General features: G+C 46.9%; 2 protein-coding genes and 1 pseudogene across 6 annotated transcripts; 1 reads left to right on the top strand and 2 right to left on the bottom strand.

Moving 5' to 3' along the window:
- Positions 1–25045: 25045 nt before the first annotated feature.
- Positions 25046–27414, bottom strand: LOC146209337 (uncharacterized; annotated as a pseudogene).
- Positions 27415–30792: 3378 nt separating this feature from the next.
- Lkb1 (Lkb1/serine/threonine kinase 11) lies at positions 30793–90451 on the top strand. 5 transcript variants are annotated; one of them, XM_084599691.1, is made up of 10 exons: positions 30793–31099; positions 35331–35476; positions 36592–36785; positions 38822–38995; positions 39837–39969; positions 40506–40642; positions 42862–43253; positions 69400–69489; positions 69572–69649; positions 73932–74316. In XM_084599691.1, the coding sequence occupies exons 2-10, from the start codon at positions 35333–35335 to the stop codon at positions 74030–74032; spliced, it is 1443 nt and encodes a 480-aa protein (XP_084455817.1). In that variant the 5' UTR covers positions 30793–31099; positions 35331–35332; the 3' UTR covers positions 74033–74316. The 5 variants fall into 5 exon arrangements, with proteins under 5 accessions (XP_084455817.1, XP_084455818.1, XP_084455819.1 ...); XM_084599692.1 differs by lacking the exons at positions 69400–69489; positions 69572–69649; positions 73932–74316 and adding exons at positions 87384–87483; positions 90314–90451; XM_084599693.1 differs by lacking the exons at positions 69400–69489; positions 69572–69649; positions 73932–74316 and adding an exon at positions 43676–44011.
- milt (trafficking kinesin-binding protein milt) lies at positions 90219–142245 on the bottom strand. The gene is made up of 14 exons (XM_084599696.1): positions 142154–142245; positions 139385–139486; positions 137841–137945; positions 134194–134485; positions 130883–130961; positions 130007–130085; positions 128996–129126; positions 126617–126945; positions 122849–122923; positions 110974–111113; positions 110646–110783; positions 104263–104341; positions 98130–98256; positions 90219–95891 (listed from the first exon to the last, which is right to left on the bottom strand). The coding sequence occupies exons 4-14, from the start codon at positions 134457–134459 to the stop codon at positions 95658–95660; spliced, it is 1677 nt and encodes a 558-aa protein (XP_084455822.1). The 5' UTR covers positions 134460–134485; positions 137841–137945; positions 139385–139486; positions 142154–142245; the 3' UTR covers positions 90219–95657.
- Positions 142246–144179: the final 1934 nt, after the last annotated feature.

The raw sequence follows: 144179 nt of genomic DNA, 5'->3' as shown, positions 1-144179 counted from the left end.
GAATGAAAACATCACAAGCCAGTTGCTTGTGTGTAAAGCGAATATCTGACCGTTAGCTGTGATATATCAGCAAATGATTTTCACGGACAAGTTCTGGGACACATTTCACTCCCATTCATGAAGCCGGAGTTGAATCCGGCATTGCACTGGCTGAATTGGTACTGTGAAGTGAACGACGTTCGAAAGGTCACTTAAAGGAGGTAGAGTTAAAATGTACGCCTATTTAGACTCGGTTTGTAAGCCGTAGGAACTGAACCGCCATGTGATCACGGTAATACGATCCGCCCTTGCAGGCTTATGCGTTCTAATTTGGGCTTGCCTCTGCAAAGTGCGCATGCAGAGCGCAAACCCTGTCAGTGCCGCACGCTCCACCTTTCCTTCGCAATATATTTCATCTTGAATCCGTCAGAATTGAAGTCGGGCGCCGGCCCAAGGAGCGCATGTACTCATCCATGTCAGCTGTGGGTGTCGAGCCAACTACCTCCCGCAGGCGCGGCAAGTTGCTTCTAAAGTAACACCCAAGCTCCCTGAAACCTCATCGCTTCCAACTCCCTCTCCCTCTTCCCTCCTTAAATTTCTCTCTCCTTTGTCCTCTCTTTTAAATTGGAGAGGATGATTTCTCTTTATTCGGTTTGCCACCTGGCTCGGTTGGAAGCTATTTAGCGCGACGCGCAGTTAAGGCATGGGCAAATAATAGCAGAAACCTAACGGAGAGATATCACCGTTTGACGCCGTAACGCCAACGCCACTTCTGTACGTCGACGTCTTCCTGGCAGCCACGTGCGATGCGAAGATCTGCAAATCCTGGCGAACTCGCTACCAGGGGGCAAAATATACGGGTGTTGTCCTAGTACATGCACCACTGACTGAGGCCTTATAGTGATTGAGACTCAGTGCTGTACAAACGCGTTTTGGGTTCAGAGATGCATAATAGAGTACCGTTCAGTTCTTTGAACATTTATATTCAAGACTTGCCCCTCTCGCTATCAGTGAGACAAAGTTCAACGCCACCTTCTTCAGGAAACGCTGCGTCGGCTTGAATAGCTAAAGTGCATGGGCATGGCAATGGCAGGTACTATTTTTTTTTTCTAATAAACGTACTTGATTCTTCAGGGTATCAATGGCGGTATGTGATGAAAGTATAATAAATGATTAAATTAATGAAAAAGTGTGGGTGATTTTATGAAGTACATGGAGTAAGCGATGATGCGGTCCCTGCGTCCAGGAAGATGTGCTGTATAGGATAGCTCGCTGGAAGGCTCGCTACCGTCAGATGCCGGATTCTTGAAGGTTTCAATGCTGGCCTGTCCGACAGCAAAATGGTGAATGTCGACTTTAATGTCTTCGCGTTTGCAAAGCGTACACCCAGGTCGATGGAAGAGATTTCGACACCGAGGTCCCTTCCGAGTGACGGCAACAGTGAGAACCCCGACCAGGATCCTCTGAAGTCTATCCATGGTCCATCCTCCTATGCGCTGGTGAAGCCGCCGGATAGGACTGCCGCATACAAAAGGATAAGAGCACGCGTGCGGCTCCCAAGGAGTTCCTTTCTTGATAAAAGGAGGTATAGCGTTATCCAAATAAAGGAGCCGATACATTTGTGCGTGTTTTTGTGTGATACGGTGTGTGATACCACGTCACTCGTCAGCTACTGATTTAAGTTATGACCTTATTGTACCAGCAATTAAAGAGTTGTGATAACAACAGCTGTATACTGACTACAGTTATTCATCGGTGGTATGCATCCAAGAATTCTTGCGAACGGCTGCAACATTTTCGATATACTCAACAAGACGATGATCTAGGTCGCAACTTATCCTAAAAGGCGAATGTCTTGCTTGCAGTCTGAAAATCACTACTATTGCATTCAAAATAAAATGTGTATAGCTTTCGCATCTTAAAATTGATGTAATTTCTTTGTTATGTGTCCTATCCGAGGAGCTTTAGCTCAAAATCCGCCCTATGCTGCATTTACAGGTGCCCTTCGCTTTAATTATATGTAATTAAAAATCCTTTATTCAAATATGCAGAATTATCTCAGCAATTTCACCGGTAACTTCCCCTGCAGTGGTTGCAACTCTCCCATGCCGTCATATATTCCGCTACAACAATGTCACTGAAAATCTTAGCCTGGCATGATGGTGACTAACGAAAGATTTTCTGTTATGCTTATGGCGGTCTCTGATAAATATTTGCGCTCTTCGCAAGCATTTTTCATCGTGCCTCAGAGGACATATGGCATATACCAACAGCGAAGGATTGGCCGGTGTTTGATGCAGGCACAAGCACTGATTTATCCACCGTGAATTCGGCTCTGCTATGCAAACATAATGAATCAGCAATCAATATCAGTGAAAAAATGTTCTTTAATGAAATTTGAGATAGTATAGGAATGTTAATCAAGAAAGAAAGTATTTCGTTAAAAGAACTTGAAAGTAAAAGCAAAGCGGTGAAATTGAAACGGAAAAGGCTCTTCCGGCTGAAATATTGCGCCTAAGAAGTAATTAACTCACACCGCTGGTTAGGATACATGGGAATTTCCATTTTTGCTCTTAAATGGATTTCATCTTCTTTACTGCGTGCCATTGTATTCTTGTTGCGCCCCCGCCTCGCGCCACTAGGCTCACGTTCGCTGCGACAGCACTGCGAGCTTGGATCTGGGCCTTCATCGCCACCTTTGGTCGTTCTCCTTCACACAACGAGGCCAGAGCCAGGAAGCATGGACCGGTACCCCTCCTCGACGCTGCCCATGACCGCCCAATCTTCGGTGGCACAGCTTGAGGCGCGTCGGGGGATGGGGTTCGATAACATGGAATCGGACCTCGAAACGGTAATTCCCCGAGCACCTTTCCAGAGCTGGTTTGGCTATTATCGGGCAAGACATTGGCATAGTTACTAAGGGGTCGGTGCGTGTAGGCCGAGAAGGCGGTGTTTTGTAGCGAGGGCTCCTTCTCGTTGCTTCGCGGGGATCGGCTGCAGTGGACAACACTGCGGCTGTAGCGCTGCTGTCACTGTCAAGAAAGCGGTTTTCGACGGATAATTTAGTACGATAGAAAACCAGCGCTCTTTTTTTTCTTGATTACCGCGAATATTCGGACAAATCAGTCATCTTATTATTCTTCCCAGTCTTTGCCAAAAGTCACCAGGCTGCATGTTTTGCTTCTCGCTTGTGTTCTAAAGGATTCCCAGAGGATCACAACTTGTTGAGAAGTGAGGACAGGAGCTCGCCTTTACTTAGAACAGATTTACAGCTTCAGAAGTGGTACGAATTCTCTGCTACCCGACTGAGAAGCAGAACACGCAGCCTGCTTACTTTTGGCAAAACGGGAAGTGCGACCGAAACAATGCCGCTAAAGAAATAGGTTCTCAGTGAGCTCGTCTAACTCACCATGGATCGCCATGTGCCTTTCATGAGTTTTTAACATCCGCTCCACTTCATTGCCGACACCGGGAAACAAGAGGAAATTCAGGCACCACAGGCTATGGCCCGTTTCGACCGAGGCCCTGTCGAAGCCAGGGCCAGGAGCAAGCCACAGCAGTGATACGTGTAAGGCGACAGCGTGGCGCGAATCTTTAAACGGATACCTAAACATCTATGGCGGTGTTACCGAAGCGGACACGCTGAACTGGAAGCTCAATAGGGAACTCAAACTGGAGTTAGCTCCGCGACGCCAGCGCTCAGTTTCTGAGAGAGCGGAGAGAAACAATAAAACTACGCGCAGCCGCGGCCGCACAACTGTGTGGAGTCTGCGCAGCCAACATGCGCGTGAGCGCGTTTTAGACGCAGCCGCGCTTACACACGGAGTAGGAGAAGGAGAATGATGAGTAGAGGGAACAGTCGCATACATGCCCCCTCCTACGCTTTCCTTTCCTTGGTAAACAACTTGCTACCCTCTTTGACCATTGGTTATACTCTCTTCACAGTAAATGTCCTGTACATGCCCGTTTCTCCTCCTTGATTTCGACTGGAATGACATTTTTGAAGTTATTTCTCTGACCCACTCTGCATGCTTTAACATTAAACTTACAATTTTCATTCCATAGCTCCCTGCGTTGTCCTCAACTTAAGTAGAACCATTTTCATCACTTTCCACGTTTCAGCCTCACAAGCGAGTACAGGTAAAATACAACTGTTATATACTTTACTCTTGAGCGATACGGGTAAGCTGCTAGCCATAATCTGCGATTACTTGCAAATGCTCTCCATCCCAATCTTATTCCGGTTCCCTGGCTCACAAAAAGGCTGGTTCGAGACGTGTTTTTTATCGGTGCTTTCGAAAGCGAGAAATTGCGATTAACTGACAGACTGTCGTCACTGCGCGCCGCTTCAGGTCCAGAAAAACAATCGCCGTGAACATTGCTTTCAAATAGCGTTCTTTGGCAGGCTCTGAGACAAAAAAAAAACAACAACAATGAACGCGGATTCGCTACTCGAAGGCGAGAGGCAAGCGACAGGTTTTTGAAGAACCCGAGTCGGCACCTCTTGTGTTAAGGTGTGGTAGAGTAAATAATAATGCAGAAGCCCCGATGTCTCTGTCCATGCTTTTGAGAGAATGAAGGGGCTAGTCTTCTCGTGGAGAATCATTGATACGCGTGTACACAGCGACGAGTGGTCCGGCCGCCGATTGGGGAGCTTCCCTTCCCTTTGTGACTACTCACTTGAAAGGGGCCCATTCAACACTTTGGGACAAATATTTCAGGCAACCCCACAGCAAGGTCAAAGGAAGTAAACGTTGCCACCCATGAAGGCCCATTCGCTTCAGCACGGTGACGACTACGGAGGAGATGGAGACACCAGTACTCACCTATGGGGCTGAAACGTGGAGGCTAACCAAGAGAGTTCTACTTAAGTTGAGGACAACCCAGAGGGCTATGGAACGAAAAATGGTAGGGGTAACATTAAGAGATAGGAAGCGTGAAGAGTGGGTCAGAGAAATAACTCAGGTTACTGACATTCTAGTGGAAATTATGAAGAAGAAATGGGCATGGGCAGGACATGTAGTGCGAAGAGAGGATAACCGATGGTCGCTTAGGGTAACAAACTGGATTCCAAGGGAAGGAAAGCGTAGCAGGGGGCGGCAGAAAGTTAGGTGGGCGGATGAGATTAAGAAGTTCGCAGGGGTCAAGTGGATGCAGCTAGCACAGAACCGGGTTAAGTGGAGAAATATGGGAGAGGCCTTCGCCCTGGAGTGGGTATAGTCAGGCTGATGATGATGTGCAAAAAAAGCGCGCTGTAATTTTATCGTTGTACTTTTTACCTTTTATGGAACGTGACGGTGGCCAGAACGCGGCAGGAGGAGAGCAACAACCGTGCGAGCGCACGCAAACACGCGCTGGAATGCTGCGCGGAGCAAACATGCGTCTCAATGCAGCGCGTAGCAGACGACGCGGCCGCGCTGTGCGGAGGTTTTGCCGAGGTCTCCAAGGAGGGCGCTGACGCCTAGGGACCCTACTGACGCACATAGCGGTGCAGCGCCCCCTGGACCAAGTTTTCTCCCTTGTATAAGCTATCGAACGACCATAAGTCCGTCTTGAGCGGCAGAAGCCCATATGTGGCCTTGTTTGCAAAGCCTGAAAGCAATGAACCGGCCACGCTGGTTACCCAGTTGTTGAACTGTAAGCTTCAATGCTTCCTTAGTTTTGCACGTGTACATGGTAACTCGAATCACCTTTGCGGGTTACAGTGTTCGAAACCGGTTTTCGCCTCAAAACGACGCAGCGGGTTTTCCGGAGCCTCTTCCAAGCTCACACCCCTGTGAAAGCCGGACGCCAGGGTACGCTTGTACCCATTTTCCTGTTGGTGTCCGACGTCGGGTTTCAGACCAGTCACCTAGCTCCCGCAGCTGATACGGGCACTCAAACCACTAGGTTACGCCTGCTCATCATTGACAGCTACGATTCGTTCCCGGCTAGGAGGCGTGGAGGAAAGATGAGCAGACATTGGGGGAGAACTCGGAAACCCTCGCGTGGGGAGAACGCGGGAAAATGCTGTGCATTCTAAATGCCTATCACACACCAAGACCATGTTAACGTTATTTTTGCAAAAGTTGCATGTGCTCGGAATCTGGGTGTCCGCCAGATCCCGTGGCAGAGGACTTCAGAGCGGCCCTAGTTCAGCCCACGGGCCGAGCCTGGTACGGGCTTTCGAACCGACCGGAACCCGCGCACATCTCTATCTATGGAGTCGAGCACACCGTCAACTACAAGAAGGAACACGTGATCTTGTATCTGCCCGTCAAAGGACAAGGTAAAAGGTCGAGTGGCGGTGCACCATACGTGGTACCATTGTTAAGCCACTATATATACCTCTGGCTCGTTTAAAGTAAAGTGGCCGGACATGTGCGCGTTGACCTTGGCGTAGTGAAGCTTTCGCTTCAGAAAGCTCAGCTTCGTGTCCAGGTTTTTACGTCGTGATCAACATGTCATCAGCAGCAATCGTAACTATTGAGTAAAAGAATGCACCATGTGCCATCTTTTTTTGGTAGCGACATTTCCGGCAACATTTTTCGTAACCTTTACCAAACTGTACGTCTGCTCCACGAATGGCATACCCTGCAGTACATATTGTTACGTGGCAGGAGGCGTTCACACCACGTAAACACTGATAGACTCGCACAGAACTGGACACAAGCACAAGGCGTATCGGACGTCAAAACGCAGACCGCTGCCACGGATTCGGGCCCGCTCATACTCCCTCAGCAACATTTCTCTCGGTACACGAGGTAGTCCACAGGGAGCGGTCCTCTCTCCGACACTCTTTAATATAGCCATTTTGGGGTTACCCAAATTACTTGATTCGATACCGAACCTGCTTTACAGCTTTTATGCCGATGGCATTATACGTTCTGGACATGCCGAGGTAGTGACGCGGAGATAGAGCACCGTTTACAAGCAGCGCTAAATATAATTTTCACCTAAATGTAAATGAGAGGGGGCTGTCATGCTCCTTCACGGAATCTGAACTTTTTTATATACAAACCTCACCGAACGTCTGGCACACCACCCAATATTCAGCTCAATTTGGGCACAGTATCAGTTCCCACAGTACCAAACATTCGTATACTAGGCATGTTCCTCACGACCCACGGATCTCACACTGATACAATTCAAACAATCCAAAAGCACACAATCAAGCTGATCAAACGAGTGGCACACAGGAAAAATGATTTACTGAATCAAGCATGCTTTGAACTCTGTGAAGCAACAAACGACACAACAAGCCAGACTCACGCGAACCCCTGCGGAACGAGCTCTTCTGCAGTGCTTCACATATCGCTCGTCGGTGGAATATCCGGCCCTGACCCAATCCCTACTCCCACACGAGCTGGACTCCAGATATCCCCCTCCCAAAACACATGCATCCAGAACGCGATGAAAATCGCAGGAAGGTCCGGGCCTTGGCACTGCATGCACAGACTGTATGGAGAGGATCCCAATGTTGTATACACTGATGCCTCGCTGTATACATCAGGCGCACAGGCAGCTATAGTGGCTGTTCGCAGCGACGGCTGCCCTGTCACAGCAGAAACAATTTACACCTCATCTATAACCACGGCTGAGGAGGCGGCTATCGCTCTAGCCATCTCTTCCTCGGGTGCCACCAGATTATATCTGACTCTCAAACAGCCATTCTAAATTTTAGCTCTGGACGCATATCTCGGCAAGCCAGCACCACACTCAACTGGACCCCAACGAGTAACGTAAAGTTCATCAGAGCGCCAGCCCATGCGAGACTAACCGTAAACGAAGAGGCACACACCCTCGCCCAAGACCTTACCCTCCGGGCGGGTGAGCACCACGTCGCCTACGTCGATGGGGAGTGTCTGCTAAACTTCAGAAACATTCTTGAATACTATCGCTCCAAGAGACGATATACGCACCTCCTCACCCATCGCTATTCAAGATGCAGTCAACTTTCTGGCGGCGGCTGCAAACTCGTACACTGCCATAACTATAGTCTTGCACGGACGCTTCCCCGACCTTTTCTCCACCACCTGCCTACTATGCGGCAAGCCGGCAGATTTCCTTCATGTACTATTCACCTGTTCCACATACCCACATCCTCACTCCCCAAAGGTGGCACTCGCTTACTGGGAACAACGCGTGTCGAGCTCATCGCTACAGGATCAGTGACTCACAATCACCAGTGCAACTAAGAGGCTGATCCTTCAGGGGCTGGCACATCATTTGCAAGGGATGACCCGTTGCGCGGGCCCCTCCCATAGGCCATGAGGGGAGGGGGGAGGGGGGCTCTTCCCCCTACCTGCATTTTTTGTGACCACCCACACACTTTCGTCTTCCTCATCTTCGATGAGTCGGCTCGTAGCAATATTATTTCTGATTCCTGTTGCCGCAGCTTTGATTGAGTAAAGTGCATTGATGAAGAAGCCATATATGCCCGTGTGGGAGTTGGTGCGAGCGCAAAGCCCTCAACCTGTTTCTTTTTTTCTACATGCGCGTGCTTGGCTATATCACTGCGGAAACGCGTCCATGGCTGAATATTCTATATTCCAAACGCGCAAAGCAATCTGCCTATTTCTGTTCTTCGTGCAGCGTCTCCACATCATGCAGCAGAGAATGCAAATGCGGCAGGTCCGGCCGGAGGGGAAGGCTGCGGTCTACCACTGCCACAGGTGCACTTCAAAGTTCCGGGAGCCCAGCAAGCTAGTGGCTCACTACATCTACAAGCACCTTTTCTACGGTGTTCCACGGGACTGCAAGTTGCCCTGTCCCATCTGCCACCTTCTCTGCCGGTCCCGAAGGACCATGGCCGCCCATCTGGGGACGCACCTGGGGGAATGGTATTGCAAGAGGTGCGGCGCGGAGTTTGCCAGCGCGGGCTCCGCAGCAGAACAAAGGGGCATCCACCGCGACCCCCAGGAACACGGCTGCTTGGAGCTTGGCCGCTTGGGTCACGCCCTTGCTCCTGAGATTTCCGGTGATGGCAGCAAGGAAGGGCCAGAACCCGGGCCACTCCCGGAACAGTGAAACTGGTGGCTTCAGCCGTACACGTGGGTTTGAATAAAACAGTGTGTGTCTGAAACTATATGCTTCTCTCCACATACTTGTACAACATTCGGTATAAGCAGTACGCACGTGACCCCTTCCGAAACTGCTGAATCGCTTCTCAGATGAAATGTTTGAAAGAAACCTTGGTTTTTGCATCCATGGTATCACACGCAGCGGACGCAGAAACTGTAGACTGCCAGGAGCGATGGGGTATCTCCGGCATAGAGTTTCTTACTCTTACCTAGAAAGAAAGCTGTGCTGCCGTCTATGGGAGTTTACATCGAGTTTTCAGACGGCCAGTTCAGCCACCATGGACGCTCAAAGCATCATGGGCCGGAGAGCTACCGAGTGCAGAACTTTTGGCCCAAACTAATGCAAACATAAACGTTGTTCTACCGTAAATAATGTCCTAAGATTGAATATTGTGACTATAAATGACTATAAATTACAAAGAGAGAAACAGAATGCCAGTGTGAGATTTATCCAATATAAGCGATGGCTCTTTCTCCTATTGGCTTAGTTTTGAGCAGCACAAATACCAAAATTTCGCACTTAATAGGCACACTTTGAAATAAAAAAATGTTATGAAAATATTTATCGTTGTGCAATCACTTAAGAAAGTTTTTAGTGGCATTTCGGGAAACAGAAACCATTTATTGGCGACGTCTGCTTTTGCGCCTTCGCTACTATGGCTTTCGCAGTCTATGTACGCACCTTCCGATGATGATGATGATGATGACGAAAAAGAAACATCGCAGTAACGCCACTCCACGTACCCGAGAAAAACCGACTGTCCCGCAACAAGTAGCACACCGGCCCATGATTCTTAGCGCGCCCATGGTGGCTGAAGTGCAGCGCCCTCAGCTTTCCCTCTAGGCAGTGTAAGGAACTCTGTGATCTCCGGCCAGCAAAAAACAAAGCGTGCAAATATTGGCTATGGGAGTGTCCTTACTTCGCTGGCAATTCGAAATAAAATCTCGCGTGTGGCAAAACACAGTAACAGGCGGCCACGACATCAGAGGTTCTGCATTGACATTACGCAGCTTACAGGCTGTTAGACGTGGGACCCGGGTGCCGCTGGACGGAGCTTCGGCCGCAACGACGCCCGCTCCAACCACTGAGCGGGTGGAGCGGGCGCTGAGCGAAAGAGTTGGGAGTAGAAGGGCGAAGACTTCGGTTTATTTACATTGTTAGTAGTAGGAAAGAACTCCGGAAAAGAGCTGATGATGCCCGCACACACACATAGTTTTAAAGGGTCCGTGTTTTCCAGGTTCCCTAGTTGAAGGGCGGGCTCGTCGTCGAGGGAGCGTCCTTATCGCTTTAATCACTCACGTTAACGCGCTTTCTCTCTTGCAGACCCGCACCCTCGAAAGTTTGGACTTGAGGGTGAGAAGGAAGCCGTTGTGGCGGAGTAGAGGGCAGCCCACGAGGAGCTCGCTGACTGCCGGTGTCTCATAGTCTGGGACACCTGCGTCGATCAGCGTCTGACGGCGTCCCATTGTCGGGGGGCACCCCTGCGTCGAACGCGCCACCACGCCGTCAGCAAGATTGATTGATTTATAGGAAGGAAAAGACGCGGTAACTGTCTCACTTGTTTTCTGTGGACACCTCAACCGCGCCGTAAGGGAAGGAAGGAAGGTGGGAGTGAAAGTGGAAAGAGAGAAAGACGAATTGGAAAAGCGTAGTGTAGATGGCAAGAGAGGAGCTAGGCGTCTGTCGGCGCCTTTTGGTCTGGGGTGCACCCACGTCAGCGTCGAAAGGGCCGCCACGCGCTATCGGCCAGATGGAGGGGATGACCGCGTGGCCGCCTTGTGGGCATTGACCCATGCGGAAGACGCCGGGATCCAATAGAACCTTTTGGTTTCCCGATGGCCCGACTTTAACCGCTGTCACCGTCCGGCCGAACACCCCGCGTTCCTTTCCAGATTTATTTTGTGATGGCCCTTCACAGTCGAGTCTCACTGTCGCCGTTCTTGACCGCTCCACCTCTTTCGATCGGGAATTCTTGTCTCGATGGTTGAAAGCGTTAGCTCTCGCGCCCGTCTCGTTGTCGCCATCCTTAAGAGCTCCTCCGCGGCCGGGGAATATCTCGATCGGCTAGTGGTCGCAATCACTTGCCGAAGAGAGATGGGTTTACGATCGCTCTGGTGGCCTGTCTTGAAGGAGATCGTCGCCCTAGGCAACAACACCCAAAGCCAACCAACACCAACAAAGGAAAGCCGTTCTTGACCCCTCCTCTTTCGATCGGGAATCCTTGTCTCGATGGTTGAAAGCGGTAGCTCTCCCGCCCATCTCGTTGTCGCCATCCTTAAGAAGGCGCATTTTTGTTTCCCTCCGGTGCCTATAGACCATCAAAACGTGGATGTGCCGTGGGCACTGCGCTTTACCAACGTGGATGAGAACGCTCGCTGCAATCATGGCGAACTTGGGCGCGTAGTGTACTATCGCGTATTTTAATTTCGTAGGCTTTTATTTATGCTGAAAAAACTCTAAGCTTACACCACCTCGTCAGAAGCGTCTGGGCCTAACCATTGTCATGGCGGTCAAAATTTTATATTCAGATTTAAATACAGAATCATGGGAGCCAAGTTATTTAGGCAAAACGCAAAAAAAAAAACTGTCTAGTTTTCCATTTATTTTGAATGAACCATTTATTTTAAGTTCAGAAGAACGCTTGTTCTTTCTCCCTTTTTTAATCTATTTTACTTGCGACAACCGGTCTACGCTGAGCTCAAACGCCAGGTTGCATTGTCATGAACATCTGAGCCGAATACTTCTTCTGAGCCAGATATAACACCCATCACACGCAACCGGTATCGCTCTACATAGCATGGCGACCCCTCTACGTTGATTTTTTCAAACTTCTGTCTCCTCCTTGTCACGCTTATGCGCACACAGGTCACGAGGCTACTGCCGTCGCGGCCACTCAGCCGCGTCAGGCCGGTGCGTCAGGAGCTTCCGCGCGCGTCCGCAGCACAGCCATGAGACGGGGAGGGTGGGGCCGGCGGTAAAGCGTCGACGAACATGCGAAAAAATGCGGCAGGAAAAAATAAAGTGAGAAGACACTGCGCATTTCGGCTGCAATCAAATGGATCCTCATTCACTAAGCGCGCTACAAAATTTCTAGCCCTGCCGCGCGCGGTGGCTCAGTGGACTACTGAGCCATGGAACACGGCCGTGTTCGATCCACGGCAGCGTTTTATAGGAAGCGAAACGCAAGGCGCCCATGTACTACGCGATGCGAGTGCACGTAAATTAAAGAACCTAATATAGTAGAGATTATCCGGAACCCTCCGCTGGGACGTGCCTCATAGTCTGAGTCGCTGGCGTTGTACACCCGAGAAATCACAACAAAGCTAAAAAACATTGGCAGCGGTTAACCACGTTTTAGCGAGAGCTCGTTTTCACTTGTTTTACGTGATTTAGTGCTTGTTGGATTGCACTCGTCGTAACCTCTTCGATGATATATGATTTGACGTTATGCCCAAAGTTCAATTTTAATCGCAATTATGTAATGAATAGTAATATAATTAAGGCTTGCGATTAGTGTAATCGTGTTTGATATGGCTTATCATGTGACATATCACTCGACCTTGCAGCGTGAAGTTTACTTCTAATCACAATAACTAATTAACTGTAATTAATTACCATGCATATTTTAAAGCTCAGCGATATTTGACATAAGCTATATTCAGCACTTGTGTTGCAAATCATGCTCAACATAAACTGCGCAACGAAGTAACACTTGTGCTGATACGGCTTGACTCGAAGGGTTGCCACTATTACATTCGGGGCTCGCGTGCTGGCTCAGCCAACCGCTGACGCCAGCTGTTACATGCTGCTCACGGCCCCTCAGTAGCGTTGGCCTGGCGGCTCCGTGACTCGGCGGACGACATCAAGAGGATCCCCTGATAAGGCTGGGGCAGGTAGGTCACCGCCGCTTGCGGCGGGGACTAGCCTGTCACCGAATTTTTATCTGTTGTAGGCCGTCATTGCACCCGCCACCGCTTCGGTGGTGGACGACGGCTGTTGCGGCGCGCGTCTTTCTTTCGCTCTTCCCTTTCTTTCTTCTCTATATTTCTCTTCTGTATGCACGAGGCAGCGGAGGTGGCTCAGCTACAGAGCCAGTAGCAGGCCCGTGCATTTTCTTTTCCTGCAGCGGAGTCTGCCGCTGATTTATTATTTATTTATATTTATAGGAAATGAAAGGCACGGTAACTGTCTCACTTGTTTTCTGTGGACACCGCAACCGCGCCGTAAGGGAAGGAAGGAAGGTGGGAGTGAAAGTGGAAAGAGAGAAAGAGGAGCCGTAGTGGAGGGATGCGGAGTAATTTCGACCACCTGGGGATCTTACCGTGCGCTGACATCGCACAGCACACGGACGCTTCTTCGTTTCGCCTCCATCGAAACGCAGCAGCCGAGGTCGGGTTCGAACCCGGGTACTCCGGCACAGTAGTCGGGAGTCTGCCGCTGCTTTTCCCCTTCCCTCTGAACTGGCAAGCCTATAAAAAGGAGTCTGCCGCTGCTTTTTATAGGCTTGCCAGTTCAGAGAGAAAGGGAGAGCCCTGCAAGTTCGAACAAGACGAGATGACTCATTCCTCGGTGGCGCGACCGCATCTCCTCCACCTCCTGCAGACGGGCGAAGGCGACGGGCTTGGCCAGCGTTTGCACACACACGCAGGAACACACATTTGGCGCGTGGCACAGACATGCCGAGACGCGCCCCCGGGAGGAAGCGTTGGGCGGCCGACCGGACGGCGCCGAAATGGCCGAAACGCTCGCTGCTTTGCCTGTTGCTACGCGGTGGCCGCGTCAGCTGTCACATCTGTCGGTGACGAAACGTAACACCACTAGAGACATGGAGGAAGGAAACAACTTAGGAGAGGCCCTTGCCATTCCCAATGCATTGGAGAAAGTGTGGCGGAAATGACGTCAAAATTTAGGGTTAGCCAAGTCGGGCCATTAGCAACGGCGACGCTGTTGCTATGAAAACTCGGGCAACTAGCAACAGCGTTAACAGCGTTGCTAAGGGCCCTAGGTACGTGAGCGTCGCGGAGAAAGAGAATACGGAGGGTAAAGGAGGAGGAGAGATGTTGCAGCGTCCGGTCGCGGCGCGGCCACGCCGGCTTCAAAAAAAAATGATGTCAGGGCATCTCCTAAGTTTCCTTCCTCCATGACTAGAGAATATTCGTGAAGCGCTGTGCTTTCACATAACTAACTTGGCGCGCATCTTAATCGAATTTTGCATTTACATCGGTCCTGAGTTTGTTCGGGGCTCTCGCGTGCTGCGGCATATCAGTTTCTGAGGCTTCTGCAACAAGTTTACTGTTCTCTCCGCTCGGGGGAGGGGGCCTTTTGATCGGGGTTCTAGCGTCCGTTTCCATCGCTACCACCCATACCGGCGGCACCGGTGGCGGGGCTCGCGTCTGCTTAGTTATTGGGTGTTCTAGCGCCCTAGTATTCTTAACTAATTGGCGGAGCTCCGCCATCTCTTTTTCTAGTTTGGCAATTTTATCATCGCATGCCTGTATCTGTTTCCGTAGTTCCTTTCCTTCTCTTGAGTATTGTTAGTATGGGAGGCCGTATCCGGCCAGCTCACCTTATTATCGGGCTTGTCTCCGCTTCTTCTACGGCTCGAGCTTCTTTCTTTGCTGTTGCACCTGCCCACTTCCTCACACTCACAGAAAGGGTGGATACCATGGAGGTTAAAGTAGACGCCCTCTCGGCTAGGGTGGACACACTCACTAATAGGATGGATGCTTTAACCAACGAATTCAGGGTGTTCCAAAATCAGGTAACCATGTCGTTCCAACAAATGATGGAAAAACTAAGCGCAATGGAAGCACTTCTTCCTCCGTTGCCTGGTCAGCAGCCAATGCACACAATTGCTACGCATCATCATGGCCCCCAGACAGCAAATTGAAGTGTGGCAGTGGAACTGCAGAGGCTTTCGCTGTAAGCGAAGGAACTTGCAGCTCCACATACAAAACCTACAGCGTCCACCAGACGTTATTGCTCTACAAGAAGCTAGTGGTGCCGTAAAATTTCCGGGCTACAAAGCGTTCCGACTACCGGGATACAACGCCGGTACCGTCACGGGTGCGTTCACTGCAACGCTGGTGCAGCGCAATGTCACTGCAATACAGCACAACATTGACAGCTCCAAGGAAAACTACACTTTGCTCGAGATAGTGCCAAAACGTAGAGATGACAAAAATCTTTTTATTCTAAACCTATACAGCCCGCCGAGAGATTGAGAAAAGGGGATTCCGGAGATACTGGTCAGAAGCCTAAGGTTGGCACCCAAAGCGCAGCTTCTAGTTGTCGGAGACTTCAATGCCCCGCATCCGGAATGGGGATACGTTAAAGCCAGCCAAAAAGGCAACATAGTATGGCAATTGCGATACAGAACATGGGTTTTTCCGTGTTAAACAACCCACAGGAATGCACGAGGCTAGGCAATAGCATCAGCGTCGACACGTCACCGGACCTCACCCTTACTAGGAATATAATGGGAGCTGAATGGCTAAACACAGGTCACACACTAGGTAGTGACCACTATATTTTAGCCACCACCTTCGAAACGGCTAAGCACAAAACAATAACCAGGAAGACACATATTACGGATTGGGATAAATTCAGGGACCTAAGAGAGCAAACAGCCGAAACAGAAATCGTGAATCTCGATGATTGGATCGAGTCATTTAAAAAGGATATTAAGCAAACCACATCGGAGGTGCCGATAGAACAGGAGGGCCAAATCTCCGACTCGCAGCTACTCCATATGTAGGAAGCCCACCTCAGCCTGCAAAAGAGACTGGGGAAGCACAAACACCTAAGACCGCTAAGGAAATGTATAGCGAAACTAGAAAGACAGATAGAAACCTACACACTAGAGCTTCAAGAAAAGCAGTGGGGTCAGATAAGTGACCGCATGAATGGACAACTAGGATGTAAAAAAAAACGTGGCAAATGCTCAGACATCTACTAGATCCGACACAGACAAAATCGACGCAGAAATATCAGCTCGCTAGACTGATCCACAAATACGAGGGCACCACGGAAGCGTTCTTGCTAGAACTACAGGATCGATATCCCAGCAAGGCCTCTGGGGCTCAACTGCCAGACTACCGAGGACTCCGAAATCCAGAGCTAGATTCAGAAATAACGGAGGCAGAGGTTCGCTTCGCCATGGGACAGCTCCGCACCACGTCCGCAGCAGGCCCGGACGGGGTCACAAACTAAGCATTAAGGAATTTAGACGCAAAATCAGTAGAGGCAATCACGGGGTTCATGAATAAGTACTGGAACGATGGTGAAATCCCTCAAGCCTGCAATGATTACTTTTATTCACAAACCAGGCAAGAAACTAGATATAGCCAATTTGCGTCCAATATCGCTCACTTCCTGCGTAGGCAGGCTCATGGAGCATGTGATCCTAAACAGACTGCAGGAGTACGCAGAGGACAAATAGATCTTGCCAACTATGCTAGGCTTCAGAGCTAATTTATCTACACAGGATGTCATGATTCAGCTCCAAGCAGACGTCATAGACGCTGCTAAATGCAGGGGCACCAAAGCAGTGCTCGGGCTAGACTTCACCAAGGCCTTCGATAATGTGGCACATGAAGCCATTCTCGAGAACCTCTCAGACATTAACCCAGGAGAAAAAAACCTTCCGATACATTCGCTCATTTCTCAGCCATAGGTCCGCGATAATTAAAATTGGCGAAATAGAGTAATTACCTTTTCGGCTAGGGGGTAAAGGGACACCGCAAGGATCAGTATTGTCACTATTTCTCTTCAACCTCTCCCTCATAAAACTTCCACCCAGACTGGAAGCCATTCCTGGGCTGAGACATACATTCTACGCAGATGACATCACGCTCTGGACCACCACGCGCGGTAGACACTATCGCAGAGCTCGCAGGTAATTCAGGCCTATCATGCTCACACCCAAAATCAGAGCTACTGGTCATCAGACCCAAACCCAGGGGTCCCGGTTCCAGGAGCCAAGCGCCCCCAACCCCGCATAACGTTTGCGTGGGGGGACTTCCAATCAAGGAGGTGCAGTCAATAAGGATCTTAGGGCTGTATCTACAAGCTAACAAGAAAAACAAAGAAACCCTGCAAGAGCTGAAAACATCAGTTAATATGTCAATTAGGCTAATCAGAAGAATTGTCAACCGTAGGAGAGGAGTCAAAGAAAAAGACCTGTGTAGGATAGTGCAGGCATTTGTCCTGAACAGGATGGTGTATGCGCTACCATACCTGAAACTAGATGCTGCAGAGAAAGGCAAAGCCGAGACAATAATTAGGCAAGCATACAAAGCAGCCCTGGGGCTGCTGAACTACACATCGACAGAAAGACTCATGGGACTGGGAATACATAATACACTATAGAGGAGCTCAAGGAGGCTCACCTCACAATGCAAAAAGAACGGCTTAAGCGCACTAAGGCAGGCAGAGCCATACTGGAGCGCCTAGGTATAGGCGTGGAACTTCCACCCGAGGACACGAAAACACAGCTACCCAAAGTCCTTTGCAAGCGACTGACGATCAAACCACTACCAAAGAATATGCACCCTTCTTACCACGAAGGAAGGAGGAAAGCTAGGGCAATAGCTCTACACCAAAAATACTCAACGAGCGAAGGAGCTGGCTATGTTGACGCGCCAGAATACGCAACAAGAGGAGCGTTCGCACTGGCGGTGGTGGACGTGCACGGGCGGCTGCAGGCATCAGGGTCGGTAGTGACAAAATCTTCGGAAACCGCGCAAGAGGCAGCTGTGGCACTAGCCATAGCTAGCACCGACGCGGATACAATCTTATCCGATTCTAAATTTGCTGTCCGTAGCTTTGCGGGGGGCAGAATCTCAACTGCAGCGCAGAAAATACTGAAACTGACCAGGCAACCATACAGAGAAATTGAGGGGATATGGGTGCCGGCTCACTCGGGGAATCCGGGAAATGAGGCGGCCCACAACAGAGGTTTCGTCAACCGAGTCAGTGGGTCCTTCGTATCCATGTGTTACTCCAAGGAGGGGCTGGCATCTTTTCACGATATCACAAGTCATTACAGATTGGAACGGCACAAATTTCCACCCCCTGACAAAACGTTGAATAAGGCACAGGAGACCGCTTGGAGGAGACTCCAGACGAGATCCTTTCTTAGCCCTTACCTATTAGCAAAAATGTACCCGGATGACTTTAACCCCGCGTGCAGGTTCTGTGGCGAAACAGCCACGTATGATCACATACTATGGCAATGTAAAGAAGAACCTCCACCAGAAGATCTAGTACAAATTCCTTCTCTGGAGCGATGGAAGGCCGTTCTGGTCAGCTCGAATCCGGGCATTCAAGCCTTGGCCACTGAGTGGGCCACTAAGGTCACCGCCAGCCATGGACTGGAGGCCATCTAGAGCGGACCGTCTGCATCTGCAATCTGACGAAATAAATGTTTTTCAATCCAAATTGTCGAATTTTGCGGCCGTTTCCTGCATCTGGCCTTGATTTGCAGTGGTGGCAGTCGTGGTGCTTAGCATGGTGATCTGGTTCGAGCTGCGTCCAAGTACTAGTGTAACGCGTCAATTTGCATCAGCGCTGCATGGTTTAACTATACACGGCACCGTGACGTCATCCTCACAGCGTATCTATCTGAACAAGCGTCGCTAGCCCATCACGTGACTGAGCTTCACATATGCTTCTCAATGGTTGAAACGCCAGAGCGCCAGCCTTCTTCCCACTGAAGTGAGGAAGGGGTCAAAACTGACGAACAGGCTGCGTCAATGGAAAAACCAGGACGACGGCGGTTCCTGCTGCAAAAACACAAGTAGCAAAAGACACAGCAGCTCCGCTGTTCAAACGCCTAATCATAGTTATTTTTAACCAGTCCCTGGCAGCTCATGCTGCCATGCTGCCATGGACTAATTACTTAATGACTAATAAATTAGTGATTAATTAATTGCCCACTTAATGACTAGATAATGAAATTATTAACTAATTCATAATTAGTGCCAGTTGAGTAGCAGAATGCGGCACACAGGCTTTCGTCTTCCGCTACTTTAGTCGCTAAAATCCCTCGTAAGTTTTTTTTCACTACTGTCACACCGTTCAGATACAGTCGACCTCGCTATTAAGGTTTGCTATGGCCCTTCTAGGGATCGCTTTCAGATTCAAGCCAGTGGCGAACTCTCACTTGATGCCGGCATCAGCAGAAGTGGACTACTGCTTTATACGAATGAGAGGGGAGCCGCTGCCTGTCCATACGCGCGTAGGGCGACAAAGAGAGCCCAAGCTCGCATTGTAAAATATCTGTGAGTGTGGTTATGGGGGAAATAATACACATACTTATATGGACACCTGAATCGCGCTGGGAGCACGCACGCTGTCATGACAGTCAACATTCTTAACGCGGTGCAAAAATGACGACTGAAAGCGAGACAGAGCTACAATCTCTTTTTGTTCCTTTTTCTTGTCTTTATATATTCCTGCGAAAGATACTCAAAAATGCAATGAATAAAAGTCCATCTGCACTAAATGGCTCTAACGGTGTTTTCAGGTCGCACATTATGGCATATGGTCGCTGCGAGTGCGCTTTTCTACAATGTTTTTGGACCACGCGCTCATGAAGATCGATAAAAAAAATCATCAAACAAGTTTCGCCGCTTGTTGAATAAATGTGCCGCTTTTTCTCTTCATGCAATCATCCTATATATATATATATATATATATATATATATATATATATATATATATATATATATATATATATATATATATATTGCCACGTGCCTAGCGCCGCGCGACAGCCGTGTTTGGTGCCGACGATGACGAAGCGGTGGTTGGCACGAGCGGCGCGCTGGTGCTGGACTCTGTGATCGGAACTACAAGCCGACCTTATTCTCGGGTCCTCGGTGAAGGTACACGTAGCCGTATATATATATATGTATGTATGACGGAAAGAAGCCAACAGTCGGCGAGGCCAAGGAAAGCGTTGGGGACGGTACTTTTATGTCTTTATTATAATGTTTTCTTAGATAATCATAGAAATTAGTAATGTAATCTGTTTAGGGGAAAGATAAAAGTAGAAGAAAAAAACAACGTGCCGATGGTGGGAACCGAACCCACGACCTCCGAATAATGCGTCCGGTGCTCTTCCAACTGAACTACATCAGCCGCTGTCCCCTCTGCCACTTGCTTGGGTATTTATGTTGTCTGTATACGAACCTTGAGAGTGTTCACCAGCGCCATATCTATATATATATATATATATATATATATATATATATATATATATATATATATATATATATATATATATATATATATATATATATATACGTACAATACCGTGACGAGTGCGCAGGGGTAATGTAGAAGGTCGAACACGCGGATGCAATGGTTCTATACAAGCACACTTCTTCGTGCTGGTTGTCGACGGGTGACGTCATCGCACGAAAGGGGAGAGCGCCATCCGCCATTTTTTTGGTACCGGGGGCGACGCTGCCCGGTCGTCGCATACCAAAGTTGACGTGTGGTGGACTCACACGAAGGACAAAATCGCGAAGCGCTATCGCGATCTGTCATTACGTGACTATTGTGAGATATAATATTCTAGCACACTGTAGACGTGACGCTTACGTCAACGATTTCCACTGCTTTGCTTCCGTCCGCGAGCAGCGTTTTCGCTTTTCGGATTCTTTACAAACTACACTTTCCTTGTTTTTATTTTTGGTAGCGGAAAGCTCCAAACTCCAGTGCCCAAGCATGTAGAGCGTGACATGTATTGTACTGAAACGCTGGAGGAAAGCGGGCTTTGGTGGACTGACTTGCATGGTCGCAAAGCTGGCACGAACGAGAGTCCCGATCATCTTAGCCCGACGCTACGCGCAGCGGTATGCATGGTACCCACAGTCACAGAGGAAAGATAGAAAGAGCTAATTAGTAACGTGCAACAGCTTGTCGGTATTCGTCGCTTTCCTCTAGCGCTTTAGCGCGCTTGCAGTTAAGCGTTAAGCTGCATGAGCTTCGGCTTTTAACACGTACCGGGAGCCAAGAGGCATCAGTCCGAAAGGTTCTCCTCCAAGTATTGAAAGTAGCATGTTTATAATGCTGTCATTGAGTAAGCGCGATCACATGCACACACACAATCGTGTTTATATTACATAGAGCGAGACAGTCAGCACGGCAATGCTTTAGAAAACGACGCAGCAGAAGCAACAGTGCGAGACCCGCCACAGCAAGCGTCTACCCCAAAAAGTTGACAGCTGGGCTTTCCTCGGAGTTTTTGCACCAGGACATATTGCTGCATCCGTAGACGGTGCAATTGACCATTATTGCGGCAGATTACAGAGTTCACAGCACCCTGGATCTTCCGAACTACCCAAACGAAACAACCTCAACATACGACGACGATCCAAGGCCATGGCGGACTGGAAGCGGAAACCGGCTTCATTTTTCCCATCGTCCCCCGCGCGGCAGCCGATAGTGAATACAACGAATACGACGTCGTGCCGACACACAAGCGTGGCAACGGTATATCATTCACTGGCTTATATTCCACGGGTTCTCTACAAAAGCCTCCTCAAATCACAATTAAAAAAAAAAGCCAAATGGATAGGGGATGCAGTGCTCAGCAGTGGCGTCGCTAGGGTCACTCGCACCCGGTGCGGAGGTGCGGCGCTGCACCCCCCCCTCCCCCTCTGTCCCCGCGATTTAAGCACCGAATCGAAACTTCCTTTCTACCTCCTCTGTGCTCATATGGTTTGCGTTGAAGTTCGCTTTGCCCCTAATCACTCAGTGCGAGTGGCATTTTTTTCTTCTTTTTAACACATGCGCAGTGATCGTGCCCCACAACTGATAATTTAGTAAAACATCACATCAATAGCACATATATCCGTAAAAGGTAGAAACATTAGTTGCGAGAAAATTCACTGAGCAAGAGGCTTAAGACAGCCCAGTACCAGACCATAAAAACAAAGTGGCCTCAGAACTACGCAATGTGTAAACATTAGGTGTGTGAATCCCTGTAGCCGTATGTGCAAAAATATAACAAGGATGTGAAATGGTAAACGCTACAATGAGTACAACGGAGTAGCAATGCAACATCGCTTACATATTTAGAGACTATCAAAAAGAATCCGCGAAGAAAACGTCATAACCCGTATAGAAGCGCCTTCCTGTGCCCTCCTTGGGTTAGTGCTTATTACACTGGTTACACGAATTCAGCGAAAGAACAAGTTTCCAACGTGCAATAAACAACTGCACGTATGCCGATAACAATGGCTCAGAGGAAACGAATGATGAACACAAACAATGCGAGACTATGCACGTTATCACGCGCGCAGGAATATGCATAGAAATGACAAGTGAGCACTACAGAGGCAAATCCATAACTCAAGACATTGGAACACACAGCAAATAAATAAAGTCATGAAACAGACAAGTCGTTAATCAGGACCTTTAATGGACATGCCGGAAAACACACTTGAAAAAGTCACAAGGAGCAAATAACATGTCTACCGCATATACAAAATTTAAACCGCTTACACGTATTCCTCGAACGCATTCGTTAAACAAGCAAGAACCGACCGATATACAAAATATTTCAACACTTAAGGCCAGTTCTCTTCATGTAAATTATAACAAATTATCGCGGTTATTTTTGTTGTAGCCGCGGCGAGCGAAGCAGAGGCAGAGCGACTAAGCAACATGTTTATTCGGCATGCTGGGCCGTACAGATTAAGAGACCCGCACGAGCGATCTGCGCGCTGACTTCTCACAAGTCTCACGCTCCCCCTCTCGGCGTTGCCATCCACACACGTCACAGTATCACGTGACACTACATACCAATCGCGCACAATGCGATCACATGATACTTCATTCCCTTTCCCCCTAACTGTTTTACACCAGCTCTATGGGGTATAACGATCAGGAGGCTTCCAAGAACGAGCACTGCGCCGAAGAGGTGGCGTGTCCGGAGGTGGCGCATGCTTCCGGAGCGGTGGTGCAGGCAGCGTGGACCTTGCAGGCGAACTGGCGTTCTGTCCCCGCAACGTAGATGTTTGGGCAGGCTGTGGTGCTGAGGAATCCTGTGGCTCAGACGTATCTAAGGAAGGGGTCTTAGTAGACGACTCTTCTGGTACAGAATCAGGCATTGAACTAGGCACAGAAGGATACACAGTTGGCCCGGATTCAACACTTTGAAACGAACATGGACGTAGGTTGTCAGCATGCACAAACCTCTGTTCCTGCCCTATTCTAACATTGTAGGTGGATGCACTGCACCGCTGTTCTATAACGCCTCGCAACCACTTCGATTCCCCAGGACGTAGTCCTTGGACGAGCACATGGTCGCCTTCCTCAAATGATCTCCATGACCGCCCTCTCTCGTTAGCCTTCTCTTTCGTCTGGTAGACCGGAGACTAACCGCAAAATTAGAACTTTTTTACCAAATATACTCTGATCTTACGGGAATAAACAAGAGCTTGTACATTCTACCTCCACATTTCATCTCTGAACGCCACGACCATAAGCTAAAAGTTCTTGTAACGCGATGTCGAACTGATGTGTTCCGTAATTCCTTTTTTCCTCACACTTCTTCACTTTGGAATAGTCTTCCTAAGAGCATAGAACAATGCAAAACAGGTAAACATTTTCAGTCTTTCCTGGCGTCCAATTTGTCGTAGTAGCTTTCCACCCTTTTAAACCTGTTTCTCGCACTCACATTTTCAGTGTTGTTCTTTTTATTGTTAAACAAATGTGCTTTACTGTATACTTTCAGTATTGTAACATGCTCATTTTAGGTATTTTTTTCCGTTATTGCCCCCCCCCCTGCTATAATGCCCTTGGGCGCTGCAGGTACTTGTATAAATAAATAAAATAGAACCTGTCGTCCATACGTTTTTCCAAGTTCGGTTGGAGAAAGGTCAGGCGTGTGCGCGGCTTCCATGACAGAAACAATTCCGCGGGTGTCAGCCCCGTGGTTGCGGTTGGTGTGTTTCGGTACGTGAACAGAAATTGGTCAACCCGATGTTGCAAGGTTTTCTTGATCCCTGTTCTTCTCTCGTCGAGAACCTGTCGCAAAAGGTCCCGCTTAATGGTCTGTACGTACCGCTCTGCGCTTCCATTTGATGCGGGGTGGTACGGTGGCGTCCTGGTATGCCGCACCCCATTCCTGCGGAGAAAGTCTGCGAAATTCTTGGCACAGAACTGTGGACCATTGTCCGTAACTACTTCTTCTGGCAGGCCGTAGGACGCAAAGACACTCTGCAGCTTTTCAATGGTCTTCTCGGTAGAGGTGGATGGCATGACGAACACTTCTGTCCACTTGGAATGCACATCCACTAGGACTAGGAGCCACTGGTTATCGGTAAAAGCAAAGTCCAGATGGATTCTTTGCCATCTGCGAGTTGGCCAACCCCAAGTTATCAGTGGAATACGTGGCGGAGCATTTTGTGTTAACTGACACGTGTCACAGCTTTTCACAATCTGCTCAATGTCCTCCGTGAGCTGAGGCCACCACACAAAGCTACGGGCGAGCATTTTCATGCGCGTCATCCCGGGGTGTCCTTCGTGCAAAAGATGCAACACCTGTTTGCGCAACCCACGAGGTATAATCACTCGATTTTCCCATTTAACACACTGCTGATCTACAGATAGCTCATGTCGACGAATTAAATAAGGCATTAACTCATCATCTTTAACATGCGGCGGCCAACCACTCATAGTATAACACAGCACTTTCGACAATACTCTGTCAGTTCGAGTGCACTTCTGAATTTCAACAGCAGACAATGGCACTTCATCAACAACTGAAAAGAAATGTGCATAATCCGAGACATCATTGCGATTTGCAAGTGGTAACCTTGAAAGACCGTCAGCATTTCCAATCTCTCGACCTTTGCGGTAAACCCAACGATAATCGTACGCTGCAAGCAGTAAAGCCCAGCGCTGCATGCGGGCTGCTGTCATCACTGGTACGGGCTTAGCATGAGCGAGCAAGCCTACCAATGGCTGATGGTCGGAGTAAATCTCAAAGCGATGCCCGAACAGATATTTGTGGAACTTTTTCAGCCCAAAAACAACAGCCAAGGCTTCTTTTTCGATGTGAGCATACCCCTGCTCTGCTTTACTTAACTTTCTGGAAGCATAGGCAATTGGCCTTTCGTCGCTTCCAATCTTATGAAAAAGAATGGCTCGTACGCCGTAAGCCGAAGCGTCGCACACTAGTCCTATCGGCTTTTTCTGGTCGTAGTATGTCAGCACATTGCTTTGTGTCAACCAGCTCTTACTTTCTTGAAACGCTTGCTCAGCTTCCCGTGACCACTGAAATCCCTTTTCTTTTTTTTAGAGCATTATACAGAGGCTTAAGCTTAGCTGACATGTTCGGTACAAACTTCCCGTAGAAGTTAATCAAGCCCAGGTAAGCTCGCAACTGTGCCGCATCTTTTGGGCTTGGTGCCTCTTTTATCGCTTTCACCTTTTCATCTGATGGCCGAACGCCCTTGTCGTCCAGAATGTGGCCTAGGTAAGAGACAGATGTCTGAAAGAATTTACACTTTTCCTTTTGCAATCGCATGCCTCTTTCTAGAAAACGTGCCAACACCCTTTCCACTCGATGAAAACATTCGTCAAATGTTGAACCTGCGATAAGCACATCATCCAAGTAGCAGCTTACCCGCTCAAGCCCTTTTAACACATTATCCATGACAGACTGGAAAATAGCAGGTGCACTTGTGATGCCATAGGGCAAGCGCGTGTACTTGAAAAGCCCCAGGTGTGTATTGACAACCACCATTGATTGTGCCTCCGGATGCAGTTCCAGCTGTTGGTACGCTGTCGACAAATCAAGCACTGTGAAATACTTGCATCCTGACAACTTTGCAAACAAATCTTCCATCACGGGAAGTGGATAATGGTCAGTTCGCAGGCACGGATTCAATGTAACCTTGAAGTCCCCACACACTCTGACTTTGTTGTTCGCCTTAGGCACAACAACTAGGGGCGTCGCCCAGTCGCTTTTCTGTACAGGGACTAACACTCCCCTGTTCACAAGAGACTGCAGTTCAAGTGACACGGTTTCCCTCAAAGAAAATGGCACCTGTCGCGCTTTGCAAAATACGGGGTTGCTCCCCTCCTTCAAAACCAGCCTGACTGGACTACCTTTGATCAGCCCCAGAGTGGGCTCGAACACCTTTGCGTACTTCTCAAGTAGCGCCGCAACTTTGTCTAAACACACGCCATGCACACTTGACCAGTCTAGCTTAAGAGCCTCCAGCCAGTCACGCCCTAGCAACGCAATGTCGCTATTGTTGTCGGTTTTAACGACAATGAGCGGAAGTTGTTTGCACTGACCATTATGTTCGACTGGAACCGTCAACTTCCCTGTGACTGTTAGCGGCGACCCACCGTATGTCCTCAGCTTTAAGTGGCAAGGCTCTTTAGGTAGACTGGGCCACAATTTCTTGTATAGCGTTTCTGGCACAATGGAAACAGACGCACCCGTGTCTATTTGCATGTTAACATCCTTCTTGGCTACCTTGAGACAGATTTCATAATGCCCTGGGCGTTCTGCACAAGAATAGACATTGTACAACAACACTTGGTCACAATCCGCGTCCTCCACAGCTACCGAATTAGCCGCGTCTCTAGACTTGAACTTGCACATTTTCGCCAAGTGTCCGTAACGCTTGCATGCACGACAACGATACTTGCGAAATTTGCAGTTCGATGCTTCGTGCGCTGAGCCACACCGAAAACAGACCGGCGATTCAGACACTCGGTCCCTTGCTAGTCCTGCACCGGTTGAACGCTGCTGCTGGCGTTTCCCACCGCCTGGCTTATGACGTACGGCGTCGACTGTACCTTGCGTCCCGGTCGGTTGAAATTCCCGACTTTCCTTCCGCGCTAGCTCGATGCTTTTCGCAACGTCGCAGGCGTCCGAAAACGTCAACTTGCTTCTCTTCAGCAACTCTGCTTGCGTTGCGCTGTCGCAGAGGCCCACTACAAAACGGTCTGAAGAGCCTCATCGAGGAATTCCCCGAATTCGCATGAAGCTGCCAAACGCCTCAACTCCACTGAATATGCTGCTATGGACTCTCCCTGATGCTGGTACCGCCGATTAAACTTGAATCGTTCTGCGATGACCATGGGCTTTGGGGTGAAATGACTTCCCAGCACTTCTACGAGTTCCGCATAAGTCTTGTCCTCTGGCGTTTTAGGCTCTAGCAAAGTCTTCAGCGTCTTGTAAGCCCTCTTGCCTATTGCCGTAATAAACATCGAGACCTTGAGGTCGTCGCTCACCTGGAAGGCCTTCAGGAAGTGCTCGAACCTTTCCACGTAGGACCCAAAATCCTCGTCTCCGTCCTCGACCAACTGGTCGAAACTTGCAAGCGTTGCCATCCCTGTGCCTCGCCCAAACGCTCTCAACGAACGCCGGTGCTTCCACGCACGCCGCGATGAGTTTCACGCAGTACAGCAGGATCACGAACGCCGCGATGCGTTTTACGTAGTCCAGCGGGATCACGAACGCCGCGATGCGTTTTACGTGGTCCAGCGGGATCCCATCCTCGTCGCCAATTATGTTGTAGCCGCGGCGAGCGAAGTAGAGGCAGAGCGACTAAGCAACATGTTTATTCGGCATGCTGGGCCGTACAGATTAAGAGACCGGCCGCACGAGCGATCTGCGCGCTGACTTCTCACAAGTCTCACGCTCCTCCTCTCGGCATATGTACCAAAGCAGACATTCACGCAAAGAGTACAAGGCGAAAATACAATCAATAACTGACCTATATAAGTAAAATTTTGGTGATACGAATCCGGTTTATACGAATTTTGGGACGATACGAATTCGCGAAATTCTCCGGCCGGAATGCATTGTGTACAATGTGCAAAATTTCGGATGTTCTGGTGACTCTCCCGCGCCGCTACGAACTCGAACGCGCGAATTGCGACCGCAACCTTGAGCACTACGCGATCGCCAGCCGCGCTGTATGCACGCATCACGAGCAGTTTGCGGTGATGCGTGGTCCGCACGTCGTAGACTTCGCGACTGCTACAGTGGCGCGCTGTACGCTTCGCGAGCAGTCTGCGGCGCCGCTCGGCCGGCACGTCGCCATCTTTTGTTGTGCTAAGCCAATAAGTAACTCTGGTCGTGCTGTACGCACCGCGAGAAGTCCGCGGAGGCACGTGGCGCGCAGGATGCGGTCGTCGCAATTGCCTGTCGCACTGTGTGCGCCGCGAGTGTCGGGCTTTGACCGCGTGACCGTAATAACCCTTCTCGGACGTCAACAGCTCTGCGCAACTGTCTTTGCCATGATTCTGCAAACTTATTCTCTTTCATTTTGATGATACCAATGGTCGGGTGATAGGAATTCTTTCGCAACCCTGTGAGATCCATACAATCGAGGTTTTACTGTTACAAAATGTTTGAGCACTTAAAAACCACTTTTATTCATTGAAGTTGTAACAAAAAAATAATCACAGTTATATTAAAACATGGAGGAAGGAAACAACTTAGGAGAGGCCCTTGCCATCCCCAACGCATTGGAGAAAGTGTGGCGAAAGTGACGTCAAAATTTAGGGTTAACCAAGTCGGGCCATTAGCAACGGCGACGCTGTTGCTATGAAAACTCGTGCCACTAGCAACAGCGTTGCTAAGGGCCCTAGGTACGTTAGCGTCGCGGAGAAAAGGTAAAGGAAGAGGAGAGACGTTGAAGCGTCCGGTCGCGGCGCGGCCGCGCCGGCTTAAAAAAAAAAAATGGCGTAAGGGCCTCTCCTAAGTTCTTTCCTTCCTCCATGTATTAAAAGCAAATATTCACGGAGTGTAAAAAAAAAAAAAAACTAAACTCAAATCAAAATTTTGCTTTCCTGGCTTCCAGGACTGCGAAGCTGCTGATTACTTGATCAAAATCGGTCCTTTTACCAGCTCACTTTAAATCGATAATAATGCCAGATCTGATAGCCTAAATCAACCCATTGCAGATATGAAAGAGAGCATTTTGGCGGGCTAGTTAGTGCATAACAGAGGTGAAGAAAAACAGCGCGAAAACGAAGACGATACCACACAACACAGGCGAGACCACACAAATAGTTTTCTATTAGTTTCAGCTTGGAAAAACTTCTCTCACACGATGCCACAGACACACATACCGTGAGAAATAGCTACAGGCCTGATGACAGGTTGGCAAGGGAGTCTACGAAATCCCACTCCGTAGTGAATGTCAAGAAGTGCAATGCTGCCCAACGGTTGGCGACTTCGAGGGCGATTCCTGCTGCTTTGAGGTATCTCCTCATCAAGAATTTGATAAGGAGAGCAGTGTCAGACAGTCCGTCATAGAATTCGGTAAGTTTCGGAATAGAAACTTTGAGGAGCTCTTCCTGAGTTGAATAAAGAAGGTTTGCTTCAACAGGTCCAAACAGAGTTGCCACATCTCGAATCGATTTTGGATCTTGTGCAGAGCTCTGCATAAAATCTGTCAACACACTCCAGCATCGCCCTCTTATTTTCTTCCTGCAACAACAGTCCCGAATCCTCTTCCTTAATCTGACACGCCTGTCAACTGCAATTCCAAGTTCATTGCATTTTATGAGCGCCTGCTCAACAGCATTGTCCACTAGGCTACCACGTTCCTTTTCGAGAGAAAGCTTTAGGGCCTTCAACTTTGCTACTACTTTGACAAGGGATAGTCCTTTTGCCTGAAAATACAGTTGCGCAGCACTGACTTCGTAAAATGCTGAACACCACAGGTGCAAATAACACAGGTGCCCTCCTTCTTATTTTTATTTATTTATTTATTTATTTTGTTCTAGTCATCGCGCAGTGATCAGTCTTGCCATCCCCTGAGCAACAGGCATTCCGTGCCTTTCGGCGTTTTGAAAGTGTGAGGCGGATGTGTGACATGGGCCGAGGAGAGATAAAGGGGCAGGAGTTAAATGAGCAAGACAAAATATAAAAGACTCCTGGAGAGATGCTGCCAGCGGTACTAGCTTGGGAAGAAGAGTGAGGTGCACATAATCAAGAAGAGGCGATACGGCGGCGCAGCTGCCGACGGGTGTCGTCGATAGGTATCGGGTTAATTCTGGTCTTTCCAGGGTACACACACGTACAGAGGCCCGGTACAACGTTAAAATGGTGTGGAGTCTCTAGCATAAACTAAGGAATCTGTTTTGAAGCGCTCCTCACAACAGAATAATTCGTTCTACGAGGAGATCACACTTGTCATTCAGTGTCTCCACCAATGCGCGCCTTTTCCTGTCTTTATACAAAATCTATTTCGCCCCCCACCCCTTCCCCCATCTAACTGCTGCACCCCCCTCCCCCTCACCCTGAGCGTTGCACCCGGTGCGGACCGCACCCCTTGCACCCCCCTCGCGACGCCAATGGTGCTCAGAAATTTTCGACGGGTGATCTACGTCTCCAACCTTTGCGTTCTGGTATACAGATAAGGGGGCTTGGTGTTTGTTTTGAAACCCACGCATACTCACGCTAAGGCAAGATTTGTTAATAAAATCTAACTTGTTCCGTTTTGTAATGAGCTGTTCTGACGACACTTTCTATACACCGCAAAACGTGCTTATTTGAATTTGCCGCTTTGAGAAATGTGGCTCAACGAACATCCATTTACCGCTTTGTTAAGTCTGGAACTTCATTTGTATTAAACTGAGTTTATCAATGAAAATAATTACTCCGAAATTATTCTGAGGTTAGTTAACTTAATTGTGGCTACCGCTGTCGAAATAAACATGACTTTTCGATCACAGCTGACTCAAGCTGACAGCGAAATAGCAACACTCCTTCCCTTGCTCCTTCATCGAAGATTGCCGTCCGTCGTGCGGCCGTCGGCACGCACGGTTGTGGGATAGGCACTTCACTCTGATTTCTTAACGCGTGCTTATTGCCGTCGAGGCTTTTTCGACGTTAATGCCTGCAGGAACTTCACACTACCCTTATACCATCCAACAGCATGATCTGATGATCGGGCGCTTATGTATGCGCTTGGTTTCTGACCTAAGGCGCTCCCGCCGCGGAAAACTGATGTCGCCCGCTGTGGTTTCGCTCTAACGACTCGGCCTGCAACAACATCAGGTAGGAAGTTTCGGACGTCATTACGTTCGCCTTGCGCGTTGGATGAGGTGGGGTGGGCCTTAATGCGTGCAGCCAGGTTGAGTCAAGGGCAGAGCACATTTGAATAGGTACTGTCCGTTTCGTGGATGAAACTGCATGTGTGCACGAGCAAGGCACGCGTGCAATGCGTGCAATGTTTCTGGTGGCGCGCTCTCGCGATATTTCGAACATTATAGTCGAGTCTCCGGCGGGTGGCCCGTTTTCTTCGGCAGTTGTCACCTTCCTAATGCATTTCCGAGGTTCCTTCTTCTGTTGTCGACGGAACTGTGAGCTATCGGTCTACCGTGAGAAGCGAGAGTCGCCCTTGCCTGTGTTCTATTCTACCCTTGAGTGATATGCTGAGGAAGTGTTTTAGTTACTTGCGAGTGACGAGTCTAAGTACGGAGGACTAGGGAAAAAAAAAGCAAAGTTTCGGTTGGCTAGGGCACCGAGAGGTGGAGACCATGCTTCCAAGCTCTGTACCGTATTATCTAGAAGACACTGCCTCGAGCTGCGCGCAGATGTGTACGTGATATTGTCACCCGCCGTTGCTTTCGCGACAACTCTAGCGTCGGTAAAGAGTCACCGCAGGGCACTCACAGACGGGCGCTTCTTGTACCGTAGGTGCATTTTGCTACTAATAATAGCTTGCTCGAAAGCATACTCAAAGTTCCAGCGGCACGCCCCTTGTTCTTGTTATATAACTGCTGCGGATGCAATTAATCTCTTATGACATGTCTGTGCCGTCTCTGAATTGGCTTGTTAACTGCTGCTGGCTGGAAAAACATACCTCTTCTGTTGTAGGTGTTGGAAAAGAAAAATACCTGTGTGTATGAGTGCAGTTACATAACTTGTACTTAGTTTTGTGCGTATTAGCATGCCACGAGAAGAGACTGTCTTGCATGCCTTCAGAGATCTACTTCATGTGTTTTTGAGGGGTCAAGCCTTTGCTAGTGGCGTTGCCAATTTTTAGTGCATTGTTTCCTTGCAGTCGCAGGTGTACACAGTGGGGTTCGTTTTTGCTCCTCCTTGATATGCTTGCTTAATAAGGTGCAGTCTGAACAGAGCTAGCTGCTTGCTGGAACACTGTAAATGATGTGTGGTCATAACTTAGATGCAGATCCAGTACTGTAAGAGCCAGTGACATTTCCAGATGTGGTAATTCGTCCCCATCATTTTGGCCAGCAAGGAATGTTTCCAGGTTTTGTTGACTACTTTTACTTTATTCAGTCATCTACCACCTTTTGCTAACTTAACACAAATGCTCGAGGACCTTGCTTGGACCAACTGTACCGGCCTGGAGTGGAGTATCGACTGCAATGTCCTACACCATACTTCCCAATTTGTTTGCAGTTGCTCTAACTTGGTCTCGGACCCAGCAGCCAAAGTTCCATGAGGCTAATGTCTGTTCAAGCTGCCCACTTGAACATTTGTGCGAAGTTTATTGGTGGTGTCTCACCAACATGAAACAGTCACACACTTTATGCCTGCACGAGCATTTAGTGGTTTTCTGATAACACTTGTTCTGTAACATGTAATCATCAATTTTTGAAAAAAAAAAGGTTTTTATGCCACGCTTGAGAATATTGCCTTGTGTTGCGATTTTCAGCATTAGTCAAACTAGGGATTAGTGAACTCACATTTTGGCGCAGCTCGCAGACCTGTTTTATGTTTTTATCTGCTGATAACTGTGCGTTTTCAGGGAAACATCTAAATGCATGCGTAAACTCCAGGTTACTTGTTCTTAGAACACATCTTCAGCCATGTATTTTGTTCTTTTGTTCAGCGACTCATGCTACTTGCATTAAGAGTGAAGATGTTTGGTATATGGTTTGCTTATAGGGTTTAGCAGCCCAAAGCCACATGAGGTATCGGGGATGCCGTTTTGGAGCACTGGAGATTAATTTTTAACCACCTGGCATTCTTAAGTGCACTGACATCTCACGGTACATGAGTGCCTTGTGTTTTTTTCGCCTTTGCCAAAACGTGTCTGCCACAACCAGGATTGCACCCGCATTCTCTGGCTTGCCAGTTGTTCACTGTACTCACTGAGCTGCATAAGCCAGCTGAAAATGAAAAGGCATGAAGCATCAGTACATGTCTACACTTTTATACCTTTTGAAAACATCTTAACTTTTGTCTGCTTTTATTGGTTGCAGCCATTGTCTCTCGTGTTGGTGTATCATACTGTTACTTGAGGGGATTGGTGCCTGCAAACAAACTTGGTTCACTGTAGCAGGTAGTCTGCTAGGCTTCAGCGATGTAGTGCAGGGGTCGTCAAATGTTTGTACTTTGTCGTGCGTGCTGGGTCACTTGATGGCCATTGTTGGGATTCAATAATGCGCTTTGGACCTCCCGGGGCACTTTGTCAACGTGTCGGTATACCATTTGCTCCAGAGCAAGGTAAATTTTTTTTTTTTTATGTAATGCATGATTTGTGTGCCAGTACTACTTCCAGAATTGTTTTCTTTTTTTATGGCATTTCACCATGGTATGCTTTCGTGGCAGTGCTTTCAAATGTATGGTGCCCAAAGCCTTATTATCTGGCTCTCTAGACCTAAAGGTTGTGGTTTCTAATGTGCGAAAAACATCTTGCCTTCCTCCTTTATTTTTTTTTTTACTCTGATGACCTAGGATCGCAAACAGTTCTTCCGTTGTGTCATTCCTGCTTATGTCAGTAGCTAGTTTTTCCTAAGAAGGACCTGCAAACAGAGCTCTCCCTAGTGTGAATGATGTCACGTTCACCTGCCTTTGGTTCTAGATTGGTTTTGCATGTGACCAAGACTCCCTTGCAACCTTTCTTCTCCCGATCTGAGATGCCTTGCTATGCTGCATGCTTTTCCCATCAGACCAGAAACATGCAATGATGCCATTGGCTCGAAGAGGTCCACCCGTTTATGGCAGGAAAAGGAAGATGAAACAAAAGAAAATTCTTAAGCACCTCTCTTTGCTGGTCCTTCTGACCCGTTATTGCTTCCTTGCTTGAATTTACACGTGTACACTTTCGCATAATTTGACAACTAGTGACATTTTTTTGTGGAGCATTGAATCCCCATTCCTTTCTTTTCTTTTCGGGTATTGTTTTCTGGGAAACAAAGTTAACCAATGTGGCCCGCTCTGCGAAATGACTTTAGAACCCTGTTCCACGGGGTCATCTGTTTCACATTCATGCTGATGTACAGCGTGACTGGTTTACTACTATACGTGTGAGTAATTTAGGTTCTGCTTGGATTTATTTGGTGTTTGTGGGTTTAACTGTCCAATGAAGAACGCCACAGTAGTGGGCTCTGGAAATTTAATCCACCTGGACTTCTGACATATAAACATCGGCTCCTTGCTTTCTGCCTCCATCGAAAAGCGGCTGCCACGATGGGGATTCAACCCACGCCTTAGGTTCAGCAGTCGAGCGCTACAACCGCTGAGCCACCGCAGCAGGTGTTTTTCAGTTTTACACGCTGCAACTTTCACTTTGGGCTATATATCATGGCCAGCTGGCTTATGACAAACCATGAAGTAGCCCCACCAAGCAGCCATTCAGCCCCTCCTCCAACCACCTGCGATTTGGTTTTTGGGTGATTTACTTCTACTTACTTCACAACCTGTGCCTCATTGATGATATGATGCCATTGTATGATTCTATGAAATGGCTGAATTGACAGCCTTGAGCTCTGGTGTCAGCATCTTACGAGCTGTGTGAGAAATGAAATATATTGTAACTCTTGGCACAAACTGTAGTTGCGCCTTGCTTATGCCTTTTCTGTGTAATTTTGTTCTTTCACATTTATCCACTAGCAGCACTGGCATGTTATTGCAAAACTGGACTGCACTTGGGGTTGCAAACAACTGTGAAGTTCCTGACTTGACCAAGCCATTGTTCCTTTCATTATCTTCAAATCGCACGCTCAACGTTCAATTCAGTGCCTTTACTGGGTCGTTAATTGGTAGGTGAAGTTTGGGGCTTGGAAGAACCATAGCACAGAGGTTGAGCATTGCAATCCTCTTAATTAGCACAGTATTGAAGTCATATAAAAGTGCAGGAGAATTGAGCTGTTCAGTAGATTCTGACTGGAAATGCTACTACAAATACCATTACAATCATATATAATTAGGAGAAACTGCACTGATTGGAATGTTTAATGCATGCATTGAAGGGTGGTGTAGGAGAGCAGTGATGGTGTTTTCTAATTAGACCAGTGCTCTCGTGATTTCGTAGGCATGGAGGAAGTGGAAGAATGCGTTCCTGTACCAGAGCTGGGGCTGGACGCATTCTACGCGGAGCAGGATGACGAGGGGCAGCCGCTGGAGCGATGGCTCAACGATGACGAAGGGCCGCTGGTCTTCTACCGTGTCAACTCGCAGGTGGGATTGAGTTCGACCATATCGGTGTTCCAGGACACTGACCCAAACTGAAGACTATTCCTTTGTCATACTATTCTGGCCATGAGCTAATTGGATACAAGGAGCTTTCTGCACAACTGTGGTGCTCAATAACCAGTGCAACTTCACTAGCTGTAAGAGTGGTTGTCAAGAAGCTGCATTAGGTATTTGAGATTTGAAATTGTGTCAGCAATTGGTCGAAAGTAGGGCTCATTTTCAACGGCATGATTTATTACTGAAAATCTCTGCTTTGTCTCTTTTCTTTTTTTTTTTTTTTTTTTTTTCAGACTCACAAATACGCTTGCATCTGTTGAACTGTAGTCCTGGTGGGTCCATGGCTTATCTAAACAATTGAAATCATAGGTAAAAAAACTGGCAGGAATATTCCCGTGTTCACTCTAATCTCTTTTTCATATGCTCTGGCCAACAGTTCTGTCACAATTCAAGAGGATAGGGTGCACTTAAAGCCTCTTGTTATGAGTGCTGTATGTGATGCTGCATTTGCTAGGGAAAATTATTTCCACACAAATCACGTGTAATCTGCACCAGTTACTTCTGAGTATTTTCTCCTTTTGCTTACTTCCATTGGCCATATTTATTTCTCTTCCCTTTAATTTGCATAGAGTCTGAGACAGCTATGCATGTACTATGTTCATGCAGTGTTACTGCCGCAACATACTACTACCACACACAGCGATCATGTACTGCAAGCTTGTTAGGCTTTATAGAATGATCACTTTCAATCCACAAAAATTAAACACTGGATTGAAGTTGGATAAATCGGCATGCAAAGAAACTGTCTTTTGCTTGATACTGTAGTGTAGTCATAAAATTTTATTAAAAAAAAAAAAAAGAGAGAGGAAGTATTTCCCACCTCAATTCACGATTAGAGGAAGGCTTATCTCAAGAAAGATGGCCACACAGAGGGCAAAGAATACATGCGACTCATTTCATGATTTTGTTTACTTGAGAGCAGTGTGATGACTGTGCTTGGCTTGCACGTGCCTATCTCTGGGTGGAAGGTGCACTCCCATCGGTCTTCCCCCCTCCTAAGCCTTGCCTTAAGGTACAGCTTTGCTCGTTCTCTGTGCGTGCAGGACATCATCTACAAGGCAAAAAAGAAACGGCCTAAGATGGTGGGCCGCTACCTGATGGGGGATGTGTTAGGCGAAGGCTCGTACGGCAAGGTCAAGGAGGTACTCGACTCGGAGACGCTCTGCCGGCGAGCTGTCAAGATCCTCAAACGCCGCAAGCTGCGCAAAATCCCCAATGGCGAGCAGAACGTGCAAAGGTGGGCCATAGCCCCTGTTGCCTGTTCATGTGTAGTGTGTTCGTGGAGTGTCAGGCCAAGTGTGGTTTGCCAGTGTGCTTTTCTTGTCTCCAGTGGTTGTGACACTTTCAGGCAGGCAGTCATCCTGGGTCAGTAGTCGGCCGTTACCGGTCAACCTGTTATCAGCAGTGACGGTTTTTGTGATGTCAGCACCACTTTCATATCATGGGGGTGCCAGTGGTCGTCTAGCAGGCATGTTGACTGAACTAGATTGAATAGGGCACAGTGTTACGAACATTTAAAGGATTGCCGGTCAACTATTTAGATTTGCTTGATATTTCTATATGTCACTGTCTGACCAATAGGTGGAATAAATGAATTTGCAGTCAGTTTCAGCCCGAAAAATGTTTTGACGTTTTGATGTAGAAGATATAAAATCCGGCAGTTTTGTACGCTGTCGTTTTGTTAATCAATAAATTGAATTATCATATAATCAGAGTATATTTAGAATGAGGCATTGAAAATTTTCAAGTGAGAACTATTTGTGGGTTGTGCTATTTTTGTCTCTTTCAATAGCTCAGTATTTTGTCAAATTTACCAGCCTTCTCCCAAGAAATGTTTCTTTTTTTGTATGCTTTGAGGTTTTGTTTTTAAGGAGGTAAAGGGCCGAAAGTTGCGTACCAGCTAGAACTTGGAATTTTTCAAAAACATTTGCTATTAGATACGCACAGACTTGTGTAACCCAAAGTTTCTTTTAAGAATTTTTCTTTGGATATAGTATTTATCTTAGACAATTGTTCTTAAATTTTATCTCAATCCTTGATATAGCCAGTAAAATTTGATCAGGAGATAAAATATCCTAACAAAGCTAATACTGTATAAAAGTGTGTTAATAGGCTTTAGTTTTTGAGTTCTTGGGTGAAGAAAATTTAGTGAAAACCCACAGCATGCACCTATTTTTCCCACCCTATTGAAAGAGCTATGATTGCATTTCCGATCCGACATTTTGTTTTTTGTTACATTTATTTTAGTAACTCGCTGAAAATTCTAGGAACTACATTACGCTCTGCTGTCGTGCATCCAAATGCATTGAGCACTGTTTCTCATGAGTTGCTATGCAAGCTTGGCTTAATGTGCGACTGGAAGATATGTGTGCACCAGGAAATGCTGGGGGCCATGACTGAAAGAAACAGTTTGTGGAAACCATGAAATGGGTGCACCAGGGCCATGTTCATTTCATAAGGTACGGTTGTGATAGTGCAATTTAGCAAGATTATACTAATTTTCAGTTAAAACCGAATTTAGGAGTCAGTTCACTGTAATTTGCATTGTTTTGTTTGTTTAATTTTGCCTGAAAAAATCAACCTCTAGTTGCAACAGAACTGTGATGCTTACACCTTTCCGCCCACAGAAGGTTCCTCTGTAGTGTGGGAAACGTGGCCTGTAAAACTTTTGGAAAATTAGGATGGTTGTCCAGTTTGCAGCTTGAAAGGACATTCCACAGAGTCGTGTGAATGCTTCAGAATCGTACATGTTCAGCAGTCTCTATGACAATCTTCTCAAGCTGAACTGGAAGTTGTGTATCTCAGTAGCAGAATATATTGCAAGCAGGCCTTGCTTGGCAGTGTTTCTATCATCCCATGACAAGCTGGTTTGGTTTGGGTTTTGATGTCCCAAAGCAACTCGGGCTATGAGAGGCGCTGTAGTGGAGGTCTCCAGAAATTTCGACCACCTGGGATTCTTTAACCTGCACTGGCATTGCTCACCGCACGGCGCGTTACTTTTCACCTCCATCAAAAAGTGGCTGCTGCGGTTGGGATTTGATCCCGTGCCCTTGGGTGCAGCAGTGGGGTGCCCTAACCACTGCACCACCACCGCGACAGGGGCCATGAATAGCAGTGAACATGCCTCACTTGCTTGTCTAGCCTCTAAGATGTTGCTCCCTCCCACCTTCCTTGCTTTGCACTCCACAACTGTTTCGCGATCAAGAGTTTCTTGGCTACACGTGTAGTCTGGTGCTGAAACTTGTGTTTGCCGTGCTGTGACCACTTGTGCAGGGAGATCCAGCTGCTGCGCCAGCTGAGCCACCGCAACGTGATCCAGCTGGTGGAGGTGCTGCAGAGTGAGCAGAAGCAGAAGATGTACATGGTGATGGAGTACTGCGTGGCTGTGCTCCAGGAGCTACTCGACAGCGCCCGTGACCGCCGGCTGCCCCTGTGGCAGGCACACGGGTGGGTGCACCCCACTTCCCCACTCGCCTCGCCTGACACATCAGGAGCACAGATTTGAAAATTAGGCTGTGCTTCAATCGGTGGTGTCTGACAGCCTTTAAGACTTGTAGTATCTGGTCTACCTGCATGTACCTTGCCAGCTCCGGTGTTTTTCTGGATGTGTGTGTGCTCCATGACCACGTGTCATGCAGCTATCTGTACTACTTTGGAAGCCTGGTCAGTTTTTCATCTACTTTTCTCAGTTTCTTGAATATAGAATATTGCTGGGCCTGGACACTTGGACAGCAGCTTGTGGACGGCTTAATCTTTTTTTTTTTATTTGCGATAGCATGCCTTTGGTGTTTACAAATTAAGGTACAAACCAGGTTCCCCAAGGAATTCTAGCAAGGGCCGTCATGCACTGCATTCATAGGACATGGCTAAAGATGGCCACTTCTTGGAAGCATTTCCAGAAAAATTGTAAAGATATTATTGTGTTAGGTTTGGAACTGAGAAAAAGCACACTTTACACAGAGTTTGAGTTTGCCATTTTGCCGGGCTGGGAGATTGGGGATGAAAATTGCACAGTAATACGTGACAACACAACAAAGCAGCTGTGTAGTGCCATTGCATCATCGCTGTTTCTGTGCTGTTTTCACCCCCAAGTTTACCTCTGTGGACTTAGTGTTGTTTTCAAGGAGGTACCCGCACAATTGCACTTTTAGATTTCTATTGTGGCATCAGTTTGTGGGCAGTTGCAGTTTTGCTACTCGGCTCATGAAAAATCTGTGGTACACGGTAGCACTGGGGGCAGCTTAGAAGTTGCATTAATGTTGATGCTGCATGCACCGCGTGTATGCAGCTACTTCTGCCAGCTGCTGGACGGTTTGGAGTACCTGCACAGCCAGGGTATTGTCCACAAAGACATCAAGCCTGGCAACCTGCTGCTCACGAACTGCGAGACCCTTAAGATCTCAGACTTGGGTGTGGCTGAGGTGAGGTATTGCCTTCTGTCTTCTTTTTTCTTTTTTTCTGCAGCATTAGATGTTAGCGGGACATCGGGCGTAAGCTTACTGCCCCAAGCCCCACTTTGTGAGGAACTGCACAAGAATGCTAAATTGGGCGAGTTGGTGCATTCGCATTTTAGGAAACGTAGCGCAAAGAAGACAAGTTCCCTTCTTTTTTGTCCTTGTCTTTGCGCTACGTTTCCTAAAACGCCCACTTTGCGACTTGCGCATCAGGCAAATCTGAAGTGCAAGGCATCACAGGTGTGGCTAGTAATTCCCTCTGTTGCACATTCGGTGCAGCTAAGCCAGCCACTGTGCGGATCTGACTACATTGTGGCCAGCTTCTCTACAGCACTAGGCACTAACATACAGTGACCACTTACTTTGTGACCCTGAGTATCTACATCAGTGCATCAGCGGAAATTTCTGATGTGGTGTTTCAGTTAGAGTGGCACTCTGTGATATGTTTCCTTCTGCCGTCCCACCTTTGTTGACCGAACCACTCTCATTTTGTGTTCATGCAGGCACTGGATCGTTTTGCCGTAGACGACACCTGTCACACCAGTCAGGGTTCTCCAGCCTTTCAGCCTCCAGAAATAGCCAATGGCCTGGAATCGTTCTCAGGCTTCAAGGTGGACGTCTGGTCATCAGGCGTCACCCTGTACGTGCGCGGTTCATCACTTATGACATGCATGGCATATTTTTGAATTTCCCACTTTGCTCGATCATGTACGTGGGTCTAGTTCTGAAAGTATTCGTGCCGGCATAGCAAAGTGCAGTCTTGAAGGAACAATAAAATGTGATGCTGTGCTATCTGAGGGGAGGATTAGATTTCATGAATACTACCTACTTGTATTGTGTTCCTGTGTTGCTGAAGAGAATTGTAAATTATGTCCCTATTTTATACCCCCACAAAATATTGCTAAAATTGCTGCTTTCCTTTCAATTTAATGGCACCATTCGTCAAGTAGTTAAGATGAAGCTGCGAATATTCTGGGCATTATACAAGTGAAAATATAAGTACTCTACTTAACAGTCCCGCAAGACCTCTATGACGCTTATCACCAGATGACGCTACTGTACTTTTGGCTGTGAAGCCCAGTATGTTCTCTTGCTTATAAAGCAGCCTAACCATAGCATAAGTCATAATTGGCTATGAAAGACGGTGTAGGGATTGCACCTTATTTATTTCAATATACGATCAACCCCCAGGTGGCATTTTTACTAAAGTAACCGGGCAGAGTGGCCAGCTTTGTACATGTGAATTATGTAACACTTCTCATTTTCATATCTCAGCAGCACTAATGGTGATCGTTTGCTACTTCCTCTCCTTTTAGTAAATAGTGTTGCACATGAAAGTGATCGGCTGATAGTGGCTGGTGAAAAGTTCATTTTGCCATGCTTGGTAAAGAGCACTAAAGTCCCCTGCCCTACCGGTGAATGAAAAGCAATGTCAAATTTTTAAAGAATGCTGTCGGCATTCCGCCCTGCACATTCCCTCAGCGTTCAGCTTTCCAATAATTCTAGCAACTACATTTAAGGCACACAGTCTAGGCTCTGTTTTGAACCTATCTGAACTCCTGAGCACTTAGACCATTTTTCAAGCAAATTGTGTATTCCACTGGGATCCGGTCAAGCGGCTGAAAAATTCTGCCCGCACTGCTTTCAAAGAGTAAGGCGCAGAGCATTGGAAAGGAAGCTATCAGACTGTGATGTGCTTGTAATTTACGCAGCTTTAAAAGTAAATATTGTAAGACACTTATTCGGCTCTGAAATGTTCAGCGCCTGATGCTGAAGAAAAAGGACGACAACCATGTTGTTCTACCGCTGCCGTCATATCATGAACTTGATAAAAGAAAAGGCTGAACCAGGTAGTGAAAAGGAGGAGAGTAAATTAAGGGTCTAAAGCAAGCATTCATTCCTACAAACACCGGCACCTCTTTGCACAGCTTGCAAGAGCCCAAAGCACTGCACTGAGCTGCACTGCGCAATGCACCGCCGGCCCCAGAAATAGGAGGCATGCAATGGTGGCGGGATCTTATGATCAAATATGGCGACACTCGTTCTCCCATGCTGTAAAGCATCTGTATATTCAAGCTTGGTATACATAGGTTCGACTGTTTAGAACACTCCTCAAAGGCCCCAGGTTTGAGGTGCTACAGAAGGAATAGCATTTACTTGAGTAGTTTTCTTTTTTTTTTTTTTTATGGCATTTTGACCTTTATCTCTCTTTATTGAACAGCTTTGCCAAACACTACTCCCCCCTTTCCCCTTATTCCCTTCCCCTTCTCATCTTCTTGTCGGACTTCGCCTGTCTTTGGGCCATCTTAATTGGTACAAACACGCAAAGCCTGGCTAGGAGTGCACTGAATCCTTCACTGTCAGTACGATTGATGCCGAGAGTTGTGGTGAACTACAATGGGCATATAGTAGAAAGAGACTCAACACATTTTGATAGGGGCACAATCTAACTTTACTTCACTTTTTTTTTATAACCAGCTCTGTGTTCCTTATAACTGGTAGGCACTCTGCCTTGTGCAGTGAGTCATTTCCACAAACATTTATGCAACTTGGGAGAAAAACTGGGTATGTATTGCCATCGATAAAATGAGCAGATTCTTTTTGCAGGTACACGTGTGACAGCGGCGCGGTGATTTAGAAGAACATCGATTAGAACCACACTAGTGGTCCAAATTAGTCAGAGTTAAAGATTAGCGAGGTTTTACTGTAGTCGCTTTCAGTGTTTGATGGGTGCTAACAGGCAGTAAAAATGATCTGAGACCTCTTCGCAGCCTGCAGGGCTCTTTCTGGTAGCATAACACGGCTGTTCAAAGGAGTCATTTGTTCTACCACGTGCGTGTCTTCTTATACATGGTGCAGCTTCAACATCACGACGGGCAAGTACCCGTTCGAGGGGGACAACATTTACCGATTGTTTGAGAGCATTGGCCGTGGTCACTTCGAACTGCCAGAGGACGTGGAGCCGACGCTGGGCAACCTGCTGTGCGGCATGCTGCACAAGGACCCCCAGTCGCGGCTCAGCCTGCAGCTGGTGCGCCGCCATGACTGGGTGCGGCGCAAGCCCCCGCGGCTGCTTGAGTATGTGGCCATCCCAGAGCGGAGCAACGGTAACCCGCTACGCTCCATGACAGTGATCCCGTACCTGCCACTGCTGCACGACAGGCCGCCAGGCGCCACCCAGGATGGTGGCCATGCTGAGGACGAGGACGACGACGACTCACAGGAGTACTACACCGAGCACGACCTCCAGGGTGAGTTGTCTGCTTGTGCGTCTCTATCTCTGCCCGAATTGGCTCGATGCAAAGCTGCAGCTGCCGTTTTGTGTTATCCAATGCCCTACCTGACTACAAGTGCGCGTGCAGGCAACTGCTGCAACTGGTTTTGAGTGTGTAGACTACCGCTCTTACCCTGCTGTGGCGTCTTAGTGGTTGAAGTGCTTGACTGCTAATCTGGGGGACTGAGGTATGATCTGAGCCATGGCAGCTGTGTTTCAATGGGGGGGAAACACAAGGCACCTATGCACTCTTTGATGTCTGTGCATGCTAAAGAATCCCAAATGGCTGTGTTTATCCAGAGCCAGTCACTGTGGCGTTCCTCGTCGCCGGAGTTGCTTTGAGGTGCTAAACCCTAGAAACTAAATAACTGCACCCTTTATCCCAGCACTTTTTTGCAGCGTTATGGAAGCCGCAGACCTGTTCTACCAGTCAGGAGAGCGCACAGATCTCAAAGGACTTCCCGTGTACCTCATCAACCACTTGTCATTCATGGCATTTGCAGGAATGCCACAAGCAGAACCACTGAGGAATCATGCCACAGAGGTCGGATGCTTGACAGCAGGGGTAGTCGTATATGGTTGTACGAAAGTATCAATATGGTGTGGAAATGGGAATGTTGTGGTCGTGTTTGTTGTGAAACAGTGTTTTAATGCTGGTATGCTTCTATGTCCTGCATCCACTTCCTCAGATCTATGCCTCTCAATCTGCAAAATCTGCGGAATGATTTTGGGGAACTGGACATGTGGTCCAGCTGGCTAGGTACTACTTAAGAAACTGCTGCCAGTTCGGCAGGTGCAATAGGTGATGGTGGATGCCATTTTTTGGAAACCAGACCACTACCCTTCTGTACCCAAGGATGCGGGATCTGGCCGCGGCCGCCGCTTTTTAGTGGAGGCGATAAGCAAGGCGTCCATGTGCTGTGCGATGTCAGTGCGCATTAAAAACTCCAGGTGGTTGAAATTTTCGGAGCCCTCCACTACAACGTCTCTCATAGCCTGAGTCACTTTGGGACGATAAACCACATACATTAAACTAAACTAGACCACTACCCTTTTGCGGTCCTTTATGGTGCTCCAAGAATTCACTGGTCCTTTTGATTGAACGGTGCAAAATTTTGCTCTGATGATATGTGAACACTAACCTGAATACACTTGTGATTTTTTTTATGTTTAGAGAGTTATTTCAATCGAGGATACATTCATCAACGCCTTATGCGCAGATGGATTGTACAGCAAAGCAGACATTGTACATGATAGTTAAGCAACCACTTGTTGGGCGAATTGGTTCATGCTCATGGGGAAGAATAGTGCAAAGAGAACGTGAAGATGGACAAGCACTGCCTTATGCTAACAGCATATATTCTAGTCTGTTTTCATTTTCCCTTTGCACTGTTTTTAGTCATGTACGTGATAGAGCTCAGTAGTTAGAAAATTGACTAAAATTACCTAACCAACTTCTTATTTTTGATTTGGGGAGGGGGTGGGTGGTGGTATTTTGACGTAGACATGCTTAATGTGATTTCGCTGATAATGCTACGCATGGTGACACCATTTTTTATATATATGACACAAGAAAGTGGAATCAACCAGCTCTCAAATACGTATCCTCTGGTGATGTTCTTTGCTTCGTCTCCTTCAAATCATCTTCCTCACGAGGGACCACCAGTTACTGTTACAATCAAGAGGGGATGCTTGCATTGAAGCAGCATAGCCACCACAGACTGCATGACTGCTGCAGGCGTTGGGAAATCAACGCCCAGACATTCTTGCACGGCCTCCGCTCTCTTCAAAGGAGCAAAGCCTCGTGTACGTCTTAACCGGGCTTACACCGTCCGGCATCGGGAAAAGTTCAAAGGGCATTTTAGACCACTAAAGTGCGATGAGGCGTAAGCCATTATAGTGCGGTGGATCATAGCCCTTCATTACGGCATCTCTATCTCCCTCTCTTCTTTCACTTCCACCTTCCTCCTTTTCTTTACAGTATGGTACATGTGTCCATGGAGAATTGTGGCAGATACTGCGCCTTTTCTATTTTGTAAATCAATTTGAAATGCCGCTGATGCCTGCTGTACTAGCGCCTCCTAGACATCTGGGTCTGCTTCTGTTTGCTGTGTGGTGCGGCGTTCGAGGAAGCGCCAAATGAAAGGCGCCGCACGGACGCGTGGATTGGACGCCTGGCAGGATCAGCTTCGTATATGCATGAATCGCCTAGTGACGTCATGAGCAGTCGTGACGGTACATGGCGCATCCCTTGTCGAACACAACCAGCATTCCATTGAACGCATCAAAGTTCACCGGTGTTCTATAATTTATTTACAGGAAATTAAAGGCACAGTATCTGTCACTTGCAGAATTCTGCTATCGTCGCGATAGACAAGGGGAATTATGAACGTTTCACAATCCTGGGCGTTGCGCAGTTGGTAAAGCGCTTGGCTAGGGATCCAAGGAATGGAGGTTTGATTCCCGGTGGAGACGAGGTTGATTTATTTATTTTTAACTGTCTCCCTCGAAATTGTGACACCCTCTGCTGACAATGATGAGGCACTAAAGGCTTTCACCTCAATGTATCTTGTGCGCTAATGTGGGCGAACATTTACTCGTAACTATGCTGGTGAGTCAGATGACTGCGAAAAAGCATATGTTGTTGCTAGCCAGCATTATTGTTGATACAGCAAAAAGTGCCTGTTTGTGTCAACATGTGTTTTTTCTTTGTTCCCAAGTGCATGACCTGCCATGGTGTTTGGTGATTCACGTGATAACAGGGTAGGGTCAGCAGCTAAACAGTCAGGCATGAATAAGCTGGGAGGATTTGCTTAGCCCCCTATTGCAAACACTCATTCTTCGACATTTGATATTTTTAACCAGACTGCTTATTTTGCCATGCATGTTAATGCCTTCATTTTTGCTGTGTAATCTGGTCCCTTAATTTTAAAAATAAGAAGTTGATCACTTAAGTTCAATCGACTACCTAATTGCTGAGCTTTGTAACATTATGTCCACCTTGCTGTACAGTCTGCCTGTACACGCCACATTGATATATTGTCATGTCCTAGCAAAAGGACTGGGTGATGACAGTGACCACAGGTCAGCAGGGCAGCAGCAGGAACCAGCTCGATGGCGGGGATCCCCACAACACCGAAGGGATCGCCCGCATGAGCTTCTTCTTTCTTTACCGAACGCTCGCACTTTGTCTTCTTCAGCTACACTGCCTCCCTTCGAAAAGAAGCATCATCTCGATGCTAAGCACAAAATGAATTAACCGCCGCGCAGAAGTATACACGGTCTCGAAACGTTTGCTAGTAGAAGGAAAGATTCTCTGTGATCACTGGTAATACAGCTTAAGCCGCACTACGTGCGCAATGTCAGAACGCAAGGAACGCCATTCCTTGAGTCCTGACAGTTGCGTTACACAGGGCAGCATCTTGTAATTAAGTTCACCGACACGACGACCAACTGTGTACGGCCCAAAATACCGCTTTATGAGTTTTTCTGAAAGCCCTCGACGGCGAAGCGGTGTCCACACCCACACCTTGTCTCCAGGCCGGAAAAAGACGTCGGTCTCCGGAGATTGTAGTGACGAGCATCGGTACGCTATTGCTAACATATGTGGAGTCTGGCCAGTTGCCGAACTTCCTCCGCACGTTCGCACACTAGCCGAGCATCATCAGCTACTTCATCTGGCGGTGCCTGAGGCAGCATAGCGTCAAGCATGGTGGTGACTTGCTTTCCATGCACTAGCTGAAAAGGGGACATAATAACGGGTGGTCTCCTGGACTGCGGTATTATAAGTGAACATGACATAGGAGTTACCAACATTCTAGTGGAAATTAAGAAGAAGAAATGGGCATGGGCAGGACATGTAGCGCGAAGAGAGGATAACCGATGGTCGCTTAGGGTAACAAACTGGATTCCAAGGGAAGGAAAGCATAGCAGGGGGCAGCAGAAAGTTAGGTGGGCGAATGAGATTAAGAGGTTCGTAGGGGTCAAGTGGATGCAGCTAGCGCAGAACCGGGTTAATTGGAGAAATATGGGAGAGGCCTTCGCCCTGCAGTGGGTATGGTCAGGCTGATGATGATGATGACATAGGGCAGTACTTCGTCCCAGTTCCGATGGTTGACGTCCACATACATGGCCATCATATCGGCTATACTTCTGTTGAGCCTCTCCGTTAGTCCATCAGTTTGCGGATGATATGCTGTAGCACTGCTGAGGCACTGTGCCGGAGGACAATGCTCTGGATGAAAAATTTGGCTGCCTCAGCAGCCGTCCCCGACAGAAGTGTGCGGGACTTCGCGTAGTGCGTTAGATAGTCTGTCGCTATGATAATGTACTTGTTACCGGATTGCGACATCGCAAATGGGCCTAAAAAATCCATTCCAATGGTATGATACGGAGCACCCGGCTCAATTGGCTGGAGAAGACCCGCCGGTCGAGTAGGAGGTGTTTTTCGCCTTTGACACTCGCGACATGTTCTTGTATATTGTGCACGTTGTGAGTTTCGGACAGTAATATTTTTCTCGAATATGCGAAAGCATTCGGCGGTATCCTAGATGACCAGCGGTAGGATCGTCGTGGCATGCTTCAGTGACCTCGCTGCGCAGGTTTTCTGGCACGGCAAGAAGCCACGATCTCTGGCTGCTGTCGAAATTCTTCTTGTTCAAGACACCATTCCTGACCTTAAATGCAGGGAGAATTTTCCTCCTGACAGTGGTTCCACGTGCTAGAGACAAGCAGTCAGCATCATGATGTCTTCTTCCGGATTTATGTACGATCGTGACTTTGCACTCCTGTAGCCAAAGGCTCCACCTTGCAAGCCGGCCCGCAGGATCCTTAAGATTGGCTAGCCAGCACAGTGAATGGTGTTCGGTGACCACACGAAACGGGCGGCCGTACAGATTGGGCCGAAACTTGCTTATGGCCCAGATGACAGCGAGGCGCTCTTTTTCTGTTGTCCAGTAATTGCCTTCTGCCTTGGAAAGAGTTCGGCTTGCGTACGCAATAACCCACTCAGCTCCATCCTGGAATTGTACGAGCACTGCCCCTAGTCCTTTGTTGTTGGGGTCCATGTGCAGTTCAGTGTCGGCATTTTGATTGAAATGGCCTAATATAGGTGGTGATAAAAGGGCCTGCTTTATTTGCCTGAATGCTAACTCTTGTTCTTCGTTCCACACGAAGTCGATGCTGTCTTTCGTAAGGCGGATAAGTGGCGCTGCAATCTGGGCGAAGTTCCGAATGAAACGTCTGAAGTAAGCGCAGAGACCAAGAAAGCTTCTGACAGTTTTCTTGTCTAACGGTGGTGGGAAGGATGCCACAGCCGCTGTTTTCTCGAGATCTGGTTTTACGCCTCTGTGACTGACTATATGCCCAAGAAACTTCAGCTCACCATACGCGAATCGACATTTCGAAGGCTTGAGCGTGAGTCAGGTGTTTCATATAGCATGAAGAACAGCTTCGAGGCGCACAAGATGGTCAGCGAAGATGCTTGAAAAGATAATGTCATCCAGGCAAACTAGACGCATCTGCCACTTCAGTCCGGCGAGCACAGTGCCCATGACGCGTTGAAATGTCGCGTGCGCTGTACATAAGCCAAACAGCATCTGCCAGTATCCACTTTTCAAATTGATAGACGAAAAGTAGCGGGCGTGACGAAGCTGATCGAGGGTGTCGTCGATTCGTGACAGTGGATATACATCCTTCTTTGTCACGTTGTTGAGTCGCCTCTAAGCCACACAGAACAGAAGCTTCCCGTCCTTTTTTTACCAGCACAACAGGTGCGGCCCACGGACTGTTTGAAGGCTGGATAATATCGTCATGTAGCATTTCCCGCACTTGTTCCTGTATTGCTTCTCTTTCCTTCAGGGAAACTCGGTGTGGTGGTTGGCGAATCGGGTGGGCCGCACCATCGAAAATAATTCTATGTTTCGCGACGGGCGTCTCTCAAACCCTGGATGTCGTTAAAAAAAAATCGCAGTAACGATGCAAAAGTTCGAGTAATTCGCATGTCTGGGACGACTCAAGTTTTTCCTCGATGCTCAGTTGCAAGGGTTTTTCTTCCTCGTGCGGTTGGGGCGGAATATTCCTCTCAGGCAACACAACAGCCTCACGAGCGTCGCTTATCTCTTCTATATGGGCTATAACTGCCCCTTTTGTCACGTGCTGTGGCTCATTCCTAAAGTTCGTCACCAAGATGTTGGCACGTCCTCCCTGAACATCGGCTACTCCCCTCGCAACACCAATTCCCTTCAAAAGCAACATTTGTACACCTCCTTCCAGGAGGCCTTCGCCACATGCGGAGGTCTCGGCTCGAACAGGTAGAAATACTGTCGAGAGCGGTGGCAAGTTAACACGCTCGGCATCAACCTTAAGCGCAACTGGGATGGCTCTACGAAACCTCGGCGATGAAGAATGGGCTCGGAGGGTCAGCTTATTCTGCCCTACATCGATGACTGCACCATATTCACGAAGAAAGTCCATTCCGAGAATAAAATCCTTGGAGCAATTCTCTAAGATTACAAATTTGGCGGGACATTTCTCACCATGAATTTCGACACGGGCAGTGCATTTTCCAACTGGAACGACGAGGTGACTTCCTGCAGTTCGTATCGGTGACCCATCCCACTGGGTGGTCACCTTGTGAAGTTGGCGACATAACTTTCCGCTGAATACAGAGTAATCGGCGCCAGTGTCAACGAGTGCAGTGACCGTCGATAATAACGTCTACGTTACTAGAGGCCGCAAAACCATTTTCGTTTCCGTGTGTGTAGTTGTCCGTGGTGTCAGATGTTAACCTAAGTGGAGGCTCTTTCTTTCGGTCGAATTCGGCGACGCCACGTCCAGGCATCGCCGCACTCTGTTTTCCCGATGAGGAAGAGGAGACAAGCTCTCTCTACGAGACCTTTAAAGATTCGTGGGAGAGCGGCGGGGCGAGTGCGAGCGGGATACACGGTCATCGGTTTACATCGGCGATGAAGAGCGTTGAACATATTCACGGACATCGGTTCACATCAGGGATGAAGTGCGTCGAAGATACTCCTAGATATCTCGAGGTTGTTCACCGTAACGGGGTAGCCGGTCTCTCCAGCTGAATCCTCGCAGGCCAAGATCTCTGTATGGGCAGCGGCGGTACATGTGGTCAGGTTCTCCGCAGTTCTCCAGATGTCGGCTTTTCGTCGTCTCCACGACTCCAAGTATGTGTCATGCTGCACCAGGAATTCACGGCGTCGAGACCCAGAATCCGTAGCCCATTGGTACTGGTGAGGTACGGGCGGAGGCTGACGGAGAACGACAGCATAACATTCAGCCGGCTGTTGTTCTACAGCAGCAACCATTGGCCCAGTAGATGGCTTCCGGTGGCACTTCCTCACGAACGGCCGTAGCGATGGATACTGGGAAAGGCTGCTCAGGAGCTGGGAAAAACCTTCTGAGCTCTTCGCGCATGACTTCGCGAATGATTTAGCGGATGCTGGTGAGGCCAGCACCACCAGGTCCAGACGAGGTAAGGCTAGAGACGTTGGGGTAAGTTTCCAGTTGCTGATAACGGTTTTTTCGCGTGGCAATACATACTCAATGTTAGTCGCTTCGGCCACAAAACTGGCTACTGTAATCGGCGGATCACGTATAAGTCCGCCAAAGATCTCGTTTCGGACGCTCCGCATCAAGGCGCATACTTTTTTATCCTCCATAGCCTGTTGTTCCGTGCAAACACTTAGGCGCAGCATGCCCTCTACAAAGCTTCTCACACTTTCGGCAGGGCCCTGAATTCGAGCTTGAAGATCTTCAGCGTGCTGTTGCCGGTGCTGGTTCGCAAATGTGCGCACCAATTCGTTCCTGCAGAGCTCCTAAGAGGTCAACGAGGCCTCGTGGTTCTCGAACCAGAACCGTGCCGTTGCCTCCAGAGAGAAGTAGATATTCTGAAGGCACTGATCGGGGGTCCACTCGTTGTGGTGCGCAACCCGTTCGTAATGCTGAACCCAGTCTTTCTTCAGCATCGTCCAGGCCACGACCTACTGTATAATGGGCGACCTGTGCGTGCGCCGCCTCCCCAGCGCCGGAGGTTTGCTTTTGCTTGTGCTGTTTTTTTTAGTTCACTGTTGAGAGTGGCGCTGTACGAGAAGCGTCGACCGGCTACGGAGCGCGAAAATTGAACACGTGTGGGCCGTCGATATACGGGCTGGAGCGGCCGCAAAGCTCGGTGCCGGCGAGTTTATTTTAAGTAGGCACTAAATAACTTAATCGGAGGCAGTTTTGTTGTGCCCTGTGCCTGTGGGTGGTGGCGGATGCCTACGCGTTTGCGGCATCATTACGCACTATGGTCTACTAGCTGTTGCGTGCCGCTCTGCAAGTCGAGCGGGCGAACATCGACAGGAACCTAACAGAGGTACGAAATCAGTGGCTCAAGAACATCTCACGGCAAGCCAAACTTAAGCTATGAAGCTGCACCAGCTTTTAAACATGCTTATAAGATCGCCTTACTCGAGCATTCCGGGCGACGGCGTCCGTTGTGATAGCGAGATCATTTTAGAAGGAAAGGGTTGTGATCATCAGCTGATGCTCTAAATGTAGTTTCCGTTGCCTTCAGTGATGTCCGGAAAGTACATTTCTGTTATGGCACTACTTGCTTTTCAGTGTCAGGGAAACAGCCCTGGATTCCAAGCGACAGTAGCACAGTGTGTAGCCTACATTTTAAGCAGCAGGACCAACAATTTTGCGAACGGAAAAGTGGCATATTTATACGTGCAGCTGAAGCATGACACTTATCTCCAAATAACTGCTGCGAACCCAACACGAGGAAGCCAGGTGGCAACATCAGCTGATACCAGACAAGATATTTCTAACCCAAGCAGATAAACTGATAGAAACGGGGAAAAAAAAAATCGAAACGGAAGGCAGGCCAACTCGTAGCAAAAGCAAGACATAAGAAGCAAACCAGTCCAGACCCTAAAAAACAAAAAAAAAAAACAAAAAAAAACCCGAGATAACAATTGTAGCAAATGCAGAGTAAAAAAGGTAAAGACAAAGCAGTCAGAAACCTAGAAAAACCTAAACCAACAACAAAAGACGAACGTAGCAAAAGCAAAGTCAAACAAAAGAAGCAAAAGCAGTCAGAAACCTAAACCAACAGCAGCGAAAGACCAACAACAAAAGATTATCTTAGCAAAAGCAGAGTCAAACAAAAGATGCAAAATCGGTCAAACCTAAAACAAAGCAATAGACGCTCGTAGCAAAGGCAGAGACAAACGACACCTAACCAAACAACAGAAGGCCGCTAAAGAATTCAGGGCTTAAAAGTCGGTCAGTATATAATGTGATGTTATGTGGTCAGGTCAGTTAGGTGTGCTGTTAATTCATTTCTTGTTCGTTTGACTCTGCCTTTGCTATGAGCGTCTTGTTATTGTTTAGGTTTGACTGATTTTGCTTCTTTTGTTTGACTCTGGTTTTGCTACGATCGTTTTTGTTGTGTTTAGGTTTCTGACTGCTTTTGCTTCCCTTTTTGACTATATTGCTTTTGCTACGATTTTTTTTTTTTTAGGTTTTCTGACTGCTTTGCTTCATCTGTTTGACTTGCTACGATCGATCGTCTCTTTTTCTTTTTTTTTTCGTTGTTGTTGGTTTAAGTTTTTGTCTGCATGCTTTTGCTTCTTTTTTGTTTGACTCTGCTTTTGCTACGATCGCCTTTTAATTGTTGATGGCGCACTGGTTTAGGTTTCTGACTGCTTTTGCCTCTTTTGTTTGACTCTGCTTTTGCTATGTTCATCTTTTGTTGTTGGTTTAGGGTTTTTTAGGCTTCTGACTGCTTTTGCTTCACCTTTTTGACTCTGCTTTTGCTACGATTGTTTTCTCGTCTTTTTTTTTTTTTTCTATCGTTTTTTAGTGTCCGGACTGCTTTGCTTCTCATGTCTTTCTCTGCTGTTGCTACGAGTGGTCCTCACTGCTTTTGCTAAGAGTTGGCCTGCCTTCCGTTTCTGTTAGTTTATCTGCCGGGGTTAGAGATACCTTGTTTGTTATCCTGACGTTGCCGCCTGGCTTTCACGTGTTGGGTTCGCAGCGAATATTAGGCGATGAGTCCCATGCTTGAGCTGTACGTATATGCCACTTTTCCGTTCAATAAATTGTTGGTAGTGTGCGGATGTGGTGTCCCTTTCTTGTCTGTGTGTTGCGCCGCCGTTCATTTCCACTACAGTTTGTGTTCACAAGCTTATTATGCGCATGATGAGAAACGGAAAGTGGAAACGCCGAGCACGCATATTCGGCAAATATTTAATTGCACTGGACACAGCCTGCCTGCGCAGATATCAAATACGGAGGAACGAACGTGCACGGGAGGGAGACTGGCAGTCTGCTCCAACTGGGCTACTACACATATCAACTGAAGAAACGCAACCGCGTCCGTCGAAAGGACGACGACGGCTGCTTCGGAGATGTTTCCGGGGCTCTTACTTGCCACACTCATTTCACTGGCCTACGCCCTTATCTTGCCGTAGCTATCGCTCATGAGAAATAATGGTTCCACAAATTCTCCCGCGGAACTCTGCGCCGCTCGCTTGCAGGCACAGCCGGAGCGCGTGAAACACTGCTCTGGGGGTGAGCTTTGGCGGCATCTACCGGCTGTTTCGGTCCCTACTTAGCGGTCACGTATTTCTTCGGCCGTGCGCTCCCGTAGAGGTTGGCGCGATGCGCAGGTCGCCCATTATACAGTAGGTCGTGGTCCAGGCCATTGCCATGAAATGGAGTGACAGTCTTCGGGGTCACCGGCACGTAGATGATCGCAGCCTCACTGTCTGTTTGCTGCGGCTGGTATGCTATGGTGACGCTAGCCCTGGCAGTCTTCCCCTCAGGCAAGACTTCGAATTCCGGAGCTTGGCCTTGTTGACGTCGACTGGCGTGGATTTCAGGTGCTGTAGCACACTGTAAGAAAATTCGGCGGCTTGGACTTAAGACCGGGCTCGAATTACGTGTAGAGCTATGCTACATGGGATTCGTACCCAGCGGCTACACGAAATGTCACATCCTAGCAAAAGGACGGGACGATGACAGTGACCGCAGGTCAGCAGGGCAGCAGCAGGAACCAGCGCGACGGTGGGGATCCCCAGAACACCGAAAGGATTGCCTGCATCAGCATCTTTTTTCTTCACCGAACGCTCGCACTTTGTCTTCTTTGGCTAAAATATCGTTCTGTTATTATAATAAAGAACTCTAAGCATAGTAAAATGGACATGGAAAGCCCGAATGGGTGGACTAAAAATTAAATAGATTTTATATTTGGCTCTAACCCTGCAGTTGTGCAAGGTGTAGAAGCCATTGAAAGGTGTTATGCAGTGACCACAGGATGGCAAGGTCTCGGATTAGTCTAGAGTTGAAAGGGAATGATAGAAAATAGCAATGAAGAAGTCCATCAACAAATTAGTAGTGAAAGTAGAGGAATTCAGGATCTCTCTGCAGCACAGATATTCGCCTTTAACTGAGGAAAGTGACTCTAGTACAGAAGCAACGAACCTAATTTCAGAAATACAAGAAGGTAGTAGAATAGTTAGGTTGGATACCGGTAAATTATCCAAAGAGACAAAAGATACGATAATGAAACGCCAAAGCATGAAAGCTTCGATCCCAACAGGCAGAATAGAACTGGTAGAGCTGTCAAAGTTGATCAAAAAGCATAAAGTATCTGACACGAGGAAGTGTAATATGGAGAAAGTCAAGCATCCTCTAAAGAACGGCAGTAGCCTGACAGCGGTCAAAAAAGGGTTTAGGCATAAGCAATAATCAGATGTATGCATTAAGAAAAAAGGCAAGCATAGTCATTAACAATATGCATAAGCTAGTCTAAGTAGCCAAGGAGTTCTACGCTGATCTACACTGTATCCAAATTATTCAGGGCTATAGTGAGTGCTTGTTTGTCCTGTTCTTTTCCTGTCTATGCGCTGCTGGAATATGATGATAAACCTGTTATCCCGACAGTTTGTCTTTTTCAACTATAATGAGAGTAGCAGTAGCACAGAGCAATCAGCAGTTTTGGCAGTATGAAGAATGAAGTAAAGAAAACCTTACAAACTATGAAAAGTGGGAAAGCAGCTGGGGAGAGTCGGGTAGCAGCAGATGTGTTGAAGGATGGTGGAGATGTCATGCTATAAAACTAGTTACCCTATATGTGCAATGCCTCATGGCCTCTAGAGCTCTGAAATCTTAGAACAAAAGTAACATTATCTTAATCCACAAGAAAGGGGACATCAAGGACATGAAAGCCTTTAGACCAATTATATAAAGGGGATTTACTAAGGCAGTTGCTAATAAGAGGGCAACCTTAGACTTCATTCAACAAAAAGACTAGGTAGGCTTTCGTAAAGGCTACTCGACAATAGGTCATATCCACACTATCAGCCAGATAATAGAAAAGTGCCCGGAATGTGACCAACTCTATACATAACTTTCGTAGATTACAAGAAAGTATTTTCACTCAGTTGAAACCTTGGCAGTCATGCAGACATTGAGAAATCTGAGTGCAGACGAGGTGGCTTAAGGTGGCTATAAGGCGACACGTGTATGACCTCTTCAGCTAGCATAGCCAGTTCATTTTCTGTGCCAAGGTTTGTTCGGAACCCAATTTGTTGAGCATTTTGATTACGTTCCAACCACCATGACAGGCGGGTGGCTATCATCATTTCATAGATCTTGCAAATTGTGGGTGTTAGCGAGATAGGCCGCAAAGATTCTAGGCTCAGTGGGAGGTTTCCCAGCCTTTGGTATTGGGACCACCACCGTGTGTTTCCAGCCGAGTGGAATGTCTCTTTCTTGCCATACCTCATTTACGACATCCAACAAGCTGTCAACTGCGGCTCCTTCTAAATTCTTGAAGACTTCATAAGGCAGGCGCAGTTTTACCATTCGCTTCTTCTATAGCAGCCAATAACTCCGGTTTTGGTAAATGGTGATGTTATTCCTGTTTTATCAACCGCATCCACTGTCGGTGAAGGCTCCGGATTATGTGCACGATTCGGGAAGAAAAGGGCAGCAGCCTCATCTGCAAACTCCTCTGGTGTGAGCTGTAATGTGAGTCTAATACTTTCCTCGTGATCTTTGACCTGCCACCTCTTTTCCATGCCACAGAACGTCCTCCAGAGGTCCTTGTTGGTCGTTCCTGAGCCCAAACGATTGCACCAGTCATCCCACCTCCTATGAGCCAGCTCTTATTCATATCGGCGTGCCTGTGCCATGCCCAAAGTTTTAGTAGGTACAGGTCGGGAGTTGGCTGATCTTTGTTCACTGTAGTTGTAATTATGTGATCCTTGAGTACCGTTTGAAGGGTGGTAACAAGGGTATTTGGGCTAACTGAATGAGTTCGAGTATCCTGCCGTACACCATCCCACTGTGTTACAGAAGCTTTCTTTCGAATTTTCTTCACATGTTCCAAATTAAGATCAATACTAATGGGGGCATGGTCACTACCCCACGTATCTAATTCCGCCTGCCATTGCGGTGCACCAGGGCCCTTCCACCACGTCAAGTCTGGTGAGTGTATTATGTTGCAGGTAGTGTTGCGACTCCTGGATGATTTAGCAGTGTAAATTTCATTTCTGTGAAGGCAGTATGAACTTGATCACCCCTTTTAGAATCATAATCATATTGTAACGTAACGTTACACAGAAGGCGCTCTGGCACTCTGGCACCGAAGAACACCAACAGTCAGTCAGGGCAGCACAAAAGCGGAGCACCGTTTCGCTTCGTCGTCTTCTCCGAATCGCCCGTTGAAATCTTCGTCGTCTATGGATGGCATGTGTCATTGCCCCCCTTCCTGGCAGCATCGCCTCGATGCTGCAAATGCTGCTTGATGCGATGAGCTGACAGATATTATGCTAGGTTGGTGTGGGATACCACAACACAAAACGGGGCACCATCAGTCTCAAGAATAGTCAGCGGGGCGATCGTAATAGGGTTTCATCCGGACGACGTGTACAACATCAGTGAACTTGCGTCGTCTGCGGCTTGAGGGATCTTGGGTCGCGGATTCAACTTCGTAAGTAACGTCGCTGAGGCGGCGGAGGACACGATATGGGCCGAAGTACCGGCGCAGCAATTTTTCAAAGAGCCCACGATGACGAACGGGTGTCCAAATCCAGACATAGTCTCCAGGCTCGTAGGCAGCGAAGCGCCGTCCCCTGTTGTAACGGTCAGCGTCTAGTTTCTGTTGTAGGTATATGCGCTGCCTTGCTAGCTGCCGCGCTTCTTCCGCACGCTGGGTAAAACTGGCGATGTCCAGGTCAAGCTCATCTTCGTCGTCGGTGTATACGGGCAGCATTGTATCCAGTGGAGTGGTCACTCGACGGCCGAAGACAAGCTCGAAGGGTGTCAGCCGCGTCGTCTCCTGAAGTGCCGTGTTATATGCGAACGTGGCATATGGGAGGATTTGATCCCAGGTCTTATGCCCTATATCCACGTACATAGACAGCATGTCGGCCAGAGTTCTGTTTAGCCGTTCCACCAAGCCATTAGTTTGCGGGTGGTATGCCGTGGCCCGTCTATGGCTAGTGTGTGTAAGGTTCAGTACAGCCTTAGTCAGGCGGGCCGTAAAAGCTGCCCCGCGATCGGTAATGATAACAGCCGGAGCGCCGTTACGCAATACGATGTCGTGGACAAAAAACTCTGCGACTTCGGTGGCAGTTCCATTTGTGAGCGACGCGGTCTCAGCATATCGGGTCAAGTAGTCTGTCGCGACAACAATCCAACGCTTTCCATTACTTGACTTCGGGAAAGGACCAAGAAGATCCATCCCCACTTGTTGGAAAGGAGTTTTCGGTGGAGCGATCGGCTGAAGAAATCCAGCTGGTTTCACGGGTGGAGTCTTTCGGCGTTGACAATCGCGGCAGGTTTTAACGTAAGACCGTACTGAAGGTAATAATTTCGGCCAATAGTATTTCTCCCGAATTCTTGCAAGCGTACGACTAACTCCCAAGTGGCCGGCGGACGGTTCGTCGTGACAAGCGCTTAAGATGTCGGGCCGCAGGTGCGTAGGCACTACGAGTAGAAATGTCTCTTTTGATCTTTCAAAATTGCGCTTGTAGAGAACTCCACTTCGTAAAGCGTATGACTGCAAGCCACGACGAAAAACAAGCGGTACTCTACCACCGCGTCCTTCCAGATAATCGATGAGCGGCGCCAGCTCCGGGTCCTTGCGTTGAAGGTCAGCCATATGGGATTGGGTAATGGCCCCAATAAAGGGAAAATCATCGGCGTTTTCCACTGCAGTGGAGTCCAATGGCGCGCGTGACAGGCAATCCGCATCTTGGTGTTTATGTCCCGACTTATAGACAACAGTGACGTCATACTCTTGAAGACGGAGGCTCCAACGAGCTAAGCGTCCAGACGGGTCTTCAAGGCTTGCCAGCCAGCACAAGGAATGATGGTCGCTGACAATACGGAAGGGTCGTCCATACAAATATGGTCGAAACTTGCTGATGGCCCAGATTACCGCAAGGCACTCCTCCGTTGTCGAATAGTTCGCCTCCGATCGTGAGAGTGTTCGGCTCGCTTAGGCGATAACCCGTTCTACTCCGCCTTGCCACTGAATGAGTACCGCGCCGAGGCCAACGTTGCTGGCATCAGTATGTACGTCGGTTGCGGCGTCTTCATCGAAATGGGCGAGTATTGGGGGTCTTTGTAGGCGGCTTCTAAGCTCCTGGAAGGCTTGTTCTTGATCGTCTCCCCACAGGAAGGGTATGTCTTCTCTGGTTAGTGCTGTCAGTGGTTCAGCTATCTTAGAAAAATCTTGGACGAAGCGTCGGTAGTATGAACAAAGACCTAGAAATCGTCGAAGTGCCTTTTTGTCGGTGGGGCGTGGAAAATTTGACACTGCGATAGTCTTCTCGGGATCAGGAAGAACGCCCTGTGCACTGACAACATGGCCGAGAAAGCGTAGTTCCTTGAAAGCAAAGTGGCATTTCTCAGGCTTGATCGTTAGTTGCGCGCCTTTGAGTGCTTGAAGCACGACGCGCAACCGGTCCAAGTGTTGCTCGAAAGTAGGCGAGAAAATAACGACATCATCTAAGTACACCAAGCACGACTGCCACTTCAGACCTGATAAAACCGTGTCCATCATACGTTGGAACGTGGCCGGTGCAGAGCAAAGACCAAACGGAAGCACCTTAAACTCGTATAGGCCGTCGGGCGTCACAAATGCAGTCTTCTCTCGGTCTCTCTGATCCACCTCGATTTGCCAGTATCCGCTTTTGAGGTCTAATGAGGAAAAGTACCTGGCGTCGCGTAGTCGGTCGAGGGCATCATCAATCCTGGGCAGCGGATAGACGTCCTTTTTAGTCACGTTATTTAACTTTCGGTAATCGACACAGAATCTCAAGCTGCCATCTTTCTTTTTGACAAGGACCACTGGCGACGCCCATGGGCTCGTCGAAGGCTGGATCACGTCGTCCGCAAGCATTTCATCCACTTGTGCCTTAATGGCGTCACGTTCCTTAGGAGAAACCCGGTACGGGCGCTGGCATACCGGTAACGTGGTCTCATCGGTGATGATGCGATGCTTGGCAACTGGAGTACGACCGACCTTAGAGCCTGTGGCGAAGCAGTCTGCGAAATCGCTCAGAAGAGCCGAGAGAAGATTCCTCTGATCGGGCCTCAAGTCGGGGTTAACTTTAACGGTTTGCAGAGCATGACAAGGTGCGGCCTCTTCTTTAGGGTTCGCTCCGGCGGTGCATAAATGAGGCAAGGCAGCAACATCATGAAGGACGGCAACAGCCGTGTCCTTGCCGAGATGCCGCATCTCCTTAGCAAAATTTGTCAGGAGGACAGTAGCACAGCTGTTCTGGAGTTGTACGAGTCCTCGAGCAACGGCTAATTCCTTCTCGAGTAGTAGCGGAAGGTGCCCATCCGCGATGCCCTCGTAATCGTGGAATAAGTCATGCTTTACAAGAACCAACACACTAGAACGTGCCGGAACCCTCACGTCATCGCCGACTATACGCAAAACGTTCAGACCCGAATCTTCGTTTTCAATGCGCGCCACGGCTCGTTTCGTCGAAAAGGAAACACGCGCTTCTTTCAGGTCAATGGCAGCGCCGTTGGTCTGCAGGAAGTCCAGACCAAGGATCAAGTCTTTCGAACATTCAGGAAGCACGATAAATTCTCCGACATACACAAAACCACGGATGCCGACCCGCGCTGTGCACTTGCCTGCAGGTTCGATCAAGTGACTTCCCGCCGTGCGAATTTTCGGGCCGGACCAATGTGTCAAAACTTTCTTCAGTTCTCTGGCGAGACCACGGCTCATTACTGAATAATCGGCACCAGTGTCGAGTAACGCGGTGACATCCACTCCATCAATCGTTACACATAAATCGGAGGTAGTATGCCGGATGCTGTCGCTACCTGACACAAGCGAAATCTCGTCGGGTCGGCCTGACGATGACGGAGGATCTTGACATTTCCCGACATCAGCGACCCTGCCTCCGAAGGCCGCTGGTATTAGTTTTCCCGGCTAGGGCTGGGAGAGGAGCGGCGTCGGGAAGAGTGGGGACTTGTCGAACGGTAGCTCGTCGGGGACGTCGATCGACGCTCTTGGTACCCGGACGTGACGGGATACTGTCGCGCTGCAAGGTCACTTGCAACCTCAGTAGGCCGTTCGTCATTCCGATGGTAGAGTTCCTCCGAGGCGAAACCCCTCATGTTGACGCGGCGGTACGGGCACGCCCGGTAAAGGTGACTGGCTTCCCCGCAATGATAGCACAGGGGCCGACGGTCCCGGGGCCGCCATACTTGACTTTTACGGGGTCGCTGGTAGATTGGCGGAGGGGAGTAGTTAGGCTCCATGCGGCTCCATGCGAGTCCCTCCATGCGATGACCCTGCGGCTCCATTGCTGGAGCTGCGGCGTTGATACTATGGTCCGGCGGGGGAGCCCTACGCAAGACGGACGCGTAGGTGGGCCTCGCGTCAAACGTCTGGTGGGGAACGCGTTGCTGGGGAACGTCAGCAACTTGCTGAGCTGCCATACGCACCTCGTCCCGGACGACTTCAGCCAGTGAAGGAAAAGCTGTTGTGTTGCAAGGCATCCGGAGCGCTTGCAGTTCCTCCCGCACGACAGAACGGATGAGATTTCTTAGTGCGTCCATGTCGCTGCCGACATGCACAGGGGGTGCGTCGGACCCAATGACGTTCACGTTACGGTTGTACTGACGGGCTCGGTGTTGCAGCGTTGTCTCCATGGTAGCTGCCTCGCTGAGAAACTCCGCCACAGTGCGCGGTGGACTGCGCACCAGTCCCGCGAAAAGTTCTTGTTTAACGCCGCGCATCAGGTGACGCAGTTTCTTATCTTCAGGCATTTGCGGGTCCGCACGCTTGAAAAGGCGAGTCATGTCCTCAAAGAACATACGCACACTCTCGTTCTGGCGCTGATTGCGCGAGTGTAGCGCAACCTCTGCTCGCTCCCGGCGGTCGGCGCTAGGAAAGGTGGCTTTCAAATCACGACAGAAGGCTGCCCAGGATGGAAAGGAAGCCTCATGGTTTTCAAACCATGTCCGTGCAGACTCTTCAAGAGCGAAGTACACGTTGTGGAGCTTGAGCTCATCAGTCCACCCGTTGTAACGCGCAACTCGCTCGTAGTTCTCAAGCCAGTCCTCGGCGTCTTCGAACACGTCGCCATGAAAAGAGGGGGGTGTTCGCGGCTGATGACACAGGATGTTGGTGGGAAGCCTGCTCTCAGATGTCATTGCAGCAGGTTCTATGGCCGTCTGAGGGTGCGTCGTCCTGGTAGCGGCCGGAAGTGGTCCGAATTCAGGAGGCTCTCCACGTAGGCGGCGGCCGAGGCGTTGATGTGCGGGGGTAAGCTCCGTATTGGCAGGTTGATTATGCAGGACTGGATCGTTACCCGGCAATTCCACCAGATTTGTAACGTAACGTTACACAGAAGGCGCTCTGGCACTCTGGCACCGAAGAACACCAACAGTCAGTCAGGGCAGCACAAAAGCGGAGCACCGTTTCGCTTCGTCGTCTTCTCCGAATCGCCCGTTGAAATCTTCGTCGTCTATGGATGGCATGTGTCAATATCCCCATACAGTGTGCGGAGCGTTAAAATCTGCACCGATTAGTATCGCAATTTCAGGGTATGGGTGGCGAATATGCTTAACCCATCCAAGATTAAGTACTGTGATTCTTGGACGAGCATACACGGACACTAATATAAGGGGCGTTTTGTTTGGACGTGTGAGCACAGCAACTACTTCCTGCTTAATGTTGCACCACTTGCTCAAGTCAAGTGTCGTTAGGGGAATGTTAGCCTTAATATAGACGGCAGCTTTTCCTGGCGTTTCGGTCTCTGCTCTTGCTCGTTTATCAGGGATAGGACACTGGTACCCTATATATTCTGTCATTTAATATAACCTATTGTGTTCCTGTATCAAGAGTATCAAGAACGCCCATGAATGCAGCTTGCCGTACAGTAATTTTGTCTTGATTTCTCCAACTTTAAGAGCCCTCTGCAGTTCCATTGTGTAATCTGTTGCCAATTGCTTGGCTATTTCTATCCATGATGTATGCTGCTCTGAATGAGGTATGTCAGTTGCGTAAGTGTGTTCTGTACCGCCTCCCATATTTTTGTGTTAGCGGCAATTTTACAATTCGGAGCATTCACAGACCTTGCTGTCGTACTGCCTGCAAGCGTATCTTTCTGTTTCTCTGAACTCTCCTTTTGGCGTTGGGCTATACGCGCTTTCTTTTGTCTCAGCTGTGCAATTTGGGCTGAAAGCATCGCAATTTCTTTTCCTATTGCATCCTGCTGGCTTGTGCAGTCTTCAAGTTCTGGAAATTCATCAGCAGTGAATGTCGTTGTGCTCCGTTTTGTGCATTGTCCATTCTTCAGCATAGAAGCAAAAGATGCACTGTTCTGTGCAACCACCGCAACAGGCTCTTCTTCTTCAGGAAGACCGTCAAACAGCTCTTTGGCCAGAGCTACAAATCTGTTTTTAACCACTACCGGTGCACTTTGTTTACATTGCTCAGCCCTTGCTAACTCGAGCTTTCTCTTTTTTGCCGGACACTGAGAGGAAGTGATATCGTGATCATCAGGTTTGCATAGGCCGCATTTGAATTTAACCTCTTCTGATTCAGTTATGTATTCTGGGTTATATGGACAAACTTTCTGCATATGGCCTTCTCTGTAGCACCCGTAACAGCGCACCGGTCTAGGTTTGTATGTTTTGGGTTGCACTATGCCGTCGTTGTAATAAAATCTGTCCGGAGGAGTGTCTGGTCCCTGTAATGTGATCAGAAAAGTACCTCTGTTCCCCATACGACGTGCGGCTAACACAGTATGTGCTCCTCATATGAGGTCTCTGGCCACCATCTCCGGGGAATTTTGTAGGTCTAGGTCATAGACAGCACATCGCTGAATGTTTGGAGGAGACGCAAAAAATAAGTCTAGACAGGAAGGTACTCCGCTGCCGTGACTGCAATCTGTGTTACTGTGCTCATTTTGCGTGCATCCTGAAGTGTGGCTAAAGGCACTGTGACAGCGTTACATGCCCTGTGGCTTACAAACCCCTGATAACCCGTGGTATCAAGCGCTGCGTCTATCACTCTCTGTATAGTTGTGGTGGGTATCTTTGTGATATCAAACTGCACTGTTGGTCTGATATGAACTCTGAAGGATTGCTGCAAGCCTGGTGTTGGATAAGCAGAAGCTAGCTTATTGGCGGCCCTTACCTTCTTTGTCGGTGATGCGTTGACTGGTGGCCCAGGTAGTTTGACCAGAAGTGTTAGTGACGACTTACTGTTGCACATCCATAGCCTGCAGTTTATCTTTTAGCTCAGGTAGCTCTCCGAGCATTGTCCTCATATTCGAAGTAATGTCCACATTCCTCTGCGGCCAAGTGCTAGCTGAAGGTAATGGCTCATTACCGCAGCCTGCCATTGTACTTGAGAAGTCACAGCGACTACCAGAGTGTTCATTGGCGTCCCCATGCTTGACTTCTTATTAGCGCTGAGGCTCTTAAGAGCCCCAGTAGGCCTAGCAGCCAGGCCGCGCCAACATTTTGCAGCTCCTACCCGGAGGGCTGCGTCCTTGGCGATCTTCTTGTCACGGACGGGTTGTTTGGCCCTTATGTTCTTCTTCAAGAGTTTGATGGTTGCTCTGTGGGCGCGTACTACAAAATAAGCTCGAAATCTTACTGGACACGATGTAGCTACAGTGCTCAGCGACACGTCTTACCGATATCACTCGAGAGGAATGTACATAACTGGTATTCACCTATGGGGCTGAAACATGGAGGCTAATTAAAAGGGTTCTAATCAAAATGAGGACAACGTAGAGAGGTATGGAATGAAAAATAGTTGGCGTAACATTAAAAGATAGGAAGCATGCAGAGTGGGATGGATGTAGCTAGCACAGGACCGTGTTAATCAGAAAGATGTGGGAGAGACATTTTGTCGTGAGTTTGTGTCACCAGGCAGATGTCGAGAAGCTGTTGAAAAATTACATGGCTTTTATACCATTAGTGACAGGGATTTACAGAACATATATGGAGTGATTTTAATGTTAATGCACTTGAACAAAAGAAATGTGTTGAAAAATTTGTCATTTTGCATAAATCCTTGTTTTGTTTGCAGGCATGGATTCTTCTCAATGCCATTATAAGTGGCACTTGTGCGTATGTTGACTGTGTGATCAAGGAGGAGACTTGTTAGCTCTGCACACTTCTTAGCTTTCAAAGAGCCTCAAGGAACTACTAAAATGGGGTATAGTTAAAGAGACACTTAACACACCCAAATATGCTATCAAAATCTAATAAATGGCATTCGGCAGCAAAACATCGAATAAATAAATAAAAAAATAAGAGAATTATTGCTGGGATATTGCGATAAGAAGTTGAGGTTTTTTTGTTCCTTCCGGTTGAATTCAAACTTTTATCCTACTACGTAGTAGTGTAGGATGATGCAGACTATGACGCTAGAGGAGACTCTGTGATTGCTGGCGCACGGGGAGCGGAGAGTACTTTGCAGGTGCGTTCGGAGTCATGATCTTCATTCAATACGCACTTAGGGTGGGTGCATCTGCTGCTCTGAGCTCGTATTTCAGGCTTGCAAGTCCAAAATGAAACTATCCCAAGTCCAAAGCGAAACTATTTGAGCATGCACGAAGTGCCTGAGCCGAAACATAACTGAAACTGAAATGGACGCCTGTGGCGCCGCCAAGTATATTTTTATATTTGCCTTGCAACATTTATGTTGTCTTTTTGCCATCTTTTACATGTGATAAAAGCATGTTATTATATTTGAGACAAAACCTACTACTGCATTCAAACGGGCAACATAATTCGCATTTGTCAGCCTCCGGGATCCCTTGCGCGTCATACGATTTGTAGTTGCGAGTCTCGGCTCTTGCAGCGATACCTGTATGCCTTGAAGTAGGATGGACCGTTGGGCGAGTTGGTACAATTGCATAGTGGGTGGAACAGCGCGAAAAGACTAAACACACAAGAAGAGACGCACAGTAGACGAACGCTCTTCTTGTGTGTTTCGTCTTTTCGCGCTGTTCCATCCATCTGTATTCCTGTTCTTCCTCTTTACTACCTTATAACAGCTCTGTTTTCAGTAAGAGAGGCTTTTTTGTGACTAGGAACTGGCATTCTATCGATGCAGGAACTGGCATTCTGTCGATGCAAAAGTTACGTACGCTTTCGCTTGCCAAAGCTCCACTAGTACTATGAGGCCCGACATGGTGGGAAGCATCTGCTTGCACTGCCTTTTATTAGTGAAGTAAGTTCGCTTTTCGAGTGATGCACAGCGTGCCAAATCTATCTCGATAGAGTTTTAATGCAGCAGTGTGTTTAACGGTGACAATTTCAACTCATTGTCCATCACGGTTGCATCCACCAATGCTACAGGACAACCATAGGTGCCCTAGTGAGGCTCAGAGCAGTTGCAAAAAATTATCCTGTGTTGTATTTAGTGTTAGTCAGTAGAAGCCATTTATAGCAAGATAATTTTTATAGCAAAGGAATCTCAATTTCAGCCTCATTTTTGCATCTTCAATACAATTTGGATATGGTTTTAACGTAAGAGATTTTGTAGCAAGGGAAAAAAAATCTGTCAATTGGAACATTTTTGCGCTTCTCAGAAAAATTCCGGTGCAGAAATAAGAACAAAGCCTGTCTGACGGCTGCATGCATAGTGTGGTCTGCACTCTTGCAAAGTGAAAAGTTGTTTCACTGCATTGCTTTGCTCGCTGAACCCTGTTGATCCTTGATTTCTCGGCTATGTCAAGTCTCACGAGCTGGTGACAACTGCAGTGGCTGACGCTGCTTGGGTGTTTGTCGGAAGTTCGGAACAAAAATTGACTTTGAATTTGGACGACGTGGAGGCCGCGACCCTGAAGTCGGGGCTCACAAGACGTGTTCAGGGAACACTGGACCACTTCTTCCAGTGGCAATAGCTCCATTTGCCTGTAGTCGACGACCGATTTTTTGGACACACTAGGGACCGCGAATTTGTCCAAAAAGTCAAATTTAATAGAAAAAGTCAGCAGTTTAGCGCCCAATTCTTGACTGACTCGCCGCGCATTGTTCACGCTTACGACGGGTGGCAACCGGCGTTCGATGGCTGTACTGCATGATATGTGGCGGGCGAAAGTGCGGGCTTAGACAAAATATAGACGTGAAACAAACCAGCCATGATGAATTCAATGAATTATTGCGTTTCGAGGATGCTTTGTGGTATGGTGCTTCACCGCATAGTCCTTATTGTCCATGTGGTGAAGCATTCTCAAAATGCAGCGGGGGACCGCCTGTGAAGTCACCACTGCTACTCCGTCGCACTGCAATAAGGGCCACGAAGGTACTTACAATTTTGGAGAATTTCTTTTAGAATGTCGTGTACGTTAGTTCTATGGAGCATATCTGAAAAACCAAAGATTGAAATTTTGGGTCGGCGACTACGTTATTTTTTTTTTTTTTTACCTAGTTCTTATAGAGTGAAGTCAGTTCCGATCCCCGCTCACTTCGTTATAACCGGGCTAGTCTGTGCTTCAATATACTGTCAAGTGCAATAGTACCAACCTACAGTGACGACATAGCAAAGGCACAAGATATTTAGTATGGGGGAATTTCTAATGTGTGCGCCCCGGCTGTTTTCAGCCATTTTTCACACAAGTGGTGCCATGTAGTGTCACCAGTGTGATTCAAACAAGAATGATGAGCCTGTTGCACTTGATGGATTTGTCAATGTTGACTTTTTCAAACGTCACAACGTTAGAGCTTGTGAAGTCGGCATTTACGAGAGGCACAGAGAAAGTATCTCGTGTAATCTTGACTGCACAGCTGTCAAAAATCGAATGCTCACGTGCGGAGATATGTGTGCCATCAAGTGCGACGTCAGCGGACGAGACGTGGCAATAGTGCGTATGTATGATTCACCAAATGCCACCCAAAAAGACATAAAAGACTTCCTGGCCATGGTTTTTATGAACTACACGAGTACGTGCTTTGCGCAGGCACCGGACACTTCCCCATCATCTGTGACAACTTTAACGTTCACGCTAAGAAACTACGTGGTTGCCAGTGTTCATGCGGTAACTACTCTGGGTTACAAGTGCTAGCAACCCACTTCAAGCCACTACCTCAAGTTCATCTTGCATTGTTTGCATCTTTGCACGATATGTCTATGTAAACAGCATGAACTGTCTGTCTTACTTCAGTTACCACATGCCGCTACTCCCCGTCTTGTGCAACAGCACAGAGTGCACGTGTAATCAAAACTAAGTTTCTTAAAAAAACGGTACTTTCTTTATGGTAACAGCATGAGTCAGCACGCATGCATTCGTGCAGTGGAATAATCTAGGTATAGCATGGATTAGAATGCCAATTTTTTTTTTCAGCGCTACCCTTTTCATAGCAGGGAACATTATGCCAGTTTTTGTCATAACAGGAGCCGCTTGCTTCATTTACGGATCTGCATTTGCTCGCAAACTGCGCCTTATGTCCGCAAAAAAAAAGACTGCAGCGTGTCATGCTTTTACTGCGTCTTGATTCATTCACGCCGCAAACTTTCCGACATGAAGTGACACTTTTTCGAGGTTGAATCCCAATTTTCTCATTATTTCCTAAGTGGAAAGTTCTCTGCTCCAGGGTATCTTTATTCTTATTCATGTTAGCTTGAAGTTTATTTTCTGTAGCTCAGAAAAATGCTGTTTCAGAATTTGTCATACCTGTTTTATCATTTAAAAGCTTATTGCAGCCAGGTGCTCTGCTTGGCTGTCCTCATGTGTCTGATTGGTTTATATTCATTTGGCAGGATGAGCACAGTTTTACTGGCATTCTATGCGGTTTGTCAATTAGTGGATTTACTCTGTGGCTGTCAAAAGCATTCAGGAGACAGAAGAGCTCCGACGACCTCCGGCGCTGCATGGTTATACACAAAAAACAATACACACACGAGAATTAAACCAGAACGTTAACACAGATGGTGCGCTCGCTAAGTGGAAGGAAGAAAAAAATTGAGTTGGGAGGAGGAGCTCTTGTAACCCAGTTATACCTGGACTGATGAAAAAAAAAAGTGCTTCTGATTCACGGCAGCACTTTAACGCAGAATCAAGTCAGAGGCATAACATTAATTATCATAGCAGATGTGCTGATGAGATTAAATGTGATGCTGCCGTACTTAGAGACCAATGTTCTATCAATGGTGCACATTTACATCGAAATGTGAGAGTAGCGAGTGATTTTCATCCACGCGGATGCTTGGAGGGTACGGTTTTGTTTCATGCTCTTTCACACTTTTGCATAGCTACTGCAGTTATTTAGTTTAGATGATTACAAATGTTAGTGCTCTTCTCTTTTAATCATAGAGCACCACATTTCGCTAGTAATTTTCATCTGGCTTTTGTGTATTTTTTTGAGCAATAGTCTCGTTTGTAGGTTACACCTACACCACAGAGCGAGGGCTGCAGCGTGTGATGTTAGCTCTTTGAACAGAAAGGTCTTGAAAATCTCTTTTTGCGATAAAATTAACGAACTAAATGTTTGCGGGACACATTATCCACGAAATGCTTCTACAGTGCTACCTACGGGTCCGGTGCATCGAGGAGGCAAATTTGGCACGCCATCCTTAATTATCGGCTTTTGTTCTTTCGCAGCTGCCGTTATCCCAGAAACCAACGTTAACGAACAGGCCGTCGGGCTTGAAGACTCTCTTGTCTTGGCCTCGCGCACAAGCACGTGTCCATGTAAGCACATAGTGAGGAAATGCATGCGTGTGCATCTGTGTGCCGCAAGCCTCAGCTAACTCTCGTTTGGCCTCGGACGCAGCGGAGCAAGAACACGGACTTGAAGATACTCTCCCGGCTGAGATTCTTACTCCAGGGCAGGACAGCGAGCATTCTGGCGGTACGCTAAAATGTGCACGGGCCCACACGCGGCAGTGAGAGTGTGTGTACCATAACGCTAGTGATGCAAGCTCCTTGCATAATCGAAAATGGTGATGGCTGCCCATACAGCTATAGCATTTCTTTGACAGCATGCCGGAGCTTACGTTTCCTGTGCTGTGAGCGTTGTTTAAGCACTGATGCTGCCAACTTTTGCCAGCAGTTTTAGTTTGTGACTGCAGAAGACGTGCCGGATATTGTGGGAGGATGACGGCAGTCCCGGATTGTGAACCACTGTCACTGTGGATTTAAGTGTATACAGCATTGAATTTTGCACAATCTTGCAGCCACAATTGTTACTGCCTTATTTGCCTCAGATAGGGGTGCCGTGCTGATGGCATTCACAGGCAGGGTAACGGGAGATGGAGTGGAAGGGGGGGGGGGGGGGGGGAATAGGGGTGAACATACAAAAGATGTGTTGGGATTAAAAATCCTATGGGGCTCTTTGGATAACTAAACTGCGATGAGGCGAAAGCCTCTATTGCGCAGTAGTCCAAAGCCCTCCACTATGGCACCTCTTTCTCTCTGTTTTCATTCCCATCTTCGCGTTGGCGTGATAGCGTAAGCTACCAGCCAAACATATAAAGTCCCACTTTAACCGGGCCGTATGAGTGTGCCTGCGGGGCCTAGGTATAACATGAATGAAAGGTTCTTGGCAGGCTGATTCTGATATCACCCTCCCATATGAAAGGAGAGGCTCGAGTTAACAGCTCCTGCCAAACGTAATGTCAGGAAGAACTAAGTCCAGTTAGTGCTCGGCCATGTCAGCTGCCAGCTACCGCCTTCCACATAACGAAAGCATTACGAACGGACAGACACGATCTGCGAGCATGAGCCATTAAAGGCTATCGCCTTAAAATGACATGCACGAAAATTTTAAGGACTGAGAGGATGAGAGCAGAGAGGAAGAGGAACATATGGGTGAGGGGAACACTGATGCGAACATAAGCAGTGCATGGCCCAGCTGCTTGAGATTGCATGCTTCCACATCCTCAGCCATGTCTGGACATGTTGCCAACTGCACATAGCAGCATGCTGCTTTTGTTGCAAACACTGCTGATGTTGCATGTGCAGTAGATCTCTCCCTGTTTGCAAAGAATTTGACATCAAGAAGGCATGTGGGTGAGTGGGCGTGCCAAAATAAAACCGGCTTGGTTGGTAAAAGCATCTGTTCTGGCCTAGTCTTCTTGCCATGCGGAGTGTTAGGAAACTGTCTGACAATGTGTGTTCTTTATTTAGGTAGGACTTAAGTATGCGTCTCTCCTCAATATGCGTACTCATTATCTATTTATTTATTACAAATACCTACAGAGGTATTGAAAGGAGAAGCATGCCTTTCAGGGGCATGGTACTCAGTTCGTTGTATCCACTGTTTCACTGAACGGGAGTTCAATAGTTTAGACCGTGACTTCTATATGGAGAGAGTCAAACTCTCATGGAAGAGTTTGGTATAAGCAATAATTCGATATATCACTCTACTTGGAAAGCAGGAGTAGCACATGCCATGGGCCTCCTTCACAAATTAGTGCAATAAGTGGATAGTATTGAGAAAATGATCGGAAAATATCACTACGTGTGAAGGCAGAATTCATTCCTACATACTGCCAGCAGCAGAATATTTTGCCATCCAAGCCAAGCCATGCTGTTTGCCCTTCTTCAATATGTTAATCTTGATGTAGGCAGGAAGAGGTTCATCAGCGATGGCATTGGCAGTGGCCAAATTAGCGGGCAGGGATGAATGACGAGGCTGTGAGACTATGAATCAATGAAATTATTCACAAGAAGATATAGAAAACAGATATAGGCATGCATAAGAAGGGACAAGCAAGAAGCTGTGAAGCCAGTTATATCTGTTGGCCCTCTGTACTGAATTAAGGCACAGCAAGAACATTTGACTGTAATGCAGGTGATCACTTCTTGCTTGCCAACAATTAGTAATTTCATTTGCTTTGAATGCTCCTGCTATCCATGACTGAATGGTAATTGCATTTTGGGTTTGGCTATTAGCACTGATTTGAGCACCTTGTAATGCAGCACATTTACAGATTACATTTACAGTCAATGTTCCAAGAGCGTCTGTCTCACGTTGAACCTTTCGCACATTTTTGGTGCCTGCCACCCACATACGTGCAGTGTTCAGAGCACGATGTTGCACCTTAGCTGCATCCCTTGCTGTCCCAACAATGCGACTGACATGTCACATCACCACTGTTGGCTTTCCCATAACTCCTGCAGCTGCTACTGCACAGGCACTTGGGATGTCATGCTGTGCTGGCATTTGAAGGTGTAATCGTGAGCAGCATCTTCAGGCAGTTGGGCTACCTTGATTCGACCGTGCATATGCATCCAGCCTGGTAATGATGAAGTTAGCACAACGCATTTGCCCGGAACTTTCACCTTAATGGGTATCGCTGTAGAAACTGGTAGCCCTGTTACACCGAGTAAAGCAGGAATTTGGGCATGCTGGTACATGGTCATATTTGTTCATGTTGGCAATGGCATCCACCCAAGCACAGCCATGCGGCCACAAAGGAAAGCTATACAGCTTTCTCAAAAACTTCATAGTTAAAGGAAAATTCGTTCCGGTCCGGGGATCGAACCCGAGACCACCGCCTTTCTTGGGCAATCGCTCCACCGACTAAGCTAACCAGGACGGTCAGCAGATCAGATGGTAGGGCGAGAGCGAATTGATTTATGACTCGAAGTGGGATTGATGTTGGTCACATATTTAGGAGAATCCCCCAGGGTGGAGTAGATATATAATAAGGGAATAATTATTCATTGACATCCAGCCAAGCGCAACCATACGGTTCCGGGTTCGATCCCTGAACCAGGACAAATTTTTCTTTAACTACGAAGTTTCTGAGAAAGCTGCCTTTTGTGGCGATATGGCTGTGCTTGGGTGGATGTCAATGAATAACTATTCCCCTATTAAATATCTACTCCATCTTAGGGGATCCCCCTAAATATTCAACCAACCTGCTCATGTTATACCATCGTCTTTGGACCAGCCTTTGGTGTGCTGCGAGCAAAACAAAAATGAGCCCTGTTATGGCGCAGTATGGCGGCAGTTTTATGTGGCTGTATGCGGTGAGGGGTCCTGATGATTCTCACTGAAACATTTACTGCACTGCGGTAACTGGCGACCCGTGCTACAAAAACAAAATTTAACAATGATTTAATACATGCTGGCTTGTGCAAAAATTCAATGCTTTATATGCTTAGGTACTTAACAGTGCTTCTTTGCCCACTGCCTTCAACCTGTGGCTTAACTAGGCAAACAACTGCCTATGTGGCAATAGATTTAAGACTCATTGTTCTACTTACAAGGGATGGCTGCCTATTTAATTAATGGAGGTGTTCGCAAATAGTCTAAGGCCTTTGCCCAAGTTATTTCAGGTTCACATGTGAAATGTTAATGGTGTTGTATCATGATATATGGTACAAGTTGGATATGACTAGGCATTAACGCACATCTAGAAAGCTGGCATAAAGTTGTGCGTGTCAGTGACACTGAGCCTGGGGCGAGATTTTGTTCAAGTAAACAGCGCACTTACTGTTTACATAACATGTAAACACACTGTTTACATGACGTCCTAAACCAAAGCCAAGCTTCTGTTACAAGGTTTTCCTCACTCCACTGTGAATGGCGCAAGATGGATTTGCCTGTCATTGAAGCTGCGAAGGTTGACGGCAAACAAGGGCTTTCAAGTCATCATGCTGGCAGCCAAGCAAGCTGCCTGAAAATGCTGGTGCTGAGATCGGGCAAAACATGGTTGATTCTGCATAAGAATGTAGAATCTCCAATGGCTTCTACAATATGTGGTTCCCTTAGAGCCATCAGTGCATTCTGGTGCTGTGTTAGTATATGGACACAGCTGGGCTGTGCGCAAGTTCCATGCATTCTTGTTTCTTTTCAGTTCTCCCGGGATAATGCGGGTCTATTCTTTTGACGTCCGTGTGCTACGTCAAACCAAACTGAAGAGCGTTCAGTATCCTAATGCTCAGCTTCTATTTGTAAACATGGCTGAGCTATAGCCACGGTTGAGACACAGCATGTCGAAGACTCTGCACGGAGTCCTGGCTGGCAACCTTAGTGAACTTCTGCACAAACTTCTCCCGTCCATGCGTTGGAGCATGTTCTGGACATTGCTGCCGCAGGATGCAGTTATCCGATGTTCACAATGTGGCATGTCTACAGATCGCTTTTCCAGCAACACTTTTGACTGTGTGTTTTCCTGCAGAGCTGCGGCAGCGCACTGACGAGAGCTCTGGAGCTGGGGCACATCCTCGGCGTGGTTTCCTGAGCCGTTCACGTGTCTTCAGCGGCTGCCAGCCGTCCTGAACGCCATCTCCCTCCCACCACGTGTACGGATGTCTTGCCCAGTGTTCACTGTTCTTCCCACGCCTCCCGCGTTGTCAGGCAGCAACGACGGCGGCCCCGAGCTGAAGCGCTTCAGCCTGCAGCTCAACTACCCTCTTCCGTGTGCCGCTGTTACAAAAGACTCCGCGGGTTTTGTTTTCCATCCCGTGCCGACTAGTCTCCTTCAGAGGGCAGCAGCCGGACTGCAATGGGACCTGAGTAGCGAAATGTTGAGATTTGTCCATTAAAAGAAGTGATCTTTCTTTTTTCTGAGCCTATGGCACCGTTTTTCCACCAGGCAATGGAAGTCTGCTGGGCCAGCCCACATTGTTTCTTCAAGAATCCTTTTATAGTGGCATGGGAGGTTCACTAGCTGGATTCATATAGACAGAACGGGTAGAGGCGTGTTGCCTGTTGACATACCTGCCGCACTATGTTAATGTGCTGTACTTAATCGGTTTTAGACTCACTCAAAAGACGGAGGAAGACAAAGACCGTGTCTTCTTGCTTGAGGCTGGTTCATATACTATGCACGCATGTATTCAAGCTCAGAAGCAGTGATTTTCCTGCAGCCTTTTGCCACCCTCTCCTCGTTTTTTCTAAATGCATCCCTTTTAAATTCTGACATTTTATTTTTATGCTGACGACTAACAAAAAAATTACAAGGGTTCTGCGCTGCTGAACCAAATATTGAGAGAAAGCATTAGCTGCAGGTGACCAAGCGTTCTTCTTCTCTTTTTCTTCTTCCTCAGCCCACAAATAAAGCCCCACTTTAACCAACCGATATGAATGTGCCTTAGTGGCCTATAGGGGTAACGTGAATGCCAGGGTCCTAGCAGGCTGATTCTGACATAACCATTCCATGTGAAACGAGAGACCCAAGTTGGCAGCTCCTGCTAGCTTGGGGTCGTCCAAAGGTCAAAGGTCGAACGTGGTTACCGCCGGGACCACGCTGATGGCTTGAAAGTGCGAGTAGTATTGCTTTCGCAATAAAATTACTAGCGTTTGTAATTGTTGCCCCTTCCACCTACTCCCGAAACTGAGACAACCTCCCTTATTTCTATTCCTGGGGAAATGCCTGCCGAGAAGATGCTAGCAGTGCATCTACCGTATTTTCGCGAACCTAAACACACACCCCCTGCAAAAAAGAAAGAAAAAAGTGCGTGTGATTCTTAGCATCTTTTTTTTTGTTAGGAATAGTGGCGTGGCTGCCAGCATGCTTGCTCACTCTGTCGTTGAGCCGGAGCTGTCAGAGTCCTGAGGTGGCGCGGCTAGATCTCCAGCTTCTTGTGTTGTTGCGTTTTGAAACATGACAGCTAGCAGCACACCGGCTGAAAACAACCCCAATAACCTCATCACCATGTTGTCATGTGGACCTGGAATCTGTGGCTATCCGGCAGAGCTCGGCAGGTTTCGCAGGTACTGTGGGCCCGCGTTGCTTTGTTCGGTGTCAGCTGCTCGACAGCCGTAATGGAAGTTGGACTGAATTAGACGAGTGCTGCCACAGTTTGAGCTTCAAATGAACTGTACCCTCATTTGCCCGAAGATGTTTGCCAAGTTTGTTACTGGTATTTCTAGCCCCCATCCCGTCAAGATATTGCTGCGACAACAGGAAGAGGAACGTTTTAGATTTTTTGAATCTGAGCACTCCCCTCACTTTCGGCATCATGATCATGAGAAAAAGGAGGGTGTTTAGAATTGAGTAAATATAGTAATTATTGTCTTGCTGTTTGTTACATTGTCGGTTCCACACAGTACATGAAAAAACATGTGTTACTAACTCATCCGCCATTTCTTTTTTAGATATGCGCAAAAATGGCAGGCGAGGAGGCTTGGCTTATTCTTGAGACCCTACAAAGTTGTTAGTGCTGTCTAGTTGGTCAACAACCTATATTAATGCTTGAGGCGGTTATGGAAAAGCTTATGTCTGGTCATACTGTAGATCCCTTCAGCACGGTCTCTTTGCATAGATCTCCCCAAACTGTGTATACGACAAGGCCCATATGATAGGGGTTGTACATGGAGCTGCCGCTTTGCCATCTGCTACAACAGCAGAACCTTTTCTTGCAGATAGTGCCTTGCTATGTTCTGTAAGTGTCGTAAAAAAGCGGTTAATGCAGACATTAATTTTTTAGCATAGTTTTGATTAAGGCATATTCATGTTTTCCTAGTTCTACAGCTTCGAATATAGCAGGGTACAACTTTAAAGAACAGCAGTTGCTAACTACGGGTGTTGGCATGCAGCCTTTGCACTGAATAGTAAATGAAATTACTTTTTGATAGTTGACTATACCTAAGGAGCCAGAAGCATAAAAATTCTTGAGCTTATAATTTCATCTGGCGCTTAGCTTTCTATTGGCCAACAGGAAAAGCTTTAGCAGCAGGCTTTCTGTTGCAAAGGAAATGTGTGTGGTAGTTACCACATATTTCAGTTGTATCTGACTATAGACAGTGAACTGTTGTATGTATTATACTTGCCTCCAGAAATGCAGGACTGGTTGCTATAGCTGCTGTGCACACATCTAGCACTATGCACGAGCCTGTAAAAAAGCCTGAAAGGAGCTTTGGTATGGATGAAGATAGTAACTATTCATGCTGAGTTGTTTAAAATTTTATCACGCTGGATTACTTGGCTTTCGTTTCTTTATGGAGTTGTTTCGATGATACAATGACTTACAAAATGGCCTACTCTCCGAGACGTCTCATCGGAAGTCTGAACACAAAACCAAAGCACCTCGGCGCTTGTACTTCAATCCACCAAGCTATGACAGTAATTGTGTAGAGGTAAAAGCAAACTTAGGGAGGCATGAATGCCAAGCACGCTGCAATCATGTGGCCCTCAATGCTTTCTTAGCAGCTGCGTAGAAGAGGAAAGGGAACACGCAAGGTATGTGAACAGAATATTGTTCGGGAAGGCACACGAGCGCAATACAAGGCATATGGACGTAGAAAAAGAGCAGGCCAAGAGCTAACCTATCACAGGTTTTATTTGGAGAACAATGCTTATATATATGTATACTATAAGCATTGTTCTCCGAATAAAATTTGTTGTTAGTTAGCAGTAGTCCTGTTCATTTTTTACATCCATGTGCTTTTTTTTTGTGCTCCTGTGCCTTTCCAAACATGTACCAACAAGCCCAGCTAGAAGTTCTTGAATATCCTTTGGTTTGTTGAACGAATCATACAGTGTGTGTTCCAAATCATTCAAAACAGTTTGAAGCTGTTTTCAACTTATTGAATAGCTTCATAATAGTCAACATCAAGTTCGTATAATGCATGTCATAGTGTGTTTCTTTCTTTTTTTTTTGCAACAGTTTGAAATAGCCCATTGTGACTGGCAGCACACTAGCTGTCACAATCTGGCTATGCAGGGAGAAAGGCTCTTGGGTCAATTCTGTACCTTCTTGCCAAGCGTGTGCATAGCAAAAGGTGATTTTTCTTAATGTATGGCACATAAATTGCCATGCCAAGTAATGGGGACAAATTGTGATCAGGGCAGGCTACGGTGATGTTAAAAATGAATATGCACGAAGCTGAAGTAATGTCCAACAGTTTTGCAAGGGAACCACTGTAAAAAAAGATTGTCCACTTTTGGGAGGTACTCTCAGGTTAAAAATGGCAGCTTACCAGTATACCTCAAGCAAATAGTATATCAGTTTGGTTCAAGCGTTCATTTGTGTCAGATTCTTCGTGACCCTATAAACCATATCATATCACATCGCTTTATTACTTTAAAGTATCATATCACGCCAAGCTTTCCAGTCTCCCACTATCTTTTGAATATAACTGATTTATCTGCATTACCTTGAGGGTGCTATCTAACCATCACATTCGCGATGATATAGCACATATAAATTACTCATACTCAACTCTATAAGGGGTAGAAATATTGAGGCTGACGAAGAGGGATTAATTAAATGAAAAGAACAGAATAGGTCAGAAAACAAATGCAAGTTAATGACATTCTAGTTGAAATCGAAGTGAAATTCTCATGGACAGGCTTTGTAATCTGAAGTCAAGATAACCGATGGCCCCTGAGGACGACATTCATTTCCAAGGAAAGGTGAGCTGAGTGCAGAAGGTGGTGGTAGAATGGTAGACAGATAAATGAAGTTAGGAAGTTGGTGGAGATAAAGTGGATGCAGCTGGCACAGGACCGGGTTAATTGGAGGGATATGGGAGAGATCTTTGCAATGCAGTGGGTATAGTTGGGGTGATGACGTCTGATGGTCATAGAAATAATATACTAATTCGTTGTTGTGTGTTCCCTCGTATTGAGACAAGGCTAAATCTTTAAATGACCGCAGCTTTAATTGCTTAACTTATTTTGCCACCACTAGCACTTCATTATTTAGAATGAATATTCATTTTGTACAAGTATTCGCAAACGTGGCGTATAGTAAGTTATGCAACCATACTGGTTTCTGGCTCTTCCTTGTATGATTAGGTAAGAAAGCTAGCCTACTCATATTCGAGTCCATTGTGAGAAAAGTATTCTCACACCTTTACAACACCGGAGCCTTGATCGCACGGCAGCCACGTGGGTCACATCATCCACTATAGCAGCATAATTCGAAGATGAAAAAGTAAGCTCAGAACCACTGCCTGCCAGTCACGTCACAACTACACGGACCACGCCACTCACCACAAAGGCTTCATTAGAATGAGAAAGCAAACTGAAAAGTAGCGCATGATAACCATGCGGCAATTAGGTGGGCCAGACAATGCAGCTGCATAGGGAAGGAAATGGCAAAAAGAGGCCACACGTAGCGAGCATGTGGTGACTAAAACACCCGAGACTTGGGCTTTAGCGATGACCACATAGACTCATCATCATCATCAGCCTGACTATACCCACTGCAGGGCGAAGGCCTCTCCCATATTCCTCCAATTAACCCGGTTCTGCGCTAGCTGCATCCACTTGACCCCTACGAACCTCTTAATCTCATTCGCCCACCTAACTTTCTGCCGCCCCCTGCTACGCTTTCCTTCCCTTGGAATCCAGTTTGTTACCCTAAGCGACCATCGGTTATCCTCTCTTCGCACTATACATGTCCTGCCCATGCCCATTTCTTCTTCTTAATTTCCACTGGAATGTCGGTAACCTGAGTTATTTCTCTGACCCACTCTGCACGCTTCCTATCTTTTAATGTTACCCCTACCATTTTTCGTTCCAAAGCCCTCTGAGTTGTCCTCAACTTAAGTAGAACTCTCTTGGTTAGCCTCCATGTTTCAGCCCCATAGGTGAGTACAGGTAAGATGCAACTGTTATATACTTTCCTCTTTAGCGATACCGTTAAGCTGCTAGTCATAACCTGTGAGTGCTTGCAAAATGCGCTCCATCCCAATCTTATTCTTCTTGTTATTTCCTTTTCATGGTCCGGATCGGCGGTTACTACTTGTCCTAAGTAGACATATTCGCCTACTACTTCCAGTACTTTGCTACCTAATGTAAACTGCTGTTCCTTCCCGAGGCTGTTGAACATTACCCTTAGTCTTCTGCATATTGATTTTCAAGCCTATACCTTTCTACTTTTCCTGTCTAGGTCATCAATCATTATTTGCAGTTCATCCCCCGTGTTGCTTAGCAAGGCAATGTCATCAGCAAATCGCAGATTACTGAGGTATTCTCCATCTACCCTTATCCCTAACTGCTCCCATTCCAAGTCTCTGAATACTTCCTCTAAACAAGCTGTGAATAGTACTGGGGAGATTGTGTCTCCTTGCCTAACACCTTCTTTTATGGGAATTTTGTTACTTTCTTTATGCAGAACTATGGTTGCTGTGCATCCACTATAAATATCTTCCAGCACTTTCACGTATGGCTCGTCTACCCCCTGATTTCGCAATGCCTGCATCACCAAGGTTTCTACTGAGTCAAATGCTTTTTCGTTATCAATGAATGTTATGTATAAGGGCTGGTTATATTCCGAACATTTTTCTATCACCTGATTGATGGTATGGATATGATCAATAGTAGAGTACTGTTTCCGAAAACCTGCTTGATCTGTTGCTTGATTGCAGTCTAAGGTTGTCCTGATTCTATTAGCGATTACCTTAGTAAATACCTTATATGTAACAGACAGTAAGCTGATTGGTCTGTAATTTTTAAGGTCCTTAGCATCCCCTTCCTTATGAATGAGGATAATGTTAGCATTCGTCCATGGTTCCGGTACCGTTGATGACACCAGGCACTGCGTATACAGGGTGACCAGTTTTTCTAGCACGATATCCTCCCCTCGTCCTTCAACAAATCTGTAGTTATCTTGTCCTTTCCAGCTGATTTCCCCCTTTTCATAGTGTTTAATGCTTTCTTGACCTCGTCCTTCGTCAATGATGGAACGTCTGACTGTTTTTCCCTACCGCCAATCTCAATACGGTCCCGACTGCTTTGGCTACTGTAGAGATCTGTATAGAACTCCTCGGCTACTTTGACTATCTTGTCCATATTCGTGATGACGTTGCCCGCCTTGTTCCTTAGCGCATACATCTGGTTTTTGCCTATGCCCAATTTCGTCTTTACCGCTTTAAGGCTTCCCCATTCTTTATAGCATGCTCAATTTTCTCCATGTTATACTTCCTTATATCGACCACCTTGCATTTATTGATTAGCTTTGAAATCTCGGCTAAGTCTATCTGGTCTGTTGGACTGGAAGCTTTCATACACTGGCGTTTCTGAATCAAATCTTTCGTCTCCTTAGACAGCTTACCAGTATCCTCTCTTACTATCCTACTGCCTACTTCTACAGCGCACCCAGTAATGATGTCTCTGAAATTATTGTTCATTGCTTCTAGGGTAATATCGCCATCCTCGGTTAGAGCTGAATATCTATTCTGTAGAGAGATCCTGAACTCTTCTGCCCTCCCCCTCACCGCTAATTCATTGATGGATTTCTTTCTTACTAATCTGTTGCGTTCCTTTTTCAGATTTAGGCTAATTTGGGACCTCACCATCCTGTGGTCACTGCATCGCACTTTCCCGATTACCTCTACATCTTGCATATTTGCGGGGATTGAACACAGTATAAAGTCAATTTCATTTTTAGTCTCCCCGTTAGGACTTTTCCATGTCCATTTCCGGTTCTTTCGATCTGCAGAGGAAAAAACGAAGCTGTCATGGGCTATGTTACTCTTAGGGCTCTTAGAGTTGGTTTTTCTGAACAAGTTGCTGACAACGTATACAGCAACCTAGCCAACTACTGTGAAGACAGATGGCGGGTATACCCACCTCTGTATGCACACATCAGCAACACACGGGCCAAGATTTTGGGAAAGGTCCAAACCCGATCCATTCTAAGCCTTCACAGATTATCCATAACCACAGGTGGGGATTATTCCCCTACATGTCAATTGCTATCGACAGGAATTGGCAACGCAAGAGTCTTATTTTTAAAAAAGGCAAAATGAAAAACCACAAGTGATGATCACAAGGTGATTATGTGGGCCACACTACTCATGACAGAATCCAAGCAGGAAAGGAAAAAGTGAACTCTGCAGCCACTTGTGATGCGGATCACAAGGTGACCTCACATAGACCACACCACTCTTGAGAGCAAGCGATGGTTGCAAGGCAAACTGAAGAACCACGAGTGCTGATCACGAGGTGACTATGTGGCCTAAACCATTGATCATAGCAGCTGTGTAGGAAGAAACATGAACATAGTAGCTATAGTGTGCCGATTATAAGATGACCACATTCCACGTACACCACTGATCATAGAAACTGCGTGGTAATAGGAAGGACAAACTGAGCAGCTAGCTGGTATCATGAGACAGCCAGATGTGTCCATTGCTAGGTATATCTGCGTTAGGATGGAAATGGCGAACTGAGCAACCGCATGTGCTGACCACATGGCAAACAAGTGGCCTACTCAACATAGCAGCCGTGCGAGAAAAACGAACTGAGGAAACCTGTGTGTTTCACGGTGACCATGTGAATAGCACGACGTTCTGTCAAATAGTGGTTGCACTGCACAGGAGGCAAAGTTGAAAGAATTCTTGAGCCTAAGGATATCGGGTAGTGCACAGGATTTTCAGACCCGACACTTCATTCAAGACTAGAGCTTGGAAAGGTAAGGAATTTACATAAAAGCAAAATGCGCAGCGGTGTGGTGCCCCTCGAGAAATCTGGTTACTGTGCTTGGCACATGAATTTTCTTTTCGGTAGTTGTACCACATGGCACATCCAGTTATTTTCACAGTCACCTTTTCAGTTTCATTGCAGGTCCTTTTGCGGACAGGGTTGGGAAGGTACGCACATTACATTTGTTCACTGAAGTGCACTTCCGTTGGTAGCTCTCTGTCATGCCACTGAAGTGGAACAGATGGGGTCGCGCGTACCCGGTGCATGGGTATCTCTTCCACCTATGTATTTAATGGTGTTTGTTGGTGAAGCTAGGCCTAACTAGCAATTCAGATATATGGATCGGGAACGGACACGGGGGAAGTGTAGCAAAGCCCTCTGATGTGTCTGGTGTGTTGAATACTCATACCTACAAGAGTATTGTCCGGCTCTTGAGCATGGTTGAGCATGATATATGTGCGAACGCTAAACACTGATTATCCAATAAGGAAGTAAAAGGGAGTGAACTGACCTCATAACGCACTCCCTTTTTAGGGTTAGGGACAGGTTTCAATCACTAAAAATGTGGAATACTTGCGGTTGGAAAAAGAAAGAATACCTTAATGCATGCGAAGTTCTTGCAATTAATGTTTTAAGCAATGTTTTGGTCTTAAAGCTTTAAGTTGCAAACCCCAGGAACATTGATGCAGAGTTTAAAGACCACGCTTTTACCTGAATCCAGTTACTACTCTTTGAGGTGGGAGTATAACTTCACTGCCAGCAATAAAATATTTGTGTACTTCGTTGTCGAAATCTGGCCCTATTGTCCGGATCTTGAGCATGGTTGAGCATGATATATGTGCGAAGGCTAAACACTGATTATCCAATAAGGAAGTAAAAGGGAGTGAACTGACCTCATAACGCACTCCCTTTTTAGGGTTAGGGACAGGTTTCAATCACTAAAAATGTGGAATACTTGCGGTTGGAAAAAGAAAGAATACCTTAATGCATGCGAAGTTCTTGCAATTAATGTTTTAAGCGATGTTTCGGTCTTAAAGCTTAAAGTTGCAAACCCCAGGAACATTGATGCAGAGTTTAAAGACCACGCTTTTACCTGAATCCAGTTACTACTCTTTGAGGTGGGAGTATAACTTCACTGCCAGCAATAAATTTTTTGTGTACTTCGTTGTCGAAATCTGGCCCTATTGTCCGGATCTTGAGCATGGTTGAGCATGATATATGTGCGAACGCTAAACACTGATTATCCAATAAGGAAGTAAAAGGGAGTGAACTGACCTCATAACGCACTCCCTTTTTAGGGTTAGGGACAGGTTTCAATCACTAAAAATGTGGAATACTTGCGGTTGGAAAAAGAAAGAATACCTTAATGCATGCGAAGTTCTTGCAATTAATGTTTTAAGTGATGTTTCGGTCTTAAAGCTTAAAGTTGCAAACCCCAGGAACATTGATGCAGAGTTTAAAGAACACGCTTTTACCTGAATCCAGTTACTACTCTTTGAGGTGGGAGTATAACTTCACTGCCAGCAATAAAATTTTTGTGTACTTCGTTGTCGAAATCTGGCCCAGTACTCTGGCAGCGTACCTTGCTTCTAAAGAAGTGGGTAGATGACTGGTTACTCCCTTTTTACTCCATTTATGTTTAGAGAGCTGTGCGCATTACTGTGTGCAGAGATGTGCATGGTTTCATGATCAACATTCTTAGTGGAGAGCCACTGATGGCAGGAAAAGTACATAGTGTGTCTGGTATACTACGTCTATGTTGGAAGATGGAACGCACAAGCTATAGCGGCCATTTGAGCATAAACAGGTGTGGACATAAGTAAATGGAGCATGCTTTTCAATTGAAATTACATCCCACTGTATTGGAGATAAAAAAACATTATTTGTCCAAGTTAATGCGCACTGGCATCTGCTACCAGCTTGCACATGCCATGCCTTCCAGTTTCAATTATGCAATGCATGAAATATTCTAGAAAGAAAAAGTGTGCTCTGTTTGCTCTTGTTCGCATCGGTAGATCACCTCAGCACATGAGTCCGAGCACCAGCTGCTGCACGTAAGTCAAGTGATTTTAGTAAAATTTTTCTTTTTTTTTATTGCAAACACATGCCATAGCAGGCGGGTGGGTCTTACCTAGAGGAGAGAGGAGAGGTACAGCCGCCCAAATCTTTAATTGGCATGCATGACGGCCGCATTTTTTGAGCTTCTTAGCTTCACAGAGGAGCTAACCCATGAAAAGTCCCAAGTATAAGCAAGGGCTTGATAATCCGTTTTTTTACCAAAGCCCTTTGGGACTTTTCGGAGGTTATCTGCTCTAACGCTCTGAAAATGTGGCCATCATGAATATCAGTTAAAGAATTTGGCGGCTGTACGTCCTGGAGTGCCATCTATCGCTTAAATGTTTTGAAGTACAATTTCGACATCAAAGTGACGCCATCTGTGTACACAAGTGTGTGAATAGAAAGGATGTTCTGCACAGCCCAAATAAGGTATAACGGCCACATTGCGATTACGGGAACGAAGCCTGACGACATTCCTTTGATGAAGGGAAATAGTAACCAAATGGTTTGGCCCACCAACACAAAAATGATGGTTGTTTGCTAAGAAAGCCTGAATCGAAAGGTAAAATCAGTATGGAGAACTGTAAACTCTGTTCAAGAGTCTGAAGCGATGTATTCAACACTTCCACATGTAACACACAGTTTTTGCAGAAGCACAAATAAGTACCACTGCAATAAGAACATAGTGCAGTGAGGGTTACAATAATGCAAAGATAGCTCTGTTTGCATGCAATTGACTGCATGAAACCACGTGCAGCTAAATCTTAAGCGCGCAAGCCAGGTACAAAATAGTGTTAGTCTTTTTCTCTAAATGGTGGGGCCACAGCACTCATTTTAATAGCTGAGCTTCATAGTAAAAAATGTACACCGTAACTAAGGCGCTGATATTGCAAGCATCAGTATTGCACATCGTCCTGGTGCAATTGGACTCCATTTTTCCAGCATAGAGCAAGAACAAGAGAACCTTTTTTATTAACCTACTGATAGATATGAAAACTAATATAGGCACGTCATCCCCAAAGCTTTTCTGTGATAGTTTTAACAAAACACAACAAAACACTGCATAGAAATTATCTGTTCACAAGAGAAAAAGTGGGTCAGTTTGGTTTGGTTTGTAGGGTGTCCCAAAGCGACTCTGGCTATGATAGACGCCGTAGTGGAGGTCTGCGGAAATTTCGATCACCTGGAGTTCTGCAACGTGCACCGACATTGCGCAGCACACGGGTGCCTTGCTTTTCACCTCCAATGAAGAGCGGCCGCCGAGGCCAGGATTTGATCCTGCATCCTTAGGAAGAGTAGTCGAGCGCCATAACCACTGCGCCGCCCTGACGGGCCAAAAGTGGGTCAGTGTATGCCCTGCCAACTACATGGGGAGTATTTTGTGGGACAGGGTATATTCAACTATCCAGTTCAGGCACGAATGCTTGAAGCTCAATGCTTCTTTCAGAGATCCTTTGCAATTTGCTGAAATCATGATGAATTTTGATATGTCCCGCTGTTTGGCTGCAATGTTTAGGCCTCCAGTGGACTTTCGGCCTTTTTTTTCTTTACCTTGCCATGCTTGCAATTGTTTTGCTCTTGCTTGTATTGGGGACAGGCAGTGGTGACGAACCCTCATCCTCTTTTATGCTATCGTCACTTCCAAGTGCAAAGTTTTCCTCATCAGAACTACCACAGTATTATTTGGCATTTTCTTTTGACTTGTTCGGTAAACGAAAGTAAAGCTCCTAGCCTCGTCTAGACTCGGGTATTTTCATTCTCATGCGCAAAAAATAGTGGCATTCAGCTTCGTACTCTTGCATGCACTAGACGCGTTAACCCAAACACCAAAGGCATCAAAACACACTACTGTTGCAAAATTCATATCTGCAATATGTAGTTTTCTTCAGAAAGTGACAACACTGACTCCTTTATTTATGAACGCTGTTGTGGTGCAAGGAATAGGTAAATTCACTTTCCAGGCACCTTATTCCTGCACCTGCGCTGTGCTTAATTGGATTTCATCATATCTAGACATGCGCCAGCAGTTTGTCGATTTTGAAGGCCATTATTCAGACTGCCTTTCCGTAACCTCCGGTGTTCCGCAAGGAAGCGTGATAGGTCCTCTTCTTTTTTTAATTTATGTGAATGACTTGACTGCCTCTATCCATGAAAGTGTGAATATTCGTTTATTTGCGGACGACTGCCTGCTCTTCAGGGCTATTAATAATACAAGTGATCAAGTGGTTTTAAATAAAAGCATTAACGCTGTTTCTGACTGGTGTGAAAAGTGGGATATGAAACTTAACGTCAATAAAACCGTGTTCATGCGCATCACGAACAAAAAATCGTACCATTCTTACCGATACACTATCAAAGACACCCTTATAACTGAAACCGACAGCTTCAAATATTTAGGAGTTACAATTAACAATCACTTGAACTGGTCCCCCCATATCCAGAACATCTGTTCATCTGCCCGTCGCAAACTAGGCCAACTGAGACATAGGCTCAAGCACTGCACCTCCAATGTAAAGCGTCTAGCATACAATTGTTTAGTCCGTTCCAAGCTAGAATATGCCTGCGAAGTCTGGGATCCTTATACAAAGCAGGATATTAATAAGTTAGAGCAAGTACAAAGATCAGCAGTACGCTTCATATATAACCGCTTCCGCAGACATGATTCACCATCACAGTTGATAAGATTAAATGAAATCGAATCATTAGCATCTCGGAGAAGGCTAGCAAGAATAAAATTGCTCTTCAACATCTATTATCGCACGCTCCGTATGAATCCTTCGTTGTATTTTCAACCCTCATCGTCCAGAGTTACGAGGCGTCATCATCCTCATAAACTAACTCCTGTATTTGCCCGCACAAACCAATTCAAATATTCATTTTTCCCAAGGACTTTAACCGAGTGGAATGGATTGCCTTCGCATGTGTTTGAAGGTCCAAATGTCCTCTCCGCAATTCAACAATTTTTGAAGCAATAACGTCTATTTTTTGTAATATATCAAAATGTGTTCTTGTTCTTTCCTTCTGCTCTCTTCTTTCCACGGAAAAATGTACTGTACATAGGTGTGTATAACGATGCTCGATTGTGCCCCGTTCCTGCCAGGGCCTTTTATGGCCTGCAGTATTGTATAAATAAATAAATAAATAAAAATATTGCAATCTATGCAGGTTTCAAAATAAGCACAATCTATGCAGGTTTCAAAATAAGCAGAAAAGGACAAAGTGGGACCAAGAACAGAAGAAAGCAAGAACAGAAGCAAGAACAGAAGAATGTAATTTATTGCTACACCTACTCGTAAGTGCAGAAAACTGCACTGAATGTTTTCTTTAACACCGCAGTGAGGGCTCATCGCTCAAAACTTTATCGCATTAGATTTTGAGCTCATGTCGAAAATCAGTGTGTAAAGCGGGACCTGTGCGTCCCATCATCCATTAAAGGGTTAACCATTTAATGCTACAGTCAGCATTACTAGAGTTTCCAAACATTACAACGAATATTGCTAGCAGAAAGTGTAAACATTTCAACAACACTTAATGCTGCTCTAATGCTATGTATTCTTTATGCTGTGCAAAATGCACATCAAAGGGGACAGTAGTGTTGAGATAATGATGCTGTGACCACACTCTGAATCAAAGTATATAGGGTTGCAACACAGGCACATCTGAAAAACATAAAGAACTTCTTTGGTTTTGCTCTTCTCGTCCGAGACATTCGATCCTTGGACTTATTCACTGGAGGGTTCACATCAAATCACTAGCGCTTTGTAGTTGGAGGAAGAAATTGGGTACTTCAGCTGTAATTCTCAGCGAGGCACTACCTCTCTATGACAAAATGGCGCTGAAATGTATATACACTGTATGATATTTTCTTACTGTTTACATATTTGTTTTTAAACACTAAGAGAAACATCTCTGTGTACCTATTGGAGTTTTGTCGCACAGCAATGCGGATATCATGCAAGTTAAAGCCCTTAATGAATAACTATTTAACAGAAATTAACTAAACTTTTTCGTTTGATTGGGAGATATTATATTGCTAAACTGAAGATCATTAACAACAACGGTGAATCTTTTTAAAAATTTTATTGATTGACAATTTGGTTTGCAAAACTGAAGGCAAAAATTATCCATTTGAAAGCTTTTTGAGTTGGCTTTCACGTTTTCACACGTATTTAATGACACAAAAGCTGTGATTTTGGCAAAAGTACCACACGTAGGAAGGGACACAATTAAATAGAAGTAAAATGTGTGAAAGCCAACTCAACAAGCATTTAGATGCACATTATTTATATTTTGTATTTCAGAGTGACATCACAGATTAAAAAAATTTTAGAGAAAGAGGCGCCTTTAAGGTTGACGGCCTTCAATTTCACAAAATAGTATTGTGCATTAAAATCTAGAATAAAATTAGTTCTTAGCTAACCACCTAATCATTATATGTCAGCGTTTCCGTACAGCCCACCTGAACCAACTGCGCGGAGGTCTCTCTCATAAGTTTAAGATAAAAATCTGTAAACAGTAAAAATACATCACCGGGTATAGCATAGTGAAGAGTGTCCAAAAGCTTTTTGTTTGTTCCCAATGAGAAACTGCTTGCATCCCTTGCAAGCGGGCAGCCTATAAAGATTTGGCAGTATAGCTGCCTTGCAACTCGCACTGGTTGCTTGTCAAGGAGATTCTACTCTTTTACAAGCAACAGTGGCAGCTGGCCAGCTGAAATGAAGGAAAAGCTAGTTTTCTTAGACCTGGAGACCACGATGAAAAGTAATGAGTTCCAAAATCATGCTTTTCCCTCTCAGGCAGTGGAATATAGTCTTCACTTGCAGTTACGGTATTATTTTAATATATAGTATACAGCTGTCAAAATTATTTGAGACATATTTCAAACAGAGGTACCAATTTTAAATGTCGAAGAACAATAGATGCACACCTCATTTTAGTTGCATGTTTTGTTTTCTGTACTTATGAGTAAAACTTCAGAATACATGGATCACCACCCAAGACTGCTAGATAATGTAGAATTGGATTTCTTCCCTTGACTGACATGACATGTAACAAGTGCTTAGGTCTTGTGAGGCATGGGAAGAAATTACTATAAGTGTTATGTTGCTTGTCATTTCAGCTATTGAACCTGGCTGGCTTACACACTGCACTTAATCAAAGCAATGTACAAGAACTTGCGTTGCAGTTTTTCTCATGTCAGTCTTCATGTGGTAGATTAGGCCAAAACTAAGACAGCATTAAAGTTGCAGAGGGATACCACAGATTAATCCATGTATGCCAATGCCTAACTTAGTTTGAAAGAAAAAACGCACAAGGAAAAATTTGGTGGCTGCAGTTCAAGTAAAAAAAAAAGAATGACGGGCAATTTAGCATAGTTACGCCAAATGCTAATCACCCCAGTTTCCGCTTTGGTTTTGAGTCGCACATACTCATTAAAATACAGTCCTAATCTACCACAATATGTGAAAAGGCCATCCAACACAGATATGAATCCATGCTTTAGGCAGGCCGTAAGAATGTGCCTGCATGACCAAACAGTCTGACTCAAGATCAATAGGTCCTGGTGGGTTAATTCTATCTCAAAAGTGAGTCAAACTGAGTGGCATGCAAGCAGGAACCGAGTATTGCTGATACTACAACTTTAATATTAAACAGAAGTTTCGAACTATGGCCCATGGTATGAGACGTGTGTACTAACTCCGCTGAACAGTATACAAAATTAGTTTTTGAGACTTGAACGTATTAAACAAGCCAGAGGCACCGAAATTTTTGAATTTATAATTTGGTCTCATGATTAGCTTGTTGTCTAGGTAACCAGAAAAGCTTTAACAGCGGGTTAGTTTCCGTCATAGAAGAATTATGTGTGGCAGGCATGAGTTGCATCCGACTATAGCTGGCTATGTCACTGTCAGCGAGTCTCAAAGCGCCCTCTCCAGATGGCACTCATTGTAGGCCAGCGCTGCAGAGACGATGAAAGTATCGGCGGCACTTTCCGCACAGTCTTCCAAAAGCTATTGGGCAGACAAGTCTAGCGCAAAGTTTATTCTTTCAACATAATCGTAAGGGGAAGCACCTCACGATCACCTAAAATGACACCCTCGCCTTGACATTTTTCTCCACAGTGACCGTACACTGGAAACGCCATGGCTCCCTGTGACGAGGGAGAAAAGTGCAAGGCAGACACCATGCGTCACATTTTATACTGCCGTCATATAAGATAAATAAGTTACAAAACAATAAATTACTGCATTGTGTCTACACTGTCTATAGTGCATCTTCTGGTGAACGACAAAGCGGATACTGCACCTGCAAACACTTTCAACCATGCTACACTATTTCAATTCACATCAAACAATATCTGTACTTCTATGCATTAATTTCAGCCTGCATCATTCGAACTAAAGCACGACAGGTGTATGACGCACTGCTGATTCCTATGCAAATGCATTTTCTTCACAGTTTCAAAAACAAATTTGCAGGAACGATTGCACATATTTTGATTGCAATTACTTTTCCACATGCAAAACAAACACTGGGAAGAAAAGATCTGTCAGAAAATTTACACAAGCCTACGCAGCACAAAATGTATGATCTGGCCATCACAGACCCAAAGAACTCTTGGGCTAAGAAACAGCAGGTGATATTTTTTCCTGCCTAATTTGAGAGACCGATTTAGATTGGGCTGCTCCATTTGCATGACTGTCGAGCTGCCACAAAGCATCCTGAAAGCCAATAAACATTGCAAAGGACCTCAGCTATAAATAAGAGTGCAATACTGGAACAGGCTGGTCATTTCCAGCCCAAGATCTAAGATAGCAACTTAATTGACAGACGACACTTGTCACACAACAGCAGATCATTTTGTGGGCTTTTAACTGACATTAACAGTCAATAAGGGAGTAATTCCCTTATTAGAACGTCTAAAAATCAGATTTTCCATTAAGCACACATCGAATAGTGAGTCCTCAAACTGCTGTGCACACAACATAGTGAGAAACACTTTGTGTATTCTCAGGTTGATTCTTTAGTCTCACCAGGGTTGCTGCTGTGTTCCATAAACAATTTCTGCCGACCGTGCTAGTGTTTTGTCAAATGCTAAAAATTGTGCTTTCATTCTGGAATTGGCAATGTTTAACTGAGCACCTGCTGAAGGGCGTTGCGTCAGTTCAAGTGTCTGGTGTCTTGGCCTTGCAACTGTGAGCAAAGGTTTGTAGTATTTCAATAAATACACAGAAACCGGACACTGGAAAACAAAACTGAACAGCTTGGTTGCAAGAGTTGCCAATGGGTTGGGGTTAGACACTGCTTAAAGCAAAGAATGCACAGTGCTCAATAATTTAATAGATCACTAGTAATGACAGTTAGAAATTGTACGACACTACCATACAAATGGAAAGTTATTTATGTCCACAGCATGGCAATCAGTGAAGCTTAGGGTAAAGCTTCCTATGAAATACAAATTATGTAAAAAAAAAAAAAAAAGAAAAGAAAAATTGCACCAAACCACTCTAATCATATGATATCACCAGTAAACTATCTCCCTTTTTCTTCAGATGGTTCTGTGCCAACAAAAGTGCACTCTCTAGCAAAATGTGCCGCTAAATTTAACATGAACAACTAGCCAGGTTTATGATTTCTCATGCGATGTGGATCACCCGGTACAGTCATAAACAGCATCATGACACAAGTGGACAAATGGGGACAGATAGCATGTTGTGTCCTCTTGTATCTGTGAACGATAGGGCAGCTAAATTAAAAGCCACGATTACAAGTGTAATTCACAGTACTTTCACAATCTTTTTGAACAATGTAGTCTAGCAGCTTCAGTAGTTGCTTTAACCCCTGCACCAATGTCAGAACAAGAGGAGCGACAACAAACTCTTTAACAATATTTTTGTTGTAGAACATTTTATAAATGTCATTTTTATGGAATGAGTCCATACTAGACACCACTAGAAAACAATTGTGTGTGAATGCATTTTATAGCACAAACAATAGCCATAAATACCGGTGCATCACAGTTTTTGTACCTTGCTTCATAGGTTGAATCAGTCAGGTCATAAAACGACACTTAACAAGAGGCACAAGATATGATAATCTGTAAAGAGACACGCACTCTGTGTAGTAGTGGCCAACGTACGACTAGAGCAAGAAAGAAATGACACAGGTGACCTTGCATCGTAACCAACAAATATTCTCCAAGAACACAGACTCCAAGAATACGCCAAAAGCTCCTGCCAGGGCACTGGATAAATTCGGCTGTTTGCGACTACTATTACTACGCTAGAGCAAGCTTGCCACTAGTGTCAGCTTTGACACACCACACAGAACAAACTTCGATCCAACTCTGCATCTAAAAAAAAATGCTCGCTGCTACTTGTGATATGTACACTTGGCAGATTGCGACAGAGCGCATTGGCCAAGAATTGGTCACGCAGCTTTAAACACAACGCACATGCAAATGCACCATCAGTTCAAAGGATCTTCTCTTGCATCACCCTTGTATCTGCAAAGTAGTTATGAAAGCTTAATAAAAGTTCTGCTGTCACCACAAACATGTGAAACAGTCACCAGAAGCACAATCATGTAAATATGCCCATCACTGCCTACTCTATTTTGATTTACGTGTATGTTTGTCATGCATTTTGCCACTAGATGCAACTTGCACTTTAGTCCATCTCAACCAATCTTTTTTAACCGGCCTAGCGAACAAGCTGCTTAGTCTGCGTGTATGTGATAATATTGCACAGCTTGGCTTCCACGGACTTCCAATGAATGAATATCGGTCCATTTTAAAAAATCTTAAACTTCCACTTCAGAGACCAAACAATTTCTTGCAGGAAACCTGATGAACACAATAATGCTTTCTCAACATGCAACACAAAGACATGCTGGTAAAAAGACTCAGATTGGAGTCCCCTCAAAGCATATGACTCTCGCAGCAATCGACAGCACCACCGTCTATCACAAGTGCACATGGCCCAACCACCATTCTCGCCCACAGCACCCCGCTAGCTGTCCACCACAATATATGTGCTCACCAGGCATGGGATCATTAAATATGCAGGCCTTAACAATGCACATTGAAAAAATATACCTAACACATTCATCACACATGGCTAAAAAAACAACACAGGAAAGACTAAACATCCATCCACAAACGCCTTCTATGCTGTCTAGGAATGCGAGACATCCTCAAAACAACGCAAAAAGCAGCGCTACTATTACAGCTGTACATTCATACGAGGCACTGGTGCTTTTAAAACATGTGCATGGGATAATTCCTAACAGCAGTGCTCTTTAACCATAACAGTAGCAGAAATGTGCTGCAAAATCAAAACACGCCAAGCACTAAAACTTATGAATGCTAGCAGACATAAACTGCCATTACCACCAAGCAAAGGAAGGTCGATGCTGCATTGGAGTCCTGTTAGTTGTCCTCCACAGCACAGGTGGTGTGACAGTCTGTAGCCCTCGAAACATAAAACTATTTGGTGCTTTATTAGGCCTAAAAGCAGTTCTGCAAACCGGTGTGGTTAAAGAGTGCTGCTTAGGACACTGCTCCTGTAACTAGCGTTTGGTCACTGGTCGGGGGTGATTTGTCCATCATCAATGGCAGGAGTGGTCAGCATGGATTCACGCACGTCGGCTGCAGGAGGAACTCGCACACTTGCAAACAGATGGCCGCACAAACAGCCCAAGCTGAATCTGAGAGCACTGACATGGGGACCTGACAGTCAACTGCGCGATGCTGCATTTTCCTCGAAATATATGATTACCCCAAATCACAGCTGCCTAGAAAATGTAAAAGCAGGGGGTTCCCCATAATATAGTTTGCGTTTGTTGTTTGAAACGTGGCCGTTAGCCCCAAATGCACAATTATAGTGCTTAGCGAGAAAAATTGCTACAGGCTCCATCCCTGTTTCAAAGTCGTGACATGCCATGCAGACCCATCCTGCTTACAGATTAAAAGTGAAAGCCCCTAAAATCTGAAACACCCAGTAACAAGTGTTTTCCGTCTATCCCTGGCATCGAAGGATTACAGCCACCGTATGTTCGAAACCTACCTCTGCTTTCATCACCGTGCAAAGCTGGAGTCCAGCTATGGTCCACATCCCTTGTGTGCTACTCCACTCTTGAGGCCATGTTTGGCACAAAAACAATGTTCAACAAAAACAAAAGAACAATGCACTGGCACACCTAACAACACTGCACACCTTACCACTGTGAAGAACAAGCTGGCTCAAAACACGCGCTGGGCTGCATTGCACGCACCTGGTGTGTTTGTGCGTTAAGAACAACCACTGAGAAAATATCTCTAGCTACTATACTGCTCAAAAAACAACACTGTTGGCAGTTTTCCGAATTTCAGAGCTACACCCCCCTCCCCAAATGCAAACTGGGCACACTACAGCGGTTGCCTCAGTGCATAAACTTGGCAAAGGATGGCTTTGCCAAGTTCGTGCACAACACTGTCACCAGCACAGCCATGTCTGATGCCTGAATCCTTCTGAGCTGTGCTAGATGAGCCTCAAAGCAGAAAGGCCAACGCTGCTATCACTCTGCTGCCTTTGTTTACCTGCTTTCATATGATTTGCTCCGTAACGAAACAGCTAGCCACGAGCACTGGTATTACTGTGGCAACATAAGTGCAGTTAAAAGAAAGATATCTCTTAGCTTCACTTTCATCCCTTGCTTCACTTTTTATCCCCTTTGTATGAGGTGCGAATAGCTTAGAAAAACGTCTTCTGCCATCAAGCCATCAGAAAAGGTCAATATTTTGCTTCCACTTAGCCATGATGGCACACTTCATACCCTGTTACAGTAGCAATGTAAATCAGTATAATTGAAACTAAACTGGTGCATGAGACGAACTACTTCCAATAAATCTAACACGGCTGTCTTCAAAAGAGCAGGCATGAGCTTTCAGAAGGACCTGTAGGCAGAACAAAGCTAAGCAAGTGACAGACAATGCTTGCAGAGATAGAAAGAAACGACGGGAGTAAAAGCATAAAGGGTTTAGTTCTAGGCAAAGCTTGGCAGAGGCATCAGACAGCAAAATGGCACTGCTAACAATCACCGTACCTGCTGTCATTACTTCCCCGATTGTCAAAAAGTAAAAAGAGGGGTGGAAACCCAGTACTACTGTGCCACCTAAAAACCAACAATAATTGGTACTGACCCTAAATCCAGTTGTAGGAATGAACACACGTCATCTTTTTCCCCGACCGCAGAAATGTTTGGCCCAAACACAAGGATTCTCCCTGAAGTGGTCCTTTCAGCGTAAGCATGTGTGTTTTGCATGTGTGCGTGCCCTCAGGGTTCAGCATTTCTGTGAACACCCGAAGTTGCCTCTCTAGACACCAACCGACCTTAGAACTACACAACAAGAGGCACATAAATACCATCACAACAGTAATAAAACAAAAGAGGCCGGCCTAAGTCAGTCTGCACTATCTCCTCTCATCAACTACGGATTGCGGAAGTACTTTGTGTGCCTCCCTGTAGCGATGGCAGTTCTGAGGAGGCAGTCTGTTGTGTGACCGCTGCTATCTCTCCCTCGTGGAGGATGGCAAGTTTTGACGGTCGTGCTGGCGAGTGGGCGACGGCGTGTGACACCCGGTACGAACGTAACAGTCTGCTGGTGGCACGACGCTGCACAACAGGAGATGACGGAGGAGTTTCTGGCACTGGCTTCTCCTGCAAGAACAGAGAGAAAATAATCTTCACAGTGAGGAACCTGTGCTATGGGTCCTTCTCATTGGCATGAACGAGTAAGTAGACCAGCTCACGAACCCCATTCTTCGGTCAAGGTGGACACGCGCATTCAAGCTAAGCAATTTTGGGCAAACGTTAAACACTGTCAGCTTTCGAGAAACATCAAGAAAAAGAAAGAAAGAAAGGAACCCCTGGGAAACAATTCTTTGTTGAGGCTTACTGATGAAGAAGTGCAGTGTGTGGCAATGTGCGAGACTTCACTTTTTCCTGCTGCTTAGTCTTGGTTGCAGAGAAATTGTTCAGATATATACATGTTAGTTTTTCATTTGTTTACTGAAACTGTCCCTCTTTTCTTTATTTCGCTATGCTTCTTCCCTGACCCCACTGCTCCAAAACATCTCTTTTTATGGCTGTCCTTGCTGAACGAGTTTCTTTCTCTCTCTCTTTTTTATTTTTTTAAGCAAGGTAATACCTACCAACACAAGGACACTGTTGTCTTAGACGTGTACAGCCTAGAATGGGTCTTTCAAACATGTTGCCTCAAGGATCTCCAGTTGCCATCTATCTAATGTGCCAAAGAACCTCCCTCTACCTCCCTCGCTGGCCCCCTCGCTGTCACAAAAGGGTCATGTTGCTTGTGCATGGAGTCATAGCTTTTCCTGTCGTTTAGTTTATTTTCACCATCAAATTTTTATTCAGTGCCAACCTTTCACACATGCTCACATCTCTAAATCCAAAACAGCAACGCAGGAAACTAGTCCGAAGGGTCACGACATCAACATGCCTCCACTGGCTTGGCTGCTATGAGAATCGTGTGATGGCTTGCCCAGCTTTCACTGGTTACCTGAAATTCTCTGCTTGTGGCATATTTTCCTCCTTCGTCAGACAGTCTTCTTATTTCGGCACAAACGGGCCCCTCGGTGGTAGACTTAGCCCTAGTGTCGCTGATGCCATAAAAACACTCGGAAAAAATGCCCAATGTGACACACATGCTCTTTTCTGGCTTGGGCAAACTCACCTGTGTGACCCGCTCCTTCAGTCTCCATGTGCACGAGTGCGACCCCCAACATCGGTCACATTGTGCGCCTTGTCCCCCTCACGCCTTTTTGTCGGTGTTCATGACGGCGCAACTTTGCACGCTGTCAAGTTTGCCAGGCGAGGTTCTAACGCCGGAACTCCCTTCAAAGCATACACAAGTTGGCGGCATGCAGCATTTTGGCACAATGCCAAGGTCTGTGTTGTGGATAGTGCCTATGCCGACGGCACAAAGGTGAAAAACGAGCTAGGATCTAAAATGAATTTCAACTGTGCTTGGTCCGCACTCTAACAAGAACTGAGACGGGAAGTGCATACCTGTCCTGTGGCAGCTCACGGAGCCCATGGAAGCAGCTCGCAGAACTCGCAGAACTCAGGGGTTCCCAGTTTAAGAAACCCTGGCCTAGGACATAGCTATGAAAATCTTTATGATAGAAACTAGAAATGATGACAGTTCATTCCAGCCATAATTTCGCTGTTGGCTAGACCACCCCCAAGAAAGAAAGAAGCGCGGAGGTGATGATGGATGACGAACTATTTCTGATTGGAATAACCTCACTAACAATGAAGTGCTGCAGCCATCACTGACGTTGTTCTCGCAACATATCACCTAGTTTCTTTTTATTGCATTTGTTACTTCACTGCTGTGTTGTATATGTTTGGTTTTATTCCTAATTGTGCAGGAGAGCTTCATTGCACTGTAATTATTGTTTATTTTTGCCTGTTTTGTTAAACTGCTTAGTCTGTATTCCCATCCTGCTAAAATCCCAACACTGGGATTGCAGTATCAATAAATAAATAAATAAATAAATGGTCACCATGAATGAATGTTTACCCTGACGGTGGTCATTCTGCCAGAATACAGTAGAATGCCTTTTGCTACCGGTTTTCTGCAATGCACTGAGCCAATCAGGCATAAGCAGACATGGGAGAGGGATGAGCAGTGCTAAAAATGGGAAAAAAGAAAAGAAGAGAGCTTTGACAAAGAAGTAAACCAAGAAAATGTACCAGATTGGTACCCTTCACTGAGGAGAAGTAACTGTTGGGGGTTACAAACAGAAAGAAGAAAAGAAAGTCCAGCTAAAAAGAAAGCAAAATAAGCAAATAAAAACTGTTGTGTACGACCCAGATTGAACTGCCACCACACAAAGTCTATTCCACAGAGAAAGCGGGTGGGCACTGCACCTGCTGGGTTCGGAGTAGCACGCTGGGCACCCGACTCTCGCTGCTGCTGCTGTTGAGCTTGCCCAGGCAGGCCTGCAGCCGCAGCCAGGGCGCTTCCGGCTCCCAGCCTGGACCTTGGACCCAGCACCTGCAACATCCCTTGTTGCACATTCAGTGGCTACTACACTATGAGACAAGCAGCTCTGGTATCATGGCGTCCCCTTTTGAAAGACACAACACCTGGCACAACAGTTTGCAGCGCAGAGGACAACCACTGACGCCAGGTTGCTAACATGTCTATACTTCAGGACAACTTTTCCTGGTTATGCAGCCAAGGCTACGGAGGTGGAGCTTTCATCACAGTGTTACACTTATCTCCATGTCTGCCCTCATATGATTGGTGGGAACACCAGGAACCGGAAGTCGAACCAATATCCGGTTCCGGTACTTCCACCAATCAGATGACCCGAGGTTAGGAACATAGTCCCTGCTCTAGCCAACTGGTGCTGGTGGTTCTGGTGCCTTTCAGAGTGAGAGAGCCACACCTAACCATGCTAACACACACCAACTCTCTTGCTAAGTACCAGTATGCAAAGCATGCGCAGCGGATGATTAGAGACGTTTAGTAGGAAACTCCAGGTTAACTTCAATCAAGTGGAGTTCTTTGACCCATTCACCACCAGAGCCGGCAAATCACTGGGTAGATCTACTTAGATGCACTTAAAGAGTTGCACTTAGATGGAGCTTCACACATTTTTTTGGCATTACTATAGCAAGATACAAATAAAAAAAAAAAAAAAAAAAACAGCAATTGCCAATTATGGGCCATTGTACGCAGCATGTGTATTACTCCGCTAACACTAGCAAAGTAGATTTTTGAAATCTGGCCATACCAAACAAGTCAGAGGCATTAAAAACTACTTGTGCTCACAATATGGCCTGATTCTTTCATGTAGGCAACCAGAAGAGCTTTAAAGGGGTCATGCCATGGTTATCCAATATACGTACAGTCGAACCCGGATATATTGAACTCGAAGGGGATCGCGAAATAGTTCGATATATCGATAATTCGATATACAGAAATCGGCTTGGGACAGTACTTACAATGCGAAAAAAGGATACCGCATTTGTCGCGTAATCAACTCACTCGTATAATGAACCCACCCTTCACTTTTGCACTCGAGAATTTGGAAACAAGAAAGCGTTAAGGCCAGCTCGCTCACATGCAAGCGATTAAGCGATCTCAGCGAGGAGCCGCAGCGACAGAGCAAAAAATTTCCAACTTGTTGGAACTGCGTCCCTCTGCCGTTCGAGCCAACGCGGCAGCTCGAAACAAGGTTTCTGTGTCGCCGCGGCAGAAATCGAGAAATCGTAAGCGTTTTCACTTGCATGTCGCACTCCCTTTCGTTCCGGTCGTCTCATTCACAGCTCATTTCTTGGCAGCGTGCCAAGATGCTGCGCAGCGATAACGACATCGCGGCATGTTTATCTTTTTATAGCTCCTGCGGCGGCGGGGAGCGAACTTGGCAGACTGCCCGTGATGGCTTGATTGCACGAGCCTGGTTCGATTTATCACGCCGCGCTTGGGGTGGGCGCAGTCCACTGCCATAAAATATTGGAAAGCGTGATACAGTAGCTGCAAATGCTGTTTGAAGCGAAAAATGCTAAAAGCCGGTGTCATGATCGCAGCTGATGGCGTGTTTTCGTTAGTTCATACATACGCCGCGCTTGGGGTGGGCGCAGTCCACTGCCATAAAATATTGGAAAGCGTGATACAGTAGCTGCAAATGCTGTTTGAAGCGAAAAATGCTAAAAGCCGGTGTCATGATCGCAGCTGATGGCGTGTTTTCGTTAGTTCATACATGCAAGAATAAACGACTCCCACAAAAAAAGAAAAAAAAAGCCGCTTCGTAACGCCATATCTTACGCAACGCCGCGCGTACAGCACAACGATAAAAATAGACGACTCTCGGGAAAAAAAAAAAAAGATAGATCTGCCGCTTAACTTCCGCAGGTGCCATAGCCACGTCAGCCGCTGCGAGCAGAGGGTTCGCAACACACGCTGGGCGAAAGCGTCCGACGTTCTGTCTGAAAACGGGCTGAGCTGGCTTGGCGCATGCGTAGCGTGCCGGGAAGGCCGGGAAAGAGAAAGGGGAGAGATAGCTCGGAAAAAGAATGGGCACACCCTTGCGCTTCGCTCTGTCGCGTTTTTCCCCACTCGTTCCCACCTGTTCTCTCTGGTTCATTCATGCACATGGCTTGCAAACGTTAAGTGCTGGCGCGCGGGAAACGATAACCGCAGATGCGCGCGCCTTTGGGGAATGGGCGCAGCGTTGCCCTAGCCGAACTGTCCCCTCTCATTACTTCCGTGCGCGGCTTGAAAACGTCACGCGGCAAACGGCCGAGGGTGATGCGATCGTCTTTGGGAAAGGCACACTTTCCAGTGCGTGGTGCGGAGTTCGATATATCGAACGACTGGTGAAATTGAGTTTGATATACGACGCGGCTTTCTTATACTTTTACATGGGATTTTCAAGGGGATATTCCGTGAGTTCGATATAACCGAAATTCGATATATCCGGGTTCGATATAGCCGGGTTCAACTGTATTAGTTTTGTAGAGTGGCATAATACCGGACCTCATTATTTTATTTCCAAAGTTTGAACTCCCTAGATGCATTCATTATTGCGGAGTAACTGAAGTCCAGACTGCGAAGCTCCTAGCACCAACAGCAATCGCCATGCTGAAATGCCTGGTGACATCACAGAGCGACACGGGCAGCTGCATTGTCTACTGCTATGCCGGCGCCGTTAAGCTGCCGGTACACTGTACTGTGTTCGCGCTTGCTCAAACACACCAGCATGACTCCCAATGAGTGTACTCGGCATATTCCTGAAAACAGAACACAGACTGCAGTGAAGCGGTACCTAGTTTTTGCCCACACATCCACCTTCAGCGAGACCACCACCGCCCGATGACAACCTTGCCCCCGCCGCCGTACACATCGTTACGCGGGTCAATAGCGCGGGCTGCATCGGTTGTGGCTGACGTTCCACACCAGTGATACAGTAGATCCCTTGTGCTAGAGCCAGAAAAGCATGCTAAAATTTGTTTTTCTTGCTGGCCCATGGCAAAATAATTTAAAAATAAATGCTTCTTGAAAAATACTGATCTATACGGTGGGTGTTTCTGCTCACAGATGCATAGCAGCTGCCAACAATACAGCACCCATCAGGTGTTCTCGCTAGCCCCGCTGGTAAGGCATCCGCAAAAATAATGTTTCTTTTACTACGAAACAGTGGGGTTGAGAGTAAGGAAGTTTTGTGACTGAGTAGCTTGTTGATCAATTACAAAGTGCCGTCCGCTCTGTCTTTGATGTGAAGCAATCTCGGCCCAGTGACGATTAGGGAGAAGCAGAAAGTGCTGTTACCTGGTGTACTCACCAGCAGCACCCTTGCGGTAAGCTTGCAGCATCCAATGTGTACGTTGTTAGAGTGGGCTGCAGCTTGTGCGCCTTTTCGGGCGCCGACATGCCCCTAAATTCTGTCTATAGACGCTGCTATTAGGTGAACGCTAAAAGAAGATAGAAAAGCTCAGTTTGCGGTTAGCAGCATGCGTATGGTTTAGCCCTCCCCATTGGCTTACAGTTGCTTTGCCTAACAGCGACTGATTATGCTCGTGCACCAAGCTTGCAGCAGACGACACGACGTCTGTTTATGTTGTCATCAGCTGCGCGGGTTGCCATATCAGCAAGCCGTTGACAAAGAAACGAACATACTAGTTTTGAAAATATCTGCAGCTCTGATGAAGTGGTATGGAAGGCCATGTTATACATGTGCTCATGGCAGCAAATAGTAAAACCTCGTTACAAGAGACACTCAAGGGATCCAAAAAAGATGTCTCTTGTAACCCAAAAATTCTTACCAACTCGTACGTGTGGCAGTTTACGACTTCTTTATCTAAATTCTGTTCCAAATCAGTGTCCTGTTTTGTTGCAATATGTCGGGAAAAAAGAAGGAGTGCCTCCTCTTGACTGGGAAGTCAAAATGTCCTTATTGTTTCAGTCAGTGTCATCACATTCCTGTGTGACTGAAACAACAGGAACATTTTGATTTCCAAGTCAAGAGGAGGCACTCCTCGGTTCCTGACATACTAAAACAAAACAGGACACTACAGTGAAACCTCGTTATAATGTATAGTTAAAAAATCAGAAAATAGTTCGCTCTATCCATAATTCGTAATATAAAATTTCGTAGAAAATACATGCAAGAGCAGCAAAATTCAATACATGCAAGAGCAGAAAAATTCAGAGAAGGCACAGCAACTCGGAGGGTGCCTACTTGGGTCACATCCATTTATTTAAGCGCAAAGAACTGCGTTATCGCGGCCTGCTTTTTTGTGTTGATCGCGTTCTGTATCACGCCGTTTCACAGTTTGCAAACACACAACAAGGGCAAACTCACTGCTCTCAACAGTACTGCAGTAGCGGCGCACTAAATCCAATGCAGCAGGCGCTTCTAGTGAAGTCGGAATGTTCTCATCGTCTTCAGGGTCAGCCTGAGCTTTGTCTGCAGGATGTTTAGAAACTTCCACAGCGATTTCGGCGTCCGTCAGTACAGCCGTGGTCGCCGCGATGTCGTCGTCGCCTACAAAATCCTCTACAGTCATTGTTGCGGGCATGTCACCAACAAAATGCGAAAAATCATTCCAAACCTCATCGAGCTCGCGGAGCTCTGCTTCGTAGGAATCGTCCCCATCGTCACTTGATGCATGGGCCTCTGCTGGAACAAAACCTGTGTGCCGAAAGCAGTTGGCAATCGTTTCGCCTTTCATGTTGTCCCATGCCAGCAAGTCGATCTTCAAGTCCTGCTTCATAAGAAGCTTCACGAGAAGAGTGTCAGTCTCCTCTTATAAACTGCCTTGAAGGCCCTGATTTTATCTTAAGCTTGGTCTTTAACGTCAGTGCTACTCTTTTTTTCACGTTCATCGCCGTCACAGCACTACGCACACCTGCACACCACACTTGACACGACGACCAACCAGCCTCCGCCAAACGCTACGACGGCCACGCCGCAACGCCGTCAACGCCGCTGCTAACACTAAAACGAAAAAACGCGTAGGATGCAAAAACCAAAAAGGCAAAAGCAACATTCGATCGCGCCTCAGCTGCCGCTGCTGAAGCGGCGCTGTCAGCGATTGTGAGATGCGAACAATTTCTCATGGCCTCCAAGAGGTGCGCAGAGGTGATCTCGGAGGCCATAGATTTCTTTGGCCGTCAACTCCCAATGTCGTCGTGGCATCTGTGGCGCTGTCAGCGCCTGCGAGGTAGTTCTGAACGTTTACTGCGCCGCACAACATAAGTGTAGTGCAATGAAGCCTACCTCCTGCTATTAAAGTGAGGTACTAGTGCTTGGCGTCCCGAAGTTCGTGATATCCGTTTTATGCTGAACCGCGTTCGCTATGGGAAGTTAAAAATACATGTGTTTGACAAAAATATTTCGGAAGAGTTCGATATATTCAATAATTCGTTATATGCGTGTTCGTTATATCGAGGTTTGACTGTAATATAAAACAGAATTTAGATAAGGAAATCTACACTGTCACACATACGAGTTTGTATGAGTCAGTTGCGTTGCATGAGACCACCTGGGTTGTCTCTTTCTAAATAGTGAAGAAGTTACTTTAGGGATCTGCAAAAGTTTTCCTTAGCAGCAGAGTGTCTTTTATAACCATGTCTTTTGTAGGCAATGTTGTTAACATGGCAAACACGGAAAACGAACCAAACCATTTTCATGTGTCTCTTATAACTGAGTGTCTCTTTTAACCATGTCTCTTGTAACGAGATTTGCCTACGTGCCGAGACTGCTGTAGCAACAAAAGGGACATCCCCATGGGTGCAGAAGACGATACCGCTATATCGCACTTTTTGCAAGGCCATTTTGCAGAAAGGGAAGAGCTTCGGCAAAGAAGGTGCTTCTACTGTCAACGCACGTAAACATGGCCGCTTTAAAGTTACTGCACCGCAATGAAGAGGCAAATGGCACAGTGTGGGTGGACTAACGTGGGAAGTACGGCATCCATAAATCGAGACCACCAGCATAGAGTCACAACAAGGCCTGCCCGTGCTTCTGATCACTCTAGCAAGAGCACTCACCGAAGTGCCACACCATCTGGAAGCCCACGGCCAGCCTCTCCCACCAAGCCTTTATGGTCCATCTCATCCTGGTCACCTTCTGCACATCAGGGTGGGGGCGTTCTTAAGAGTGAGTCACTTCAGAAACGAGTGCAGGTCATGCAGAAAATGCGGCACAGAATTGCACAGAAAACCCTCATTAGCTCAAAGCTACAATAGCTTCGAACAATTTCGAGTCAAAGTTTCAAGATATGTGACGCATGCTAGGTATTTTGCGCCATCTAACTATCACTGCTCTCCAATAAAAGTTCCACGGCGCAAACCAAGCATTCAGTTGTTGTTTAAGTCTGTATATACAGTAAAAGCTCGTTAATTCGAACTTCAGTAATTCGAATTTTGGGATAATTCGAACCGTACTACTTGGTCCGGCCTAGCTCCATAGAAGTCCATGTATAAAAAAGCCCGTTAATTCGAACGTGAGTTGGTTCTGCCACGGTTAATTCGAACTACGCGCCGCCGCGCCTGGGCGGCGTGCCGCCTGGCACATGGCTAGAGCAGGCCTTGTCGCGAGGCTGCAGCGGCTGAGTTGCCTCCAAAATGGGGAGAGAAGGTAAAAGCGGGTAAAGCCGGTGCCAGCACCCGGCGCAGAGGCTGGAGGGCAAGGGGTGGCAGCTGTGGCAACAGCTACGCCCTCTCTCTACCTCCGAGAACTGCGGTTTCCGGTTTTGAGCCGCCGATCTCAGAGGCCTAAGAATCTTGTCGTATAGCAGCTATACCTGCTCTATGTGTCCAGGATGGAGCGGGCACTAATAGAGTCATGCCTTGGCTTCCGATTGTGGTTCACCACCTGTGGAATCGACGAAAAGCACTGTCTACCGGGGCTGGCCTTCGCAGATGACTTGGTCATCATGGCAGAATCGCCAGCGGAAATGCAAAGCCATGCTGAACATTTGCAATTCGGAAATTGTCTCCCTGGGACTTAAATTCAGTGCAAAAAAGACGGCCGTCGTCCGCTTTGCAGGGCACGCCAAAGAGGAAGCAGAGCTGAGGCTTGGTAAAGAGAGGCTGACAGTGCTTACAGAGTATAAATACCTCGGGGTGAAACTCTGTTCGACCAGTGGTAGAATCTGCAGCCGCCAGGAAGAATCGGTGCGAAAAGCAGCTACGCGTGCCCAAGCAATATTCCGCCGACGTTGCCTATGGGGCTGTAACAGATTCGTCATGGTGCGAGACCTGTGGAAGATCGTCCACGTCCCCGGGCTCACATTTGCGAACGCAGTGGTCTGCTTTTCGGCGACAACGCGCAACTGGCTGGAGCGGCGGCAGCGTGAAGTGGGGCGAGTAGCACTGGGCTGCCATTGTATGGTTGCTAACGAGGCAGTACAAGGAGACCTGGGGTGGTCCAGTTTCGAGGCCCGGGAGGCTGCGAGCAAGCTGGGATACCGGGGTCGCCTCATTTTTATGGCACCGGAGCGCTGGGCACGCCGAGTGTTCGAATATTTGTCGGCCACATGCATTAGAACGAGTTGGACGGCCCGGATCTACCAGCTCGAAAAAAAGTTTGGATTTTTCAAGGACCCCATAGCGGCAGAAACGGCTGGAAAGTGGGCTGCCGAAGTGCGGGAGCGAGTGGTGGAAGCCGAACGCCTACAGTGGTGCGCCAGCATGGAAGGCAAGGCCACCCTGACTCTCTACCAGAACCACAAGCGGAACATAGCTCAGGATTATCGATACGACAACAGCGTCGGCAGTGCTCTGCTCTTTGAAGCAAGAGCAGGAGCCCTTAAAACGCTTGCCCACCGTAGCCGGTACGACGAGACTATTACATGCACATTGTGTCGGCTGTGCGGTGCCGAATCCGAGACGATGAAGGACGTAGTGCTGCGGTGCGCATGCCTCAAAACATTGCTCCCAGAGGGCGCTACACTCGCGCAGGCGCTCGATTTTGACCCGCCGGACTGTCCTCCGGGTGGTGGCGAGGGTGGCGCGAATAGAACTCCCTTCGTGCAGGCGTCCAAAAGGAGACTCACGGAGTGGTGGACAGCAATACGCAAGCCGTAATTTTTAAATTTTTTTTTTGTGTATGTGTGTGTGTGTTATGAGTTAAGTGTGGTGCTGTGTCTACGGTACTTTGTATTGTTTATGATTTTTTTTTACGACTGCGGCGCCAACATGGTGCCCGCCCGATACGAAGGGTAGAGTCAATAAATCATCATCATCATCATCAACAGCGAATCCAGTACATCGCAGCTCCGCTAGCACTCGGGAATTGAACGAATAGGGGAGCCTTCGTCAACTTCTTTGTCCTGAACTCGCGGTGGTCTCGGCCGCTTTCGGCAGCCTCGAGTTTTCTGGTTTTCGGCGCGCTTACGACCTTTGTTGTGCGGATCGCTTGAAAAGTTAGGCCTCGGTGGAGTGCTTCACTGTGCTGACGTGCGGTTTCAGAATGGCGTGCGCCCGCGGTAAATACCGCGCCAAAACACTGAAGGATAAATGCGACATCTTACGGGAAGTGGACGCCGGAGTCTTGTCGAAACAAGAAATCGCCAAGATGCATGGAATGCCGAAGAGCACGCTGTCCACTTACATAAAAAATAAGAGGGCGATTGAAGACGCCTTAGAGGCAGAGGTTGCCAGCGAAAGGAAGAGGATGCGGCTGGCAAAGTACCCAGACCTCGAAAAAGCGCTTCTCCACTGGATTAAGGAGATGCGTGCTCAGGACATACCGCTGAGTGGCCCCGTCATATTGGCGAAGGCAGCGGACTTCGCCCTGCGGCTGGGCTACGATGACTTCGCAGCTTCAGATGGGTGGCTGCACCGCTTCTGTGAAAGGTACGACCTTGTGTTTCGTGCGGTGTCAGGGGAGATGAAGGCTGTTAACTTGGAAACATGTGAAAGTTGGCGCTCCGAGGTCTTACAAGGCTACTACGGAAGTACTCTCCGCAGAACATTTTTAATGTTGATGAGACAGGCTTATTTTTCAAGTTACTGCCTGCCAAAACGATCACGTACAAAGATGACAAGTGTACGGGGAGAAACGAAGCAAAGAGCGAGTAACGGTGATGGTTGCGGCAAATATGACCGGAAGTGAAAAGCTACCGCTGTTCGTGGTAGGAAAGTCGAGCAATCCTCGCTGCTTCAAGAACATCAGGTCCCTCCCAACAGACTACGCGGCAAACAGGAAGGCTTGGATGACTGGAGAGTTGTTTAAGCAGTGGCTCATGAAGGTAGACAAGAAGTTCGAGTGCTGTGGCCGCAAAATCCTTCTTCTTGTCGATAACTGCTCTGCGCACAAGATTGAAGTTCAAACGAATGCCGCTGAGTTGGCCTTCCTTCCAGCCAACACAACGGCAGTGCTGCAGCCCATGGACCAGGGCATTATAAAAAATTAGACATTTTATTGGCGCCACATACTAGAAAGAATTATTCTATGCCAGAATTACGAAGTGACGCTCTTGAGTGCACTGCATATGCTTGTGCGTTCTTGGGAACAAGTGACAGGGGCTACAATAGCCAATTGCTATCGCCGCTGTGGCTTCACCACGCAAGGCAAGCACGTGGATGAGCCACCTGCGCACGGAGACTGCGTCACAAGCGTCACCGCTCCTATGTCGGACGTTCTGAAAGACGTTTCCTTTGCCGACTACGCAGACGTGGATGCGAGCGCAGTTGTCTGTGGTGTGACCACAGACCAGGACATCATTTCCCAAGTTAAAAACATAGAGCCTGTCGCTGCCAGTGACGACGACGAGGAAGACGACGAGGCACCGGTGCGGCCCTCCGCTGCGAAAGTCATGGCCGGACTTAATGCCGCCCGCCTGTTCTTCAGTTTTGAAGAAAGCGAAGAGGAAGCCTTCCGCAACATTCACTCTTTAGAGCAAAAAGTGCTTGCTGTTGCCATCAAAGAAAAAATGCAGACCACAATTACGAATTTTTCAAACATTAAATTGAACTGGCGCCATGCCCTGCTGCTTCCTGGTCGCGGTGTCCTGTTTTTCTTCATTGCTTTCATTAGTTCTAACTTTCGTTTAATTCGAACTGAGATGGCGTCCCCTTGCAGTTCGAATTAACGAGCTTTTACTGTATTAGAAAAAGAATAATTCACTTCTATTTGCACCATCCCCTCACCACTGAGATTTTGGAACTCATAAACATCCAGAAATTATCATTTGACGGTTCATCTAAACTTGCAGAGCAATATAACATTTCCAAATGGCAGTATCCTGAACATGCCATGATTTATAGTGCTTGTTCCGGATAGAGTAACAGCTGTAATACTGTAATACAACTGTAAAAGTAGTAGAGTTATTTTCATCGATGATAGGTGCAAGTGGCATGCAGATGGGAAGAAAAAAAATTAATGCTGCATCTAAATGAGGCATGTTAGCAGTGCCCATATTGCCTATGCAACATTCAATTTTCCTTCACTGGTAGCCAAGATTCTAAGGCTTAGTTCAAAGATACTTTTTACGTATGCCTTCTGAGAAAAAGAAAAAGAAAAAAAAAAGAAGAAGATAAAGAACATAATAAAAGTAGCAACAAAAAAATTCAGTAAATTAGTACCTGCCATAGCAAGAGACAGAAAAACAAAAATAGAACCTACCACAAAGAGGCCAGGCAAACAAACAGCACACAAAAACTTGGCTTGCCATAACACTGTACGAAAAGCAGCCTCACACGAGCTGGCAGCTGCGTGGCCAATAACTGCCTTCATCACGGGCTGGCGCGAGCAAAGTGAAGCTCATAAAAGTGAAACCAAAATTAAGTGGCCGCCCACAACCGGAGATGGGGCTGTTACGTGTGCACTTGCCATTATGCGTACGTAAAGGATGCACAGTCAACTCTTCAACATGCAGTCCAGGAGAAACGAAGAGTGCTATTTTGACCATCACTTACACTGCACCAATCATACCGGGCTACGGTACAACCAGTGCGAAACCTGTAGCACCCAAAGCCATAGCCTTGTATGGGCATTGGCTATGACCGAGCTGATATTAAGACATCCATATTTTCGAATTGAAGGGGGTCAAATTAACCCACATTTAATTGCGAGTTTCCAAGGTAACACATAACAGAGAGCAGGCAGCCACTGTCACGGCCGCCAACCCCTACCCTCTGGCACCACCAGCTGCAGCACCGCCCATGGCGTGGTTTTGCTTTGCCCATTCTTCCATGGTTTTACCAGTTTTATCTTCTCTCCTTTTTCGGAGGGGCAGAGCACCTTATCGCAGGCACAATTCTTTGGCCACGTGCCAGGCACGAGACCACCCAGACACGGCATTGTGTAGTTCCAACCATTCGTAGTAGAACCGACTCATGTTTAAATTAACGGGCTTTTTAATGCACAGACTTCTACGGAGCTTGGTCAGACAAAGTTGCACAGTTCGAATTACAGTTGAACCCCTCTATAACGAAAGCCCTCAAGAACGAAATTCTCGCGACAACGAAAAATTCTGGCGCCCCCGGCGAACTCCCATAGGGTTCAATGCATTTGTCCCCTCTCAACAGCGAAGGGTTTTTAAAAAGCAGTCCTGCATTAACGAAAGTTTGAGGTAGTGATCTGCAACATTTTTTCGGCACATCAGCCAGTCGGGAACATAGAATGGGCGAAACTACAGCAGCACACTCATCCGACAAGTCGAGCCCGTTCATTTCACCTGCCAACAAGCACCGGCGCAGCCATTTTTGTTTACTTTCGGTTGGTTCGGTAATGATGATGATAGCAAAGGATATATTTTTTTCTTTTTTGCCCACTGAAAGCGGCTTTTTGCTAGCCTGTCTGTTGGCCACTACGCATGTATGTGACGTTTCACGCCACGTGACGACACCGCCGGCCAACCGGGGAAGAGCAAGGAACCTCCTTTTTTTTTTCTTTTCGCTAGTGCGCCGACCACGCGACCACGCTATCTCGCCGATCTCGCCATCCGCCTTGTGCCGCTCGCGACTTGCCTGTGTACAGTGTTTTTTGTTGTTTTTTTTTTACTGTCGGAAACATGCCGCCTCCTGTAAAGAAGTGCAAGTTTTTGACGACGAAGATAGCGAAAACCAAGCACAAGGTAAGCAAGTAAGCTCGCGTGATGTGCTTGATGCATTCGATGTGATCCGGACTTTTCTCAGCGACCACGACGACGACGACGAAGCTATACATAGCTTATCAAGCTGCGAAGCCAGAGTCGTCAAGCTCCTGCACAGCAATGTCAAGCAGAGCAAAATAAGAGACTTTTTTAATTAAATCTTGGTTCTGGAAGGTAATGGGTGCGCTTATTTGTCCATTTTCGCGACAACGAAAAGGTTTTCCTTCCCCGGCGGTTTCGTTATTGCGGGGTTCGACTGTATCTGAAAATTCGAAATTAACAACTTTTTCACTGTAGAGTTGAATTTAGAGCAAAGAAACCGACCAGTACCTGGCGAGTGGTGCGGAGGCTCCAAAGGTGGCTGCACTGGCAAGCCACCCTTCAGCCTGACCCCTGACCCTTGGTCCTCAAAGAGGTCGCTGAGTCCGGGCGTCGCCAAGCGCTGCCACTGCTTCAACGTCTCCGAACCTGCAGCATTGACACAGACACAGTGGAGCTGCAGGCCTCCCTGCATTCTACCTTACCTATTCTGACTAATCCAAGCTCTGCATCTACTTCGCAGAAAAGCAACAATGCTCCACCCAGCTGTGGCTGATTCAGTCTGATTCAGTTTTCCAACTACATTCAGAGCTGCCAAGTAGAAGAGATTGACACCCACCCTCCAGAGGCTTGACCATGAGGAGTTTGTCCGAGAGGCGGAAGGGCCGTGCTGTGGCACCACTCCAGAATGCCGGCAGGAGCCTTCGGCTGGAGCCCCGGCGCTCCTTGCGGGGACTCAGGCCCAGGCTGCTCAGCGACCTGCATGAAACCAGGGGCGCAACCGGTCAAGCTTCGTATGCATAGCGAACACTGAGTCAAATGCAGAGTTGGTCGAGTGGTGACACGCTGTGTTTTCAAGGCAAATAAGACTAACCAAGGTCACCATGCACCAAACGCACATGCGCTTTATCTTTAGCACTGTAATAGAAGCACTCCGATAGGAGCCCATTCAAAGTTCCCACTGAATTTTGTAAGGTGACCATATGCTGCAAAAACCCATATACACTATGGACCTGCACACATGATGTGTAACTTAAAGACAGCCGGAGTGGAAAAGAAGATTTCATCTTCACGTAACGTGGGTGAGAAAAGTTGAGCAAGAGCACTTATTTGAAGTGCATTTCATGCTCAGCTCGGTGACTCTATAGACACTCATGAGGAATACACATCATGTCCACTGCCACCCAGTGCCAAGCGTCGAAAAAGGGAACACATCCCTTTGTGCCTTGCCAGCCCTCTCCCACTCCCTTGCCAACATGCTTGAGCAAATAATTTCACATGATGAAGAAAAGAGCAGCTCACACTTTTACCAAAACTCAAGAGTTACGCCACCCTGATTACAGTAACGGCAGCACAAATACCAGACTGGAGTGCCACGATGTCAGCACAAAGGAATTGTGCCTAGAAGTGTTCTCGGAGTTGGGGCTTTAGCGATTCTATGTTGTTGTGTGCACTGTCTTCTGGGAAAAACTCTTCTTCAGTACCACTCAGTGTGTTCGACATTCTGCCTTCCGTGAATTTGTGACCAACAAACTCTCATAGAATGACGGCCCAAGTGTTCCCAAGCTACCTGCAGAGACCATAGCTGAAAAGACCTGCTTCAGCCATTTAACAGCAGTGACGGCAGGCTCCTTATTGCTACCATGTAGCAAGCACCTTATGTGGTGCCAGTTATTTCAGCAGATATGATTACTTTACTTCTGAAACCAACCAAGTACTGCTTTCGCAGTACAAACATTGTGCGACGCGCAATCGTCCTGCCTGTACTACAGCAGTCCGTAAAATAATACGGCACTGAATTCGAGATAAGAGAAAAAGTGAACCGATGCCACCACTAGATGGCGTCTCTTCTCAACAGAAGCTTGGTGGTCATAGCAGTGAATAATAATGAGACCATAGCTCTGAACTAGGGCTGAAGAATGTTTGCATTTGCATAAAATATGAGGCAGAAATTTGACAGGCTAAAATCTGAGAAAAAAAAATCATTCATAATTGTAAGTGAGCTTTCACATTATTTCCTCACTGGCAGAATGCTAACGGTTGATGTTAAAGGGCATTCCACCTCACAACGCCGGCAAAGCACACCATCTCAGCTCGCGCAATGTACAAAGAGCAGCAGCTTAAAGGGATACTACAGAGAAAAATGAAGTGGGCTTGTATTGGTAGAATGCCAGTTCCTGGTTACAAAAAATCAACTTTTACTGAAAACAAAGCTGTTATTAGGTAGTAAAGAGGAAGAACAGAAATGCAGGTATCGCTGCCACAGCCGTAACGGCTGAGGCTCGCAACTACAAATCATGTGACGTGCAAGGAATCTCGGAGGCTGACAAATGCGAATTACGTTGCCCATTTGAATGCTGGCTAAATCAGCTGGTTGTGTCGATTTAAAAACCGTAAAAACCTCTCATTTGTGACAGTGTGCGGCGAAAGTGGGAGCATTGACACAAACGTTGTCGAGCAGTGGAAGGCACATACACTGGTTCCACTGCTTTAAGAGGAGACTTGAAACAAATTTTTTTATTATTAGAGACATCACAATGAAATTTGATATATAAAATGTATTTCTTCCTGCTGTTTTCAAGACTATAATTTGTTTCACTATATCTCAATTAGTTCTCATACTATGGAAACATAACTGATGCCTAATTAGGCAATTTCTTACAGGTAATTAAGACAATTTCCCTGAATATTATTTCGCTCTGATTAAAATGTAGCTGTAGCCAAAGGCCTGCAATGTGGAGCTATGCTATTTATATTGTCACGGTGCGTTACCATATAAAAATGTTGAATTATGCCGATGCCCCATAATTTTTAAATAATTAGCTGACATTACTCTCCCCCAGATTTGATATGTTCAACCTAGCAACACAAAAATAGCATAGCTCCACAGTTCAATTCTTCCTGAATACAACGGTGTAAGACTTATTAAAATTGTACCACAAGAACATAATGAAGTCCCGCAAGGCGAGTCATGTTAGCAAAAAATATGAAGTTGAGAAAATCGCACTTGAAGTTTTGACTCTGACTGCTGAAAATTTTGGGAGGAATCTTCAACTACAGATTTTATTTCAGTGTTCCCTATCTGTCCCCCTGCAAAACAAAACAGAAAGTGTCTTATTCCATCCAAGGAAACATTTCCTAAATATTTTGAAGATGTGTACATGTCAAAACTGTAAAAAAAAAAGAAAACAAGAAATTTACAAAGTTATGGATTAACTCTCTCTCTCTCTCTCTCTCTATTTTTTTTTTTCTTTTTTTTTTTTTAAAGCTGACGAGAGCGCAGGGCTAGGATGTCCAGCAGCTAGCGGTCCGGTGCCAAGGAGGCGTGTGGCATACAGTTGGGTGGCCCTGAAAAGGTCCGTTGTGACGCTCGTGCAATTGACCGCTCGCATCTTCACGATCTCGCCGCAGGTTCTGCGTTTCGTGTGCGCAATAAAGTTGTTAACACTTTCATGTCCACAATCGCAAACTCGGTACTGGCATCACATTCCACGCTGAGGCCGCGGTGAAACTAGCGTTGGGTTGCAGACTTTCCCGACAGAACGGACTTGTGCGACGGAGCCGTAGTGTAGTATGCGGCGGCGGCATCAACGCAAAGTGTATTGTGATCCGGGATGAAGTTCGCACTGTAATTTGAACCTGCGGTGTCATCATAATGCAAGACGCTTTTGTTCTACGCCTCGTTGCGTGCACGGTTACAATCTATCGTTTTCCGGCATCTCGATAGTGAGGGGGTGGGGGAAGAAACTTGGCACAAAACGGCGCGTCGAGAAACGTGAGCGCAAACGCAGACGCATGCGAAGAGGCAGCCACAGCGAACGCAAAAAAGAAAGGAAGAAAATGACGCCCTGGTCACGCCAGCCAATGGGAGAAGCGAAACGGCGCGCTTTAAAAAACGCCGCGTGACAGCCAATCAGAGACCATAAACAACCTTCGGAAAACCGGCGCTCGCAGCCATACCACATGAGCGACGCCATTCTCAGATAGCGCAAATTGTGCACAAAGAAAGCAGCCTCAAACCAAGCCCAAGATGGCGGCCATCGGCCGGCTGGCACGCCCGCGGCGCGCGCGGGAATTTCGAACAAAATTTTTCTTCTCGGTGGGGGGGGGGCATTTCGCGGCTGCCGTGATGTTTCGAAAACAGATTTTATCGCATTTTCTGACCGCATTCAGCATTAATTTGAGAGCAGGTGCTCAAAAGGATAAACCTTCGGAAAACTGGTTTTTCTCAAAATCGATTTTTTTACCATTTTCGACTGTTCTAGGACCCGCGTCTCCCCTTAAGAGCATGCAGAGGATTATGTCTACAATTTAGACGAAGCTGCATTATTCTACTGTAAAACAGGTATTGGGCTCTGATATGTTCAGCGCCTATTGCTGAAGAGAACGACGACAAGCATGTTCAACGCGCGTGACGGGCAGGAAAGAAAACGACAACGAAGCTCGCTTCGACGCTCGTTCGTGTGCTGACACGTCTCACGACTGATCGCAGAACGTTCTATTGACTGTTGACGACGTATTGCCCAGGTCAAGGTCTTCTACAACAAGTGGTGGAGGCGCTGGGTAATCCCCTCAACCTGGAGCTTCGCAGCCAAGCTTTGCCTACCACTTCCGCTGATGCCTGAGACAGCCAGCCAACCGCCAACCCCATCGCCTGTCATCTGTCCCAGTGCAGCGCGTCAGAGCGACCCAGCCATCTTCAGTGGCACCGATGACACGGATGTAGAAGACTGGTTGGCGTCGTATGAACGCGTAAGTGCGTACAACAAGTGGGACGACACTGTGAAGCTCACAATCGTCATTTTCTATTTGAGCGACGTTGCCAATCTATGGTTTCGCAATCATGAGAGTGACATTTCTACCTGGACGGCTCTCAAAACCAGCCTGACCGAAGTTTTTGGCCGTCCCGCTATACGTAACCTTCGCGCCGAGCAACGCTTGCGAAGTCGGGCACAACAAACCGGCGACAACTTCACCAGTTTCATAGAAGATGTCGTAGACCTCTGCAAGCGCGTAAACCCTACCATGAGCGACGCCGAGAAGATCGGACACATTATGGAAGGCATTGACGATGACGCCTTCCAGATGCTCGTCGCCAAAAACCCTCAAACTGCGTCCGACGTTATAAACTTCTGCCAAAGCTTCGATAAGCTGCGCAAGAGGCGGCTTTCCACACAGCGGCTTTCCTTCAGCAGGCCACTCTTTCCAGCTTGGCTCTCTCCGGGGACGGTGCCCAGGACTAGCAGTCGCTAATTCAGCACATTCAACAATTTGTTCGGGAGGAAGTCGCACGCCAGCTTTCCTTGTCCATCTTCACTTGCCCGCCAGCACCTGCGCCTGCGCCGCCGCTCACTCCCACTCTTCAGCGTGTCATACAAGAGCAGGTCGCAGCCGTTGGTGGCGGCTCCCCTCACGTACGCTGATGTTTTGGTGCGGCCGCCACCCCCTGTCGCCCCTGTGTACAGCCGGCCTCCCCTACTATACGAGCCTCAGGGTCGCCAGCAAAATGAGCAACCTACAATCCCCCTTTATCGTCCGGTTCTCCGCCATCGACCACAGCCACGCCCTTCCAACCCCTGGCGCACACAAGACAACCGACCTATCTGCTACGCCTGTGGAGTCGCCGGCCATGTGGCTCGTTTGTGCCGCAATCGTGGCCCTCGTCCCTACGACTATACACGTGAGCCAATGTACAATCTTCCTCCGTCCCCCGCGCCTGTGTTCCCTGAGCCTCCTCCGTTCTCTTCAGCAATAGGCGCTGAACATATCAAAGCCCAATACCTGTTTTACACTACAAAATGCTTCCAACAAAGACGTTTGCACCAAAAGATGCGGTTGTCAGTGGAAAAAAAAACAACCGAAGGACAGGATAGCCGTACTGTTCGGAGCGAATATGTCCAGCAATCATAAGCTCCCACTGCTAATCATTGGGACAGCAGCAAAGCCTCGATGCTTCAAAAATGCCCGACTCCCTTCCAAGGACAATGTGCTCTATAAAAGCAACCGAAAGGTCTAGATGACAGCAGCACTTTTCGAGGAGTATGTGCACCGCCTCAACCGCAGGTTTGCTGCATCGGGGCAGAAAATTGTTTTCATTGCGGACAACTGCCCAGCCCATGGTGATATCCAGAATTCGGAGGCGATTAAGCTTATCTTTCTGCCACCGAATGTGACCGCAACATCTCAGCCCATGGACCAAGGAATTATCCTGCATACAACATACAAGGGAGATTTATCACTACCATCTGTTGAAAAGGATCCTCCTCTGCTATGACAACGGCAAAGAGTATTCTGTGGATATTTCAGGTGCCATTTGTTTAATTACGTTGGCCTGGAAGCAAGTAAAGGGCGATCTGATTCAGCGCAGTTTCAAGCACATTGGGTTAAGCGGGAAGATGCCGGTTTGCCCAATGAAGAGAGTGACAGTTGCAATGACTTGTCTGATACCCATAGTACATTAGACAATGAAAGGAAAGCACTCTGTGCGCGCATGAACGACATCGCTGAAGACGACGGCGGCTGCAATTTCATGCACTACATGAATGCACAATATGATGTGCAAACGTCGTATGCGGACTTCGAATGTGAGATAACTGATAGAGGACATTCCGACGACGATGATCCTGATGCTGAACCCGCCCGTGCACCGGCTTTAGCTGCGGTCGCAGAGTCACTAAACGTTGTGCACAGTTTTGTGGAGTGTAGTGGTGGTAATAGTGATATGCTGTGCATTGTTAGTCAACTGGAGGACATGACTTATGGTGCCGCGAACTACCGCGCCAAGCAGTCACGCATCAATGACTACTTCAAGTGAACATCTTGCGATGTGGATTTAATAGTTCGTTTGAACGTCTAGCGCTGCCAGTAATTCGGGCAGAGCAGGGTCGAATTGCCAGCCGCAGGGCACAGCTTCAGCACGAGAGATGGGCGCCGGAGCCAAGCGATGGTGATGGCGATGCCGCAGCATTTTCCGTTCTTTGTCTTCTTTACATTTCCCCCACGTGAAGAAGTCGCCATCCTGGCGACTCAGGGAGAAGAGACGACCAGAGGGTTGTAATATGGCTTGAGGCGGCTAACGTGGACAATCTCGCGGCCGCGACGGCGGTGGTCGGAAGAAGGGGTGACTGGCTCGATGACGTAGTTCACAGGGGATGTGCGTTCCAAGACGCGATAAGGTCCGTGGTATTTGGTGTCTAGTTTGTTGGTGGCAGGAACGCATAGCCAAACGAAGCTGTCGGCCTGGAACGTGGGAGCAGGAGTATCGGTATCATGCTGATCTTTGCGATAGCCTTGAGTGTTGGAGGTAAACGTGCGAGCTAGCTGACGGCATTCCTCGGCCTTCTGTACAATGTCTGACAAAGCACTGTACTCAGAGGCATCTGGATGGTATGGCAAAATTGTGTCCAGAGTACATGATGGTTCACGGCCGTATAAGAGGAAGAAGGGCGAAAAACCAGTTGTTGCTTGGGTGGCAGTGTTGTACGCGAACGTTACGAATGGCAGTACTTGGTCCCAGTTCGAGCTTCCAGATTCAGATGTAACATACATTGCGAGCATGTCCCCAAGCGTACGGTTGAAGCGCTCCGTGAGGCCATTTGTTTGCGGGTGGTACGCAGTTGTAGCTCGATGTATCGATTTACAAGACGACAGGAGCTCTTGGACTACTTCGGAAAGAAAGACACGACCTCTATCACTCAGTAGCTCGCGGGGGGCGCCGTGTCGAAGAATGAAGTGGTGCAGAAGAAAATGGGCTACCTCTCGAGCTGTCGCCGCGGGAAGTGCAGCAGTCTCGGCGTAACGGGTCAGGTGGTCGACGGCGACGATGACCCATCGATTACCAGCGGCACTGCAAGGTAGCGGACCATAGAGGTCGATTCCCACGCGATCAAACGGGCGAGCTGGACACGGTAAAGGCTGAAGAGGGCCAGCAGGGTGGCGAGAAATCTTGTGTTGTTGACAGGCGGTACAAGAGCGAATGTAGCGACGTACGAAATTGTACATTCCCCGCCAGTAGTACCTTTGACGAATTCGATCATATGTTTTGAGGACGCCGGCATGAGCGCTTTGCGGGTCACTATGATGGTGGGCACAAACCTCGGAGCGGAGGTGGCGCGGAATGACAAGAAGCCACGTTCTGCCGTCTGAGTTGTAGTTCCTTCGGTAGAGAAGGCCTTCCCGAATGGCGAAATGGGAGGCCTGTCGGCGGAGTGCCCGAGGATGCGTAGCCGCGGAAGTAGTGCCAAGGATATCTAGCAGGTTAGAAACCCAAGGATCTTGTCGTTGCTCGAAAGGCATATCCTCAATGGTGAGTGCTGACAAGAGTGTTTGAGGAGGGGACGATGAGTTAGGCGAGCAAACCGGTGACCGAGAAAGAGCGTCGGCGTCAGAGTGCTTGCGGCCAGAGCGGTACACTACACGGATGTCGTATTCCTGAAGCCTGAGAGCCCAGCGCCCGAGACGGCCAGACGGATCCTTGAGAGACGCGAGCCAGCAGAGAGCGTGATGATCTGTAACTACCTCGAAGGAGTGGCCGTATAAGTAAGGGCGGAACTTCGTTACAGCCCACACGATTGCTAAGCACTCCTTTTCGGTAACGGAGTAGTTGGACTCGGCTTTGGTGAGAGCACGGCTGGCGTAGGCGACAACGTATTCGGAGAAGCCAGGCTTGCGCTGGGCGAGGACGGCGCCGAGGCCGACACCACTGGCATCGGTGTGAAGTTCTGTAGGTGCAGTAGGGTCGTAATGGCGAAGGATTGGCGGTGACGTTAGAACATTGCGCAGTGTCGCGAATGCATCATCGCAGGCTGGCGACCAAGAGGAGAGGTTAGGGGTGCCTTTCAAGAGCTGTGTAAGGGGGGCTATGATGGTTGCGAAATTCCGAACAAAACGACGAAAGTACGAGCAGAGGCCCACGAAGCTTCGCAGTTGTTTCAAAGTGGTCGGTTTCGGAAAGTCAGCGACGGCGCGCAGCTTCTCAGGATCAGGCAGAACTCCATCTTTACACACAACATGTCCGAGTATTGTGAGCTGGCGGGCACCAAAGCGGCACTTTTTGAGGTTCAGTTGAAGACCGGCGCGGGTTAGGCAGGTGAAGACCTGGCGAAGTCGAGTCAGGTGGGTCGGGAAGTCGGTTGAAAAGACGACGATATCATCAAGGTAGCATAAACAGATGTTCCATTTCAGGCCGCGCAGTACAGTGTCCATCATTCTTTCAAATGTGGCTGGGGCGTTACAGAGTCCGAATGGCATAACATTAAATTCGTATAGTCCGTCTGGAGTAATAAAGGCGGTCTTAGGACGATCCGCCTCTGCCATGGGCACCTGCCAATACCCGGAGCGTAAATCGAGTGAGGAAAAGAATTCTGCGCCTTGCAAGCAGTCTAGGGCATCGTCGATTCGTGGGAGGGGGTACACATCACGACGAGTGATTTTGTTGAGACGGCGATAATCAACACAAAATCGTATGGAGCCATCCTTCTTTTTAACTAGGACCACAGGAGACGACCATGGGCTACAGGATTCTCTAATTATTCCGCGTTGGAGCATGTCATCGACTTGTTGGGCAATAACACGGCGCTCAGTCGGCGACACACGATACGGCCGCTGATGGAGAGGTGGATGAGCGCCAGTGTCGATGAGGTGGGAAATGGTCGTCGTGCGGCCCAAGGAAGATTGCGGGATGTCGAAGGAGGAGCGGAATTGGTGTAGAAGGTCAAGAAGTTGCTCGCGGTGGCGCGGCTCTAGAGCGCTGTCCACAGAATGGTCAAAAAGGTCCCGCTGTAGCGGATCGGAAGCCACACGAGTTGGGGTCAAGGCGTCAACTTGGCAAACAGGGAATGACACATCATCAAAGGCGAACAGAAGGTCCACGGGCTCGATGCGGCCAAGGCACTCCCCTTCGATCAACATAGCGGGAGACGCAAGAGGATTGGCTACCAGAAGTGTGCTAGCGCCGTTGTTCATGTCAAGGACGGCAAACGGCAGCGGTAAGTGGCGGCGGCGGCAGACAACGTTAGAGGGCACAAAGAGGACTGTCGCGGCAGTGGTAAAAGAGGCAGTGAGGGGAACCAGAACAGCGCTTCCGGGTGGGATGGTTGTATCATGAGCTATGAGGAGTTTGGTCGCAAAACGAGGACACGGCTCGTGGAACAGGGCATCAGACGGTGCATCACTCGATTCAATGAGCTCTACTTGAGGACTGGCGCAGTCAATGATAGCATGATGCTGGGACAGGAAATCCCAGCCGAGAATGACGTCATGAGAACATGTGGGGAGAACGACGAATTCGATGATGTACAAGGCTGCAGCAATGACGACGCGAGCAGTGCAGATAGCTGTCGGCTGTATACTGTGAGCGGATGCGGTACGAAGCGATAGTCCCTCGAGAGGCGTAGTCACTTTTCGGAGGGAGCGGCAGAGTTTTTGGCTGATAACTGATACAGCGGCACCGGTGTCGACGAGCGCAAGAGTATGAACACCTTCAACGATGACAGCAGTAACATTCGCGGGATTAAGACGAGGACTTTGAAATTCTGTCGAATACGCAGTTCGTGCCTCGCGAACTGCGGCGGTTAGTTTTCCGGCTGAGTAGCGGGTCGTCGGCGCATTGGCGAAATGGAGCGGCGACGTGGTGATGGCGAACGACGAGGCAGGAAGTCCGGAGGGTCAGGGGATGCTGTTGGATGACCCGATGGGACGGGGAATTGGGGGGCCAAATAAGGTGGCGCAGGCCGCGCAGCAAAGGCCATATTTATTCGGCGCCGGCAGTAGCGTGTAGTGTGCCCAGGGATGCCGCAGTGGTAGCAAATAGGCCTGTTGTCTGCAGTGCGCCATGGAGATGGTGTCTGACGCAAGGGGGGAGCAAACGCTGTTGGTGCCGAACGCATAGGGGGCGAAGCATAGGCATATGCTGGCTCAGGAGGTGGACTTGAAGTAACTTCGGCATATGAGCGACGCAATACCTGGGGAGGAGCCGGCGCGAATGCTGGAGCATAGCTCAGTGGCGCAACGCCGGACGATGAAATTGTGGGCGTGGGGAACGGCATTGAGGGTGCGACCGGAGGTGATTGAGGAACAGAATTAGGGAGGACTTCAGATACATGCTGTTGGATTGCACGGCGAAGCTCCGGAACAAGGCCAGTTGGTGACGACTCCTTAACATATGGCTGCAGGGACAGTTGTCGTGCGACCTCCTGACGTACAAAAGCCTTGATGTTTTCAGAGAGGCTAGATGACTCCCTCTCCGCGGCTAGTCCAGCAAGTGATGCTTGAGGCTGGCGAATCAAAACACGCTCCTTGCGGAGTTCGTCGTAGCTTTGACATAGGTCGTAGATTTCCTTGACCGTCGTGGGGCCTTTGGCGACGAGCATGTTGAAAGCGCCGTCATCAATTCCTATGAGGACATGACGTATCTTAACGGCCTCGGTCATGGTCGGGTCAACGCGACGACACATATCAACAATGTCCTCAATGTAACTGGTGAACGTTTCACCGGGTAGCTGCAGTCGCGACCGAAGACGCTGTTCCGCGCGGAGTTTTCGGACGGCGGGGCGGCCAAAGACATCAGAAAATTTCGTCTTGAAACTCGCCCAGGTAGTAAAGTCAGACTCGTGGTTTCTAAACCACAGATTAGCGACGTCGCTCAAGTAAAAGATGACATTGGTGAGCTTACGGTTGTCGTCCCAGTTATTGTGACGGCTGACCCGTTCGTAAGTGGTCAGCCAATCGTCGACGTCGTCATCGCTGCTTCCACTGAAGGTAGCGGGGTCCCGTTGACGAATCGCACCTGTGCAGGTGACGGGCGGAGGTAGGTGCAATGAAGTCGGCTCCGTCATTGGTGTAGTCAACGTTCTGCTGCGAAGTTCCAGGGCGAGATGAGTACAGGGAACCTCAGATTGACCTCCACCAAGTGCGATGTGGATTTAATAGTTCGTTTGAACGTCTAGCGCTGCCAGTAATTCGGGCAGAGCAGGGTCGAATTGCCAGCCGCAGGGCACAGCTTCAGCACGAGAGATGGGCGCCGGAGCCAAGCGATGGTGATGGCGATGCCGCAGCATTTTCCGTTCTTTGTCTTCTTTACAATCTAAATAAAGGGGCTGTATTGATGCACCAAGGTATCGTGCAATTATTTTCCATTTTTTGTCCGTTTTTGATACTTCGAAACCCCGGTTAATTTGAAGGTTTTTTGCGGTCCCAAGAACTTTGAATTAACAAGGTTTTACTTATTGAAATTACTGAGGCTTGGAAAAACTGCGATGTTCGGCTGTGAGTTCAGATACTTCAAATAGTCAAAACATGGCGCTAACAGAATCGAACAGCTAATACCATTAACAAGCGATTGTTAGAAACACTGAAATTAGTACACCCCTATTCATGCTACCAGCATTTCCGAGACAATCAGTGACAGACTAGCGATAGACAGCAACAAAAACACCATTAAACGTACACTTCTATGCAGGTGGGCCACACAAAGCAGGGAAAGCTGCAATACTTACGAGTACTGACTGTCATTGCAGTCGGACTCTTCAGATTCCTCTGACTGAGACCAAGGGCTGCAGGCAGGCTTGAAACTGCGCGAAAGAAAAACAAACAAGAGTAAATAATATGTGAAACATAAATTCCTGTCCTGTTCCAAAGACATTTTTCAGTTCCCTGCAGTGGACAAAACAGCAGCATCAGGATGTATCAGTTTGCAACGCTTGACCTACACATGCCTCAACTACACCACTGAATTTTCTTTCTTAACATCACTTGAATGAACTGTGGTCTACGGAGCAATTACGGAGCACAGAAAGGATTGTCAAATACAGTCGAACCCGGATATATGGAATTTTGGTTATATCGAACTCGCGGAATATCCCCTTGAAAATCCCATGTAAAAATATAGGAAGGCCGTGTCATATATCGAACTCAATTTCACCGGTCGGTCCGCACCACGCACTGGAAAGTGGGCCTTCCCCAAAGACGATCGCATCACCCTTGGTCGTTTGCCGCGTGACGTTTTCAAGCCACGCACGGAAGGAATGAGGGGACAGTTCGGCAACAGCTGCTCTGGGCAGCACCGCGCCCATTCTCCAAAAGCGCGCATCTGCAGTTATCGTTTCTCGCGCGCCAGCACATGACGTTTGCAAGCCATGTGCGTGGGTGCGCCCATTCTTTTGCCAAGCTATCTCTTTCGTTCAGTACGCGCTACGCATGCGCCAAGCCAGCTCAGCCCGTTTTCAGACAGACGTCGGACGCTTTAGCGCGTGTTGCGAACCCCCTGCGCGCGGCGGCTGACGTGGCTCTCTCTCTTTTTTTTTTTGCGGGAGTCATTTTTATCGGTGTGCTGTATGAGCAGCGTAGCGTAAGATATGGCGGCTGCAGACGTTAAGAAGCGGCAGCGGTTTTTTTTTTTTTTGGCAGGAGTCTTTTATCCTTGCATGTATGAATCAACGAAAACACACGGTCAGCTACTGCGATCATGATGCCCACTCCAAGCGTGGCGTGACAAATTGAACCAGGCTTGTGCAATCAAGCCATCACGCGCACTCTGCCATGTTCGTTCCCCGTCACCGCAGGAGCTATCAAAAGATAAACGCGCCCAGACGTTATCGCTGCGCAGCATCTTGGCACGCTGCCAAGAAATGAGCTGTGGATGAGAGGACCGAAATGGAGCGACGCGTGCCATCGACATGCAAGCGAAAACGTTCGCGATTTCTGATTTCTGCCGCGGCGACACAGAAACCTTGCTTTGAGCTGCCGTGGTGGCTCGAGCGGCGAGAGCGACGCAGTTCCAAGTTTGAAAATATTCGCTCTGTCGCTGCCGCATCGTCGCGGAGATCACTCAATCGCTCGCATGTGAGCGAGCTGGCCTTAGCGCTTTTTTTTTTCAAATTCTCGGGTGCAAAAGTGGAGGGTGGGTATATTATGCGAGTGGGTTGATTACGCGACAAATGCGGTATCGTTGTTTCGCATCGTAAGTGCCGATTTCTGTATATCGAATTATCAATATATCGAACTATTTCGCGATCCCCTTCGAGTTCGATATATCCGGGTTCGACTGTACTATAAAGGAGACAATAAACTGGCATAAAAAAGAGAAAGAAAACAGATCTAAAGGAAAAAGAAGTTTTCTCTTGAAAAATGCCGATCCTGTACCGAGCGAAATTTTTTTTCTAGGCTCGAACTTCTAAAGTGGCCGGCCTCTTGACAGCAACTGTACAATAAAGCAAAAGGAAGCCATCGAGGAAAACCTCAGAACTTGCTGCATACACATCCCTCTTTACAGTGCCTGTTGCCAGCTTGCAGAACAAGCTATGCAGGTACTATAACTACTTTTATAAATGGCACTTTGTTGTGAGTACACTGAATGGCAGTTTTTTCTTCCTTTTATTTATAACATGCCAAGTGGCTAAGGAGACTTCAACCATGGCAACCATTACATGAGTACTGTAGAACAAAACGATCAAAAATATTAGATTTTTTGACTTCATTACCAAAAAAATAATTCACAATGTGAGGAGCAGGCCTGTACAGCAGCAAGTGAGGAGTGCCCAATACTATTTACATACTGCATCAAGGGCCATGAATCTGGTTGCTTAATGGCACACGCAAACCTTTTTGTGGAGAAAAACGCCTTGGTTTGTAAAATGTATTCAGTCCTTCATATTACGGGCACTTTTAGAGAGCAGTGAAGGCAAGTTGTTGCTTGTTGTTCATATCATTTTCAGTAGGTGCTGTCGATTTATTTAATGTTATCCCTCCCCATATAACACCTAAATTTCTGAAGGAAGATACGAATGACAAGCCAAATCAAGAAGTGTCCCTAATAGATAGTGTGGGTAGAACCGTAGCGTCAATAACAGCAATTATGAGGCATATTCTCATGAAAACAGCCTTCAATCTGCTGTTCTAAATATTTGGTTTGGTTTGGTTTGTGGGGTTTATCGTCTCAAAGTGACTCGGGCTATGAGAGATGCCGCAGTGGAGGACTGCGGAAATTTTGACCATCTGGGGTTCTTTAACCTGCACTGACATCGCACAGCACACAGGCGCTTTGCTTTTCGCCTCCATTGAAAAGCGGCCGGCAAGGCCGGGATTCATTCCCGCATCCTTGGGCGCAGTAGTCGAGCGCCATAACCACTGCGCCACCCCGGCAGGTGTTCTAAATGTAGTAAAGCAAGTGCTACAGTGTTTGTGGCTGTCCGGCTTTTAGTTCCTACAACAGGACGCAGAGCACCAATGAACCAGCAAAACAACTAAAGTGCCGTCACAGTCCTAAAGCATTTGTTGAGGCCGACATCATAACACTTGACACTTGTGGGGTTGCGACTTCTTAGAATCGTCAGAATATGGTTTAAAACTCCCCTGGAGTTCTGTACATCTTTGCATCGCATCAGAAGCAATTGCGAAGTTTTTCTTGAACGCCCTGATAAGAAGCACACTGAGAAGGCAGTTTTGGGGAAGATGCCACAAAAGCAATTACAAGGCAAAGGTGGACTGTCAACATTTGTCATTTTGTGCTTTCATTTTATACCCCAAACCTGCAACAACCTCCGCAAGGAGGTTAGCAGTATGTATCAAATAAATAAATAATAAACATGCTTTTATTCTCCTAATACCTACTGTGAATGCCATAAGTATGGGAACAAGAAATTAGTTTTCTCAAAATGACATTTTTGAAATATTTTTCAAGTTCAATTTACCTTTCCTTAGAAACAGCTCATACTGTTTTTCCCAGATTATACTGCAGTCTGAACCTAAAACATTGAGAAGCTAATTGTGTGAAAAGAAATTAACAAGTTTAAAGTTATCTCAAGGCAGAATGTCGTATTGGGAAAATGTCATATTTTTTTGTACATGGTACAAATACATAGAAAGTGATTCTTCTTATATTCAGTCGAAAGCAATTAACATGTGGCATTCATGTGCAAAGTTTATTGGGCATAACATTTTTTGTTACCATGAAAAGGTATATTAAATTCCATAACTCAGCCTGATTTTGGCATTCATATGAGGTACCAGAAGGGCAAGCAATGCTACTGTAAACAAAATTCATAGCATAAACAAAAAAATTTCAAAATATGCAGCTTCAGATATAAAGCTGAAGTCAACACACATACACACCCTCTCAAAGAGGGTGTGTATGTATGTGTATGTGTGCAAGTTAAATGGGAATCATATCTAAAATATCCAAAATTCAATCCACTTGCAATAAAGAGTCTGAACAACAAGGCCGAATGCGTCTAGTGACAGTAAGCGATTAACGAACAGGTACTGACGGCGGCATCCCGTCAGGTCCCCCAGTGCAGCTGCCAATCTGTCCTTGGTCCCGCTGGTCAGCGAGACAGGCCTGCAGTTCTGAGCCCAGAGAGGGCGCCGCGTTGCTGGTGCTGGCAGCTGCACGGCCACCATCCCAGATGGCGCTCTGGCGTGCGGACAGGGCGGGCTCCTCGTCCTGCCTTTGCCGCAGCTGTGCCTGCAGCTCCAGGAAGGCCTCCTTGAGGTCCAGGTAGCGGGCACGGGCCTCCAGGAGTTCTTCCGACTGCTGCTCCTGCAGACCCCGGCTCAGGGCAAGCTGTGACCGCAGCTCATCCGCTTCTGCACGCAGCTGCAAAGAAGGGCGTACACACTAACACATGACAGCTTTCAACAAAAGGCCTTGCTGCAGTACTCGGTATGAAAACAAATGCTAGTAGCAAAACCACAGATCCCATTGATTCTAAACGGTCCTTTGCATACTGTGCACGGACTGCGATCCTCCTGTTTAGAAATGAGACTGTCAGTGACACCTAAGCAAACTTCTGTCAATCATTAACGGTGAGATAGGCGCCACTGCGAACTAGTAGACATGCTTAAAACAAAATCATCCCTCTTCTGAAGATATTATGATGAATAACTTAATTCCATGAAAATTACAAACTATAGCTCAGCTCTTTAAAGCCACATGCCTCTTGTCAGGAAGCATATCACTAACAGTATTACCAGACGAAACAACCTGCTTCATTTGTGACCTTTTGAGGAATATCTATGTTTCCAAAGCGTGATAAGTGGCTCTGGGGGGTCTAGAATCATGGTGGCCCACAGCTATCACCCCAGTTACATGGACACTTCTCACTTATACGTGCTACCGCACAGCACACCCTTGCGTATGCGACAGCAGGGTACCACATGAGGTACACAAGGCTAAGGCCGAAAGTACCACAGACATACAGATAGATTGCTTTATGTGGTGCAGGTCAACTCACAGGATTCTGTACAGCAATTTTTTCAAAAGGTCAACAAAGGTTCAAAGCCTTATCATTCTTTTTTACTGCGATAGGAGAACCAGCGGCATTACATGCACACGAAAATGCCAGTGTTGTCTCCCCCCACACACAGGCCTCCTACCTAAAAGGCTACAAACTCATCCACCCACTATTACTCTTGGACCACCTACTTTCGTCCCCAAGAAGCACGATCCAAATCCTCACAACCCTAACTTACATATGCTCCACCAATTGCCAACACCCATACAACACTCCACAAGGCCTCCCCCACTCAAACAGTACCAAATCGCAATGTGAAAAAGCTGGCCCCTGTGTATGGCCTTGGAGATACAAGCCTCCATGTTCCAGAAGCACCACCCACTCACAGTGATGCTCAGTTCAATTCTACAACCACCCCTCCCCACTGTCATCCTCCGGAAGCACAACCCGCTATTAATTCACCTACTTCCAACCTCAAGAAGGCCTCCATCCATTTCAGGGCCGCACTGCAGCAGAGGGAAAAAGCAATGGCAATATTAAGTTACTGACGCAGTGGGGAAGCCAGCTGTGCTCAGGAATTATCCCTCACCAGTACTTCCCATCAAACCTCCCTAAGCGTGGCTTCCAATCCCCCTAATTGCCATCACTTCAGCAAAATGAGCTGTTGAGCAAGTTAGTCACATTCTTGTAATAATAAACTGCAGCGGAAAAAATACAGCCACAAAGGGTGACACACACAGCACATGGACGAATGCTGCTCCATGTGTTGTGTGTTTCTTCTCTATGTGATCGTGTTTCATCTGCCGACCCTTAAACCCCGTCCTGAGACTCTCTCCACAACCCAGAAGTGCACACTCATCTCTGCCCAGCTCGAGTCTTTAGAAAAATTCTGTCACATGTATGAAGCCTGGGCTTTGAGCAAAAAAATTCATTCAGGTAAAATCATCAATACAGTAGTTGGCAGAGGGTAACGTCAGTTCCTTCTGCACATGCACAGTTCATGTTGGTGACAGGCGTATGTGACAGATGTCAAGCATACACTTGCTGCCGTGCAGGCACAGCTAGGTCCTCGTGGAAACCAATCGCGCCTGCATCTCCTACGTGCGTTTTCTCAAAAGACCAGGTTTCATGATCATTGTCACTTTTTCTTTTTTTTTTTTTTCTGCTTAATGGCATTTGTGTTAAAAATGTGCTTCTTTGAGAATGCTCGCTGCACTGTTGAAGCTGCTCTTGTGTGCCAGCGGTATTTGAAATGTGCTCTTAAAAATTATTTGAGAGAAAAAAACAAACCCATTTCGCTACAAACCAAGATAGCAGCATTTCACCTTATGTAATACCCTCTTCAAAGGGCCTGGTATTTAAAAAGTCTGCAAAACCTTACTAAGCACTCCTAGTCTGCTGCTGCGCACTCACCGACTGTGCGTATCGCTGCATGTCGCTCAGCTGTGCATTAAGCGTCAGGATCTCCTGCTGTTGCCGCAGGTTGACCTCTGTCCGCCGGCACAGCTCTTCCTGAAGGTGGCTGGACTCCTTGGTGACATCCGCTGCGGACAAAGGAGCACCCAAGAACAAAGGTCTCACTCAAGACATGACTCACAGACACCAGAGGGTCAAGGCACTGCACAATATGGTAGCCCCAAGTTGTTGGCCCGGGCGGCCCTGAGTGCATGTTTCTAGCACCATATTCCAGCATCGCTTCTCCCTCTAAGATGAGTTAGTGCGACCTAGATCACCTATAAATCTTCTCTTAGTCTTGAGAACTGAGAACAGCGCACAAGTTGCGTAACAATGATGTGTGGGCGCACTAAAGTGCTAATTTGAGGAACAGCATGAGCAAGTCGGAGCCTAGTCAATGTTACAAATGCTGTGTGAAGCAAAACCACAAAAAAAGCTCCCCGTGAGCAACAGTCGAGAGACGTTCTTTTTGCTCCCATGTCTCCTCTGGACTGGCCTGAGCTGCACAGCGTCATGGTAGCTTCCTACCGTGCCACAAGTTGACAAAAATAAATGCCAATGGTTTTGCACCCAGTTAGCTACAAGGGATGCAGTCTGGAGTTAGATGTGATGCATTGCCATATCTGCTGCATAGAATGGCAGTTCACATCATAAACAATGCGGCATTTTCAACTTATTTCATGGAGCCATTGTTTTTGAGGCGAGCGAGTAAAACAGCCCCATCCAAACCGAGATGTGAAGTGCAGATGAAACATACTTTAGGCAATAAAGACATAGCAACAGCAAAGAGGAGAGAAAATCTTTGCACTGTAGCACTGACTCACAGCAGCCTCTTCTGCAAGATTATTGTTCCACATTTTTAGCAGCTTTCTTTCGTTTACGCGAGGTGCTGCAATGGTTGGACTCCCTTTCTATCTATCGCCCCAGCACAACATTACAGCATGGATGCAGCAATGGTATTACACGTACACAGCTGCCGCACACAGTCCCGGATGAGCTGCAGCTCCTTCTTCTCCTCTTCCTCCAGGTGGCTCAGCTGGCTCTGGGACTGGGGAGGAGACAAACAGACACACAAACACATTTACACCACAGGCAAGTCACTCATGCAAGACGCACAGGAAGTCAAGTTCCCACTCAGAAGTTCCCGCTCCTTTCTGCCTGTCCTCTCCCTCGGCCTACCTGGTTGCTGCTGCCCTGGAAAACGGGCTAGTCTCACATCAGCTCCTCTGTGAATTTTACCACCGTTGAAGCTATGCAAGTTGACAAGATGCCATCAACATGATTTAGTAATTTGCAATGTTAGTTAGTCAATTAGCTATATGTGGTTTTATGGCACATAAGCAACAGTGGCTATCATGCACCAAACACAAGCTTAGATGATCTGTCAGATTTCAAGGGTCATGATACTTATATTTAAAACATTGGCTTTCTTTAGAAATGCGCAAACAATAGAAAAATTGATGACCGCTTCTTCCCCTAAAATTTGCAATGTGCCAGCAGTAGTTTACCTTTATTTTTTGTTCAGTTTTTTACATGACATATTTTTTAAATATTTGAATTTCGCCGCAAAAATATTTCGAGACGAGCACTGACAAACACACGTTGTTACAGAATTTCATTAATCAAAATCTCTGGTTAACCTGATGCTTCAGTAGTGGTTCTCCTTAATTTGTTCAGGTTACTGTACCTGCTTAGGCCCACTGCACAGCATGAAAAACTTCAGACTGGAGAAATATCTAGCAATATGCTAGTCAAGTTAACACGGGTCTGCCGTAAAAGCGAGTGGAGTGGCCTGAACAGTAGCCTGTGATGCTACGCAAGTGGTGGTGAGCTGTGCAATCTTACCTCGGCCTTCAGTTGGCTGTTCTCCTGCTCCAGCTCATGGATCTTGCGGGTCAACGTACTTACAGGAACGTCATCACCCCTGTAGGGGATAAAAGCCACATTTGTAATAGTCTCCCTGGTCAGTTTGTCACGAACAACATGAAAAATTTTATTATTTATTTATTTATTTGATACATACTGCTAACCTCCTTGCGGAGGTTGTGGCAGGTTTGGGGTATAAAATGAAAGCACAAAATGACAAATGTTGACAGTCCACACTTGCTAACTTTTTACACATTATATATGGCAGTGTGGAACAAGAAATAGAAATGAAGAGAAGGATATGATACAATACAATACAATACAATATGATACAATGAAATACAATACAATATGGTACAATACTTAAGGCACATGTTTCACAATATTTGTACAGAGATCGGGCTAGACATATATAGGGTTCTCAAGAAACAGTTGCCAGCCATGAACTGAAACTTTCTATTGATGAGCAACTAACGACTTCATCGACTAAATCATTCCATTCGCGGACCGCCAGGGGAAAGAGAGCGAACATGAACGTATCGCTGTGTGCGCGATACTCGACTAGATGCTTGGAATGTCGTTTTCTTTCGTATCTAAGTGGTGAGAGTGAAATGTATCTATTGCGGTCAATTTTAAGGGCTCCAGTTAGAAGTAGGTAAATAAACTTCAGTCGTGTATTTTTTGCTCGGGTACTAATACTGCTAAGACCAGCCTGTCTAAGAAGTTCGGAGGGAGAGTCAAGTCCTATTGTAGACAAACCTTATGGCCTTGCGTTGAATGCTTTCAAGTTTGGTAATTAAATTCTTTGTGTGAGGGCACCAGCATATTATGTTGTACTCTATGATTGATTTTTTTTTATTTTAAGAAATATATTCCACTTTGGTATTAACGACATAAAAATACATCTTTCACCCTTTCTCGTAGTCATGCTGTGCAGAAAGGTTGCAACTCTCAAAGGATATACATGCATTTTTTAGGAAACAGTACTTTTTGGAGTCTTATGTATCCTTTTCTCAGGTACTACAGTTGAACCCGAATAATTCGAATTTTGGTTATATCGAACTCATGAAATATTACCTTCAAAATTCCACATAAAAGTAAAGGAAAGCCGCATCGTATATCGAACTCAATTTCACCAGTCGTTCGATATATCGAACTCCGCACCATGCATTGAACAGTGCGCCTTCCACAAAGACGACTGCATCACTCTCGGCCGTTTGCTGCGTGACGTTTTCAAGCTACGCGCGGAAGAAATGAAAGGACAGTTTGGTGACGGCTGGTCTAGGGCAGCGCCATGGCCTTTCCCCAAAGGGCCACGCATCTGCGGTGACCGTTTACCGCGTGCCAGCACGTGACGTTCGCAAGCCATGTGCGTGAAGGAACGAGAGAGAATCAATGCAGCCGTGGTGTTCGGAAAAGGGGAAAATGTGATAGAGCAAGCGCAATGGTGTGCCCATTCTTCTGCCGAGCTTTATCTCTCCCCTTCCTCCCTCCTTTCAGGTCTTCGCTTGCAGCAGCACGCACTACACATGCGCGGACAAGCCAGCTCAGCCCGTGGCAGACAGAATGCCGGACGCTTTCTGTAGTGTGATTTGTGAACAACCTGCGTGCGGTGGCTGACTTGCGACGCGTGTCTTGTGTCGTCAAGCTGAACATGCGTAAGATATAGTGGCTGCGGACGCTAAGAGATCTTTCTTTCGTTTTCTTTTTACGAGAGTCGTTCATCCTTGTCGTCGTGCTGAACGTGTGGCGTAGCATATGCTATGGCGGCTGCAAATGTTAAGAAGCAGCTTTTATTTAATTTTTTTTTCTACTGTCGACCATCCTTATCGTGCTGAACATGCGGCGTAGCGTATGCTATGGCGGCTGCAGACATTCAGAAGTGGCAGATTTTTTTTTTGCAAGGGTTGTCCATTCTTGCATCTATGAATCAACGAAACCACGCGGACAGCTGCGATCATGACACTGGCTTTTAACATTGTTCGCTTCAAATGACATTTGCAGCTATTACGCTTTCCAATGATTTTGTGGTAGTGGAATACCCAAGTGTGGTGTGATAAATCGAACTAGGCTTTTGAAACCAAGCCACCACGAGCACTCTACCAAGTTCGCTCCCCGCCACCGCAGAATCTATCAAAAAGTCAAAAGATAAGCACGCCTGATGTTATCGCTGCACAGCATCTTGGTGCACTGCCAATAAATGAGCTGTGGATGCGATGGCCGAAACGGATTGGGACGCGTCATCGATTAAAGGCTGGTTCACATGCAAGCGAAAACGCTCGCGATGTCTATCGCAGCGACGCAAAAATATGTTTTGAGCTGTCGCGGCGGCTCGAGCGACGCAGTTTGTAAATTTTAGCTCTGTTGCTGCCGCTCATTCGTTGTGTTCGTTCAATCGTTTGCATGAGAACCGACCTTAACGCTTTCTTTTTTTTTTTTTTTTCATATTCTTGGGGGCAAAAGTGGGGGTGAGTTCATTATGCGAGTGGGTTGACTACGCAACAAATACAGTATCATTTTTCACGATCGCAATTGGCATCTCAGGCAGATTTCTGTATATCGAATTATCGATATATCCAACTATTTTGCGATTCCCTTCGAGTTCGATATATCCGGGTTCGACTGTATACGTAAGCAAACAAAATTTTCCAGAGATTTCAATCAATGGCTTTAACATGAGTATATGAGTAAAACCAAGAGCCTGAGCCAATTTTTATAACATTAAAAAACAAAACAAAGAAACCTTAATGGATGGCAGTTGTACATTACAACGGCAAAAGGGGGGGAGGGAATTTTTTAAAATCAATTTTGTTTTTTACTTGAAGTTAATAATTCTAGTGCTGGCTGTGTTGCATAACTGTTACTTCTCTCTTACAAAATTCCACTCCTCCATAATCAGTTGACTTTAAGAAAAAGACACCCATACACATGCTGTTGCTCTGCACTGCTTTCTGCACAGTTCTCTTACTTCTTTCCGTTCCTCACCACCCAAAGCTATGACCTTCTTTCCACGTTTGTAGCCACTCTACACATCACTACTGCAGGCCACGCACTTTGCCTTGACGGTCTAGGATTGCCAAGAAGCTGGCTTCTTCCTGCATCTCATGAACGTAGCTGTTAAACTTGAAGTAATACTATTTGAAAGAACAGCAGAAAAGAAATAAATCGAGCCTTTGATTGCCTTTCTGTTTCGAATGAACAAGGAATGCATTCTAAACCAGATGACCTGAGGAAAAAGACGGCGTCTGATTCATGCAGTGCCAGTGGGGAACAGCCCCCCCCCCACTCACTCGGTGGGCGAGGGCAGTGCGCTGTCGGCCTCCTCCTGGGCGGTGTACACCTCGAGGAGGGAGGCCTTGAGGGCCAACTCGTGACGAAGCTGGGTGAGGGACTCCTGGGCCTGCAGCAGCTCGGCCTCGAGTGCCTCGCTGTGGCATACCAGCTGCTGCTTCTCACGCAGCAGGCCCTGGCCAATGTGCGCAGCCAGCTCCAGGTCCCGCTCCTTCTCCTCCAGAAGCCGTGTCAGGGCCTCAGGGTCACTGTATGTCCGCGTCATCTGGCTCACTCGCTCTCCAGACACCACTGCACACCCACCGATGCGGGGAGAGGACAGAACACAGTCAATGGAACGTCAAGTCCAGAACTCACAATTCAAGATTGGATTGACACCTTTAACAAGCACTTGCTGGTGCGTTAGAATAAGAGAAGCCACTAGAACAAACTAGTTCAGTCACGAGGTAAGGAATTTTCAAGCTGGGATTTAGCACCAACCACAGAAGAGAAAATTCAGCAGAGGCCTTCCACAAGCAACACCCTGGGAGATAAGTGTAGAGGAAATCAGTTGGGAGGTCTCCTTGTTCAGACACAATAGAGCCTTGTCATAGGCCGATCTGCAATTAAAGTGTCACCCATTCATTTTGTTCATTCTGTCAGCATTTTACACTTCCATATTGGTGCCTGTTTATTCTAAACACCCGTGTTTCAAGATGTGCAAAATAAACATCAATAAAAAGAGACTGGTGCGGCGAAAAAGGAGGAGGAAGCAGGTAAGGAAAAAAAATAAATAAAGCAGCAAAATAGGTCGAATTAGTCGCTAGCAAGGGGTACGTTTACACACTGGACCCAATCAATAGATTATGCTTCATTCATTTTATGCCTAGGAAATAGGTTATTGGAATGTGAAAGGAAGCAAAGAAGCCCGCGTCTACCGGTTGCGCTGGAGCAGCTCCAAAGGTGCACCAAAAGTTCCTGCTGCAACGTATAGATGTGAGCAATTTTGTACCGTAGCGCTTCGGCGCTACTCGGCAGAACACACAAAGAAAAATTTCACCGGAAGCTTCACGATCTGCGCATGTGCTGAAGTGATATTGCATAGAATTGAAAGCAAGGAAGAGCACCTTGTCCTAAGCACAGCAGTTGCAAGCTATGATTTCATCCTTCTATATATATTTGCTTACAAATATATATAGAAGGATGTTTGATTAAAATGATGGCCACATGTAAATGATACTGGAGGTCGGCTTCCCAAATTGAAATCTAGGCAGACTACAGTCGGAAGTGAAAACATTGTGAACTATTCAAGCTTTCTGTATCATGCAGCAATTTTAAAACTTGAGATGTGCTCGTATTTTTCTGAATTTCTCAACATGCAGTGTTACTCAGCACTCGTAATAGTAATATATCTAAAATCACCCTGAAGGCAGGCGAAAGTCATGTGTGGCCTCGCTCACATGGCAAATGCTTGCAGACACAGGCCGACTTTCCCCAGTTTGTCATCGGTTCTGTTTTTTAACAATTAACACTGAGCTTTTAGATAAAAGCAGGTGCTCGCATTCAAAGGAATAGAGGAATTCAATCACGCAACCAAAGAAACTTATTTATGCCCGCAAGCTGATCACAGACAGAGTCCTCCCTACAATTGCCACCTTGGCTCAACTGCAGCAGTGCCAATAGTTTGTGAAAATTCTCAATAGGTGTTGTCAAACCTCACTGTTTCAGTTACCTTTAGGAGTGGATGTTGTGGCTGTGAATCAGAACTCTTTGCTGGTACAGCTGCCATTACAAACTCATGTTCTGCCAAGTACTCAAACTTCTGAACATATCTGTCCGTTTCCACTACAGTATTGGGAAGCATTACTATTATGGGCAGAAACATCAAAACATGCTATAAAGTTAATTAGGAGTATTCAAAACCAAAACCTAAACACCGCATAATTTTTCCTGTCCTTTGTTACACAAGAAAGCATTGTTGGCATGGTCACCTGTTCAAGCACATGCAGTGAAGGCAGATGGCAACATTTATCACCGAGAGCAACAATAAGCACCAAACTTATCGCAGTTGCAATAAGCACCTTTCCAGCGGAGGTGACGCATTTCAAAACAATGACTGAGAGCAGCCCTTTAATGCATGAATATAAGCCAGACATCATGTGCTCCTCGTGCTGGCGCCTGCTTACTTTGGCCTCCTTCGCTTAATTTGAGACAGGTGCATGTGGCAGGCAAGTGACATGAGTGGAGTGGCGGAGAAAAGCAAGCGAAGAAGGCTGTGTAAAAGGAAGAGGCGCCCGCCAAGACAAATTGACGTCGAGCTGTTTCATTGGTTCTACAAAATGTGACACAAGGCAGGCTGTAGTGGAGAATGGCTTACGTGTATGGACAGAAGTATTATCTGGCTAGCCCTGGCAGTGTTTATGAAGAGAAATGGCAGGACACACATGTCCAGCAGTGGAAGGCTGTGAAATCAGCCTCATGGGAAACAGCAGTGGACTTTACACACAGAGCTGTGGAAAAGAGCATGCACTAAGAAAAGCTCGTCACTGAAAGCAGGAAAAGCACATGACCAACAAGGACGCCCAGAAGAAAGAGAGGAAATGACTCGGCCAAGGGACCAGGAGTAGTAATAGAAAATATAACTGGAAACCTCCCTGGCTTGTCCCAGTTACCTGTCCATTTTGATGCACACAGCATCACAATTACAACGATAAAAATAAAATGTGCAGAGGGCTGGGAGCGACCATTATTGGCAGTAGCAAAAGGTGCCGTGGCTTGCTCTATGCCACTTTGGGTCATAAAACATTTTGACCACCTGCCTGAACATGAAAATAGTACTTGGCCTAATTTAGCCCAGTCTTTCAATCGATACTGCCGAAAACAGTGCCTCTAAGGAAACGCATTAACTGCTATAACAGGATGTGTTATAAAAAGGCCCTTGTGCATGCATCAAGTGCAACAAGCTCTGTCACCACTGCAAAGGATTGGAGGCAGAATGGCAGAAAGAATGACCAGTTAAGAGGTGAGTGGTGTGAAAGGAAAAAGACCTCTCGACTGCAGAAGCATCTTTACTATGTTCATGGCGCACAAATGGTCCAGGGTAAATGCACGAGACCACACCTCTGACCATTTTGCTCCCGGTAGCAAGTCTTTTCAGAGAAGCGTGCCATCAATCAACAGAGTGCCCAAGATAACCGAACAGAAACGACAAGCATTTTAGAGCAAACCTAAAGTAGGAATTAAGAAACAATTACGCGGAGAGAGAGGAAAAAGGGCTATTGGAGAACTGCTTTAGCTCACCTGATTATCCGAGATAAACTCGCTTCAAGATAATAAAAATTCAAACCAACACCAATTAAAAACATCAAACTAACAAAATCACCCAAAGCATGCATGTGGATGACTACTAGCATCTACTGAACGGACAAAAAAAAAAGCGGACAGCTAATGAAGAGAAAGCCAAGTTGCACCGAAAAATGCAATTTGTTAGCTGCGAAAACAAACCGCTGAAGTCTGGCAGAGCCTGGGATGCTTACAGCCGTCAAATTTCTCCCTTTTCGCACCACAAAGCACCTCCAAACTCTGTGCACATTTACGATCTCCATGCAACTGCTTAGTGGCAATATTCTCTTGCATTTCCAGGGTTTGGCAGTACAGGTGCACTCACCAAAGTAGTTTAGTGTCTCCTGGATAAGCTCTGGTGGCAAGTCCAGATTCTCGGGACTGGGGAGGCACGGCGAAGGGATGATGGACCAGTCTTCCTTGTCGTAACCTGCAGGGCCAAGTTTCAAGGGGAGAGAGAAAATGAATAAATAACAGGGCAGCAAGCGAGTCATTGACATTACTTCTTTATTCACTGCACACTGAATATAGCAATATAACGAGATTCAGTTTTTCAGTTCCAAACGGGACCCGTAAGGAAGCCCAGTTCCTCCTGACTGCTAGATTACTGACACATGTAGCAATGACAATGTAATCTTTAACTTGCTCTCACAAGATATCTGCAGCACTGCAAAAGGCAGAGGAGCCCTTGCAATTGTGCTCCTAAGTGCCCCTTGCTCCTGCACACTATAATAGAGAATTGTGCTCCTACTGCTACCCCCACCAATTTGGGGGGCGACAGGTGAGTAGAAACACAATTGCCTATTGTATTGCGCGTGATTCTGATTGGACCGGGGTGCCTCTGCCTTTCGCAGCGCTGCAGATATCTTGTGAGACGAAGCGCAGTTGCCAGAATAATAATCATTTCTTGATCATTAAACTTGTTCAAAATGCCGGTTAAAGCTTAAGCGCTATTGCGAAATTGTCTGAAAGTACAAACAATGGCCATAGAAGAAACTCAATTTTACACATCATTTTTAGACCTCAAATTACAAACATGTCCAAGGTAGCACTGCCTGTACAGGTGTTAAAAGCCACAAATAAAATTCAAAACCAGCATGCAACACAAGCACGTCAACAATGCAAACCAGCTGCGGTGTTCGCAAATGTGAGCAGCAGTATGCAGGCATCAAGGTCAGAGTAGTGTTCCACGTTGCATGGCGGGGCATGCAGGAGCAGGCATTTACAAGTGGACAAACCGAGCTGCTTTTTTTCTCCTTGTTAAAATATGTTCATAAATATTTAAACATGAACTAGTTGTCTTTTTTGTCCAGTTTCAACAAAATGGCAATCTTTTTAAACCGCCATCGACGGATGGCACGAGAAGAGAAAGAAAAGGAAAGGCAGAGGGAGGGTTTACGGGGCAGAAAGAGTGCAGTGCACTAGTTTCTGATTAACTTGTGTGATCCGTGCTATGTGAGAAGAAAAACGCTGCAATGTATTACATTCTTGCTGAGCAAGGCTTTTAAACCACTTTTGTTTCCAGGCTGAAGCTAACCCAATCAGCTGGACTATTGTGCTCATCTACAAAAGATATGGAAGTGGAAGAAGGATGGTTTAGTTTGGTTTGTAGGGTTTAATGTTCCAAAGCGACTCAGGCTATGAGAGACGCCGTAGTGCAGGACTCCAGTAATTTCGACCACCTGGGGTTCTTTAATATGCACCGACATTGCACAGCACACGGGTACCTTTTTTTTTCACCTCCATCCAAAAGCGGCCCACTGAGGCCAGGAAGAAGGAGAGCAAGAGGAAAAAAGGAAGAAAGAGGAAACTAAAAGTTTCCTGCACACATCCGCCTCTCTCTTCCGCAGCCAGAGGATGGGAACTTGCCTCCAAACTCAGTGAGGGTATCCGCACGGAGGCGGTACCGAGGTAGCTGCTCTTCGATCAGGCTCACCAACTCCACCTCGGCACCGCCACTGCAGCTCAGATCTGGACAAAAAAGAAACAATGATCAGAGGAGAAAAAAACAAAAGCACTGCAATTCACGGCATATGCAACACATTTCCCACATTATTATTATTATTTTTATCCCCAGCAGGCACGTACTCAACATTCTTTTACCAATAAGAGGATGCTTCATAGTGGCATATCCTTAGCAACATGTGCCAGCAGGTCAGCTGCCAGCAAAATCTGCCTGCAAGGGTCTTCGTGGAGCACAATTCCAACAAAACAGGGCTGGTAGGTTAGGTTCCTTCTTTATCCACCATCCCAAAACTAACACGCAAGCAATGCTAAACAGTTCAACTTTACACGCAATATAGATAGTCGACTCATTACACAGCCATAGTTGGTTGCTCTTTAAATGCAGAGCCAAAAACACTTCAGTGCCCAGCATTTGAGGACAGACATATACCAGTCATTCTCATTAGCCCACAAAAGAACGAAGCTCTCTTTTTAATCATGTTATACTGGAGTCATGGGCAGCACTGAATATGACATTCTTACGTGTCAACCAATGTCTAAGTAAAATTTATCCACCAACCAGGAAACATGCCGTTGTCCTTTGGAGACAAAGCAGCAAATGTATATGATACACTGAACATGCAAGTCCTCAAAAGAATTTATTAAGTAGCAGCTAACACACCAAAATGAAGACAGACATGCAAATTTTGCTGCAACTTTTGTCATGAAACCTCACAAAGACTGAGTTTCTTCAGACAAAAAAATAATCAGCACTTTGAATGAGCCAGGTGTGAATCAAAATCAACTGCATCGGACGCAATCAACTGCCACCACGGTGCATGAACAGTTTATGAGAAATGCACATCTTTAGACTTCATTCAACGAGCACAACACTCAGACAGTGGCAGGGCGGGTGCATTAAAAGTGATACTCACTTTCACCCTAGGACGTTGCATGCATCTAAGGAGAAGAAATGAACACAGGTAGGACAGGTGGAAGAAAGAAGGGACAAAAACAGGCAAGCCTTCAGAGAGTTTCATCCACAATGCATCAGTAGTACTACTGTGGCAATATTAATCACCTTCCAGCACAAGTCCTTTTTCATTTTTTGACAAGAGAAAATGCTCGCCACACGCATCCCTATAACCTGTAGAGGTTGCAAATTTTCGCTAAGTTCCAACTTTGCATGCAAGAACAAGAAAACAAACTGACAACATATGGTGCATTATTTACATTTTGTGCAAGCATTTCAAGCCACTACTACACCCCAGCATGCCGTAAGAAATGATTCAATTCGAATTACCACCTCAAGAATGCATGGAAATTCACCTTAGTTAGGAATTATGTATGTCTTGACCATATGACTATTTCCTTTCCTCTTAGTGGATGGCTGGATGAGCATGGGGGAAGCTCACGTTAAATACTCAAAGAATCAGCCCTTGGTAAAACCTGTGTGCAATACTGTGTGTGTACTGTATCGATACCTCCATGTGCAAGCTGATAAGATAGCTAACGCATGCACAACTTGCACCCAAGATAGCATCAGAGTTCGCTGCATGGGTGCAAAATGAGCATTTGCACTAAGTGCTCCACGCTGTGGCCATGAAGCAGCTCGAGCAACAAGCCACGATAGCTCATTTAAAATTCCAGGCATTTAATGGGCATGATCCTTGGTCCTAGCCAGTGCTTTTGTTCCCCTTTCAACATTGCCATATTTATCCCAGCACTTCCAAGGCCCAGGGAATACTGCCAAATGGAGTGAGTGAGATCTTTTTCCCCAATCTTGAAAGTATGTTCAGAAACAACCAAACGCAGGGGACAAGCATCATAAATAAAATCTCAAACATTGCTCCCGTGAGCTTGTTCCAACCTTTATTGTACTTCTTGCTGCCTCTTATTTAAGAGTGCAGGTAGTGAACTGCAAATAACTTCACTTTAACGGCAATCAGTGCATTCATTAGCAACTCGTGTTTCGCTCCCACTAGCGACTGTGTTCCCTTGTTTATTGAGGGTCAAAAAATATCAAAGGCATTGGCCCTACAGAACTTGATCAAAACCCAGTCCTATGATACATCACAAGTAAACCGCGCGGTCGCACACTAGATGGTCAGAAACAGGCTTGTGGAGAGCAGCCCCACAGATCTAGTGTCAACCGCAGACAGTGAAGAAACCCAACTGCTCTTTGTAATGACATATCTGGTATAAAAATGTGCCAAGTAAAGCTGGATGTAGTGAGGCAACAAGAAAAACACCAGAAAGGCCACCAATAAAAAAGCCACCAGAAAAGACCAACTTGCTGCAAACATTACCTGACAGGCACGGGTATTAAGCCAGCCAGAGTCAGTAAGTGGATGTGCTATTACATGTCCTTACATTAGCCTGGTGAGGCCAAATACTTTTGATTAGGTGTATGTGAAAAGCAGGCTGCTATCACAGATGGGCTGCAGAAACGGTTCAGCAGTGAAGTGCTGAAAAGAAAGCTGTAGCACCTCCTCTTCGGTACAAGTGAATAGGACAAAGGGAACTCACTGTGATCCTACCAGAGTGCGCCCCACACATCGATGGCAGTACAGCCATTAAACTAAGCTCCAGGACTTCATTATTTGATAAAATGCGGCCACTTTGCTTCCCGCATCACGGTGCACCACAGGAACTTACTAAGAGCCAGTTTGACTGGCGAGGGAAGGTGCCCACCTGTGAGAGTGTGCGCGTTCCTGGTGCCGCCGGCGCACGACGGCGGTGCGCCCGCCGGCTCCAGCTTTGAGCGGTGGGGGACCACCAGCAAGGGCGGCCCTCAGCGCAGCTCCTCCAGCTCCATGACCCCTCCTCCTCCTCCCCCCTGCACACAAGGAAGAGATCTAGACCGGCTGCTGCTGCACAAAGCAATGCAAAGTAGGTGTTAAAAGGAAACAAATAGTTAGTTATATTGAGTCTTACAATGCAAAAGCAACCATAGCTATGATTGCTAAAGGTCATGATAAAGAGTAGTGCCTGTTCTTGTTTCTCTACCTGTCTTGTCTTCCCTTCATGCTATTTTTCATCGCAGAACAAAGTCTTAATCTTCCCCTAACAATGAAACTGAATCTATGTGGGGTATATTCCAGACAATATCATTAGTCTGTACTGACAACAATGTCAGAAAGCAGGTGCCCAACAGCAATGTATAAAACATGCTGCAATTTTCTTAAACAAAAAGCGAACAATACTGACATGTGCAGAGCTAGTATATCTTGGCAGCTATGTACTGTACTACTGCACACTACGTACAAGCTCTCGAAAGGGATGCAAGGCCTAGACAAATAATCAAAACACAAAACAAATAAACAAATACAGAAGACCATCCAGCGCCTGCATACTGCAGCACAATTCAAGAGCACCACACGCACAAGGTAACGTCACCCGCACCCTGCCTGCCGTGCACGAACTTTTTCAGGATGTTCATAAAAGGTAGGCCTGATAAACTGAGGACAGGAAGCATAGCAACACGACGACACCATTCCAGGAAGGAAAATAGAAAAGTCACCTCATTCACACCCTCGCACAGGACAGCCATAGTCAAACACGGAAAAATAGTACATGTCAGCTGGTTTCACTTGCGGGCATGGGAAAAAAAAAAAAAAAAAGAAAAGAAAACCCACCATATCTGGCCCCGTATTAAAAGGGTCTCGAGAAGGCTCTCTGGTCAAAACAGGCCAGCTGATATATCTTAAGTGTGACCCAAGATGCATTCTAACACAACAATTCTTCAAAAGGATAGGCTGCTGCAGAGATTCTGAAAATCATTTTGGCTTTCTATCAGCCTCCCTTGAATGCAGCTGCTCTTGCTTGCACAGGTGATGCACACCTGCCGAAAGCCATGCGTGCGTGCAGATCCTTTCTTTGTTTTTGCTGTACCGCAAACAACTGCAACAGCTCACTCAAGGTAGTCAGCAGAATGACGTATGCTCAGCCTCTCCCACTGCCTTTCTAATTTCCGCTCACAGTCTTTCAAATATGCGACGCCACAACACTACTACGCTTGCCGCCATCCTTTCCCTCTCGCTCACAGTACACACACAGCTCCTTTTCCTTTAGTTGTAGACCAGCAGGCCAGAAGGATGGAGGGCTCATGCCACAACCTCCCGTGGCCTCAACCATCTTACCACAGAGGGCTCTTTTTATAGCGAAAGCAATACTGCTCGCAGTTTGAGCCGTCAGCGTGGCCCGGCGGTCACCATCATTGACCTCTGACCTTTAGACGACCCTCGTAGACGACCCCATGCTGGCAGGAGCTGCCAACACGGGACGGTTATGTCAGAATCAGCTTGCCAGGACCCTGGCATTCACGTTACTCCTAGAGCCCAATAAGGCACGTTCATACAGTTTGGTTAAAGAGGGGCTTTATATGTGGGCTGGGAGGAGCTGCCAACTTGGGTCTCTCGTTTCACATGGGATGCTTATGTTAGAATCAGCCTGCCAGGACCTCGGCATTTCGTTACCCCTCTAGGCCATTAAGGCACATTCACATGGCTTGGTTAAAGCGGGGCTTTATGTGTGGGCTGGGGAAGAAGAAGAAGAAGAATTAGAAGAATGTTTGGTCACCCGCAGCTATTGCTTTTGCTCAATATTCGGCTCAGCAGCGTTGAACTCTTCTAATTTTTTTTTTTGTAAGCAGACGACCATTCACCACAATGGTAAATGGTAGAGTTCTACAGTTCAGCAGCAGAACCCTCTCGTGCCT

This window comes from Amblyomma maculatum, chromosome 1 (genome assembly GCF_055883805.1).
Source record: "Amblyomma maculatum isolate TAMU_Amacu chromosome 1, ASM5588380v1, whole genome shotgun sequence".
NCBI lineage: Eukaryota > Metazoa > Arthropoda > Arachnida > Ixodida > Ixodidae > Amblyomma > Amblyomma maculatum.
Note: the sequence above shows the minus strand (reverse complement) of the source record. Positions and strands in the feature narration are given on the sequence as shown.

Excerpts from the sequence above, each read along its gene's own strand:
- Lkb1 (XM_084599691.1), top strand. The coding sequence starts at position 35,333 with ATGGAGGAAGTGGAAGAATGCGTTCCTGTACCAGAGCTGGGGCTGGAC. Across the intron at positions 35,477-36,591 it reads TCTACCGTGTCAACTCGCAG|GACATCATCTACAAGGCAAA; the intron begins GTGGGATTGAGT and ends CTGTGCGTGCAG. Across the intron at positions 40,643-42,861 it reads TGGTCATCAGGCGTCACCCT|CTTCAACATCACGACGGGCA; the intron begins GTACGTGCGCGG and ends TACATGGTGCAG.
- milt (XM_084599696.1), bottom strand. The coding sequence starts at position 134,459 with ATGACGCGGACATACAGTGACCCTGAGGCCCTGACACGGCTTCTGGAG. Across the intron at positions 130,962-134,193 it reads GCACTGCCCTCGCCCACCGA|GGGTGATGACGTTCCTGTAA; the intron begins GTGAGTGGGGGG and ends TATCCCCTACAG. Across the intron at positions 130,086-130,882 it reads ACAGCCAACTGAAGGCCGAG|TCCCAGAGCCAGCTGAGCCA; the intron begins GTAAGATTGCAC and ends TCTCCTCCCCAG.